A 140,000-nucleotide genomic window follows, 5' to 3' on the forward strand; every position below is an offset into this window, starting at 1 on the left:
CAGGTCAATGGGACACTCCGTTTTAAAACTGAAAGTTAACTTTAGAACAATCACATTACTTCGTTTTAATATTGAAAGGTAAAATTAGAACAAGCACATTACTTCTTTTTGAAAATAAATGCTAAATTTAGAAAAATCACTTTACTTCGTTTTAATATTGAATGTTAAATTTAAAACAATCACATTACTTCATTTTAAAACTAAACGCTAAATTTAGAGCAATCACATTACATCATTTTAAAACTGAATGTTAAATTTAGAACAATCACATTACTTCGTTTTAATATTGAAAGTTAAATTTAAAACAATCACATTACTTCGTTTCAAAACTAAATGTTTAAATTAGGACAATCACATTACTTCGTTTTAATATTGAATGTTAAATTTAGAACAATCACATTACTTCTTTTTAATATTGAATATCAAGTTGAGAACAATCACTTTACATCATTTTAAAACTGAATGTTAAATTTAGAACAATCACATTACTTCGTTTTAATATTGATTGTTAAGTTTAGAAATATTCCCTTTATATTTTGGAATTCTTTGTCTTATATATCAGTTGCATTTTAAGTATCGTGTTGGATAATTGTATGGTTTATTGTTCATTGTTGCGACTGCGATGAATGAGCAAGTTTAATACAGAACAAGTAGTGACAGCTTATTGTTCCGCTGACAAAAATATTAATGATTGAAAATTACGGAGAGCTCAGGAGTAACTAAACGCTTTCCTCTGTTCCCTAATGTGAATGTTCATCGAAAGCCGAGAAAACTGTTCAGCTGTTCAGTGTCTGAGATTTCTTTTGATCTTTGTTAAAAGTGATTTGCCCAGTTCCTTACATTAGACTTATTAAAATCTATTTTGGCCTAACTTCGAAGGGAGGAGATGTTGGCCTACATTTTCTCGGAGTACACATCTCTTTGTGCTTGAAAAATATTTCTCTCTCTCTCTCCTCTCTCTCTCTCTCTCTCTCTCTCTCTCTCTCTCTCTCTCTGTGGGAAAACATTCATACCAGACTTAACCCGCTGTCAGAGGGATTCTTAACCGTTATTTACATTGTTCTTCTTTTTTTTTTTGCATTGTTGAATTCTCTTTTTAGTCTTGCTGCCTTGAAGTCACTCTTTACAAAAATAAAAGGTAAAACGGAAGGGGGAAGAGAGGAGGGAGCGTTGGAGGGGGGCGGGAGTAAGCTTTTGGAATGAATACCTGTGACTGCCCCAAGGCAACGATCGAGGACTCAAGTATGTCAGCAACTGAAAATCTACGCAGCAGTGCTTCCCCCTCTTCTTCCCCAACTCGTCCTCCTCCTCCTCCTCCCCCCCCCCCCCTCTCCAGGTTATAAATATCAAAGACGCCCTTAACTCAGGAGGCCCCCCACCCCCCGTCCACTTTTTATCCTATCCTGGTGAGGAGGAGTTTTGGCATGTCACTTAATGCGTTCTAGTTCACTCTACCTAATGGTGATTGTTTCACTGTGCGTCCCCTTTCACCCAAATTTGAATTTTTTTTTTTTTTCATACATTTTTTTTCCATTTCCACGAAATTCGTTAAACATGCATGTATGTGTAAAAGCATGTGTGTTTATCTCTTGCTCGTCCTCCATTTGAATAATTATTTTGTGTCCGTCCGTGTTATTAAATATTCATACACATGTATACATTATATTCATACCGTTTGGTTAATGCGTGTATTCCACGAGCATATTTCTTTCATCGTGTTTGGTGTGGCCTCTTCTTATAAAGTACTTTTCACTAGTGAGAAGTATATATAAATTTCTTCTTTGAACAATGTTTGGTTTATTTCGGTACGTACTCTTCTCTCAGATTCGGTATGCACACATGGTTAAACGCTTTTTGAACGTTTGTGTATACTTTACGTTTTGCCCATTACATTCCCCCATTCGATTGTGATTGCTTGTCTAGTATCATCTCTGGGCATTCTTTATTTACCCTTTATCCTCAGAGTGAAGTGAATGAACTTTCACCCTCTCTCTGAATGTGTGTGTTCGTATGCTTTCGTGTACATGTGTCTGACTGACAGGTGGGACGTTGGTACGGTGAATACCTTTGAACATCAGGGTACAGGGTATAAGTGTCACTTGGTCGTGAAGTCAGTCAGATTTTGGAATTATTTTTAAATGTTTATAATTAGATGTCCTGCGAGGTTAAGACGAAAATAAATTTTTACGAAATGGTTGTTACAATATATTTCTTTTCAAGTAAAAGAGGTAGGATGTAGTCTAATGTTGAATTACTTGTTTATTTTATTTCATAAAGTCTTCGTGGTATTTTTTAAAATGTAATTTACTTAGACTTGCCTACTTCTCTTAATTCAGATGATTTCAAAATTATATTTTACCGAAATATATTTGTGTTAACGCAAAGCTTCCTGATTACTATTTTCATTCACTTTTTTTTGTGCTCGCTGAGTGAAAACTTTGAAAAGCACAAGTCCACTACCCTCAGCTATTGCAAATTTCTTTTCAATGTTACTGCATAGTCCTTATATAATTTTTGAGCCAGTGCTTATCACTTCCATCTAAACCAAGGTTCCCCCATGCCTCTGCATCACTTAGCTAGCACCATGGTTCATGAACTTACAATTTGTATTGAAAATATGGATACTACCACTGTTGCATATCGCTCGTAGATTTCACGTAACCAGCAGATGTCATGAAGGACCTCGGCGAATCTAGACCCCATCCGGGATTGTGCTAAAATTAGACTTGTGAAGAAGTATCTTGTGGATGACTGCTTCAAGTGTTATCTTAGCATCTCCTTGAGGGTGACTGCGCTTCTTCAAGTGTGACGGGGAGAGGTTTTTGCATATTTCGTAAGAGCTGATTCAGGCCTTTTGGTTTCGCGAGTAAATCACTCGTCAAACTTGGGGCAACTTTGCGTTATTGCCTTCGTGTGTTGGACATAATTAGAAAGTGGAACGACGTAGTGTCAGATCGAATATTATTGTCATCCTCATAGCATTTTTTTTTCTTGTATGAAAATAAATCATTGTTACAGAGGAGTTAACATTTTATTTTATTTCACTGTCTTCCTTTTGATATAAGGTTATCCTTTATTAGAATATTCATTGCTCATAAATTCAATGTTATGACTCGAAAGTTTTAATCTAAGTGGCTGTAACGTAAAAGGAATATGCTGAAATATACAGGCCTTATAGAATAGTTTGTTGATCATAAACAAAATTGAATTTTTTCAGTGAATGCCTTTAGTTAGTATTCTCAGGATTATTTAATGATATTAATTAGCTTTCCCGGAAAGGCGATTCAGTTCCTGACATCGTTACAAATCAAACTTATATTTGCAGGAATCATGAAATCACTGTGCTATGTCGGCTTCCTCGGGTCTGATTGCGACTTATTTCTGACCACATCCTACTCCTCAGATCTATTACAAGTTTGTAAGCTTGAATTACGGGACGAGCTGGTTAATGCCCTTGTTCAAAACTTTACGTCAATAGTTCAGCGTAGATATTAACCCATGTTAACTAATGATAATGTGTTAATGGATGTAATTTGGAAGTCTTTGGAAATTTTTTTTATCTCCCAAGAAGCAATATCTCATTGTTCTAAGGAGTTTGCTGGGGTTTTAGAAACATTTTTAATATTATTCGTTGTGTGTGACCCGTTTTGTTTTCTTTTCTGCCTCGTGCCTTGGCTTTTGTGTCCAGTCGAAAATATGAGAACTCTATTATTATTATTATTGTTATTATTAGTGTTGTTTTTATTGTTGTTGTTTTTATGATTGTGATTTTAACGTTTATTATTATTTTTTATGCATTTTGAATCCTTTTCCATTATTGTTGTTATTTTAAAGGCTATGAAAACTTTGTTGCTTAGATTTTCATATTTTTACATATACATGTATTTGTTATAATCACGTACATCACGTGAACTTCAAATTGCTTTTACAACCACTCTCTGTAGTTTACGGAAACTGATCCTTTAATTTACAATCTATTGCCGATTCCCTTTTTTCCGAAGTTTTGTGCTTTATTAGCAATATTTTTTTTTCTTGCACTTTTCCTTCTTTTTTATGTATACTTCATATCTGAAGAACATACTTTTGTCATTAGTTGACCGGTAACGGAGATCATCGAGTGCAGTGGTTTTCAACCAAAGCGGGTGGGCGGGGGGATTGTGACCACAGATTGGCAGGCTCAAACTGGCTTTAGGACCACACAAAACGCAGTGTGCATCGGTCCGCACTACTGAGAGGTCAAGCTGGGCTTTCTCTCCGCTAGCTTGTGTCTTTGTGCTCATAATTTGTTGCGTATTATTCGGAATGTACCTTTTGAGGCAGACAATTTTGGAAAGGGTGGGGGCCGAATGACATTCTGGCTGGTGGTGAAAGGGTGTATGGGCCAAAAAAGGTTGAGAACCCCTGGTAGTGCATGTTTTAGGCTAATCTTCAGTCAATGGGAGACTCAAGTTGTCATATCATAATAGCAGTTTCTTCGGTGTACGAAAATGTAAAATGGCTCTGTCAAGCTTGACCTTAAGAAATATTTATGAATATGCAAGGTACACAGTAACAAAGGTAAATCGAATAGAAATTTTCATAATAAATACAAGAAGAAGTCCGGGAAGTAGTCAGGTTCTGCTCTTTTATTTTTTTTAGTATTATTTTTTTTAGACATGCTTCTCTATATATTGCAGGATAAATGTTATCTGTAATCTTCCCCTAAGCTCTTTGTTATAGGAGATAACCAATCTGCATTTTATGTTCTCTGTCCTCATCTATTAACTATTATCCTTGGAACAATGGCTTTTTTCTGTCCCACATAAAATTACGAGATGTTGGTGTTGTTAAGAGAAGTAATATTTTTATAATACGTTTTTTTCCAAGATTTAGGCGTTGTTAGTAATTGGATTTGTTTATCAGTTTCTGAGCCGTTTATAAAAACTGCCATATCTTGGTTAATGAGATTTGGAATTTTTGTCAAAAGTTGTGAAACAAATTATCTGCAATTCAGGTTTTTCCGAACATGTTTCAAAGCACTCTCTAATGGATGCTGGCGTTTTCTCTTCTTTGTTATTGTCAGTTTTGGCCTAGCAACTTTGCTTTCTTTCAAAATACTTATAACATTACATTAGTACAATTTGGGTAAGAATGTGGAAATGTGAGAGAGAATTAGGATACCTGAATTTTAACAATCTTGTCTCCGGTTATTAAGACATATTATTGCCGAGTTAATACAACTGAGGTATTCAGAGTTTCTAGTGTTTTAAGCACACAAAGTAGGTATGTACCGTGTACGAAATCTGTATTTTAAGCATATTGCCATATAAATTAAGCACATTTTGAAATCCATATTAATATGAGTGATTGTATGTGAGAGAGAGAGAGAGAGAGAGAGAGAGAGAGAGAGAGAGAGAGAGAAGGTTTACGGATTACGATTGAGGAACAAGGAGATTGTAAAGGGACAATGTGTATGGTTTCAGCATTTCTTTATTTCTTTGGATCATATTGTCAGCCCGTGTTTGTTCCTATGCTGACTCGAAATCTGTGAATTTGTCCTAGTTATTATATTCCATTGTCTTTGTGCATATGTTTTCATTATCGAATACCTTATATTTTGACAGCGTGATTGCAATTTTATGACTATTTCAAATTTTGAAGGCTTATGTGTGGACATACTCCACTCTGTCATCTGTGTGAATTTGTTTTTCGTGCTGCACAGATTTTCCCACTGATGATGTAAATTGAATATTTATTTTATATATATTCATGTGTGGATATTGCAATGTAAGGCTTTCTCAAAGTGGAGAAACAGGAAAAGGGCACAGAAACCCCCTGAAAAAATAAATTTTTAGTTTCCTAATTCTTCATATTTATGATGAGTCACAGAGTGGTTAAGTATAAGCCTTGGTGTGAGAGGAAGGTGATGGCAATGATTATAAATCCTGTTGAGTTTGAGCTCTAATTCCAGTGAACTTGAGTCTTGATTCGTGTTTGTGTTTCTTTATTTTGCATGACTTCTATTTTGTATGCTTCGCTTTAATTAAATGTAGAATGTATATTGCAATATTCCTCAACTTCAAATATTTAACTTTCATTGTGCTACAATCTTATGAAAAACGTTTCATAGAAACTTGTCGAGGTCTTACAGGAAAAAACCTAAATGAAGGTGAAAGTACTGTGAACACAAATGACTTACAAGTTCACAAATGAAAACTGGCGTAAAATGTTTTTACAAATATTTTTGAACTGGACGGGTAGGTGAACCAGTTGAATTTCAAAACAGATTACAGTATTTTGACGCAGGGGTTCAATCGTTTCCTATTTTATGTTCAACGTTACCTTTTAATGACAATTCTCAGTTACTTAGTCATCAACTAGTGGCCATATTGTAAAACTATTCCAAACTCGTAAGAATAGTTGACGATTTTTCGTTATTTGCTTTCAGTGAAGATTATTATTTTCTAAAATTTCTGTCAAGTGTGTTTTCCTGGATTTGTACAACTTGCAAAGCTCAGTTTTATCTTAAACGTAAGGACATAAGAAAATAATATTCAGATAGTTTGGCCTCTCACCGCCTAAGTTTATTTCGAAGAGAAGATATACTGCTAACTTTCTGTTTCAAATTGTGATTTTTGCTGTCATTATCAATGGCATGAGTTTTTTTTCTTTTCAGGTATGGTAATGTTAGTCAAGCTAGTATCTGTTTATTCATCTTAGTGTCTTTTGGTAAGTACATACGATTATCGTTTCTTTAATTTGTGGAATATTCAAAAGGTCAAATTTAAGCACGTAATATCAGTAGCTAATTTGAATGGAGTAACATGGAAATATCTCTGTCTGAGTCATTAATCTCGCAGGCTACTTTGACTTCTGTAGGGTCCTAAGGTGAGTTTTAAACATTTCATCTCCCTGGTTAATTTGACTTGTATAAGGGGCAAAATTTGCTCTTACTAATTAAATATGAGTAGTGTAGGGCAAAATTTGCTCAAACTAATTAGATGTGAGTGATGTGATAAGGTCTGTTTTATGCCTATAAATAGTTTAGATTTCATTCATAAGCACGACCCCCACCCTTACCCTTACATTTACCTTAATAGGCCCAGATGTGTTGCATCCCCTGCAACTCCAGTAGATACGCCAATGTAAATGGTAAAAATGTTAAAGAATTCATAATAATAATTCTTTTTACTAGTGTTGAAAATTGGCATGTATAGTTATATGGTATACTTCGATAGTTTAACCAATTCTATGAACAGTGATATTGAGTTTTGTTATCGGTTTGGTGTTTTATTCATCCAGCGAAATTCATGGCAAATATTTACAGTTAGTGGGCAGAAGAAGATAATATATCCAAGGTACAGACAGACCCTTCATTATTTCAATGAATGAGCGAGACAGAAGGGAAGGAGAATAAGAGGTTTTGTATAGAAAAGTGAATGCAGGGGCAAGATTAATGTTGGGAATACAAGGATCTCAAATTTGTAAGAATAAATTCCAAAGAAGCGCTTTAAACCACACGGCTATCACGAGAGGTGATAGCCGTGTGGTTTAGAGCACTTCACTGTTCGTCCTGAATTCATGGTTCCGTGGTCCGCGCCAATGAGCCGACGAATGTATTATCGACTAAAAAATTTCCCTTCGGTTAACATATATGAAAATATATTAATTCTTAGGTAGATCGAGTTAGATATTAAGGACATTTGTAGCTTAATGCGTAATATATGAATCATGGTAATGTGATGAAAAAGACACACACACCACACACACACATATATATATTATATATATATATATATATATATATATATATATATATATATATATATATATATATATATGTATATATGACTGGTAAAAGTTGTTTCTGTAACAACAGAATTCCATCTAATAAAAGGAGCCCATAAAAACACCAAAAATGTAGAGAGAAAAGTACTATATTTCAGAGACTGCTGTCTCTCTCTTCAGGTATATGAATGAGAGAAAAATTTACAGAAAAGGTGGTATTTATACCAAGAGATTCGTCCACAAGTAAGCCAATTTAGGTCACCCCGCTGATAATCTTCCTTTAATCTTCTTAAGCGTTGGTTGAATGAACACACCTGCGTCGACGATGTCTTGATGTCCAATTCCCTTTTGAGATGTTCATACTTGTGGACGAATCTCTTGGTATAAATACCACCTTTTCTGTAAACTTTTCTCATTCATATACCTAAGAGAGAGACAGCAGTCCTCTGAAATATAGTACTTTTCTCTCTACATTTTGGTGTTTTTATGGGCTCCTTTTATTAGTATATATATATATATATATATATATATATATATATATATATATATATTATATATATATATATAATTCAATCTAAGCTTTATAAATAAAGTTACAACTATCGTATCAGTCAAGGCATGTTTAAACTTTATCCTTTAATATCATAAGAAATTTGTGAATTGTTTAAATTTCAAGGCAGACAGTAGAGATGTTTGGAAATCGGATTATCATACTTGGAAACACAATAAGGGGGCAGCATTGCTAATGAGATTTCCAACCCCACGTCCCTGACACCTGTCAAGTGTGGATCTGTAGTCTCCTATGGTCGGTACATTTATCGTATTGTCCCTTGAGAGTATATTGTGATTTTTACCCAAATGAATTTTGAAGGCCAGTCCTACGTGACACCCGCTAACAAATTTCTTATGATATTAAAGTATCAAGTTTATACATGCCTTGACTGATACGATAGTTGTAACTTTATTTTATAAAGCTAGATTGAATTATGTGTGTTGTGTATATATATATATATATATATATATTATATAATATTATATATATAATATATATGTAGTATATATATATATATGTGTGTGTGTGTGTCTTTTTATCACATTACCATGATTCATATATTACGCATTAAGCTACAAATGTGCTTTAATATATATATATATATATTATATATATATATATATATATATATATATATATATATATATATATATACAGGTGTTTCGAAATTAGAGCCCCCCCCCCTCTACACAATAAACTAAAATTGATATGGACAAATACAAAAGTAATTCAGAACAGAACAGCTATTTTTTCAAGTTTCTCTCTTGAGTATTTAATATTTTGTGTGGCCTGCATTCTTGAGGGGTATGATTTCAGCAAATCACAAAAAAGCTGAGACTCAAACTCCATTTTGCTGAGCACTTCGGACACCTCTCTTCTCAGGTCGTCGAGGCTTGGTATACCATCGTAGTTCGCTGTGCGTGCTTCAACACAATCCTTTTTAAGATACTACCAATGTTTTCAGACACATTAAGGTCAGGGAAACTACCTGGAAATTCACTTGACGAGAAGAAATCGATACCACTGTTTTGAAGCAGCTCCTGTGTCTGAAGAACCTTGACCATTGTAAAAGTTGTCACAAAACTTACATGGAATTTTATATACGCATCCTTTAGTATTGTCGGGGATGTGAATATAAAATTCCATGTTAAGTCTTGTGACAACTTTTCATTGGTCAAACGAGTAAAGCACTGGAAAAGAGAATAGAAAAACATAAAAAATGTGTGAGATATGCACAAGGAAATAGTGGTATTTTTGTACATGTTAGTGAGAACAATCATGCTATTAACTGGGAAGGGGCAAAAAGGATTGTGTGTTTTAATAATGCAATATAAAGGAATATCATTGAATCTAGCTTTATAAAAGAAAGTTACAACAATAATGTGAACATCAGTTAAGGAATGTATAAACTTGATCCTTTAATATCAAAAGAAATTTGTAAATTGTTTAAATTTTAAGGTAGGAAGTAGAGATGTACGGAAATGAAATTATCATTGTGCAAACACAGTAAAGGGGCCAGCAGTGCTAATGAGATTTGCAACTCCACCTCCCTGACACATGTCAGGTGTGGATCTGTAGTCTTCTACGGTTGGTACGTTTATCGGTATTGCCCCGTTGAGAGTACGTATATATTGTGAATCTTAGCCAACTGATTTTTGAAGGCCACTCCCACCTTAACACCCACTTGTGCGTAGATTTGAAGTCTCAAACTTGAGAGTACATATATATTGTGAATCTTAGCCAACTGATTTTTGAAGGCCACTCCCACCTTAACACCCACTGGTGTGTAGATTTGAAGTCTCAAACGGTTGTGTATGATTGTCAGTACTGTCTCTGTAGTGTATATATTTGTGACTTCTAATACTTGAAGATATACATTCCATGAAATTTGCACTAATACCTTGGTAAGATTGAAATGACATCCGATCTACCTGATAGTATTTGGATTTTGTATTTGTACCTTTGCCATAAAGAATCAGAAATGACTACATGAGGGGGTCGACTAAGGTGGTGGAAATATCAAAGAAAGTGCAGGAGGGGAGGCCGAGATGGTATGGACACCTGTTGACGAGAGATGAGGACCACGCTGGGAGACATACTATGAGGATGGAGGTCCAAGTAAGGAGAAGAATAAGAGGGAGACCAAGAAAGAGATGGAAGGACTCTGTGAGAGGAGACTTACATGATAAGGGAATTGATGAAGCAGAAGCGCAGGATAGAAATAGATGGAAAAATCTCATCCGAAACGGCGACCCCTTATAAAAATGGGAACCAGCTGGGAAGAAGAAGACTTTTGCCATAAAGTTTATAGAAATTTCGAAATAAGTGGAGGAGGCATAAATGTAATTAAAATAATAAGACTATGGAGTAGTGTAAATATAATAGCATCTGTAGACTTTTAGACTATAGACCTCTTAGCGTAAAATGATAAAGTACACTTTGGCTGATACTTCTTTCCCCATGTTAACTCTGTACAATCATCGCCACCAGGATCCCTTAATAGAATTTGTGTAATTCAAAGAATAAATAAGAAATATTCGATAGTTTTTTCCATAAATTATGTGTGCAGATGTATACACTCATCTACTTCAGTCCAAAAGGACGAAGTATCGGTAATTAATTCTCTCTCTCTCTCCTCTCTCGATCCTCTTCGCTCTTCTCTCTCTCTCCGCTAATTGCAATTGCACAGTACTGTGACTGCTCGTTGAAACGCTCATCAACTCGACCTCTAGAGAAGAACATAGGTGAGAGTGTTGTCCCTTACACAATGACTAAAGGGACAGCAAAAACCCTATGCCACCTTGTCATTCGCAAAAAGGTACAAAGTACTGGACAAAGCAGTATACAACCATAAAAGAACAATGAAGCCCTCAGCAGTAAGCAATGACATTATTATTCATGACGTGTCCTGGCGGACATACTCTTATCACCTCTGCCGCTTGGAGACAAGGTGAGGTTGTTCTCTAATTGATGATGGTGGTCTATGTCTACATGTAATGATGTTGATGACAACGAGTCGCTTTTACGAGTATGTATGTAGTCTGATGTAGTCTGCTGTCGTCCAGATATTTCTTCTTTTTAATATCAAGCTGAGAACAGGGTATCATATTGTACAAAGAAGAGTACAATTGATATAATAAATTTAAACTCTGCCAGCGCAAACGATGGCAATTTTGAAGTTTCTCTCTAACTTAGGACACGATGGCGATTTTGAAGTCTCTCTTTAACTTAGGACACGATGGCGATTTTGAAGTCTCTCTAATTTAGGACACGAAATACAATCTTCTTAAGTTTTATTACACTTATACGTAGTATATCCATAGAATAAACATAGCGATGCAAGATACTACTGAGAGCAGTAATAAAATTTAGTATTGGTTTCAAGGTTATATTGATGTACCTTGTGCTTTCTCTGACTTGAAAAGCCACAATGCTAAAAGCAAGTTGCCAACTTTGTTGCAAAAGAAATTTAGTTATCATTGTTACCCCTCCCTCCCCCTTCGCTTGGTCGGTAAAGTAGTGAATGGATGGGACTTATTTAAAAGTTAGTGCTTTCGATGAAGATTTCCTTTTGTCCCTTTGGCTGTTCACATAACTTTCAGAGAGAGAGAGAGAGAGAGAGAGAGAGAGAGAGAGAGAGAGAGAGAGTTGTAACTTACTTTCGCATGATGTCCCTTTGTCAAGGGAAACAATCAGGTTCGACGAAACGTTTGCCGAATTGCACTCCTTGTTTATTTCCCTATAGCACAGCATTTCAGATGTGCTGTCGTCTGTACTAATGCCAGTGCAGACCCAGCGTTTTTATAGGCTTTGTTGCTTTGTTTAAAGTGGCAACACTTAAAGGTTCTTTGCACATTGTTTTGTGCGTCATCCTTTGGTTTGCTCTGAAAGCTGGGCATACTTGGCGTAGAACATAAATACTAATATATATCAGATGGATGATGTTCTTAACATGTGGTCTTTATATACGTTATATAAACACTTCTAGACGTACAGGTATAAAATGTAATATTATATATATATATATATATATATATATATATATATAATATATATATATATATATTAATCAGATGGAAAAGGAAAATGAGTTAACATACAATTATGCACGCATGTATAAAAATGCATTTATATTTGTCATGTACTAGAACTAGAAGTTCCAATGCCATCTCACAGAACACTCACAACATAGTCTTTTACTCAAGTTCGTCTTCCTGATAATTGTCTTGTCAAGCCATGACTTACTGAATTTACAATTCGTTAAGGGAACTAAAGACGATCTTAACATACTGAACATTTGGGGGTGGCAAGGAACAAGATGGATTTTCCTATGATTTCATTGATGTTCTTAGGACCTTTTTTTGTATGTATCACTCGCTTCCTTTTAAATGGTATTCTCCTTAATCAACTGAATTTATTTCAAACTGAGCCTCTCCCAGAGAGATAGGTGAAGGCCGTTTACAAAAAATATATTGGTAAGAGTCCTGAAAAATTGCTTTTTAAGTCTTATCTAAGTACTCTAATTTTAAACAGTTCCTGATCGTAAATACGTTTTCTTGAAGGTACTAGGTACTTAGCGTAATGTCCCTAGCTAATAATGCCCGGTGTACCCACAAAACAAACTAAACTCTAAATATGTTCAAGTTCACTTAAGTACTATCTTCAACTTGGATTGAAGACAGCTGACCTTAGATTAGATTTAAAGCAGATCTGTGAAAGGTTCACTGCGGATGAGGCTGAAACCCAACAAAGACCTTACTCCAAAGACCTTATTCAAAACCAAAAGTTTGTAGACTCTTTGTGTCACGCTCCCCAGACGGGAGAAATAAGATGTCCACGTAGTGAAAAAATATACAGACCTTTTAGATCAATATTTTCACGTGTGTGTGTGAAAATATATATATATTCACACAACACACACACACACACACACACACACACACACACACACACACACACACACACACATATATATATATATATATATATATATATATATATATATATATATATATTCACACACACATATTGATATAAAAGGTCTGTATATTTTTTCAATACATGGACATCTTATTTCCCCTGTCTGGAGAGCGTGACACAAAGGCGTTACAAACATTTGGTTTTGAATAAGGTCTTTGGAGTGAGGTCTTTGTTGGGTTTCAGCCTCATCCGCAGTGAGGGAACCTTTCACGATCTGCTTTAAATCTAATCTAAGGTCAGCTGTCTTCAATCCAGATTTGGGCAGGGCAAATGATCACAGACTTGCGTAACCTGTTCACTGCACTATTCACAGTGCCGATATCCGTATCGTTTGTATAGAAAAAAAAGTCTCATTACGTTACCTTGTAGAACACCAACGTAGTAATATAGGATTAGAGAATTAAGATAAAATAATGCCGCGTAAAAGACTGTGAATGTGATTAGGTATATAGTCTTCAACATCAAAATTTTATTTATAAAAAGAAGAATTTTAACCAAGTTGAAGGTAGTACTTAAGTGAACTTGAACATATTTAGTTTCTTTGTTTTGGTACACTGGGCATTATTAGCTAGGGACATTACGCTAAGTTCCTAGTACCTTAGAGAAAACGTATTCACGATCAGGAACTGTTTAAAATTAGAGTACTTAGATAAGACTTAAAAAGCTATTTTTTAGGACTCTTACCAATATATTTGTTGTATCGGCCTTCACCTATCTTTCTGGGAGAGGCTCAGTATGAAATAAATCCAGTTCATTAAGGAGAATACTATTTAAAAGGAAAGCGAGTGATACATACAAAAAAAGGTCCTAAGAACATCAATGAAATCATAGGAAAATCCATCTTGTTCCTTGCCACCCCCAAATGTTCAGTATGTTAAGATCGTCTTTAGTTCCCTTAACGAATTGTAAATTTAGTAAGTCATGGCTTGGCAAGACAATTATCAGGAAGACGAACATGAGTAAAAGACTGTTATGTTGTGAGTGTTGTGTGAGATGGCATTGGAACATCTGGTACATGACAAATATAAGTGTATTTTTATATATGTGTGCATAATTGTATGTTAACTCATTTTCCTTTTCCATCTGACTAATGAAAGTTTTTGTCGTGTAAATGATTAACGTAGATTGCGCCTCGGTTTAATTAGAATTGAAAGGTATGTTTGTTCTCGATTTGAAGGCTCATTAAAAAGACATTAAGCAATCTTGTACTTTTTAGAAATTTCTCCTGGTGAGAGAGGGAGAGATTTGAACTTTAAGCAATCCTTGTACGGATTACCATTTTCCGGGGTGATCTGTATCTGCTTATTTCAGTTTGAAAATTCCGTGGTTCGCGCCCATGAGCGGACGGATTTCATATCAAGTAAAAAAATTCCCTTTCGGTTAACATATGAAAAATTATTAATTTCGAGGTAGAGCGAATTAGATATTAAAGGACATTTGTAGCTTAATGCGTATTTATGAATCACGGTGATGTGATATAGTGTGTATATCTATAGATATATATATATATATATAGATATATATATATATATATAATATATGTGTGTGAGTGTGTGTGTGTGTGTATATCCTATATATATATATATATATATATATATATATATATATATATATATATATATATATATATATATATATATAATAATATTATGTATATATATTATAGATATAATCATGTTCTATATGTGCTTTCTGTGTGTATGAGAGAGAGAGAGAGAGAGAGAGAGAGAGAGAGATTCCATTTCCGATTGCATAAAACAAATATTTTGAGAGACCTGTACCTAACCATATTGATAATTTGCGCTTTATATATATATTATATTATATATATAATTATTATATATATATATATATAATATATAAATATATATATATATATATTTTATATATATAATATATATATATATTATATATATTGTTCAAAAAAGATTAAGTAGAACCAAGGAAAGAAAATAATCTTTAACCCAAGTTTAATGTATCCATACGAGTTGCCCCCTTCGACTTTTGGAGGATCCATTCTCCTTTTTCTTTTGAAAGCTATCGTCTTCTCCCATTGGTGCTTGGAATTATCCCTACAGTCATAGTGGGAGGCACTATCCAGGAGAAAGCTTGAAAAGGCCTTGAATCCAGGAGAGAGGCCTCAGAAGACGACGAGACCTTGGCTAGGTCAGACCACTGGCCCCTTACCAGAATGCCGCTGCCCCCCCCCCCCCCCCTCCCCCCCCCCCCCCTACTGGGCCTAAGTTTCCCATGCTTTGGGAGGCCCAAGTATATTTTTAAAAGCTCATAGTGTCCAGACTTAGAGAAGAAGACATCCAGCATCCTCACTAAAGGTACTGTAGGGGAAATTCCATTTCAACCAGGGAATAGTTTTATCTTTGTCTGTATTTCATTTCATTTTCCAAGGCGACTTGTGCAGTGTTTCATTCCCCTTTGCCATCTGGGCTCAATGCTATAATTACTCCCCTGTGATACTAGTAACATTCCTCTAGTGAATTTAAGCCACGAAATAGTTTCTGCTGTGCAAATTTCCCAGTCATTTCATTTTCCTCCTGAGTGGCCTTTTGATTGATAGAAAACGGTGAGTAAAGTTTGCCCTCGTGTGCCCCTGCCTTATGCCTATGCCCCCTCTACTTGCAGACAAACGCTGTGCCTGGCTGTGGTAGAACTTGGAAGTCCTTCGAAGCTTGCAATTTTGCTCTGTTGCGCAATTTTCCTAAACACGTGGCCGGGCTGCTCCCCCACGTGTTCAGGTGGACTGAGAGAAGTTCACCTACCCCTGTGTTTCCTGGACCTCTGTAAATTTATAAATTAAATACAGTGCTTTTAAAAACTAGAGGTCCAGCTTTTGATGTAAATTCCTCCCCCGTCAATAACCCCGGCCCTTATGCCTGAGAAGTTTAGTTTTTCAACCTTTTTTTTTTTTCTTTGTTCAAACCCCTCATCCTCTAGTCAAGGCCTAAATCTTCAATGTAAGTTTATTTTCTGGGAGGAGATGAGGTGGAATTTTGAATAATATATATGTGTGTTATATATATATATATATATATATATATATATATATATATATATATATATATACATATATATATATATATATATATATATATATATATATATATATATATATATTAGTGTGTGTGTGCGTGTGTCATTGTTGAGTTGAATTTTATAACTTAGCTGGCCAATTTTTTTTTCTAATTATGTAATTGCAAGCACAGGTGTGCAGTTTTGGATTTAATCCTAATTTAAGATGCTTTGCTTGATGTTTCACGGCTAGTATGTGTCTTCAGTAGTAAATCTATGTGAATAAAGGTTAACCCTTCACAAGTGATCGTCCATGAAGTACAGATAAAACACTTTGGAGGGTGCTTGTTATGTCTCCTGGTGGTGCTGGCTGGTTCTTTGAATAGTAATTCTAGTAATCATTTGGCGGTTGGGATGATTGTCCATTGTCAGTTCTGTACACAATTCTTCATACTTCAGATTGATTGAGGGCTTCTCTTTCCTTGATTTGGAGTATCTTGAGGGTATTAGGTAGCAGGATACATTTTAGGTCCTTTATCTTCTTAAAGGTCCATTATCTTCTATTTAGGTGTCATTAAGAGGCTTTTAAAAGTAGGTATAAACCACGCTTTATAATATGTAATTTTCTAGTCAGAGGGACTAAAATCCTTGATAATAAAGATAATGAAACCCTTATGGCATGTCAAGGAAGAAAAGTCCTACCTGAATCTGCTGTATGAAGAATTATTCTTCCAGCGATGTTGAAACGTCCACCGAATGATGATGTCACTTCCAAAGACAGTACCTACTCCACAACTCTCTTAGGAAAACGATGAGCTCTTAGCTAACTCTAACCTTGAAGGACACCCAAGTGTTCATTCTTTATTTTGATCCCCTCCTAGCACGAGTGGTCTTTCTCAAAATAATTTGTGCCAAGTTTTGTATGTAGACATTGTAGACATTTATTGATGTATTGATTTATTGGTGTACAAAGTTATTGATGTAGATGACACAGTGTTTGGCCAGGAAGGATCAAGAGCACCACCAAAAGTATGAGTTGCATCATGAAGGGGAATTGAATTTTCTTATGCTAGAACAATTTAATATATATATATATATATATATATATCTATATATATATATATATATATATATATTAACATACATACATACATATGTATCTCAGGAGTCAAGTTTTAAAAGCCTTACTTGGCCAGAAAGGAAAAAAATTGGCCTGGTCACTAAAAATCTAATGTGTCAGTTTTGACCTAAATAGTGAGCTAAGTGACTCGTAGATCAATCCCTTTTGTGGTGGCAGGCAGGGTTCAGAAGGGCATAAAGTAGTAGCTTCCTTTGAAAGTATTATTCAGATTTCTGGGTTTTTTTATTTATTATTCTCCATTTTCCCCTTTAGAGGAATGATGCCAGAATTGTTGAATTCTGATTCACAAAATATGTTATTTTCATACTTTAACAGACTTTTTGGTAAACATTCACAATTGAGTCGACTGTAGGGTTGCAAGACGAGATCGACCCAGCGACCTTTCAAGTGCAAGTCCAGTTTGCTAACGTGAGGTCCTGTGCGTACATACGTACATACATACACATACACACATAGAAACACACACACACACTATATATATATATATATATAATATATATAATATATATATATATATATATGTGTGTGTGTGTGTGTGTGTGTGTGTGTGTGTGTGTGTGTGTGTGTGTGTACAGGCTCGTGTTCTTGAATTTACCAGGAAACATAATGTATATATGTTGAAATTCGATAAAGAAATATGAGATACTGGTTATATATAATCAGGACTGGTTTTGTCTGTAGTATATCCAGGACATCTTTACGAGGACTGATGATACAATAGATAAATATGCTAGATAACAGTACAATCGAACATACGGCCGTTGGGAAAAAAGAATATTCTCACGTGAGACATGGAAAAAGAGTGAGAGGGATAGTAAACTCATTAGCGCGTGTGGTCAGTAATCCATTTCACAAAGTTTCTTTATCTGATAATACGGATGGGGTCACATCATTGCTGTAGGTAAAGTGCCTTCCTTAAAATTGTTTCATTTTCCATGTCTTTGGAAATTATGCATCGAGTTTGTACAGTCCATGGCGGATTTTTTTTTTTCTTAAGAGGACCCATGAGAGGACGGATGGATTTTATACACGCCCCGTTAGAAATGCATATTCCACCTCTGATGACTTATGCTCAATGGTATGTAGAAGAAAGTGATGGCCGCAAGCAGCGGTAGAAAATGTAATAAATTTGATGGAATTAAGGGAGAGAAATTGTATGATGTGTGTTGTGTGTGCGCGTGCGTGTATGTATACATATTTGCACAAGCTAATTTTTATATACATGGTTTTACTTGCTATATCTGCATAAAAAAAAGTATTTTGCTTGTTAGGAGACAATTTTATTGGCACTACACGTGACATGTCACATTATATATATATATATATCATATATATATATATAATATTATATATATATATATGTGTGTGTGTGTGTGTGTGTATGTGTGTGTGTTGTGTGTACGTGCACGGTATCGAAAGGTGGAAGTGAATAAACGGAACTTGGAACAAGTACTTTCGTGGTAAATTCTATACTTTCATGAATGTACTACGAAAGTCCTTGTTCTTTTAAGTCCCTGTTTCACTTACCTTTCTACCATGGATTTAAGAATATTCTCAAGTACGTGTTCCTTCGTGCTATATTTTTATATATACTATATATATGTATATATATATATATATATATATATATAGTATATATATATATATACTATATACATATACTAGTATATATATATATATATATATATATATATACTGTATAACTATGTTTGTTGTTTCAATGCAATACAAAGGAAGAGCGTGGTAAATGCCAGTGACACCATTCTTCCTCTTAAGTATTGGGCCAAGGATGAAACCCTTGTGTAAAATTTCAGGAGCGTCAATGCCAATTTATGCAGTCACACCGAAGCCTCATGAGAGCGTGGCCGTCTTCCTTCTTCCTCTTTACTTAAACAAATAGGCTACGTTTGTTCTTTCTATTATGGTCACTTACCTTTGGTTATTAAAAGTCTACCCATGTTATTTAATCATTCTACAGTGTCGTTAATATAATTTATCTCTGTCTTCATTTTTTCTTCTTGAAAGTTCACTTCATATCCTCATTTTTTTTATTTCAAATATTTCAGTCAACAAGAAAATAGTGCCAGCATTCAACAAACCGTAAGGGTTAGCATACAATTTACGTACACTTTTTATAATTATAAAAAGAGAGTACTCGAAATGATTGCATGCACATTGTGAAATTATCGATTGTGTTTTCCCTGTTATTTTTTGTAATAGCTGATCCTCCTACTTCGAGTTTGGTTTTAATTTGATGAACCGATTTTTCAAAACGGTTTTTATATCTCATAAGTTCAACATACCTTCAATCGGGATTTCCTCATGCGAGGTAATCACTGAAATCTTGAAAAAACACCAGTTAATAATTGACGGAAGGTGTTACAGACGTTAGTGACACAGGCGAATTAGCAAGGATTTTCAAGGCGTCCCCCTCCCAGATATCGAAGCTTAGTTTGTTACGGTTTACGGTTGGGTGCCATCGTCTGTTTACCTTGGTCGGTGCCAGGCCATAACTTGGGGTCATTATGACTAATTAGTTTATATTTTTTATGTATTTTGAAATCTCTTTGAAAGTGTCAATTATTGACTGTTTTCCTTTTCATGTATCGTTTACTTTTAACCTCAAATGACGAATTCATATTTTGAATCAATCACTGGAGTCGGGCATTTATTTTTAAATCTTTTCAGTTACGTTTTCCCGTTATGAAACGGATAACATCAGTAACGTTACGGAGTATTCGTTCATAAAGTGGTCTAGAAATGGGAAGGCCTTCTCTCTCTTGCTCATATTTTCACATATATATTATTTGTGTGTAGATAATCCTTGATAATTGATTGAAGCAAGTTTTAATGATAATCATTGATGAAAACTTTTGAAAGTTAAATTGATTATTTTAAACAATAAAGAATAATGTCAATTCAGTTTTATGCATTTCAACGCTCATAGGAATATGCTGTGTGTAATAACGAAGTAAAGGTTTTGGATGTATTGATTGTACTGTTTTTACAATTTGAGAATGAAAAATGTAATATAGATAAAACATTGTTATAAGATTATGCAGTAATCGCAAGGATTTAGATTTTTTTTAATTGCCAGCTCCCTTTTTTATGGGACGATAACCATAAGAATGAAAGTTAAATAACTTTAGAGTTCCAGTAACAAAATGGAAATTTGCAATTGTATTCTATATCCGGAATTCACCTTATTGCTGTAATTTTGCTGATGACTGTTGTGTGGGCTATGGGTAGTTTATTTATTACTACTGAGTACAGATGAGAACACTGATAAACTATATAAACTTTAGAGGCAGAAGTAGTTCAGAAGTAATTCCATCTTGAGTGATTTGCAGACACTTGAAAATTTTTGTTTTCGGTGATAATTTTATTGAAACTCGACATAGGGTTGTGAAGATTCCATTCCACGATTGATTACAAAATACAGTTTATTTCCCAACATTACAGCGTTGCTCAATTTGTTAAGAGCTAATATAAAGGTTCAGTGAATGAATTCATTACCTGTGTGCTTTTTTTTTTCAGTATGTTCCCTGGCAACGCTTGTTAGTATGTGAACAGAAAAATGGCAAATTATTGCCGGGTTAATTCCTGCAGTCACTATTGCAGTCAAGAATAAAAAAATTAGAATAATTGTATAGGTTAATAATGTTATTTCTATCGTCTCTTTTTATTGATATTCCGATCATCATTTCTTAATGTTACTAAAGATTATTGTATGATTGTAACTATTAATTTTCAACCTTCCGGGGAACCGTTCCTCAGTGTACGTGCTAGTTTCAGAATATTCATCCGCCCTTCCTGTTTGCCTTAACTGTTAAGGAAACCTATGACCAAGCACATTTTGACACCAAGAAGTGAAAGGAACTCTGAGGAAGGGAAGGTAAGGGCGAGGTCTCTATCCCCCGAGTCCGTTCATCCAGTCGTAACCCAGGAAGTTCATCTAGTGATCGGAAGCCTTGAGTTGGTGAAAAAGAGACGAATCTTATCATTTCCAGTACCTAGGGCACATTACTGACAGTATATTGCTTCGTGCTACCAAACAACTCATGAGTGTAGATAGGCGAACGAATCCTCAAGACATGGATTTGATGCACTTGTCATCTTAGTGTAGGTTAGTTAGAAAATAAAAACCCATTTCAGTAGAGATTTCCTCAGTTACCCTCTTCCTGTTTTCAACTAATTTTGTTCAGTCAGTGTTCTTTGAATGTGTGAAATGAATTACATAACCCAAGTTATATTTCTTCCGAAGAACATAATTTTCTAGCGGGAAAATTGTTGTAGATGCTGTTTTGATGAGCCTAAGGGTACGCTGGCCACACTGAAGTAAAACTTCATGCGTTGGTAACTTTTTGCACAAATATCATGAACTGGTTGAATTGTGTGTTGATAGTTCTAACCAGTTCTTAATACAATTAACCAACAATGCCCAATGATTCGTTATAAGTAAGCGATGAGTGGACGACGTGTCAATAGTGAGGTCTTTTACTTAAACGTCTACAAACCCTGAAGCTATGTATACAGTCTGGTCATCTGCAGGATAGTGTTTGCGATGACTGAAGTTTGTAGACTTTATTAATGTCATGATTCGGCAGTAATTCGTACCGCCAATGTGATAAAAAGTTGCAGTCCAGTAAAACTAGAATGATATTGCTTCCCTTGTTGGAATGTTGATGTCGGTGACCTTTCCAGTCGTAAATATTATGATTCAAACCATCATCACGGATATCTTGCTTTGTCATCTTCATGACGTCTTTTAACAGAGAACTTCTTCCATCATTATTACTACTTCATCGCATTGTTGGAGCAATTAATCCGCATTGCCTATTACCGAGATCCCTTCATTCCCGTAACTCCAAGCCTGTAGGAACGTCTCTTTTGAAGTGTCATATTCAAATACTAATTATGAGAGGCTGTGCCGCATTTTTAAAAGGTTTTGCTCCTAGGCTTACATTTTTCTGTTGTATTTAATATTTCTTCTTCCGTCTTTCTTATCAGTAATTATGTTCTTCCCTTATCTTTGATGTTTTTTTTCTCACAAATAAACATTCTGTTCAGTTGATGCTCATTTAACGGAACAATAGACATGTGATGTCGTCCATATGAATATGCGTACATCGTAACTAATAATAACAGTGATATATCACATCAGGATTTATCGGCGGAAGAAACAATATCAGAAATAATTTTTTTTATATTTTGCATTCATGTAATTCTGTGATTCTAAAACTTTGGGCTTGATCACTTAATAGGGTTGCTGGTAAGGGTCATGGACTTATTTGAAAAGTAATTAGAAAAGCATTTTAAATGCTCTCTCGTAAATGTGGACTCATTTACGTAGCTTTAGTATCCAGGCAGAGAAAACAGGCATAAATAAGACGTTTTGGAGACAGTTAAGATATCACGTACCCTTATTGATGGTTGTAACTATTCCTGAGATGTGAAAGGCAAATGCTCATGATGACAGCATCTCCAAAGCATTATGCTCCAACATGATGCTGATGCAGTATACACAAGAATGCACTGACCGGCGTTGTTGTTCAGTGCCTCTCACAAACGCCTTGAATAGCAATATTCGTACCTATCAGGGGATGTAATGGTCGTCGTTTTGTCAGCATAATAATGACTCTTCAAGACATGTTCTCATAGGTAGTAGTTCAAGTGTTTGTTAATTTTATTTTGCTGAGAAATATGAGGTTCGTCTGTGTAGCTCTACCCAACCGATTCAAAATGTAGAATTAATTATATTTTTGGAACGTTAAGACAGTTTCAAGTTGGAGTAGAGGGTAATCAGTGGGGCTGTAAATACAGGCCAAAGACATGAATATGGAAAGAGCAGATGAGTTCATATATGCATCGGGGTCTTTGAGAGTATTAGGGGTTAGGGAAAGGGTATAAAAGCAGTCAGTAGGAAGCGAAAATGAAAGGATTTATATACTATATATCATATATATAGATATAATATTTATATATATATATATATATATATATTTGAGGTGCAGATGTTTAAAAGAAGAAATCAAGAGCAGGAATACAGTGAGGGATAGGGTGTGTAAGTAGCTAATAAGAGAGAAAGTGAAGGAAAGTAATCAAAACGGTGGAAAGTGGTGATTAAGAAGTTTACGGAGAATAAAACTTTGTTCAGCTTGAAAGTAAATACAGGAAAGTTAATGAACAAAGGATTTCCAAAGTAAAAGGTGGTAATCGAGAGATTCTGTCTGAAGTGAATGCAGTCCTTGGCACATTTGTTAAATTTGTAGAGGTGAGTGATGCACAAGTGGTGAGAGGTGATGTCAATTATGGAATGTTTGTGAAAATGACTGTTGTGGACGTCAGGATAGCAGGGAAGAGGTTGAAGAACAGGAAGATGCCTTAAAAAGGTAGGACACCAACTGAGATGCCGTAGTAGGACCATTTAACTAAACAATGTGTAATTATTGCTGGATGAAGGAAGTAGCGTCGATGCAGCCAACTGAAAGAATTATAGCCTCAAAATATCACTAATTGTGCCAGGGAAGTTATGAAACAGTTTTGCAAATAGTTTGAAAGTAAAATGAAAAGGCTTTTCATGAAATACATTGATCTCAAAAATATCACAGAATTGATATAGGCTGTGTGGAAGGTGTGAAAGAGGTAAATTGTTATCCACGAAAGTGTTCGTGGTGAGAGTGAAGAGTGTATTTTAATACGTAGACAGGAGGATGACTAGTATGGTGTAAGGGTGTTTCAAGATACATGTGTGGTATGTCTCCATAAACTTTTCAACTTCTTTATGGAAGTTTTTTGAGAAATAAAATAAAAGAAAGTATTTGTAGGGGCACAATGGTGCGATAAAAATTTTGGTGAATGGGGTATGGAATGGTTGTTGTTAGTATATGTTGCAATACTCATTCAGGATCTGCTGAGTAAGTACATCATTTTGAAAAGATTTTGCAAGAGAAGGAAGTTGAGAGTAAATGTGAGTAAGAGTAACGGTTTGATGTGAAAAGGAGACCTGGAAGTTGAAGTGTGGATTGTGGAAGATTGGGTGTAGTTGATTCAAATGGATATTTGGGAGTAAATATGATGGATGATGGTAGGCTGAGAAAAGAAGTGAGCCAACGAACAAGTGAAGCAAAAAAGGCTAGGGAGAGTTTTGAATTTTTGTGGAAGCCAAATTTGAAATATATAAAGACATCGCAGAGCCATATCTTATAAAGGAGTGAAGTGTGGATGTTGAATGCAAATAATAATAATAATGAAAAAAAAAACAGGTCAAAGCAGTCGAGATGAATATTTACAAGTAGTGATTGTGTGTTGTTTGCGTGTGGTGTGTGTTGTGTGTGTGTGTGTGGTGTGTGTCGTGTGTGTGTGTGGTGTGTGGTGGCCCGGAAAGAATTGAAAGGATGAGAAATGTGAATGTATTTACAAGCCTTAAAAAGGTTGATCATAGTTGAAAGGAAATATCAGACTGTTTTGAGGTTTTTGGTATTTTGGAAAGGATTGAGGATAATAGGTTGTTTTGAGGTTTTTGGTATTTCGGAAAGGATAATAGGTCAGTGAAAATGAGTATAATTCTGAAGTCTTACTAGGGAAGAGGAGAGGAAGAACCATGAAATTCCGTAAAGATGGCGTGAAAGAAGTTTTTGAAAGGAAGGATCTTAGTATCCTGGAAGCATAAGAGTCCAGGGATTCTAAATTCATGCCCTCCAGCTTATTTCATTTACGCTTTACTTCAAATTCTCATAAAACTATATAAAATAAGAACACTTGATCCATGCTCATTTCTTGCTGAAATCAACGTGGCTTCCATATCAGTTCTTGTATCGTGTTTTCTCCTCTTAAACCAAAACTCCACCATATACTCCTCGTGGAATAATATTAATGTTATGCTCCTATAAGTTTACAGTTGTCTCAATAATCTGTGCCGTTTTAAACCGAAGAAAATGTCCTTCTCACCCATTCATTTGGGAACTTTTCCTTATCCAGAAGTGTATCTTACAGACACTGGTTGTTGAATATAGATAACCTACTATTACCATATTACAGTATTTACTCATCTATGTTATTCCTTTTTCAGTTCCTTGTACTCATTGCCATTAAGCATAGTTAAATACTTAACTATCTCTTCTACTCTTTCATAATTCAGATTCACCGTTTCTAATTCTTTACCATTCGAAATCAGTCAACAGAGAATTTTATTTTACTAAAAAAAGTGTGTATATATATATATATATATATATATATATATATATATATATATATATATTATGTGTGTGTATATATATATATATATATATATATATATATATATATATATGATATATATATATATATATATTTTACTTAAAGATTATCTGTTCATCAACATTTTCTTAGGCATTCACTACATTCAAGAACATTTCATTTTCTCTAATATTTCTAATAAACTACAACTTTCTAGCTTTGAACCCTACTCTCTCTCTCTCTCTCTCTCTCTCTCTCTACACGTCAAACTTCTTTCATTCCTTATACTGTATCTCCGTTCATATTCTTTCTTCCATCTTCCTGTCCACCCTCTCCTAACAATTGTTTCATAGTGCAGCTGTGAGGTTTTCCTCATGTAATACCTTTCAAACCATTTACTGTCTTATTTCCGTTTCAGCGCTGAATGGCCTTAGTTGCCCCAGTGCTTGTCATAATGCCCAAAATCTATATAAATAAAAAATCAAATCTCCCCAAGTCATTCTCGTTACTTTTTCCACATTCTTTGTGTTTGTGTCATTTATAGTCTCACCTTCATCCTTTCAGCTAAAAATAATCTACCTTTTTATCTTATTTTGACTTCAGCCATTCTTTTGACCTTCGAGCTATTCTGTAGTAACACATAATTATTTAACTTTTCCTCGCCTTTTGGTCTTTTCCGAAGTATGGTTTTGAACATTATTCATAAGAGGCAAACTTGTGTATGTGCCTGTAATACATACATATACGTATATTGATATGGTATATGCTGACTGCCACAGTAGCTGGGAATGGTGAAATCTGACTTTAATAAGTGAGTTCAGGTAAATCATATGCAAAGATTTCAGCTGAGGGCCTTCTTCAAAGGAGGAAAGTTATTAGGTAAACAGTTAAGTCTCAATAATTAATTATATTTACATTAGAAAACACACATATCAGAAGAATGAAAGCACTAAATAAAGATGTGTAAAGAGAGTCCTGCTGCATAACAAGATCTTACAAACAATTGGATAATTGCCCCAAAGAATCTCAAAGGGGGTCCTCTTCAAAGGGCACTGCAGGGGAGAGAAACAGTGGGTTTGCCACTGTGCATGCAAAATGATAAACAGATCCACAGCAGGCTAACACTTATCTGTAGTCGAGAACATATACCATTACTTTGCAGCACGCTGCAAGCGAGAAAGCACTTATGAATTGAGGAATTGCACAGAAGGTGACAGGCAACACTGGATAAGGCACTTACATTGCACTTACTTTGAAATAAACGAAAATACAGGTCCACTGTGGTAAATTGCACTTTGAAAATAAAAATAAAGGCGTAAAAAAATAACAGGGATGTGACTGACATATGAATCCTGACTCAGACACATTACCATTGTCGGGAGACAGATTCTTCACCCTCGGGGTCGCCCGTGATGGTGGGTAGTGTTAAAGGGATTTACTACAAAAGTAATTAATGCTCTGGACAGCCACTTGGGGTGAAGCAAAGGGCAGGTCGAGAGAGAAAAGGACGACTCAAGTGTCTTGGATAGGTTGCCAATGTCTTCTGAGGATGGGTTGTCTGTGTGATGCCCTTTTATAACGTCTGGGATTACGGTTTTGCTCATTGTAGATGGCGTGTTATGATGGCAGTTCCTCGTTTTCTACGGGGTCGTGCATATGGGTGTGAGGTCATCTGGCCTAGGTGTTCAAGATGGCGCTGGTCACATAGCTTGGCTATTGAGCGCTGGAATTGCTTACTTCTGGGCAATCCACCTCTACCAGCTTTGCCTGCCCTGGCCGGGATTAGCATCTCTGAAGGACATCATCTGAATTCAAGGCATTGGGCAGTCACTTGGACAAAGGAAACAGATTATGAGATTACCCAGAAGGGATAGTGGTAAGAGAGGTCAAAATAGGGACAAATTTTACCCACAGTTTATTTCTATGGTTGAGATTAAACAAGGAACATTATTTCCGGGATCATAAAATATTCATATACTATTGTATATTACTTCTAATCTTGGAGGGTGAGTTTGCATTGGAAGAGGTTTCCCTCATTGCACCTCTCTAACAAAGTTGACATTCACACCCTTGACATTCACACCCTTGATCGGGTTGGAATGGCTACAATTACAATACTCAACTGAAAAAATTACTCTCTCTTAACCTCCTTTAGGGTTATACCATTTTCTAAGATTTCAGTAATTCTGCGGAATATTCATGTAAGGTACATAGTGTCACTTATGATATTTACTTTAACACAGAAGTAACTGTGCCACTAGGGAATTACATATGACGTTAACTTTTAGTTACGTTAGAGCAGCAGTCAAGGAAGTTCAAACCAAAAAATATTTTTAAGCAAAAAAATATAGTTCTCTAATACGTAACAACATAGAAACCAGGTTAATTGGTTAATGTGATTAAACCCTGAAATACTTCATGCATTTGACGTTAAGAAATAACTTTGTAAGACAAAGTCATGCGATTAGTTCGATCGAAGAGGCATCACAACGAAGTATTCAGTCTTATGTTCTGTGATTCTTAGGAGCGACAGATCTCTGCTTGGTGAGGCATTATAAATACGAGTGCCATGGGCATTATTTTAGGTACATTTTTAACAGCTATATGTAGGATTACATTATGGTGAGCCGAAGGCTCTTAAATTACAAGGAGAGAGGATACTTACAAGAAGAACTTATCTGTACTCCTTGAGGGGAGCCAGTTGTAATCGTGGAGTTTAATACACCATTGCATTAGTCATTTATTATGATTTCAGAAGAGTAAGATACTTTACAGTATCGTGATCAGTTAAAATAGTCAAAGGGAATTTGTTGTCTGCATGGTGAGACTCAAATTTCTTTATAGCCAGTATCATGCCCAACAGCTCCTTTCCTATGGTTCTATATCTTGTCTGAGCTGGACTCAGATTCAGATGCCTAGTCTTCTCTTTCTCCTGAAATAAGGCCGCACCGATAGTGGCCTCACTGGCAATAACCGTTAAGCAGAAAGGCCGGTTGTAATCAGGTGTGTGGAGAACAGGCTTGCTGATAAGAATTACCATGATATTATCTTATGCCTTCTCACATTCTTGGGTGCACGGAACAGGTTCATTGTAGGGGCAGCAGAGTCAGTAAAGTTTAGAATGAATCGGCAAAAGTATTGAACTATGCTAATAAATCACTGCACCTCCATTTTCATTCGCAAATATGGCATATTACGTATGGCTTGTATGTTGGCATCCTTGAACATTAGCATCCTGCTTCCTACATGGTGGCCATGATAAATTATCTCTCCCACCCCAAACTTCCATTTTTTGAGATTGATGACCAGATTCACCCTCTAGAGGGCTTTAAGGAGCTGCCAAAGAATTTACAGGAGTTCCTCCCAAGAGTGAGCATATATCACTATGTGGTCGAGATAAACGACATAGTTCTCCATACCTTCTAAGATCTTGTTCATGAGTCTTTGAAATGAACTTGAGGCATGTTTTGGGGCAAATGGCAGTACTCTGCATTGGTGGAAACCCTTGGGGTTGATTAAAGCAGTCAGAGAGCACAACTCCTTTGACAGGGACACCTGCCAATATCTTTTTTTAAGATCTATATTACTTTGGTATGGGACACTACCTAGATTGTCCAGACACGTTTCAATCCTTGGGAGAGGGTAAGACTCGGGTTGTGTTACTTCATTCAGCTTTCTGCAGTCAATACAAAGCCTGTCTCCCCCTCCTTCCTTGGGGACCAAGATGACAGGTGAGGATCATGCACTATCACATTTCTCAATCAAGCCATGCTTGATTAGGAGCTGGACCTGTTCCTCAATCCTTTTTGGCTTTTATCGGGGTTAACTTTGTAATAGCCCAGTTTTAATGTATGCTCAGCCACTTCCATGCATTCAAGATGGTCTGGGTTACCTGCAGGTACTCGCTCAGCAAGTGGTGCATATTGGCTCATTTGATGTTGTCCAGCCTTGGAGTATCTTTGATGCAACGTAGTACCGCTTGAATTTGTGGATGGTAGTGGCACCTTAGTGACAGTGCCGACTATTGCACTTGGACTTAGCGCTGGGGTCTTCAGTGTCTTGTACATCTTTGGAGACGTAAGGTTTGAGCAAGTTTATGTGGAGCCACTTGGCTTTTCTCTTCCCGCAATTCATGGGTCCAGAGGACAAGGACTAAGTCGCTGATATTGAAAGACCACATTCAGGCTTCCTGATGGAATTTCAACTTGGCTGCTTTGATTGTTTGGGCTACTGCCCATGTAGCACATTTTCCGTTGGATATCTGGCAAATCCTTCGCCTATTTGGCTTTAGTTGGATCGGCCCAGACCCCGTAGAGGATGTTGGCCCTTGGGTAGAATGTGCGTACATTAATTCAAAAGGACTATATCCCAAAGTCCCAGTTGCAGCTTGCTGAATGACAAAAGGGGGTAGAGGAGGTTCTCCTCCCAGATAGATCCTCCGTCATGACCAAGTTTAGCTAGAGTTCCGCATAAGGTTTGATGGAAGCGTTCCACTATCCCTTGGCTTTCTGGATGATAAGGAGTGGAGTGAATGTGCTTGACACCATGGCTTGCCATGCTGTCATGAAACTGGATGAGAGCTTTCACTGCATTCTTGGAGACCTCACTCTGGACAGATATGGCTTCAGGATATCTAGTGAAGCAAATGATTATCTTGAGGCAGTGACCATACCCAGTCTTACTCTTGATGCACCCTTGAGGTGTGTAACAGTTGATACAGACATCTTGAAAGGGAACTCCTACTGATGGAATGTTCTTCATAGGGGCTTTTGGCATGACTTTATTTGGATTGATGGTGATCTGGCATAAAGGGCATGATGCAATGAAGGCCTTAACTGCTGTTCGTAGTCCAGGCCAGTAAAACTTGCTCAGGTAGTCTGGGTGAAACCAAAGTGTCCACAGAGACCATCCTGCAACAGATCTTTTTGCAAGGACAGGGGAACCACCACCAGCCAGTAGAGAATGTTAGCAGGCTGCTTTCCTCCCCAGGGTATCTGGTAGAGGACCTCGTCATTGAGAAGGGACTCGTCCTTCACCAAGTCCTGTACCTTGATTTTGGCGGTAGCAGCTCCCAAGCTGTGGTACTGAAGGGTGGCGTCTTCCATCTGGGCCCAGATAAGCTTTTCTAGGCTTAAGATAGGAACTGCTGCTTCTGTGATGAGGAGGGTGGCAGCAGGTTCAGGAGTAGGCTCATCTTTAGGAGTGCCAAGCTGGTCATGCAGCCATGGCACTTCAGCTAAATTGATGTCATCTGGGAGTGGATCGTCTTCAGAGAGGGAGTTTTCTCTTCTTGGTTTTCGGGTATCACAGGTGTCATGTACCGGAAGGGAGTGCTGATGGTGTCCCTCATTTGGATCAGGTCCTGACCTAGGACTAGGGGACATCCAGTTGTGAAGCACTGAATGACTCCAAAGAGGTGATCCCTCTCGCTAGAGGAGTCACCTGTAGTGACCTGAAGACAAACCATGCATAGTCCTTCACGTCATCATTTACCCAGCAGTTAGCCATTCTTTTATCCTCACGATTAGTGGCACTGGGAGCCACATGATCTTGTGCAATTAGGCTAACCTCGGCACCAGCGTTCTGTGGTGTCTGAGATGGATGGAGCCATTGAGAGGAGTGATAGTTACAGCTTCGAGGGTCATCCACTTGTTAGGTTGTCTCAAACGGACAACAGTGTGGACTGCCTTGGGAGCAGTGTACTTTGGGCAGTACATACAGCTTGCAGATATATATGGCCCAGCTCGCCACAATCTCAGCAAGTTGCCTTGCTATCATCTCGTCGGTGTCAAGCTCCGTGGGAAGGAGCAGGCTTGTTGCTCTTCAACCAGGGGCCAGAGGTGGGTTTCTTCTGAGTATGTCTGTTGGCAGTTTACTGGGGGCTTTCTCAATTTCTCAGCCTCAAGACAGAACTGTTCAAGGAGGTGCCCTAGTTTCTTGCAGGGTGCATGCACTGGCTCCTTTGGGGTTACCCATGCTTGAAAGGTGGCTGAGAGTTACTTGAGGCCTATGTTGTGGGTTATAATTCAAGCCCGTAGGAACTGAGGTTAGGATGATGGGTGTCCCAACTGTTGGCTATGATCTTGGGGGCTTTGTCACATGTGTGTGGCGAGAGCTGGAGGGGTGTAAAATAGGAAGTCCTCAAGTTGGAAAAGCTCAAGGATTTCATCTACAGAAGCAGCTTTTAATGAATCTAGCCATCACTTAAGAGCCTTAGTTTTCTTGAGATTCATCACTTAAGAGCCTTAGTTTTCTTGAAGATCATCCGGACCAGGTCTGGTTGGCTTCCTTCAGGAGACTGCCATCTTTGTCTCCAACAATTAGGAGTTATCTCAAAGCCCTTCTTAATGGCCGCACAAACTGCTATGAGGTCTTCATGGTCACTGGGGAGAGGGCACTGAAAGCAGTGGCACCCCTCTTGTCAAGGTACTTCCCCAGGATCAGTGACACTTTTCCTGGAGCTGCATTATAGGCTTTCAGAACCTTCTTGGCGTGGTCGCGCCAGGCTTCAGGCTTGGCCTCGTCCCATTTTCTGATGAGGGTGCTGACTGCTGAGGGTTGAGTGTGGCTGGCAATGCTAAGGTGGTATGCTCTTTCCTTTTCCTGCTATTTATTCTCTTTCTTTTTCTCTCTGTGCCCTTTTTTTCTCCTTCTCTGTGCTTTTGCCGCCTCCCTTCTCTCCCTTTCTGCTCTTTCTGTGGTGATAGAAAAATGTCTCCTCCCCTTAGTAGGAAGGTCTTTTTCTGTCACTGCCTTCTGGTCTTCATTATTGATGGGTGATTAGTGATGACGTACAAAGTACCACCCTATTTTCCTTCGTTGGGCGTGATTACTGCCGTCACCGGAACTGTCCGGATTGTGGTGGGAGGTTAAAGGTTTTTTCAATAGATTTATCGTAAAGCAACGAATGCATCTATTTAATTGCCGCCAATATGATAAGCACTTCGTTTGTTTGTTTTATTCCGACAAACACTTCCGCTACTTCACGCAACTCTCTCTCTCTCTCTCTTTCTCTTTTTATTATTCCTTTTCTTTCTCTCTCTCTGTCTAGCCATCTATCAGTGGATCTCTCTCTCTCTCTCTTTTTATACCTACGCTAATTTCCTTAACTAACATTACATCCGTATTTGCTGGTAATGTGCTTTTTCCCTTTCAGTACTTATAATATAGATGGGATTTTCTCTGGTTTTCTATTGATCCGTTTGTTCATTCTAATGAAGATGACATTTATCCAGGCATCAGTCCAGCTTTAGCTGAGATAACACAGGCCAAGTGGTATAGCTGAGACAGAGGGGAACATTGTTAGAACCTCTTATTTTCATGGACATGTGAACTAATTATGATAATGAAGTTAATAAAATTTTAATCAAGATTGTCATGTATTCATTAAAAAGTTCTGTTAAAATTATGCAGATTAAAGGATACTAAATTGTACTGAGAATTTCTCCAATTAGACCTTTATGGTATTTAGACTGTTTAATGTTACCCTTTTTAGGTTGCTGGTTTTTTCTTCAGGTTTAAATGTAAATGAATACATGCTATGTAAAATTCATTAACCAGTAGACTGGATATCCAGGTTTTCGCTTACTCGGGGGTGTAAGCCTACAAACTACTTTGCTGTTTTTGTTGTTGTTGGGAGTTTAGGAAAGGCCTATGGAAGAGCCCAAGAAGCTCTGAAAAAGGTGTTTTGCATTGAGAGTAAGTTAATGATACAGGATATTTATGACTTATTTATGGGAATGAAAATCTAAAAACTAACTAATGCTCATGTTAAACAGTACAGAAAATTTTTTTCTGATGAAATATAGCATATTTATTTTAATTTTCGTTAGTGAAACAAAGCTCTATTTGACCATAGATTTAAGCACCTTTGAATATATTTGGTGTACTGAATTTAGGCTCTGTTTTTGTCCGATTCTTATCTGTTTCCACTTATAGCTGAACGTATATGAACGTGTTTAATTTGTGTACTTTTTATTTTATCCTTTTTGTTAGTATAAGTAGTACTAAGTATGAGTAATAACTACGAAGACCTCTTCACGCAAAGTTAGGAACATAATGTTTACAATTTACGTGTGTAGGGAAAATCTTGCACGCGTCTGAGTAAGCTGGAGATTGCATCATGGCTTGTTAGAAAATTAATTGATGAAATTTCAAATTTGTTTTAATTTTATACATTTTCAGTTAAGGGGGATATTATAGTGCTTTGGCATCTGCATTTCAGTGGTATCGAAAATCTGAAGAATTATTTCAGGTATATGGGATTTTATATAGATCCTAGTATAAATTGGGATGAAGAAGCAAAGAACTCACTTGTATCTCTCAGTTTCGTTTGGTTTTAAGAAACATGAAATAGACATAAATTGAAATCCAGAAACGATTGGTTGTTGGGATTCACTCCTTGCCATCCCATTTCATAATTGAGAGAATCGAAGTCTTTCTAAAAATATTGCCTTCGTCATTTTCTGAATGTTATACATTTTTCTGTTGCACTTATTGTTGAAGTAAAATGCTTTTCAATTTATCATTAAAGTTCCTTAAAGGAGTATATTGTTTAAGTAAAGAATGCTAACATTTCTACTGAAATTCAGTTAAGTGACGAAATTGTTTATAAACGTGAAACCCATCACCTTTCATCCAGAAGCTCAAGGTGACTCTTCTTAATGTTTATCTGTCAAAGTGAGATTTCCTCTTCTGAGGTTACGTGCTGGCCTTTGCAAGTCATCTTGGACCACAAAGAAAGAGGAGCTCTCTCTCTCTCTCTCTCTCTCTCTCTCTCTCTGTATGTATAACTGTATCACGAAAGTTTGGAACGTGATAAATGCATAAATAAAGGTATAAACCACAAAGGAAAGATAAACAACGAGTTTCTGCAAGATCTTTCGACTCAACGTCCTTTACTTAACAGACAAACTGACATACATGAGAAACTGAGATGACAAGGAAGGGTCGTATAAGTGACAGATAGGGATTATAAGGAGATTAGTACCTAGAATCCAACACACCTGGAGAATGAGTAACCTTTCCAAACAAGCATAAACATGGTTACAATTTAAGAACAAAAAGATTAAGTCCAACTGCTCAGACAAGGACAAGACAATTAAAGGATTATACAGGGCGGCAGCTGACCACATTCAGATCTTTGGTTACCAAAAACTTATTCACAAAACATATTAAACATACATATACAAAGAAAAACAAATTAGTTGCCTTATAGATATTTTCTTTGTATATGTATGTTTAATATGTTTTGTGAATAAGTTTTTGTTTACCAAAGATCTGAATGTGGTCAGCTGCCGCCCTGTCTAATCCTTTATTTGTCTTGTTCCCTATCTGTCTATCTGTCACTTACACAACCCTTCCTTGTCCTCTCAGTTTCTCATGTATGTCAGTTTGTCTGTTAAGTAAAGGACGTTGAGTTGAAAGATCTTGCAGAAACTCCGTTGTTTATCTTTCCTTCGTGGCTTATACCTTTATAATATATATATATATATATATATATATATATATATATATATATATATATCATCCCCCCAAGGAAGGTTTAGTCAAAATCCAAAATTCTAGGGCTGTTTCCAAGGATTTCATAACTACCTCTTTTTCATTTTCATACCCCCTCATTTTTTACAACTTTTGGAGTTGACGTCTATGTAGAACTGTTTCTGTAGGTACAAACATGCTTCTCATGATAAGGGGGCCATAAAGCACCCTCAGTAGAAAGGGGGCAACTCTCTCTCTCTCTCTCTCTCTCTCTCTCCCCCCGGGAAGGGCTCCCGAGGATTCCCCACAAAATTTGAGTGCAGGAGGGCTACGCCCTTTCGACTTACCGACCAGGGGAGAAGGGTGTCATAGCCTACATACCCCAACGTAGATAACACGGGTCACAATCCCACCTTTGGGAATTACGGCCCAAAGGATCAAAGCTGGGCCTGCTGCATTCAAATTTGGTACCATGAATTAACATAAATGATTATAAACACATTTAACATCAGTATCAGAGTTTAACGTTAGGCTGAGTTTTATCAATGGCCATTTAAGGGGGCCTTGTTGCAACATATATGCGGCAGGCGGCACCTGACTGAGCCGGTCATTGACGCAGTAGTTATTGGCTGGGGAAAGATGTGCGTCCAGGTCATTTAGAAGTAAATTTGCCTTCGATAACAATTCCTAAGGACGGGTACTGCTGCTATTATATATAAATAATGGCAAATGCCACCAAGAAAAGTGGAACAATGGAGTGTGCACCACTCCATTGTTTCCTTTTTTTTCGTTGCATTTGCCTTTATTTATATTCGTATGCACACACACACACACACACACACACACACACACACACATATATATATATATATATATATCTATATATATATTATATATAATATATATTATATATATATATACACTACATACGTACGTGTGTATGTTCATATTTATTTTTGCAGGGAAAAGAAGAAGATTGTTAATAATGACTCATGGTGGAGTGATCCTATTTTTTTTATACCTATCGGTGAGTAATAATTACTTTAAATAGAAAGGGCGTGATGAATTTGTAGGAGGAAGTGAACATTTTTTTTATAAACAATCGTGTGCAGTGGTGTACTAGCCAGGATTTTTGATTGGATGGGTCCACACAGTCAAGGCGATTTTTAATATTGCACAAATTTTTTTATGACTACATACATACATACACACCTACACACACACACGCTATATATATATATATATATATATATATATATATATATATATATATATATATATATATATGTGTGTGTGTGTATATATATATTCATTTATTATAAATAAAAAGAAATATTCTTTCGAAAAAATTGAGCTTAATTAATATTGTCGAAATCAGTTAATACTTATGGTCGCTGTTGCAAACTGAAATTATTGAGTGTCACATACTATGCGTAAGTTGAAAGTGAATCCTTTTATTTTAGTTAAATTGTCACAGGTGTGCATATCTGATTTTACTACACATATATTCATTCGTACAGCAAAACCCTTTGCACCACCCCACTGCCCTTTCCCTCCCTCATTCTTCCAGGTAATTTGGAGTTGTTGCTTTGTGTGATATTTGTATTTACAATTTAAAACAATCTCTTCAATGCAGTAATCCACCAGCTGTTCAAAAAGTGTGGTTAATATGTCAGTTGTTAGGAATACTCAAGTGCACTGCACTTTCTGCAAGTAGGGAAAAAATTATTTTTGATTTACAAGACCACCGAAAAACAAATTACGTGAAGGAGAGTCATTAACTACACACGATGTGTTATAAGTTCATAAGTGCGTACGATGTCTGGAAAGGAATTAGTTACTGATGCTGAAAGAAAATTTGAAATCTAAAGGAACCTGAAATATATAATCATTTTATGTTGCCGCAGTAGGTGGGTGGTACATAGGCTTCTTGTTCAAGAGAAGTTTTTGCCAAATAGCCCATTTTTGTTAGAAGAAATGAAGTTTACCAGTTTCACAATTTTATAAACTGAAATGATACTGGAGAGGTCACAGCCACTGTGGTTTATGAATATCTTATTAGGTCTATCTAATGAAATAAAGATTGGTATTTTTATCACAGCATATAATACAGATCGCAAAGTGGTTTGTGTGTTGTTTGATTAGCGGTAGTTTACCTTTACCACCAAAGAATAGTGGCCATTATTAAATCAATTTTTGTGCTACCGAGGGGAAAAATAATCCAGTTGGTGCAAAGGAAACAAAGATAGTCATAAATGATATTCTCAGATTTACTTCATCTGAACTCGGTGAAATCCAGCCTCGGGATAAGTAAGGAATTGTAAGATTTATCTGTCATATTTCCTGGAGGAGCTTCCAAGTCAGCAATAAAATTTATGAAGCCTGGAGAATATCTGTGCACATGGGATGGCAGATTCGAGACTTTGCCAAAGGTTTTATGGTTATAACTTTTCTCTTTTTTTAAGTGGTGTTAGTGACCGGATTTATTGTGAATTTTGAATGCTTTTCTGCATGCAGTGTTATATTATCGATAGGAATAAGACTAGAGGGTAGCCTGAAAAATCGAAAATAAATGTCTCCCTCTCCGTTTTGAATCACCCTCATACATTCTACCATAATTACATCTTTTATTTTTGAGGGTTTAGCAAAATTTAGGCAGTTCCTTTAAATTCCTATGTGTCCCTTCAACTTGAGAGGAAAAGGTGAAAGGACACATATACACATACAAACATGAATATATATATATATATATATATATATATATATATATATATATATATATGTGTGTGTGTGTGTGTGTGTGTGTGTGTGTGTATCTTGATGGCTCAGTGGTGGAAAGTCACTGTATAATAGTTTTCTAAACTGCGTAGGGGTTCGAATCCCACTGGTGACGAAGCACTAGCCAGTTATAATATGGTTCTATGCATTCCTTTATCTAATACAACGCAAATTTCATACTAGTTCAATGGATGTCAGTCAGACTTGGTATAAAGGGGACCATAATGCTTAGATGCGCATAAAGGGAATTACCTATCTTTCTGTCAAATGGTCTGTATGTCAGTGTGTGTCCCACACTTAAGTCAGTGTCTCTTATGGCTGAAGTATTTCAGTGAAATTTGGTACAGTTCACCCCAACTCTCGTTTCGGTTGTATGTTAACTTTCGTGCAAGAGACATTATCATTTTTTTTTAACAAACTGATGCAAAAACGCGGTAAATATAGAGAAAAACGATGTATTCGAAAAAATATGAATCTTTGCCACTGAAAATTGCATGAAAGGTATTTTACCAACACCTCAAACGCAACATTCCGAAATGAGCAATGACAGCAGTATTGCAAACCTCACGTAATCTCTCAAAAGGAATGAGCATTAAATGATTAATTTGCAAATACATCTCGGATCGGTTGGTATGTGGGGCACTTCTCATGTAGGAGTGCAATATTTCGAGTCTCTTCCGAGCTAAGCTGAAGGAGAGAGATGAAGAACAATAAAATTATTATTAGTATCAAGAAAACGATTTATTAAATGGTTGAATTTTTCTCATATTCAAGTATTAGGCTGAGTAGATGAGGTCTGATTATGAGATTAGGTTTACAAAGCGTTTATTACCAGGAAGGACTAGCAATTTTCACTGTTATATCGTTACTGAGTTTTATCAATGAAGAATGACTATAGGGTGAGCAGAAACGGTTCCGATTGTCGACGTTGGTATGCAAAATACGGAAACATTATTCAGTATGATGCTAATAAATAACAATAAAAATATTTTTATCTTGACTGAGGTCAGATGCCTCATCTGCTGAATAAGTAGACCTTGGCGAAAATAAGTGATGCATATTTTGCCAGACACCAAATCTTAGGCGTTTCCACAAGAAAACGAGTCATGTCTTGACCTTTGTTTTAATTAACTGTTAATCTTAAAGGAATAAAACTGGTTGCTTTATTCACACGTGCGTAAGGTTTTCCATTGCTTTGATAATAGTAAAATAGCGCTGGCAGGCGATTGAAGTAGTATTAATAGGTCGTCTATTCTCAGCTAGACTAGAGAGAAGTTATCAAGTGTAGCCGCAATATTTGAGTAGTTGAAAAATAATGAATCACCTGCCATCAATTCTCCCTTTTTTTCAGCGCCTTTTGAACATTATTCATTATTTGGCAACTTTAGCACAGTCCCCAACATTATGAAACACCTGGCATAACTATTTTGGGAAAGTATTCAATTTATGCAGAAATGTGCTTGGAGACAGTCTGTGTGCATTAATAAGTGTCAACTGCGTATTGCAACTCCACTTGCATGGATCCAGGGATTTCTGTCAGAATGTGTATATAGTAGTTAGATAGTTATGCATAATATGCATAAAATAGGTCACTAGTTTAGCTGAGAGTCTGTCATCAGAACTTCTGTAAGGATGAAGGGTAAATATTTAGGCCAAACTTGTTATAAAAATCAGCCAGCTTGCATATATGTTTGCATAACAGTCCATCAACTGGTGTGTTTTTCACGCTAGCTTTATCATTTGCAAATTTTGTGGAGTTGAAGAGATTTCATACAACCATGGGTATATTTTTATATCAGCTTGTCCGTCATTCATGCTTTGCTATTTGCGATTCTTTGTATGCGATTGAAGTGATTACTGTCAAAGTTTGGTGTAAGGTACACTGTCAGTCATAGATGTGTATAAATGAATTTGGTGTTTGCCTGACAGTGCTCCGCTTTCACCTTGGTCATAACTTTTGAATATCTTTCCTGACTACACTATTAACCATCTATTTTCAGACACCAAGAGTGATGACCTTCATAAAAGTAGTTGCCAATTTTACGTTGCCTTTGTAGTCCTTCTATACAGATGATAGATGATAGGATTTGAGTCCTAATACAATGGAATCGATTATGAATAAATTTTAATGAAGGGAGATCTTCTATCTATTATCTGTGCAGCTGTCTGACTTACTACTTTGTGGGTCACAGCGCCTAACTATTCAGCTGAAGGGATTTCTGTCAAATATAGTCAAGAATTGACCATCAGGCAAAGGTAAATTTTTTAATTGGTTGCCTTTTTGTCAGTTTGATTTTGTGAGAATGGTCTCAATAGTAAGGTTCATAATTAAGCATGCTGGTGTACCATTGTAGGAAGTTTGACTGATAATAAATTCAGCTCTGTATGAAGTTACAGTAAGGTAAAAGAACATTCACGGTAAGGCAGATCTGATGATTTATCTCCCTTCATGAATATCCGAGTACGATGAGCTACCTTTATATAGTGTTTGAGTATAGCTTGAAACAGTTCAGTGTTGCAGTGACAGCAGATGCTCGACAGACATGCTGACGGATGGATCGAGGCTCAGACAGATGATCCCCTTCACGTATGTCTGTGCAAGATGTGGTAGTTCTGTCTCTCCAACTGATTAACCCAAATAATTCTTATGGTTCTGGAATGAAGCATCAAATCTGGTACAATTATTTCCATTTCAGCATTATTAATATCCTACTTGGGAGATGAAGAAGTAAAAATATGGTTTCGTTGCTGTTTCTGTCTCTCACTCACTCAATTTTTAAAGTAATCTTGAATGAAAATCCACTGTATCAATTTTACAGACGATAAATTATTATTAATAATTTTACTCTGAGATAATCTTTAAAGTGGTGTTATCTCCTGGTTAGTAGGCCAAGACTAGCCACTATGAACTTGTAAGGATCTGGATCTTGAATTTCAAAGGCAGCACGCCATCTTAAATGTAGATCTTTGAAATTTTATTGTATTTCTCTTGTTTTTATATGTAACATTCAAATTTTATCTATCCTCTCTCTCTCTCTCTATATATATATTTATTTATTTATTTATATATATTCACCCTAACCAAGCATTTTGTCTTTTAGCTTGAGAGCATCTAGATTGTGTGTCACCGCGGCCCCTTTGGCCTTGTTATAGTGTATGTCAGAATAACCCTTCTGTAAAGTTGCGAGTGAATATCGCACAATCTCTCTTTTATCCTGGCCAATGGAATTCTCTGCTTTCGTCTTTACTTCTTTTAATTTTGTGTACCGGATTCTTTCAAAGGGTAACCAACCTTTTCAGCCATTAAAGAAGTTTATTAAAACTTTGGTGTAGTTGTCTAGTTTGATTTAGTCACCATGCTGTCGAGGTCTTTTCTCCCGTTGGTATTTTCAAAACAGAAGTTCTAGTATGATTTCATTTCATTAACTTGGCCGAAGATAAGATTGGTTCATTAAAAAACTGAACATTTTTGAATCATTTATTTTTTACAACATGACGTAACTACTTCTAAAACCATTGGCTTCAGTACAAACATGTCTGTTAATGATTGCAGGGTAATGTAAAACTTTTATTTGCTGATGTGAGTGGGATGAAAGGTTATGTGCATTTGATATGAAATATGCTTTCAAAAACCTAACATGCAAAATTCCTCTCTCATTGTACAGAATTCGGTTTTCTAGATTTATGCCTTCCAGAAACACAAACCGAGTCATAAATCTTTTACATGAGTAAAACATAACCGTTGTAGGTAAAGAGAGGCAATCTATTCTTTAGTAACCTATCCATAAATCTTTAGTATATATATATATTCATCTGTAAACATATAAATATTATCTATATATATTCAACACACAAAGTTTATATAAAGAAAGCTGTCAAAAAACACTCAGTGACGCCACAATCCGCCTAGCTCTGCCTGACGGCTCCTTGGAATAGCTCCTGTAGTTGCGTTTCGCTTCTTTATATCACCCCTTCAACAACACCTGTCTTTCCTAAAGATAACCTCTGCCCTTTTTTTCAGCTATCAAATCTACAAACCTGAATTCTTGGTGATGATAAGGTTTTCATTACTACAAACTTGACATTTTTCTCCTTCACCTCATCCCAGGAAAACCCTCTCAAGGTAAATGGCCCATTTATGTTTCCTTCACATCTAGATCTTGTTTCTGTGATGAAATTTTAGTCTGTCTGCTCTTGTTTCTGATATCAAGCACTCTGAAGTTAACATTATAAATAAAAACCTGCCTTCTTTCCAAACTGAGCAGTTTGGTACCTCTAAACCTCGTTTAATGGGTCATATTTCTTTACTTTTGTAAGTCAGGAAAGAATAAATGACCTAATTGTTGAAGTAATTTAGCAATTTAATTGACTTCTTATCAACATTCAATTAAATTTTTCATGTTTCATTATTAGCTGGAAGTGAAATCAATTAAGAAAAATTCTTTTTATTGACATTTATGACCCCTAGAAGAAAACGTCTAGTTTTTGGAAGACTACATTGAAATGAATTATATATTCTAGTCATGTACACTTTTTGACTGCCAAACTGTAATGGCTCTAAACACTGGAACATTAACATTTGAGGGTGTAACTTAATTGTAGGCTTCAGGCAAAAAAGTTGTTTTCCCTTAATCTAAACTTGCTTCAAACGTCAGACCCCGTTATCAGTGCAAATGTGTACCGACATTGAAGGCCTACTGTTCATAACTCTGGCTAATAATCTCTTTTCATTCCATTTTGCAACACCATATTCTTCGTTTCTGATCCCCTACACATATTACACTGACATCTAGTACATATTGTTTCTGTTCTGTACTCACTACTAACACTTCTTACTCTGTTACTCCGATCTACTTAGGTATTATGAGTTAGTACAACGGTATATCACATATTGATTAGAGAGTCACAACTAAAAATAGCAAATCGATCTATGATGAACTATGACCATTACAACTAGATAACAGCCACGAGTTGAAATGACACACGATTATGAAGGAAATAGTAAAACGTACAAAAGGATTCACCTGTTTACGTAATTAATTATACACAAGTTCAAGTCATCTGTGTTTTAGTGAACCATACGCACTTTTTTCAGGACCCAGCCAATTGGGAGGGGGGGGGGGGGGGGTGAAGCCGGTCCACCCAGTGCTGGTCTCAAGCCATGATAGCGAGGGCAGGCGTCAGGAAGTGCATCGGCCATAAAATTTAATGGAGATCAAGACTCCTTAATTAGTATGGAAGGGACAAGGTTGAACCAAGTGGAAAAATTTAGGTATCTTGGTTCAGCAATAGCTGGTGATTGAAATTTGGATGTGGAAACAACAAAGAGTGTAGGCTGGATAGAAAAATTGTAGAGAGATGTCAGGTGTCTTGTGTGACCGCAGAATGAACATACAGTAAAGGTTAAAGGAAGAGTGCATAAGACAGTAGTGAGTTGTGATATATGGAGAGGAAACGTGGCCGATAAAGAGAGTGCAAGAGAAGAAATTGGACACAATAGAAATGAACATGCTTAGGCGGATGTGTGGAGTAACAAAAATGAGACAGGATCAAGAATGGAAGAATAACAGGAACTACTAAAGTCGTACAACTTTCGAAGAAGGCCAAGGAAAGAAGACTTCAGTGGTATGGCCGTGTGATGAGAAGGGATAAGACTTGTATGTAGGGAGGAGAGTGATGCAGATGGGGGTGCCTGGTGGGAGAAGGAGAGGAAGACCAAAGAATTGAAGGTGGATGGATGTTGTTAAAAAAAGATCTGAGAGGCAGAAAACTGTCAGAGGACGATGTGCTTGACCGAGCCAGGTGGAGGAAAGCTGTCGGAAACATGGACTCCACATGGTAGTGGGAAAAGACCGAGAGAAAGAACACACTTTTGTTCAGTGTATTTATATAATGCTAATATAAATTTAGTTTGTTCGCACGTATGTATATAACATGTATAGAATCTCCTGGTCACTTTTTTATCAGAGATATATAATTTTGTAATAACCACAATGACCTCTTAACTTTTCGATTTCTTCACATTTTGGATGCGCTGGCCACTTAAAAGACTAAGATCCAAATGAAGAAACCAACATGTTAAGAAGACATTGTCTGCAACTAACTTCATAAGGACATGGAAATTATCTTAAAATAAATGCTGTGGGAATTCAGGTCACAGTATAGTGTATGTAACAGATTGCCTCTCTTTCCCTCACGCATCTTTGGCAGACTGAAATCACATTAAATTCTCTATTATCCTGAGTAAGTAATAAAAATATGCTTAATTGAAGTACTATATAAAAAAATCTTTACGTGTGCACTGAACAGACCAAACTGGTTAAGTGACTTGTGGAAATGAGTAATTTCTCATAAAATTTGAGCACCATGTTCTATTCCTTTAGGTGATGACAACCATATAAAATACAAGCCTTAAGTAGCATATCACAGGGTTATTTATTTTACAACACAAACAATTACAATTGTAACAAAAACAGCTGATTTTCTTCAATCAACACTCTGATGTCCTTTTTAGCATAATCAAATTAATCTAGATATTTCTTTTAATTCAGTGTAGATTAATAAAAATTTTCCATGATTCACTAAAGTTGAGACAATTATATTCATTGCGAATTAAGCATTACAGACTTCGGTTCAAGATTTGTTTATACAGCCATATTTAAAACTCCACTTATTTCTTAAGTAACCCAACTCTGTATTTGCTGTAATCGCGCACAAATTCCATTTTGCTGGGTCGAGAAACTGAATCCAAATTTGCTAATGCGTATGCTAAACCAAGAGGCAACGTATTAACAATTCATGCACGAGTTGAAAGTGTGAAATATATCAGTTTTCAAATTACACTCTTTTCACAGTGATTTGATCTATTTTATGGAACACGATGAGATTCCAAGTTCTTGGATTTTGAACTAAACTACACTTGACTGGGTTTCAGAAAAATGCTATCCGTCACATGGCGAAATCAGTGATTATACTGACATGTGTTCCTCCCATGTTATCTATTAATGCTCATAATTTGCTCTCTAATATCAGAAACAAAACTTGATTTTGCAGTACCTGTATAAGGCTCATGTTTTCAATGAATTATGAATGTACTCTTATGATGAAAATTCTTGTTTTACTATAGATTAGCTGTGGGATCATGTAGAAGGGATACTTGTGGATCCAGACCTTGTTTGGCACGTTCTGCTGCATCTCTGACCTCTTCTTCATGGAGAGCTGCAGCATTACTATATAATGGGCATCTGGGAAGAAACGTACATGTTTGAAGTTTTTCATATGCAACATTAATCTTCACAGTGACCACTTCCTGAGGTTCAGCAATTCTATTTATGGAGTGTTAATACTGACTGCAAGTCACTTAAGAATTTTAATATGTTAATATGGTTTTACCTTCGAAACTGATGTGTCATCCAAACTCTTAAAACCCAGGCTTTTGCTATTTTTGAAGCCACAAAAAGTACAAGTATTCAAGTACGTACAAGTATTCTTCTGTTTCAACATAAATAGAATTAGGACCACAGCATGAACAGTAATTTGTTAGACCTTATCCAAAGTAAAATATAAATCAAAGTTCTGACTCTTGGCCAGAGAGAACATGCAAAGGTCTCCTATGAATTTATGAGAGAATATAAAAAAAAAATTAATCTACTCTTAAATTAGAAACTTAACACTGTTCTATTCATGACTTACTTTTCACTTGGAACAGGTCCTCGTTCAAAATGGCTATATCCATCTCCATTGGTTGTATCTATAAGTTGTTTGCAGACATAACACATGATCGCCCCACAGGGACATGTCATTCTATTACATCCTGCCTCTATAATGAATCGTTTCTTACAACGTGGGCACTCTCTGAAATACGAAGATCAAGGTTTTCTCTTGGAACACAAAATTCTAAATTGTTATAATTTTAAAATTACTTCAGTGAGACAGAGGGCTATGATATTTTACCATAATATTATTTCAGCACTGCAAAATATTTGGTTTGCGAAGCCCATTGTCTAAATCCGTCTGAAATACGTTGAGACATATTTCCTTCGTTTACTAAAAGCATGAATTTTTATTTGGGGAACTACCTAAAAATTGACCCAACCTAAAATTGTAAATAATTAAGAGTATTTAACAAATCTTGCATAAAGAGAATGTGGATATCTGAGAATTAGGGCTACGCTTGAAGGTAACTCGTTTATTTTAAAATTAGTCTCGTGATAGTAATATTTCACTTGCCTGATCATAGCTTCAGCCATTTCATTTTCCAAGTATGTTCGTGCATTTCTTTGGCCTTTCTTCTCAATTTCATCACATCTGAACGGAATGTGACTGGGTTCTTTACATATCCTAGGAAAATATATAGAACGAAAATTAATTTTTAATGGTCATCATCTTTCATAATTTGTTTTTTTTTTCAAATTGACAAATCAATAAGTGTATAAGGTTTTTTTTCTTTAAGGAAAGAGCAAAAACAGTAATAAAGTTAAGTTAATGATTGATATTATCTCAAAAATTCCAACAGGTTATAGCACGTGTATTTTAATTTTATTTTTTAAAATATACCGGATGTTTATATTAGATTTTTTAAGCCCTTAAGTTGAGTAAGTAGCAGAATTAATGATTAATAGTGGACAACTGAAAATCTGTAATCTTGGCTGAAATATTTAATGTAACTTAACGGTTTCAAACTTACCTGCAAGAATCTATCATGCAGTCCGGATTCCAGCATTGAAAGATTTTATCTTCTTGATTTGGCATGCTTACCATGTAGTTACAAAATGGACAAGACTCTAAATTTTCCACTCCAGCTGCTGCTATCTCTTCTTGTTGGCGTCTTTCCCATAACTTGTCAAATACAGGAGGTTCAATTAGCTTTTGTAACATTCGGAGAGAGAACTCTGCATCACAGTAGCCTTCCATGCATTTGAAGACCGTCAGACCCTGACCTATTTGAGCTTCTACATACCTGGAAATAGATTGTGCATGCCTCAGGAACCCCGTAAATGTTAAACGTACATTTTGTATTACATTAATTGCTAGTTTTGCTATTGAGCATGTATAAAGGTATTTTTACAATATATAAGTGAAAATTGTGTATTTGTTTTAGTATTTACAATAATTATAAAGTTGCCTAAAGTAGCAAAGCATTACCCAATAGATATTTTATGTGCAATAGAGTATAAAAGCAATAAGCTTGATATCTATGCTCTACTGTAAAAAAAATGCTCATATAACATCTAAGCATTTAGAAGAATTACTACTATTTTACATTCATTTAAAGGGCATCACACATTTAGCCTTGTATATGCATAAAATCTTTAATGAAACATGGAAATGCATGACAGAATCTGTTGGAAGTGCTATAGTACCATGCAAAACTGGATTACTGTACACTACAGGTAAATAAAGAATCATTATCATAAACTACAGTCAGTTCAGGCTAATTCCAACAATCAACTCACAGATAAGCACATCCCTTGGAGTTCTAACCTATTGTTTTCATCCCAATTTTTGTTTGAAAATCTGTCGTAACAAAATCAAGCAATATTTATAGCACATGTTAGTCATAGGGAAATGAATTAAATAAAAATGTTTGAAAAAGGTCTTCCTCAGGTGTACATATCCAATTTTTTTTCTTTAGTTGTCTATGTTACCTAAAGTCATTAAAGTTCCATCTTGGAAGCACCTAACAATTATGCCATGATTAAAAAACAGATCAGCAGTCACCGTGTTTGAATTCGAGTTCAGATACGACTAGGTTTTGTTGCAGAATTTTGGATTTAACTTTATTTTAGTATCCAAAAATAGATAGATTTATTTTTAAGAAAGTAACACTGGCATTAATTGTGATGAGAATAAACTTAACCTTGGTCTTCCATGTAGGAAAATAATTCTTCACAGCCAACTACTGAGAAGTCCAACTAAAAGAATATTTTTTCTATTGTCTTTTTGTCATAATATTGAACTAAGATTTTCTTTATTCACCTATTCAACACTGGTATGCTGTCTACAGTAGCAAAATAACTATGCCATCATATTATGACTTAGAACATTGCATTTTTAAAACTGTTATAATCCAATAAAGCCAGTAACACTCAAAATACCCCGACCACTTTGGTAAAATAAGCAGAAACAATAATCCGCGTCTTAAGTAAAAAATCAACTACTATCTACAAACTGTTAAATGTCGTTTGTCTCTTTGATTACACCATGTTTTGCTCAGCTGCCATCAAATTAGCAACATTACATTCTCAAGCATAATTATCAGGAGTCATGTCCTCTACCTGCTACACAAACTAAGCAAAGTAAACAATCAGCAGCTGCTTTAATAACCAGAGTAAAATATTATGAAATAATATTGTCAACATATCCTAATAATTAGGTATTTGTCTATCAAAAGAGAAGCCATTTCACCATTTATTCTCTCATTAAAACATCCGTCCATTCTTCACATTCACTCTCGGATTTGGCAATATTTGGATTACATATTGACTACTGTGGTGGTCTTCTTGAGAGGCAGCTGGCATTACAAGAGGGAATAGACCTAAAGTTCAACTTATGTCACAAGGGCAACACAGAGACATAGCGTGGCATAATTAGTAAAATAAACAGGTAACAAAGCAACTAAAATTTACCTTTTTATGCAGTGATTACAGTATGTGTGCTCATTTTTAAGTGCACTGCAAGTATTTGTATCGATACCTAAAATATTTTCTTCCAGGCAAATCCCACACTCTACTGTCAAGTTTTCTGCAAGAGCCTGTGAGTATAATAAGCATATATCATATTCCTGTTTTATTGAAACAAATTTGGTTATCAAAGGGTGTGATGGTGCTATGAAATTTATTTTCCCATATAATACCTGAATAGTTTAAACATTCAAAAACAAGTTAAAAAATTGTAGGGAAATTGAGCTCATTTGAGACTTTAGAACTATTTTTTTCTACAGGAACATAATAGAGATACATTTAATTTAAAATGGGTAATGATTTATAACAAAGAAAACAGTACAGTACTAGACACCTCACACTAACCTTAGTATCATCTATAATGACAATATCCTGACTAATATCATTCTCAGTTACACTGGTTCGTTTCCGCCTTTTTATATAATCTTTCATTGTTGGGTAATTTTTTATGTCTAAGCATTCCTCATACAGAAGATGAAAAGCCTCTTCGTCCCCTTCAAGTTTCATGCATTTATCAATTCTGTTGATAAGGGAAATAAATAAATAATGTATATATGAAATCTTGAAAGAACTATATATAAAATCTTGAAAGAACAAGTAGTTTAGAAAGATAAGCTTATAAAAGAAAAAGTCAGTATCATAAGTGAAATCAGAACACTTGTAATAAAGGTAACACAATGGTCTTTGGAGTTTACCTTTCTTGTAGGAAGTCTGGGTCTGCATTTGAGAATAAATCTGAGAGTATTGCCGCCTGATGCATTATCCTGTTCTCTCTTTCAGTCCTCTCTGCTTCTACCTGTGCAACTGCCCCTGTCATTTCAGCACTTTCTGCTATTGCCTGTGCCATTTCAGCTGCAAATTCACTCCCATCACTTTCGTTATTTCCCAGTTCTACATTGTTCACCACTTCTGCAAGTTCTTCTGCTTCAGGCTGCTCTGTTTGGGAACTGTTAAAGATATCAGGAGTAAAGTAGCAACTATCATCACTGTCTGAGCCTTCTGCCTCTTCCTCATTGTCATGGTCATCTCTGAATTGCTCTTCAGAAGGAACTATGATAGACTCCTCTTCACACTCTTCTGGTAAACGGACAATAATATCATTTAAGGGTACGTGTCCATTCATCCGTTGCTGGCTGGTAATGTCATTATGAGGTGGTAGTTCCTTGTCTTGAAGTAAGATAAGACTTTGCATAAGGCCTTCTGCATCCTCATCTGTCTCACAGTAACCAAGCTCAGTTAGAAGACTCTCCTGATCTACGTTAGAAACAACTGAACATATAAAATCCAGCTTCTCTTTGCGCCATTCTTCATTGTTTATAATTGCTTGAACTGGGTCCCCCATACTGAAATTAGAATATGAATAGGAATATAGATTTTAGACTAGTAGGCTAGGTAGCCGTATGGGTAAATTATCCAAAATGCATATGCCAAAATATTAAAGGCTTCTCAAAGTTTAATGGTACTCTGGTAATGAAAAATTATAAACAGTACCCAATAAAGTATGAATTCTTGTGTGAAGTCGGGAAATTAACTTTCATACACAAATAGGGGGAATACCTAGTTACAGGATATCAAATTTACGTATTTTAAAGATAAAAATAACGATTACGAAAATATTTGAATTTTCATTGGCTACTTTTGCTAATTTTCTAAGCACAGCTTTGCATACATTTGCATGTCTCTTCATTTTCATTATCAAAGTTACACTTTTTTAGTGTTACATTTCACACCAAGGTTTGACCACCAAACTTTCAAAAGCTCTCTATTACCATTGTTAACGCCGTTCAGATATGTCTTGTTTTGCTTCTCATTTTAAGCCACTTGTTCCAGCGTTGGCACGCCTATTCAGTTCAAGCTGGTCTTATTCCGAGTTTTCGTCTTTTCTCCTCAGATAGCGTTGTCTCAAGATGCTATATCATCTTTTTACAGCATCATTAGTTACTCCAGTTGTACATTCTGCTGATGCTTCAGTAAGTTATGTTGCATATTTATTTCTTCTTATGTAGTCCTATGTATGTTTAGTGTTGTTATTGGTTTTAACATCCACAGTTTATTCTTTCTGATTAGTTAAGGTCTTTTATCCTTCAAACACTTTCCTTCAGGAGTGACCTTAACTTTGAACCTTGGAAAATCTTCAAACTAGAATGAAGTCCGTGATATTGAATAGGATTCATGATACGTATTTTGAAAAAATTACTTTTTTCCATAAATTAATGTATCAGGGAAATTCTTGTGATTATTTTTAATATTTCCAGTTTTCATTCATTTTTCTGATACAGCAGTTCAGAGTATCTTATTTAGATAAGCAAGAAAGCCATCTTTTGCAATATGGAATTTTCCAGTTTGGCTTTCAGTAGATTTTCATGTTATCTGCCTTTTTTTTTCACAAGGTTGAAGTCTCTTCTGATCCTGAGAGTGAGTGGCCAGTGGGCGGCTTTAGATCGATCCTTATCAGTTTCAGGATACTACACCCATCAGGACTTTCATAACTTTTTACTAGTGTTTATCTGAGGCTTTTCATATTTTGAGGAGACTAGAATTGCTTAAACCAATAACTTTGATTTCATATTTATCTAAATTATCTACTTCACAAGCAGTAGTATTTCGTTTCCCCACGAGTCTATTTACCCAAAGAAAAAACAGACAAATCATCTTTATGCGATATTCGTGCAGAGACTGTTTTAATTCAAACTACTCATTCTATCTATATACTTACTGTATTCTCCAAGTATAAAACATGTATTGTTATGCACATGGATGGATAAGGTACTCAAGAGGAAAGTGAGAGGGAAAAGAAAGTTTAACAAGTGAACAGCTCTCAAAATCAAGGCAAAGCTGAATTATGCAAGAGTGGAAAACCCTTAAGTAATTTGGAGTATGGTATCAGAAGTGAATGCTGAGAATGAAAGAAGGAAAATTAACAGGTTATTATTGATAGACACTAAAAGCTGGCAAGATTACAAGCAAAATACTGCCGACCAGATGTGTTGTAAGTACAGGATGCTGGTGATCCCTTTATATGTGGGTATGAACTGTGAAGTGAGTAATGTGGAAGGTTTTGTTAGAGGTTCATTCATAATTTAGATAATAATGTAATAATGTGGTGATGAATTTTGTGATATTTTTTTCTATGGAGCTACCTCTTGGGAGAGTAAAAGCTGGAAGATGACTTTGCATACATGGGTGTTGGAAAAACATCTTTTGACAGAATCTACTTAAAAGCGTGTTGAACGTGTTAAAAATAAGGTATTTTTTATAGGGTGTTGAGAGCTTTTATGTTGGAACTGTAACATCTGTCAGAATATATAGATTGGATCATGACTAATTTCGATGTAAAAGTTGGTTTGAGATAAGCATGTGTTACGTCTTCTTGGTTATTTAATATGTTGATGGATGGCGTGATGCTTTGGGAACAATGAAGAAAAAATTGAAAGGGGGAAAAACAAAGTAAATATGAGCAAGAGTAAGGTAATATTGGGTAAAAGGAAACAGAGAGACATGGCATTGTGCTGTGGACTAAATTTAACTGAACCAGTGACATTGATATGGAAGGCAAAAGAATTCAATAGACTGATTTGTATAGGTATACTCAAAAGACGTTGGCTGGACGAGAGAAGAGGTAAGTCACAAATAGCTGAGCAAAAAAGATAGGGAAGATACTTGAATGTTCTATGAAAGCCAAGGTGGGAATGTATGAAGGGATTGTTAAGCCAGCTTAGGCTAAGGCCCCACCGAATCCGTTGCATGCGTCCAATACTGTCAAAGCAGCCTCATCCATCTACAAGCGTGTCCGTCTTCTGCGTGTGTGGCCCAACCAGACAAACAAGTGATGGTTACAAGACGGACAATTCAAATTTCAGCAGCACTTGCCGTCATGAAGGTGAAGGGAGCTCTGACTCGTTGCTGTCAACCAAATTAGAAGCGTTGAGCAGTAGGAATATTTGGACTTATGACATAACTTTAGAACGAGGAAAGAGTGGAGAATATGCAACACTCTTTCATAACTTACGACAGCATCCAGACAAGTTTTTTTTAATATTGTCTGATGCCGCCGAAAACCTTTGACTTAATTCACGAGGGCATTATATCTTGAATATCTAAATTTGATACCAATTACAGAAGACCAATACCAACGTAAGAAACTTGTAGTAACTCTGAGGGAAGGATTACTGATTTCGAAATTTGTAAAGTTGCAATTTTACTTAATACAAAAATTAAGATAAGTAGATTGTGTGTGAACTGAACACTGATACAGTAACTTCTGAAACAAAGGTATTTACATAAATGTATCCATTAGAATATAAAAAATCTACTTGCATACTTTATCATAACCAAAGTTGGGCAGGTGGTTCAAATGCAGGTTGTTGTAGGTCTACCACAAATTCTTCCTTCATGCGGACCCCAGCTCGGAGACGAGCGTCCAACTGCAGCTAAAAACAAAACGTTTTGTTCCTTGCGCGTCCAGTCCGGTAACACACATGATGCCAATCACACTCATGCGCTGTGTGGGGCACTCGTATTTGAATTATGACAGTTGATCGAAATGCACAAAATACTTAGCCGTGTTGGATGCATGCGACACGCCGCGACGGATTTGGTGGGGCCTTGCATTAGGCATGTATGGAAGTGAAGTGTTGATGTTGGTATGATGAAAAAAAAAGGTGACAATATTTTAAGATACCGAGATAAAACTTTGTGTGTAATTTATGCGGTGTAGCAAGAAGAGTTGAATGAATGGATCATATAGTTTTGAGATAGTGTGGTCATGTGTAAAGAATGAACAATGATAGGTTGGTGACTGAATTGAACAATTCAGAAGGGTTAAAAGATAGGAGCGGAGGAAGATCTCAAAGTAATGGAATAAAGTGACAATGGCTTTGAAAAAAGGGACCTTATATAGGGAATGTAATGGGAATTGTGTTGGGGCTTCAGAGCAGATGAATAAAGTGACTAATGTATTAGAATTTTTGCAGCAAAGGTTTCATCCAAGGTTTAGCAGTTAAATTATGAGTGGAAGTTACTGTTGCTATTATATATATATATATATATATATATATATATCTATATATATATATATACATATACACATACATACAAACAGTGGTACCTCGAGATACGAAATTAATCCGTGCTGAGGCAGCCTTCGTATCGTGAGCTTTTCGTATCTTGGACCGCATTTTACATGTAAAATGACTAATCCGTTCCAAGCCCTCTAAGAAAACACCCCAGTAAATTTCATAATAAAGCTAAATTGACCTATAAACAATGAAATATTACAACAATTTGGACCATTCAATACCTAACTTAATACGTACTGCTAATATACCTGTAAATAAAGTGTATTAGTGTACATGGTATACAAGAAATACTGTACGTACATACATACGTATGTAGTAAAATGTGGAAGCTTACCTTTCGAGTGAGGCTATCTCCGAAGTGGTGACAGAGGAGGAGGACAAACGGCAGATACGTACGTACACTTAACTTTACGAAACACAAAAAAATGTAAGGAAAACGTAAACTAAACTTTATGAAACACATTAACAAAACCGTAACACTTAACTTTACAAAGAACTTTGAATTAGAATTTTTTTTTGTCTTTTTTTTATTTTGACATTTTTTTTTACTTTTTTTATACTTTACTTTTTTTTTCACAAAATTTCAACTTCATCACCACTTTGAACTTTCTGTTTTTTAGTATCACTTGGTTCTTCCTTTTTGCTTACTACTACTCCTACTAAAGGCCTCTTTAAAAAATAACTATCCAAGGAAGATTACTTCTGCCTACTTTTGACAATGTTCCTGAAAAGACTCAGGCAAACGTCATTGAAGTGTGCAAGCATATGACCTGTGTAGGCATTTTCGGAGTGCCTCTTTTCTATGAATGATTGCAACTTATGAAAAGCAGCTAGAGCATCCTTAATTTCTGCCATTGTCATAGAGTCGACGTCCTCCTCCTCACCGCTGCTAGAGAACTCTTCTTGAATGACGTTATGTTGCATGGCCTCCAACTCCTTCAGGTCATCTGTCGTAAGCTCCTCTTGGTGCTCCTCGAGAAGGTCATTGATGTCCTCATCGACGGCCAGCCCAATGGACTTGCCGAGTGTAACAATCTCATCAAGATCTGGTTGCGAAATAGTTTCAGGATTGTCAACTGTTCCTGAATCTGCAGCACCAGCTTCGCCCACATCGAATCCCTTGAAGTCTCAGGCGGATATGGCATCAGGCCAGAGTTTCCTCCACGAGGAATTTAAGGTTCGCCTCGAAACCTCGTGCCAAGCTTGGTCGATGAGTCGGATGCATAAGACGATGTTGAGATGCTCCTTCCAAAATTCACGCAAGGTGAGGTTTGTGGTATCGGTGATGTTGAAACATCTCTTGAAAAGATGTTTCGTATCCAGCTTCTTGAAGTTCGATATCACTTGCTGGTCCATGGTCTGGAGGAGAGGGGTGGTGTTAGGCGGAAGACAAAGAACCTTGATGAAGGAATACTCCGCTACGATCCTCGAGGCCAGGAGGGTGAGCAGGGGCATTGTCCAACACCAGCAGACATTTCAGAGGGAGGCACTTCTCTTCCAAGAATTTCTTCACTGTCGGGCCGAAACACAGATTTACCCACTCGGTGAACAAAAGCCTCGTTACCCAGGCTTTCGCATTAGCCATCCACATCACTGGAAGCTTCTCCTTAAGCATTTTGTGGACCTTGAAGGCTCGAGGAGTCTCAGAATGATAGACAAGCAGGGGCTTCACCTTGCAATCCCCACTGGCGTTGGAACAAAGTGCGAGCATAAGCCTGTCTTTCATAGGCTTATGCCCGGGTAGCTTCTTCTCTTCCTGCGTGATGTACGTCCGATGAGGCATTTTTTTTCCAAAAAAAGGCAAGTCTCATCACAGTTGAAAACTTGCTGAGAACTGTAGCCTTCGTTCATCATCATCTCGTCTAACGTCTTTTTAAAGGCTTCGGCCGCTTTCGTGTCCGAGGTGGCCGCCTCCCCATGCCGCACCACCGAATAGATGCCAGTCCGTTTACAGAATTTCTTGAACCACCCATGCGAAGCCTTGAAGTCTGGGGTTGGCGTTGATGTCCCTTCTCCTCCATCGTTTGGCCTGGGCAATCAAATCGCCGAAAATAGCGCTGGCCTTGTGGCAGATTGCCGTCTCCGTTATCGTATCGCCAGCGATTTCTTTGTCTTTTATCCAGACAAGAAGAAGCCTTTCCATTTCATCGTGCACGTGGGTCCTCTTGCTAGACAAAAGAGTGACGCCCTTGGAAGGTGTAGCTGCTTTGATGACATCCTTCTGCTTAACCCTTTAACACCGACTGGACGTATTTTAGTCGACATTTTTTCTCTCTCGGGTGCCGACTGGACGTATTTTACGTCGACATACAAAAGTTTTTTTAAAAATTCGCAGAAAAATACTTATAGGCCTACCAGCCGAAAACTTTTGAATCACGCGCCTTGGGGGATGCTGGGAGTTCACGGATCAAGGTGTTGTTTTGTTTACAATCGTTACGCAGGTGCGCAAGTGCGAATTTCTTTCTTGCCGCACTAAAAAGTATCGGTGACACATCTCAGAAATTATTTCGTCACTTTGACATAATTTTTGTACCATTTTAAATTAGCCGTTACATGGAGTGTTATATATGAAAATGTGCGCATTGTTATGTAGAATACAACAAAAAAATACTCATGATTGTAGCTTTTATCAGTTTTGAGATATTTTCATATAAATAACGATAAGTGCCAAAATTTCAACCTTCGGTCAACTTTGACTCTACCGAAATGGTCGAAAAACGCAATTGTAAGCTAACACTCTTATATTTTAGTAATATTCAATCATTTACCTTCATTTTGCAACAAACTGGAAGTCTCTACCACAATATTTCGATTTATGGTGAATTTATTAATAACGTTTTCCTTACGTCCGCGCGGTAACTCTTCCGAAAAAAATCATACGTGCGATTGTGGTAATGTTTGCACCATTTTAAATTAGCCGTTACATAAAGTTTTATATATGGAAATGTGCGCAATTTCATGCACAATACAACTAAAAACAACACATGGTTGTAGCTTTTATCAGTTTTGAAATATTTTCATATAAAAAATGATAAGTGACACATTTTCAACCTTTGGTCAACTTTGACTCTAATGAAATGGTCGAAAAACGCAATTGTAAGCTAAAACTCTTATATTCTAGTAATATTCAATCCTTTACCTTAATTTTGCAACAAATTGTAAGTCTCTAGCACAATATTTCGATTTATGGTGAATTTATAAAAAAAAATAACATTTTCCTTACGTCCGCGCGGTAACTCTTCCGAAAAAATCATACGTGGATTGTGGTAATGATTGCACCATTTTAAATTAGCCGTTACATAAAGTTTTATATATGAAAATGTGCGCAATTTCATGTAGAATACAACTAAAAATAATTGAAGGTTGTAGCTTTTCTCATTTTCGAATTATTTGCATATAAATCACGATAAATAGAAAAAAACCACGTTCGGTCAACTTTGACTCTACCGAAATGGTCTAAAAACGCAATGTAAGCTAAAACTCTTACAGTCTAGTAATATTCAGTCATTTATCTTCATCTTGAAACAAATTCGAAGTCTCTAGCACAATATTTAGAATTATGGTGAATTTAAAAAAAAAAACTTTCCTTCCCTGCACGCGCAGATTCTCCCCCGCAAATCTCCGAAATGCGTACGTCGCATTCTCGGAATATTTGCTCCATTTCATAGTTTTATTTATGAAAATGTGCGCAATTTTATGTAGAATAAAACGAAAAATATTTGAATGTTGTAGCTTTTCTAATTTCCGAAATAATTGCATATAAAAAAATATATAAAAAAATTTGACATGCGGTCAACTTTAACTCGTCAGATATGGTCGAAAACTGCAATTGTAAGCTAATACTCTTACAGTATAGTAATATTCAATCATTTTTCTTCATTTTGAAAGAAATTGGAAGTCTCTAGGTTTCTCTGTGTGCTTTTATCGTTTTACAATGTGTTATATACCAAAATGATCGCAATTTAGTGTACATTACAAAAAAAAAATTAACTTGTTACCTTTAACCGTTTTGCGCATAGCACGATTTGAATACAATTATATATGAAATTTTGTTTTCGCGCTATCATATATCGCATTATTTATATATGATAATGATAATTTTTTTAATTTCTGATGGTTGCATACTAAACTTCAGGCAATGACAAAAAAAAGGAGCCAAAAATGAACTCTTAATCTTGAAAACTAAGCGCGCTGTGATTTTTTGAAAAAAATATTTTTTCCGCTTCCGCGCTCACTCCGAGACCGCCTCGGCACACGGAAGACGATTTTTAATATACCCCTTCGGCGTGTAAGGGTTAAGGGGCCGGCCGGAACCCTTATATATGGGAGTATAGGGCGAAAAATGCAAAGTCATGAAAAAATTCATGGATCTTCGTATGGCAATTGAGAATATGTATACGAAATATTTAGTCAAAATTCCTCTTACTTTCGTAGTTACAGGGTAATTAGTTAACGTAACTCAATAAGCCTAAAACATTGATCCGTACAAGAAAATGCAATATTTCTTCTATTATCGTAAATTTTGATAATTGTGCAAAGAAATTGGGAGAAATGGCATCTGTAGACATTCCCCGAGTCGAGAAGGGAGACTTCAGTCAGCTACCAAGTACAACCATGATTCAGTACGAGCACAAACTCCAAGTAGTCTACACATTCGATTTCACCTCTGACATTTGCTTGCTTTTACGTATGTTTCGGCAAGAATATCATCATGCCAATGAGGAAAAGACAAGGAAAACATCTCACTAACATACAGATGAAGAAAAATCGCTCAAGTATTATTACAGAATATCATAATATACGCATAGTTAGAGAAGAGAGGGGAGGGTTGCGTAGTGCCCCATCTTGCCTCAAGCAGTGCCCCAGGCTACGATATATGAGCAAAGGGATCATCATTTATGATTAAATTATGATAAATAAAATAGTTTTGGTTTATTAATACACAAAAAAGAAATATACATTCATAATGATCATTATTTATTAACATTGTCGTTATAAAAATACGAAGAAAAACTTTGAACGCCCGTATCTCAAAACTATACTTATTGACCTTCAAAATCTATCTTCTCACTTAGTTTTAAAGCTATAACATTGGAATTTGGTATATAACTCAGAAAGACATTATAGAACAATCAAATGAAGCCCTTTTTTCCAATTTTTTTCGTCTTTTTTAATAAATTTTTTTCTCCTGATTTATAGGGTTTATTTTTTTACCATATTGAAAAATTCATATCTAGCAAAAAAATGACTTTTAGAAAAAAAACTCCTCATTTGATTGGAGGTCTACATCAGGTCTACATATGGTAGTAATCCTAGGTCTTAATATTAAATATCAAGGGAGGAGATAAAATTTGAAAAATGGTTATTTTTGGGATAAATCGCCCTGGCGTCACAAAACCGAAGGTCAGAGGCGAAAATCATATGCGGTTTGGAGATGTCCCAAGTCACCTTATTAAGTGGTATGAATATCATACCTGTCCTTAAAAAATGGCATTAGCCAGCCGGCCCCCTTTTACCCCGAAAATAACCATATTTAATATTAAGACCTAGGATTACTACCATATACAGACCTGATGTAGACCTCCAATCGAATGAGGAGTTTTTTTTCTAAAAGTCATTTTTTTGCTAGATATGAATTTTTCATTATGGTAAAAAAATAAACCCTATAAATTAGGAAAACAAAATTTATAACAAATAAAGACGAAACAAAAATTGGAAAAAAGGGCTTCATTTGATTGTTCTATAATGTCTTTCTGAGTTATATACCAAATTCCAATGTTATAGCTTTAAAACTAAGTGAGAAGATAGATTTTGAAGGCCAATAACTATAGTTTTGAGATACGGGCGTTCAAAGTTTTTCTTCGTATTTTTATAACGACAATGTTAATAAATAATGATTATTATGAATGTACATTTCTTTTTTGTGTATTAATAAACCAAAACTATTTTATTTAACATAATTTAACTGTCCCTCCTTCACTAATTCCGCTTATTACAGCGAATTTTCTTCTTCTGTATGTTAGCTAGATGTTTTCCTAATATTTTGGCATGATGAAATTCTTGCCGAAACAAAGATAAACAAACGTAAATGCAAGACAATGTCAAGAGGTGAAATTCGAAGTTGTACTCTCTTTTTACAAAGACAATGTTAATTTATCATAAATTAAGATCCCTTTGCTCAAAGATCGTAACCTGGGGGAGTGACGTGTGCAACCCTCCCTCTCTCTCTTCACTAACTACGCTAATATCGCATATATTATGATATTCTGTAATCATATTAGGGCGAATTTTCTTCGTCTTTATGTTAGCGAGATGTTTTCCTTGTCTTTTCCTCATTGGCATGATGAAATTCTTACCGAAACATAGAAAAACATATGTAAAAGCAAGCGAATGTCAGAGAAGAAACTCGAACGTGTAGACTACTTGAAGTCTGTGCTCGCACTGAGTCATGGCATGGTTGAACTTGATCTCATCATACTCCCCTCTGCGACTCACGGAATCACTACAGATGCTATTTCTCACAATTTCTTTGACAATAATTATCAAAATTTACGATAACAGAAGAAATATTGCATTTTCTTGTACGGATGAATGTTTTAGGCTTATTGAGTTATGTTTACTAATTACCCTGTAACTACGAAAGTAAGAGGAATTTTGACGAAATATTTCGTATATGTATTCTCAATTGCCATATGAAGCTCCATGAATTTTTTCATGACCTTGCACTATACCCCCATATATAAGGGTTCCGGCCGGCCCCCTTAAGGATGATGCCTATTGTCGACGGATTTCGGCCGTATTCCTTGGCAATCACACTCAATCCCATACCACCTTCATACTTCTTGATAATCTTCATCTTCGTCTCCAAAGAGAGCATCCTACAACTAAATCACTAACGAATTTACGTTAATAAACTAAATCGTTAGAACGAACGAATACCGCGTGCATACAATACCGATGATGCCGTGAAGTGACCAAAGAAGCACGCCGCTACGTAGATGCATCATGGAGTTCCACGTTAGCCGAGGACATATCGCGCTCAGCTACCAACCCGGTGGTCCGAAGTTCAATTCTCGGCTCGGCCAACGCGGAACCAGAGGAATTCATTACTGGTGATAGAAATTCATTTTTCGATACAATGTGGTTCGGATCTCACAATAAGCTGTAGGTCCCGTTGCTAGGTAACCAATTGGTTCCTAGTCACGTAAAAATATCTAATCCTTTCGGGCCAGCTCTAGGAGAGCTGTAAATCAGCTCAGTGGTCTGGTAAAACTAAGATATACTTAACTTTGATGCATCATGGGAGGGATGCTGACCAATAGGAGAGAAGGATCTCATGGCGGTGACTAGCATTAGGAACTAATGGGAGAGCGGGAGGATGGTGGCGAGTCTACTCAGTTGGCGGCACGCAAGTTTCAAAATTGTTATCGGTGGTCCGGGCGAATCTCGGACTTTACAGCAACAACCTTTCGTATCTTGAGCAATTTTCGTATATAGAGCCATAAAATTTTTCGTATTTGCTTTCATATCTCAAGTTTTTCGTAAGTTGAGCCTTTTGAATATCGAGGTACCACTGTATGTGTATATATATATGTGTATATATATATATATATATTATATATATATATGTGTATATATATATATATGTGTATATATATATATATATATATATATATATATATATATATATATATATATATATATATATATATATATATATATATATATATATATATGTATAGTTGTGTGTGTGTGTGTTTGCCGTACATTGTAAGAATTATTTTCCAATTTCTTTGTAACCATTAGGATGGTGCCATCACTTAATTTTGGATTGATAGTGGATGGTAACTGATACTGCCAGTAATGTCACCTGTTGAAAGTACAAATTATCTTGCTTTCTTCTCCAATAGCTACTTCTCATAAGAAATAAGTCCATCGTTTCCTTTGGAGCCAGACTCCACTCTTTTACCTTCCTCCCCCCATTTTCCCCGCTTGGAAAGCCAGTTTAGACAGTCAGAAGAACTTAAGCTGTGTCTTCCCCATAACTCTGACATTCTCTTGAAACTTATTAGCATTAATATAAACTGCTCTTGCTGCTTTCATAGGGCCATCTGAAAAATAAATTAATGTGGGAGAAATATTTATTTGGTGGGTTTTTAACAGCCCCAGGGCATATTTCATTACATAGGTTTCTGCCATTTCTGGTTTTGTTAATTTATAATGCAAAAAAAATTTCATAAGTCCAAGACATGAAAGTGAACTAACAACTCTTGTCACGGGTGCCTTGTACTCAGAGTGTCGACGAATCATGGAAGTTGATTGTACCACCTCTTTATAATCTTGCATTTCTGGACAACTGTGTTTGTGTGTGTGCTTGACAGAGGGGATGCTGCTTTCTCTCCCATGTGTTTGTAATGTATTATGTATGAATTACAGAAACTGCTGCTTATTTTCTCTTTTATGCTATATACACATATGTGTATATATACATATGTATGTATATATCACAAGTTCTTAGTAATTTGTATTTTTCCTAGCTATACTTACCCCGAAGTACTATCGTAGGAGAATCCTGGATGTCAGTCCGGTACCGACCAGGAAAAACTAGTTATTTCTCCCCTACCTCAGCCTCAGGTTTAAGGTTGTAAGGTGTAAGGTTCAGGTACATACCCCAGGGGTCGAAGATCACAACCTATGACCCGGTCACCAGTCATTTCCACGCCTCTAAGAATCCTGCCCTCAGATACATGGGGAAGGTAGGGAGGGCTTAAAAATTCAGTAGTTTGGGGTAAGTATAGCTAGGAAAAATACAAATTACTAAGAATTTGTGATTTGTTCCGACACCGAATACTTATCCCAATACTTACCCTGTACTACTATCGCAGGAGACTTAATCCTTAGGAGGCAGGAGTATCAAGGGAAGGGAAAGCCTGGTCGAAGGCTCAGAGGGCGTCTGCCTAGAGGAGGAACATCTCCGCTGGTTAAGGCGGATGTGAGGTCTGTATGAGGGGGAAACCAGTACCTGGCCCAAAGGTGTGGAAGGAATAACTCCACCGTAATATGTAAGGCAATGGTTTGTATTTCACACGATGTGCACCCTCAAGGTCTTACCTGTCCAGATGAGGGACCCTGACAAATACGCCGAAGGCCCAGGAAGTAAAATGGAGGGAGGGGGGGAGGGAAGGAAGGATGTTCACACTTCACACACCCCGACTTGAACTCATGAATTCCCCATGGTGGGGCTAGATTTTCTGTTGGCCTGCCACCACAGGCCCGATCTTGAGTGAGTCGAGGGACCTCCTGGTGCAGTCTTTGAGGTAACGGGCCGTAAAGGTGGACTGCCTGTTCCATACCCCGGCCCGGAGAACATGACTGATCGCTAAGTTCCTGGAGAAAGACAGTGACGTGCCTATACCCCTGATGTCATGGGGTTTAGCCCCCAGTGGAGGGGGAAGACCTGCTCCCTTGTAGTCACTCTTGATGGTCTCCCAAAGCCAGATGGTATTCTTCGATACTGCCTTCTTGACCCGGCCGGTAGTCACAAAAAGGTTCTGAATCTCAGGGCGCAACCGTTCCGTCCTGCTAAGGTACTTCCTCACCTGCCTGGACCGGGCACAGGAGGAGGTCCCTGGGCTCCTCTGACTTTGGTAAGGTCGGAATGGAGTATTCTATGAACCTGCCGCTTACCACCGACGGGTTCTGGGTTTTGGCCACGAAGGAAGGTATGAACCGGAAGGTGAGGTCTTTCCACCCCCTCGAGTGGGAAACTGCGTAGGAAAGGCCATGGAGCTCTCCCACCCTTTTGGAGGAGGCTAAGGCTAACAGGAACACCGTCTTGAGAGTGAGCTCTCTGTCTACGATGTCCTTGAGGGACTCAAAAGGGGGCTTAAGGAACTGGTCACACTTGTTTAAAGCCCTTAATGAACATTGTGAGGTCCCTGGAGCTTCCCAGGTCCATGCCCTCCAGGTAGAAGACCTGGCTCAGCACTGCTCTGACTCCCTTAACAGCCGCTATGGAAAGCCCCTTGTCCATCCTCAGGTGGACCAGGAACTCAGCTACGTGAGGAATCTTAGCTCATAGGGGTTGTAAGCCCCACACCAGGTCCTGAACAACTTCCACTCGGCCTGGTAGAATGCCGCGGATGACTTCCTAAGGCACCCTGACTATGGTAGGCCATCCTCTGGGAGAAGCCTCTCTTGCTCAGGAGGGGCTCGATAGCCTCCCCCCCTTGAAGGGAGAGGGCATCTAGGCCCTCGTGGTACCTCTCGAAGTGGGGATGCCTTAGAAGGTCCAGCCTGCGGGGAAGCTCACAGGGGCCCAGGACTGTCAGCTCTAGGAGGTTTGGGAACCAGTCTTTGCCTGGCCACAGGGGGCCACTAGGGTCATGAAGGTGCCCTTGGAGGCACAAAGCCGATTGATGACCTGTCTGAGGACCCCGAAGGGTGGGAACGCGTAGAGATCCAGGCCGTCCAAGGGGTGTTGAAATGTGTCCTCCCAAACTGCTGCCGGATCGAGGACCAAGGAGCAGAAGACTGGAAGCTTGTTGTTGAGGCTTATCGCAAACAGGTCCATGGAGGGGGATCCCCACATCCTGATCAACTCGGCCGCTACCACTGGGTGTAAGGACCATTCCGCCCTAAGAACCTGGCCCTGCCTGCTGAGCATGTCGGCAATCATGTTTTTCTTCCCCAGGATGAACCTCGCTGTTAGGGCGGCCCTACACTTTCTGCCGACTTTAAGATGGTTTCCACCAGGCCACACAGGTAGCGCGACCACAGTTAGAGAGGGAGTGGGGCCTAAGGAGGAGGAGGAAGAATGTACACCCCCTTCCCTGCACAAAGCCTCCGCTCCGCTCCACGCCTCTCCTACAGGAGACCCTGTTCGAGTCCCAAAGACCCTGAGGAGGAATAATCCTTGGGAGAAGGGGGCCTCACCTTGCCCCTCCTCTTATTGCTCTCGATCTGGGAGGAGAGGGCCTGGCGCTCGGGCCGGGATCCGACATCCCGGAAGGAGCGGGGGGCAGCCCCCAGCCCTGAGAATCGTCCTCCCTCAAAGGCGAGCTGAACAGGGTATGAGGGGGGTTGGACGAAGACCGGGACCGGATCCCTGAAGACTACATCGGCTCCTGCTATTTCCTGTGGCAGCCCAAAACTTGCGGGAAGTGATAGGGAGCCCAGACGAGGTGGACGACATACCAACGGCCACCCGGCTGACGCAGATGGAACACCCGACTCCAAGACTGTGCGCACCGTAGCGGTATGAGTTACACTCGCCAAGCGGAGTGCATCTGAAACCCCTCGACCGACGGAGGACCCCAAAGCTTGAAGCAGGACCACACCATGTTCAGGGGGCCACCGTCCTCAAGCGGTGCAACCTGTACGGGAGACAGAAAAGACTGGACGTCTGATCGCAATGCATCTTGGGCCAGTAGTCCCGACTCAGGGCCATGTGAACCCCCAATTCCCTGGATAGGGGGAGATACATGTCCTGGGCGGGTATCCAGTAGCCGTCCCTGAGCACTCATACTGACCAGGGGACGACCCCACGAGCCTCCCCGCTCCGCCAATGATTTGAGAGGTAACCCCCCCCCCACCTGAGGAGGAATTGGATGAAGGGGGGCCTCTCACCCTACTTCCTCCTAGGGAGGCTGAAGACCTGGGTCTGTAGGAGGGGCAATATGACAAGGGGGCACCCCCCCCCCCAGGAGACGACTGAGTCCTTTGTCCTACCGAACCCTCCAGAGGCTGGTTCCCAGTCATCGTACATCCTCTGCTGTTGTCTAGGTTGGGGAGCATCCGGAGCCCTAGCCTATGCTGGGCACCTGAAGGAGGAGGCCTGTAGATGAAGGGGTCATGGCTGGCCTATTGTCAGCGCTTCTGGGACTCCACCATAATCGGGGTGTACCTCAGGTGGCTAGCTTCCCTGTCCAGATGTCGTCTAGGCCAACTGGCTAGCCTGGCAACCTCTGGCAGAGGACCCAGCCAGTCCATGGGTGACCACCTGAGAAGTCAAGGAACCATTGATTCTCCACCAAACAGGACCAGTTCCTTGAGAAGGGCCAACTCGATCCCGTTCTTCAAGTTGGTCAGTGGCGAATCTGGCTACCGCCCTGGCACGTAGGTTGAGCCAGTCGGCTGCCTGGAGCAGCCCACACCGTGGTCTCCATCTATGGCCACATGCTCTTGAGAAGGTGACTGAACCCGCCAAGAGTCTCTACCCCCGAAAAGACCGGGGTGAGGAGGGAGATGTTATCCTCCAAGGACTGGAGGTAGAAGGGAGAGCCCTCCAGGGTGAAGAATCTCCCCTGTTTGGCCTTAGCTACTGGAAGGAGCTTGAGGGAACCATGAGGCCGCAGGGCATTCCTGGACCCAAATGTTACCTGGCCCACTTGGGCAAGGGCGTGAGCCTCACTCCTCATTGGGAGAAGGGGCCCCCGGAAGGCTTGTCCTCCTTCAAGCCCCCGTTAGGAACTCTACCAAGGAGGGTCTCTAGGCGCCTTGCCCCTCCCAAGGTGTTGGAGGCCGCCCTGGACAACTGACTCACCCTCACCGCCCTTTAAAGACCGAGCAGGCCCCACCATGGGAGGTGGGGTGTGCTCTGGAGTGGCCAGACATCTCACTCCAGAGGCTACTGGCGGAAGTGGGAGCCTTGATGGAAGCGGGGTCGCATGCCGTACTAGCACAGCCGTCATGGGAGTCCAACCAGGGGAGCGAAGCGTACCGTCATCAATGGCATGCCCCTGTCACGTTGGCTACCGCACTTATCCCGACCTCTCCATTCAAGGCAAAGATGGGAGAGCCCCGCCTGGGGAGCGTGGAGACAGAGCGCTCCGCTCTGAACACGCATCAGGCGGGAACCGAGGCTAAAAACAGGAGGAAGTCTGTCTGGTCCGTGAGGGGGCTGCTTGTGCCACTGGAAAGACCAGGTGCCGAGCAGAGCACTCCATGTGCGGAGTCACCGCGAGCTGCAGGCTCAGCAGCCAACCTTCGAGACCAGATGGTTGGGGAGCGGTGGTGCCTGTGGCGAGAACCGTCCCGGTGGCAGCCGGTCCTACTCCGACTCCTGTGGTCGCGTCGCAGCTACGACGAGAAGATCTGGACTGGTGGTCTGGGGATAAGGAGTAAGAACGACCTAGACTCCTCCCACAACGCCTCCTCTGGGACCTACAGCTTCTCCTATGAGAGGACCTGTATGACGAATCTGACGACGACCTGTCCTTCGACGAGTGACCCCTCCTCTTCTCTCTCCTGCGACGGGTCCTTGCCCAGGGTGAGTGGGCGGGGAGGTCGGGACGATCCACATGGGAGAGAGGGGGGGAGCATCTTCCAGAGAGCCTGTTCTACCTGAGAGACCCGCGGACCCGGCTGGGGGAAAGGAGAGGCCCCAGAACTTAAACACCTCCTCCCTCAGGGGGGGACCTGCCCAGGGTATGAGGGGTCCCGGACCACAGTCCGCGGTAAGCCCCGACGACTCCGTTGGCTCCCAATGTCTACCAGGGGGACCCCCACCTCCGGAGAGGATAGGCCTACAGGGACACTGGGGAGACTGAGCTGCGTGCTCCGCTCCGGAGCGGGGCACTCCGCAACTGGACGAAAAACCTTAGATGTGTGCAGCGCCGCCCCCAGGGCCTCCATCGACAGGGTGCCCCCACAGACCACCACGCGCCCAACACTTGCAGGAACGCGGCATTGCCGGGACGGTACAACCTGCTGAGGTAAAGAGATGTACTCCTCGGGCCCCTACATTGGGGGGGGGGCCTGCCAACGGACTCACCTAGGTCCCCTCGCTGGGAGGGGACAGGAAAAATCCTGACAATCTGCCGGAGACTCCTGAAGGGGCATCAGCGAAGGAGAAGGGCCTCCCGGGCCATGGCTACCACTTCTGCTGTGAGGGGCCTCCAATGTGGTCTTCTTGGAGGGAGATCTCGGTTTCTTCTTCCTTTCATAGAGGCGAGATCCCATTGGCATTCGCCACAAATGGCCTTCCTAGAACAAGCTGACCCTGACACTTGTTACACAAAGTGTGGGGATCAATCTTCATGGGCAACAGAAAAGCCCCACAAGCCCTACCCTTAGGACCAGGGCAATGCCGCTGCGAAAACACCATAGTAAAAACACACACACAGGAAAACACACTATATACACAAGGAAGGGACAAACAAAGGGAAATCGGGCCGGTGCCGGACGACAAGCTGGAGCGTGTGACTGATACAGCGACCATGAAAGGACTGGTGACCACATCATAGGTCGTGGTCTTCGACCCCTGGGGCACGTACCTGGCTGAGGTAGGGGGAGGAATAACTAGTTTTTTCTGGTCGGTACTGGACTGACATCCAGCATTCTCCCACGACAGTTGTTCGGGGTAAGTATACAGCACCAGAACAAATATATATATATATATATATATATATATATATATATATATATATATATATATATATTTGTTCTGATGCTGTATACTTACCCCGAACTACTATCGTGGGTGAATATATATATATATATATATATATATATGTATAGTATCTAATAAGTATATATATCATTATACTAACTTACATACATAAATACATCATACATACATACATATATATATATATATACTATATATTATATTATATATATATATTTATATATATCATACATACAATCATGCATACATACATACTACATACATACATATATATTATATATATATATATATATATATATATATATATATCTATACATACATATATACATAGTATATATATATATATATATATAGATATATATATATATAATTATATATACACACACGCACACAAAAGTATATATAAGTCACAAAAGGAAAGTGAAACACTGCTAGCTGCAAGATCTTTCGACTCAACGTCCTTTACTTAGCTTATACCTTTATTTATGCATTTATCACATTCCAAACTTTCGTAATTCAATCATACATAGTTTGTGTGTAACGTAGAAGAGAAAAATGAGCATCAGTTTTCGCAATTCATAATACATTAAGAACATGTGTACAAAAGCATCATCCCCTCTCTGCGTCAAACTTATACACACTTGTCAATCTATCTGTAATAAGTAAACGCGAGAAATGCAGGATTGTGAAGAGGTGGTGCAATCAAATTCGATGATTTGCTGACACTCTCCGAGTACAACGCACCCCTGTGAAGAGCGTGTTGGTTTCAATCTCGTGTCTTAGACTTCTGAATTTTTATAGTGACAAATTAATAAAACCAGAAATGGCAGCAACTTATGTAATGACATATATTCTGAAACTTGAAAAACCACTTAAAATAGTGCGAGGGTGAGCACGTAACTCCGACGTATATATACCGTATGTGTAACGTTGTGCGTTATAGACTCACGTCAACCTCATGTTATCGCCACGCACTGCGGGGGTTAAACCCCAGCTATAAAATGTTCGAGCGGCTTATGTGTAGACTTTGTGTTGTAGTTAATTTAATAAAAGATATTTCCATATTGACATATTTCTCTCACCAAAACTTAGTAATTGCAAGAAGTAGAGTGTCAGATATGTTATTGGATAAATATGCTTATTAAAGACTTACAATAATACATGCCACAAACATTACAAACATACAGTAAATATACGTCTTACAATATTATTTATGTACTATTTTACAGTTTATTTAACATTGATTCTTTTCTGATATGTTAATTCTATATTTTTGAAATTATCTTCACTTTGATAGTTGTTACATAATTCATATCCTAGACCTATACAACGAAACCAAGACCCAGTGCATGTCGCTGCTTCCGAGATCGCTTAAGCATATTGGAGAACCACAAAATATTCCTCGGAAAACAACGGCTGGAATTCGGGCACGAATTTCCGTACTTGGGTCACATTATCACGGACGACCTAAAAGATACGGTAAGACGTAGAACAGAGGCGTCGTAAACAATGCGCAACTGGCAACGTGATTGCATGGTTTGCCTTCTGTCACCAAGACTTGAAAATGCTGCTCTTCCGCTCGTATTGCTACAGTATCTATAGGTGCTCCCTGTGGACGAACTGCACCAGAAAGACCATGAAACGTATCACTGTTGTTCACAGTGACATTTTGAGACGCTCACAAACACTCCTTGCTACCACTCCGCCACACAGATGTTCACAGAAAACCACCTGGACAATTTAAAAATCATTGTAAGGCGAACAATGTCCAGCCTGATCACCCGACTAAGAAACAGCAGCGATTTGCTCATACAAAGCACCCTAAGTAGTGAGGCAAGAAAAGATCTAAATTGTGGGGAAGATGGGGAAATTAGGGGTTTGTTCCCTAAATGACTTATCTCTTGTTTTTGCAAAATGTCATTTGCAGAATCTGTCATTATTATTGTATTGCTATGATCATTGTTATTACTGGTATTTTCCTTTTTTCTTTATTAATGTGATTTTAATCAATATAGTTTTTACAATCAATTATTTAACTATTCTCAATCTTAGTGCGGTTATGACCATTATTTTGATTACCATCTTTTATACTACCTCAGCAAGTATGGATATTGCCGAGTAATCTTTTTTTTATCATGTTATCTTATGTATCTAGATTGTATGTTATTTCTATTCTTTGTATAATTCCATGTATGTATATATATATATATATATATATATATATCTATATGTATATATATATATATGGCCTTGACTTGATAATAAAAATTATTATTATTATTATTATTATTATTATTATTATGTTGAGATAGTCTTTTCGGGTTAATTTTTTATATGTAGTTAATTTAAAGAAAATTTTCAATTTCATGATATATTCTTATCTACTTAGTAATTGGAAGGAGTAGACACACACACACACACACACACACACACACACACACACATATATATATATATATATATATATATATATATATATATATATATATATAGTATAGATATATTTTGTGTGTGTGTGAAGGTGTCTTTGTTGGTGATTTAAAGATTGTTAAACCAGATTTGGGACTTGGACACGGGCCAAGTAGTGCCATACCGAATCTGTATTTTGATCCACTTCATGATAATTTGCAGAAAATGCTATTATTAAGATTTCCCACGATTTTTGCTGTCTCATCGTCAGAGTTATTCATTTCCTCCTTTTCTGCCTTTTCTTTTGTTATGAGCATTTTTGTTTGTCTAAATGATGGCATTTTAAAATTTATGTTTATTCGAACTCTGGTACGGAACTGAACATTCTTGTTACAAAGTTAGACTAGTCAAATTTATTCCAACGGTTGACTCGAACTGATTTATCTTTGTTTGATGCATGCCAGCGAAACGTTTGTGGCAGTAAAATCAGGTCGAGAGTTAAGAGTGTTGTCTTTGTTTCAGTGATACGCACCGTTTTTCGTGTTTATATCTCATTCTTGCTTATAAGATTAGTTCATAGTTGGCTTTCACGTTGCAAACTTTTTCAGCAAAAGAGAAAAAAGTACCAAAGCATTTCCCATATTAATTACAAGAATGTAAAAGGTATTTATTATTGTCAAGGTTTCGTTCTCTACCCAGCCATTCGAACCCTTCCTCCCGTCCTCCGATGTAAAAGGGATCTTTATTTACTAACCCGCAACTCTGGGTAAAGGGATTCCAGTGTTCCGTTGTATTTAGCCGTTTTTTTGTTCTATTATGGTCATGAAGGTTTACTCACAACGTATACCGAGACCGTATGGAAATTACTTACTGCAAATTGTAAATGACTGAAAGCAAATTCTCTGGAAATGACGTAAAATCTGTTGGCCACCGGTAATCGATTTGGCTCGACTTTGGCAAGCTCTGGCATCTTTCTCCTCACTTTGTCCTTGTTGGAGTGATGGCGCTTGCACTTGGACACACACGGATAATTCCAAAGAAACAACCGGATTTAGAGATATGTTCCAAAGGCAAAAATGAATATATGGTCATCGTCTCAGAGCTTAGCTGTAAAAGCACACGTCTTGGATTAACACTGGGCTCTTAAGGGCCTATACAAATCACGCAGGCCTGGTAAAAGGAACATTTTCTTGTTAAGGACAAATCCCACCCGGTACCGTTCGTTTCAACCCCGTTAAAGGAAACTCAATGATTTCCAGACCTGAATGGCCACCTTCGGACCTCAGATTGAATAAGATGTACCAAGAAAAGGTGAAAGATATTAAAAAGACCCCATTGAAAGCCTCACCTGTTACGCTGCTATAAATTTCCACACACCTCGTGCATCGATCAAAAATATTACACCACATCACTATTCTACTTGCTTCCTTCCATATTATATATTTTTCTGATCCACAGGCACTTCATAAACAAAGCGATAAATGGAAGGAGCCCATAATCGCCCACAACACCGTTAAAGCAGGAGAATAAATACTGGTAAACACAGCAGCACCCACACCTAAGTGAGATTCGTGGGAACTGAGCTTTTGAAATGTTTGGGCGCCTTGGCAACCCCTTCCCCTACCCCTGATGGTTCTCCCGAGTAACCATAATGATTTCATACACGTTCATTTTTAGTATTAATGGCGTATGAATGTTCTTTCACGTTTCAGTTAACTGGTATACCAAGAATATTAACAGCGTAATATGTCGATATGCATTTGAGATTAAATAAAAAACAGTTTAACGAAAAATGGGAGTTAAATTGATGATACGAAGAAACTTAAAGAAATCGTTACAATATACTTGTACTACGGTCTTTAAATCTTGTTAAAGAGAACAGATCGTCATCACCGCCTCCGACGTCGCTTGACGCCAAAAGCCCCGGAGAGTCTTTCCTGTCCTTTATCGTTCACAAGGTTTATGCAGCTGACTGAAGAGATTTAGTACATCTATTTATAGAGATGAGATTCAAAATAAATCTAAAGAAAAACCGAAGCTATGAGAGAGAATATAATATTATAGTATTCGCACGTTGGGATGAAATAATATTTGATTGAGAAAGGATTAATTAAAACAGGAAAACAAACAATGATTACGCTGAATAAAGAGCTCATGGCACCACAGGGCTGGTTTATTCTGACAGTAACAGAAGTGTAACAGGCCAGCAAAAGTTTTAAGTATTAAATGGTGCAAATATTTTTATGAAATTGATTTGGAAATAACTTCCACAACAGCTGTGACACGATTTGTAGGCCGTTGATGGCCTCATATGACCGTTTCTCGTTTTTATAAATTATTACACTTTCCAGCTAAATATAAGCATCCTTTTCCAAATTTTTTGAAAAATTTACATTCATTATATACTCTCCAATAATCATATATTATACTTGTCAGGCTTTCAGCCACTATGCCTATAATGGTCTGTATTATCACAATTTTCTTGTTCCAGCGCTAGGACTGTAGCCCTACCGCCATGCAATCATCAGTACTTACCGTAGGTCATTTTCAAGCGAGTTTTCCTGTTGTAGTTCCAATTATGGCAACTATTTCCCAAAGTTGTTCTTCCAAAGCAAGCTACTGTCATTTCCATGACAGGTCATGGTAGGGGGACAATGGGTTGGATGCTCAAAGGAGATGGAAGGAGATACAGTGAAAGTAAGATAAAGTATAGCACACCAAGTGGGTCACATGGAAGGTATCAAATAACTATTCAACGAGTATTTGATCAGTAAAATAGGAAAATTTAACAAAAAGAAAACTTATAATATTACTTTTACATAAATGACTGCAAGAAAATCAATCTGTAAGATCAATAAACATGGCTAATAACCAGACCTTATCATTTTATATTTATAAGAGATCCCTTCTGTGTGCCATTTCTTTGAATATGCGATAATTTCGCTGTTGTTGATTGTGATATCCTTTTCAACTGCTAGCTACAAAAGATCATTTAAAAATCGAAAACTAAAATATCACGTGCAGCTCAAGAACTTAATTGGACACATTATGCAACAAATGAAATGAAACACAAGCTGTATGTGTCTCATTCAGATGGTTAATGGCCACCTACAATGAATCATACATGTACCTGTACCTGTACCGTTTGGCGTTCCACTCCACATTACTGTTCCCATTTTCCTCTCCAAATCTATTAATTTACTCGACTCGCTTGGTCCACTGTCTCTCTCCCTCTTTTTGTTATTACATTTTTATAGCTAAAAATAAAAAAGGAGTCAAAGCCTTAATGCAGAGGCAATACGAGTTAAATAACTAGGAAAGGTTACCTGGCCTGTTGTCAGTCTAGCTCAGCTGAGCTTGCCTTGGCCCCAGTGTTACCAGACAGTGAGACATATAGTCAGCTGATCTTTGGTGACCCAGTGTTGCCCAAGATATAATACCCATTTCTACAAGCTCCTGTTATTATTATTATTATTATTATTATTATTATTATTATACAAATAATAATTAATAATAATAATAATAATAATAATTATTATTATTATTATTATTATCATTGACACAGATAGGCGGCGGGCCTATAATACATCCCTCTCAAAAGGGCACTTTTAATACAGTAGCAAAAGGGGCAGGTGCTTGGGCACCCCTAGCACCCCCCCTCTGCACGTCCCTGAGAATAAGTATAGCACACCAAGTGGGTCACATGGAAGGTATCAAATAACTATTCAACGAGTATTTGATCATTGTAGCGAGGCTTCCTAAATGTAAATAAGTCGGTAATCCTGTCTTTAAGGTCAGTCTTAAACATTTTACATATACAAGGGTCCAAACAATACAAGCCAGTGCTAAGGTTAAATATAAATTGGAAGTAAGTTGTGAAGTGACGGATTCAAAAAACTCCCGGCTGGGGTGATTGGAAGGACTCGCTGCGACAAGAAATTAACGTAAAGCTTCTTAGGATTACAGATGCCCTGAAAAAGAAACTGGACGGAAAACTAAAAAATCTTATTGATAACAACGATCGGACTAATAGTGCATGTCATGGTTGTGTTGTAAACTTATCAAGTAAGCAAGTAAATGAAAATGTGAGTGCCCTTGGACATGATTTATCTTTAAATCGAAGAGACCCTCTACTTTAACCATTGCTTCATCCTCAAATAAACTCGAAACATTGTGATCCTCAAAATCATGTTGACATAATTAAAGGTGTTGTTAATGGAGTTGCCAGTGTTAGTCAAGAAAGTAACTTCCCTGCTCGTTATAAGAAAAGTATGACTGATCTTAAAAAAGACAATACAGTCCACATCACAAAGCTGATAAGTCAAATAGTATCATAATTTAAGATAACGCCGACAACATATCACGTGCGCAATGCCTACTGGATGATGATACGATTTACAAAAACTCAAGAAAAAAAAATCCCCTTTATCAAGTTCTAAAAAATTTCAGTAGCAAGGTGAAAAAATCCTTAAAGGCAAAAAAAAAAAAAAAAAAAAAAAAAAAAACTACCAGGTCAGTCAAATTTCCCCCATTACCTTCTACGAATTAGTAAAAACGCATAAAGAAAATGATCTTAAGCGGCCTATTATCAGAAATGTTGGTTCAATATCACGTAAACTTTCGAAATATATTGCCAAGCTCTTGTCCCAGTTACTTGTAACTATCTCCGATTCTCACTTATATAATTCTCTAGATTTAGCCCATAAATTAGTAAAATAAACTTTTTGCCTCACTGACGCTATTTTTTATGTTTGTTCTCTTTTTTACTAAAGTCCCTATAGATTCTATTTTAAAGTATCTTAGTAGTGAACTAACCCATCATGAATTTACTCTGCATGTAGGTTGTGCATTTGTGAATTTTGGCAACAAGCATTTGGTATGGCAGTGGGCAACCCTTTATCACCACTGTATCAAACTTGTATATGAAATTCTTTGAAAAACGCTATCTACCGAATATCATATATATATTCCTTTAAAGTGGTATTGATTTACTCTCCAATTTGAATAACTAGGTACCATTTATTAAGTTTACTTCAGAATTGGAAAAAGACAATTGCCTCCCTTTCTTAGATGGTTGAATACATGGAGAACCATGCAAATTCAGTATTTATAAGAACCAACCAATAACTTGACTTATGTCCATTTTTATTCAGGCCACTATCTTTATATCAAAATATAAATTTTTTCTTCTATGATTTTACGAGCTTTGCACATAGTCAGTGCCCAATATTTGGATCAAGAAATAAATACATAAGAAAAATAGGGACAGATTAATGTTATCCTTCACGTATATTAGATATGTGCTGTAATAAAGCCCACAAAAACTTTGATACTGAAAGTAACATGGAGAAAGAAACTTCAAAGAACAAACATTCTTAGCTTACCTTATTTTAGCAGTTTGAAAACCATAAAATCATTTTTAAAATCTTTTAAAGTCAACCTCGTTTTTTCCTATAATTACACACTAAAAGGAATGATAATAAAAAATGGCCCTAAGGAAAGTAACAACATCATGTATATAATTCCACGTTTGGACTGCCCTTCTTTTTGTAATGGCCAATCTAGCTAGGATTTAGAAGTAAGAATTAAACAGCATAAGATGTTCTGTCAAAACTGGGCAAACGTCCAATGCAATATTCATTCAAGTGAAAACTCGCAAGATAAATTTGACCAGCAGTTCAGTAATTGCAAGATCAAAAGATGTCTTTCACAAAATCGTTTAGAAGAGAATCTGCCATTATACAACTTACTTCCAATTGTAATTTAATCTTATCTCTGGCTTGTGTTATTTGGACCCTAGTATGAGTAAAATGTTTAAAAATGACTTAGAGATAAAACTATTAACTTAATTACAAATTAGTTACCTTATAGATATTTTCATTGTATCTGTGTTTAATATTTTTCTGTGAAAATGTTCTTTTTGTGAAACAATTTTTATTGTTTACCAAAATGAAAATGATTGAATTGTACTTTTATGACATTTTTTTCAGTCACTGCCCTGTATAATTTTTTAATTGTCTTATCTCTGCCTACAAGCAGTTGAACTTAATCTTTTGTAAACCTCTTGAATTGTACTCCTGTTTTGGGTAGGTCTGGTAATTCTTCAGATGTGTTGGATTCCAGGTACATTTTTTTATAATCCCTATTTGTCATTTATACAAACTTTCTTTGTAAACTTACTTTCATATTCATATCAGTCTGCTTAGCAAAGGACAAGAGTCAAAAGGACTTGCAGCAGTATTACATCGTTCCACTTTCTTTGTGGATTTTGCCTGTATTTATTCATCATGTTCCAAATTTTCATGATCTAGTTATACATTATATATATTATATCATATATATATATATATATATATATATATATATATATATATATATATATATGTGTGTGTGTGTGTGTGTGTAGTGTGCAGTGTGTAGTGTGTAGTGTGTGTGTGTGTGTAGTGTGTAGTGTGTGTGTGTGTTGTTATAGTTCCAGTGCCAGAGCTGAAGCTGAATTACCAAATCCAAAATTCTGAATATTCAAAATTATTCTTTGTGCCCTATCTACGCTTTTCCTGCCTAATGGCACACAGACTATGAACAGAATATGCAAATAACACCCTTATTAGAACAACCAGAATTACTTTCCAAAGATAAGGAATGAATATAACGCGTAATCTGTTCACAAATTGATATAATTTCTAGAAGGAGAGCAATCAGAAGCACAAATTGATATAATTTCTAAAAGGGCCAATCTAAAGATATACAATTACAGGAGCTTTGTCTGGCTCCATGGCACTTGTAACTTTAACTCTACTATTCAAAATATTAATGCAAAGTGCCACCAAGTTCCAAGTAAAATACTTATCCTACAGGATCATGTAGGTGCGTGAAAGTATGGATCGAGAACTTAAAATTAGCAGTAGACAATAACACTATGCAGTGGAGCACTGTAAGTAGCATGAGCGTCGCTAGCATTCAGGGATATGGCGCCCCGAGATTGGCACTGAGGTGTGTGGCACTGTTTTACAGGGGAAGGCACACAATGAGGCAGTCCACACAAATCTGCAAAGTATTCAACAATGAAATATAGCTATTGGTAAGCGTAGATTTACACAGTGAGTTGAGCATAACTGGATTTAAAGTAGCTAAATAGGATCACTGATATCACTATTTCACACTTAATTACTCACTGGGGTCTCATAGGGAGATGGGAATTCTAGGAATGGGAATTTACAGGAGAAAACAGCTAAAAATAGAAATAAGTGCTAGGAACAGGGGATGAAGGACCGACAGAGCAATTGTTTATTGTCACTTACCTTAGTCCTTGGTGTGATAGCCGTAGAGCTGTACCAGGGCGTTGGCCGAAGGACGTGGTTCGGTTGCAGTTCTTCACCAATGGTGGGAAAGATGGTGCTTTCGTCAATCAAGAACCGAGCTGGTGGGGAGCTGTCAGGAGAACTCACAGGCAGAGTCCCGATGCACAGTTCATGGTTATTTGAAAATACTGGCTGTTGTAGCCTCAAAACGAGCATTGGAACAGCAGGTAGAGTCGTAAGGCACGGGAGCACCTTGGGGTTGGCGTACTGCAGCAGGGCAATAGGCTTTCAGTTACTGGCAATGGAGAAATGCGATTTGATAGGCCGGATCAGGCTGTATATATACCTGATTTGGATTGCTGGAATCATCCTGTTCAAATTGGAAAATGTTGTTCTCAAGGCAAGACCAAGTTCCTTGAGGGGGCAGTTTGTCTCGCATCTTTCATGATGCTAATCTTCCACAAAAACATGAAAGAAACATTGAAACACCAGCAGAGAGGTGCGAACGTAAGGGCAATGAAAAACGTGGGTCAAGAGAGGTAAGGGTCGTGCAGGTGTTAGGAGGCGGAGTTTAGATGCAAGGGTCCAATGACAATGGTGAGGGACTAACTAGGTTAGGTAAAATGGAGTGATGTCAGGTAGAAGGTTGGAGTTAAGCCAGGGAGACCTCCCATGGGGCACGGGAATTTTTGTGACTTGGCAGGAAGTTCTCGATTTATAGATTTTGCAAAATTAGTTCAGGAACCGTACTACAATGGAGAAAGAGGCGCAGGTCCCTAAATTGTAGGTGGCCCTACTGAAGATTTGACATTGGTCAGTAGCTTATCCTGATGGGGAGATGACAAGTCATAAATCATCTTAGAAATATCAAGGAGAGAAGGCCATTTGGATGTTTTCCATATTTGTTTGGTGTAGGAGTACAAAAGAAGAAATTTGCTATGTTGAGATACTCTCAAACAGCCCTTGAGCAGATCACAACACGGAAGGGAAATTCTTGACTGGGTTCTAATATGAAAGGTCTTTACTCTACTTCTCATTTTTCATCTTCACAATTTGAATTTTACGTTATTAGTTAAGTATTTTCCCCTCAAAATTTTACATTCGATTGAAGAAAAGAAAAGAAAACAGGATCCAGAGCGGATACTTGTAATACCTCCCCTTTCAATGAACATGTTTGACAGTTTTACAAATGTCATCATCAGATAAATCTTTTCAAAGATAAACTTTCCTAATTTCTCTTTCTCTCTCTCCAGTATGAAAATAAAATGAATTATTCTGTGTCAAGTTTTAATCCTATCCAACCAGGCTTTCATTCAGTTTAATCAAAACGCGGATTTTACTTTACCACTAATTACACTTGCCTGTATCTTTTATTCTAGTAACAGAGTTCTTTCATACAAACTTCTTAGCTTTATTTACCATAACCAATGCTTGCCTTTAGCATTTCAACGATTTATCCCCACCGGGTGTCATTGGTTGACATGTACATTGGGCACTGGAAATAGTGCGGTAAAAGAAAAATTGTCAATGGGATAAACATTGGGGTAAAAAAGGGTAAATTTCACAAGATAGTTATGTATAACATACCAAATTATGTACGGAGTTATTTGCCTTGCCTCTGGATAGCACAGCAAAATGATCGGGGAAAGTTTGAGAAAAGGCTTAACAAATGTGTCTCACTTTTCTTAGGTTTATTGCTTAATTGTGTCTCCTAAAACTCCTGGGTAAAGCAGGCAAGGGTGACTGAGTTGGAACTGCAGTTGGGGGCCCTTGGGGAAAGATTTCCCCTGTAAGTAGGTACGGCATAAGGGCCATTGCATAATGACGCAGGATGGGCATTGTTACTTCTTCTCTGGACCTTCATGGGGATTTGCTGGTGATTGCCAGGACCACATAGTCAGAGTGGGCAGAGTGAGTAGCTCCACCCTTACTTGTAAATAACCTGGGTTTGAGAGTTGTCCAGGACACAGGTTATCTCTGCCGTCAGGTGGTACATAGGGCCCAATTTTCATCGGCATGCAATCTGTTCCATTGAGGGACAAGCCTGGTGACAGAGGAGGTGAGAATCAAAGACACGGTTGTTGTTCTTCCCCAACAGGACCTGGGTAGCAGGCTGGAACTTGTTCTAGCAATATGTTCTCCTTGGCCGAGTAGTGGCACTGGAGATACCGTGGGCTTCAACACTCCATCTGCTTCATGGGATATTGAGCTTGATCCCCAGGGCAGGTCCATGTTTAATAAGGCGATGGCTTCAGAGACCAGACCAGGGCTTCTGGTCACTCAGTGTACGCCCTTTGGCCCTCTGCATGTTGGATGGGAGCATCAGGAAAGGGATACAGCATCCAGAGTCTCTGGGATTCATGGGTTCCCCTTCAGGGTCAATCTGAACCTTTGGAGGTACCACAGGCGGGGCAAGAGTCCAGTGGTCAGAACTGCAGGAGTCATGGCACTGGTCAGAGTAACCATGCTCAATCGGGTCCGGAGCTCTCTGGTTGTCATCTGCATCATTGAGTTGCTGGTGGTATATGAAACCAGGCAAGTAGACTCGGGGTTCTGGAGTGAACTCAATGGGGCTAGTCTCTAAGGCATCTAATTTAATCTGGTCCATGATGGTGGTGAGGCACTCATTCTTATGGTCCAAGTCTGGAACAAGAAGTTGTCCAGACTTTGGCAGATAGCCAGGCTTAGCTGGCCGCTCTGGGAGCTGGAACACTCGGGTAGAGGGCTACTTCCAGTTGAATTTGGTGGGGTCAAGGTAGGTGGAGTGGGTCCTGTGCATTGAGGATTCAGAGGGGTTGAGCTCGGCGGCCTGAGCCCTGGAAGGCCTCCATGAGGTAGTTGGAGCTCGTTAGCTATGTAAAATGCTGGACTAGCTTCAGGTGTTCCCGGATCTTCGTCTTTGCTATCAGAAAGAGGGGTCTTGAAAGTTACAGCTATTAGGGCTAGGAGGTCGTCTTCCATGAGTAGCTCGCAGTCTTCTGGTGGGAAGTTTGCCACGCCTATGGTCCAACATCTGGACATGGTAACCTACATAGAATTTCAGGCGTACGGATGGCAGATTGGTTTTCCTGCCATCCACACTAACATAATTCATGAGTTTGTTGCCACTGGCAACAGCTGTGGCAGGAATGCAATTTTCCTGGATGAGGGAGACTCGAGCAGCGGGGGACACAACACGGAGGTGTACATACAAATGAGTTCATCATGGGAACAAACAGCATTCTTAAACACTTAGCAGTTAGACAAACAGGTTTCTCACGACTTGAGGTGTATTGCTAAGAATAGCGACAACTGTCCCAGATTCCACACAAGAATCAAATGTCTTGGGTGATCTTCTTGAAATGGTTTTGTACTGGGATAATAGTAAAACAGAAGTTTGTTTATACATACAGTAAATATAAAAATAAACTATATTAAAACTGGGCTAGTTTTCTCAAAGTAGGAAAGGCGGTAGCTTCTCTAATTCAGGAATGAGTGTACTGAATTTAAACAGACCAAATAGGGGCATGCTCACTAAATGTCAGAATGTGGGCTATGTTAAAGGGAAAGCTAATACCTTTCACTGGGTCTTTTGAATCATGAACTGATCTGTCACAGCAAACTGTCAATGAATGATTCTCTACACAGTGTTGTCTGGCCAATGAAACAGCTGACCTCAAGTTCTCATACATGGTGAGAGTTACTTTTTATCTTTATAAATTCAGAAGAATTTTCATTAGGGAAGAACCATGTACGTTGATTCTAAATGTGTAACTGTCACTTTGTAAAATATGTGTTGTTTAATACATCAGTTGTTTTAATAGGACACGTTCAAATAGAAAATAAAAATTTCAAAATAAGTGAGTTGGCTACTATCACTGGAATACTACTAGGTGATGTTAGTGCGAGGTTTGAGTTAGTGGGTTGCCAGAAATGACTTCTTACAATGAGATTATCATGTTTTAACAAGGAAATACTCACCTCATAAAATGAATATTGTCTCTATAACATATAACACATGAACACGTGAGACGTATCTTAAAGAACACTATATTAGTGCATAACATAGTTACACTTGTCAGTGGTAAATGGAAATTTGGTTTCAAGGGCAGGTAGGTGCACAAAGCTAGCTTGTGTGCTTCGTTTGAACACTCGCTATCACACTTATAATGCCATAAAATACAGCGTATTCCCAGTTTTAGCCAGTCGGAACTGATCTGCTAATCAACTGAATAATTCAATGTTGCTCAAGCAATTGCAAATTTTCTTAAGCTTGCATCAAGTTCTAAGATCCTAGGTAAAGGTCACCACTGTCATAGTTGCAGTGCTGGAGCTAGAGCAGAATTACCAATTCAATAATTCGGAATTTTCAGAATTATTCCATGTGCACAAGCTACGCTTTTCCTGTCTAATTGCATGCAGACTATGAACAGAAAGTGAGAAGAACTCGCTTATTAGAACAATCAGAATTACTTTCCAAAGATAAGGATGAATATAACATGTAATCTGTTCACAAATTACTATAATTTTTAAAGGGCCAATCAGAAGATATACAATTACAGTAGCTCTGTCTGGCTCTGTGGCACTCGTAACTTGAACTCTACCATGCGCAGTATCAATGCAAGTAAAACACTTATCCCACAGGATTATGTAGGTGCATGAAAGTACAGATCAAAAATCTAGAATTAGCAATACACAATAACACTATGCAGTGGAGCACTGTAAGTGAACATGAGCGTCGCTGGCATTCAAGGATATGGCACCCCGAGATTAGCACTGTCAGAGTGAGGTGAGTGGCACTGTTAATCTACACGGGCAGGCACACAGCCAGGCAGTCTACACAAATCTGCAAAGCATTCAACAATGAAATATTGATATTGGGAGACATAAATTTACACAGCAATTGTAAGACTTCTTAGGATATCAAATCTTCGATATTACCTGAATTGTATGGAGCTTAAATCGATTTAAAGTAGCTAAATATTATCACTGATATCACTATTTTACACTAAATCACACACGGGGGTCTCATAGGGAGATGGGAATTCGAGGAATGGGAATTTAAAGGGAAAACACAGCTGAAAATAGAAATGAGTGCTAGGAACAGGGGCCAAAGGCCCAACTGAACAAATTTTTACTTCCAGTTACCTTAGTCCGTGGCATGATGGGCTGTACCAGGGTGTCGGCTGAAGGATGTGGGTTGCTTGCAGGGCTTCACCAGAGGTTGGAAAGACAATGTTTTCATCAATCAAAGACCAAGCAGGTGGGCAGCTGTCAGGTGGACTCACAGGTAGAGTCCCCATATACAGTTCGTGGTTACTTGAAAATACTAGCCATTTCGGCTACAAGACATTGGTTAAGAAGAGTGGCAGGCTGAGTCGTAAGCCAGGGGACTGCTTCAGGGTTGGCGCACTGCAGCAGGACAATAGGCCTTCTGTTACTGGAAAGGGTGAAATTCAATTTGATAGGCTGGGTCAGGCCATATAACTGGATAATTGGATAACTGAAATCATCCTGTCCAAACTGGATATTTTTGTTCACAAGACAAGGCCGAGTTCCTTGAGGGGGACGATTCATCTCTGATCTTTCATCTCTGATGCTAAACTTCTACAGGAGCCTGAGAGAAACATTGAATGCCGGCAGAGAGTTCCTTGAGGGGGCGATTCGTCTCTAATCTTTCATCTCTGATGCTTATCTTCCACAGGAGCCAGAAATAAACATTGAATACTAGCAGAGAAGTGCAACATAAGAAGAACAATGAAAAACAGGGTCGTGCAGGTGTGAGGAGGCAGAGTTGGGACACGAGGATCCAATGACAATGGTGAGGGACTAGGCCAGGTAGAAGTACCTAATCCTGATGGAGAGATGACAACTCATAAAGCATCTTGCAAATATCAAGGGAAGAAGGCCATTAGGATGTTTTCCATCTTCGTTTGGTGTTGGAGTACAAAAGAAGAAATCCGCCTAGTCAAGGTACTCTCAAGCCTATCCCAACACGGAAGGGGAATTCTGGACTGAGTTCTAACTTGAAAGTTCGTTACTCTACTTCTCGCTTTTCCTCTACGTAATTTGAATTTTACGTTATTAGTTCGAAATTATTCCCTCAAAATTTTACGTTTGGCTGAAGAACAGAAAAGATAAAAGGATCGAAAGTAGTTATATGTATATGTATGTCTTTTATAAACTTTTGTAGGGATGCGTCGAGGTCTCGAGGAGAGACTTCCATTATGTGCACAGCAGGGCCGAAAGATGTTTTACTCTTTGCGGTTTGCTTTTATTTTTTTTTTTTATAAAGGAATTAAGGGAGGTGATAGGCAATCCCATTTTTATTGTGACCTTTATCGGTCACTTCACTTAATCATCCGCACACGAGGAAAAGGCAACGCTGTTCAAAAAATATATCAGATCTATGAGATTATCGCCCTTTTCCTTGGAAAATTTGAATGAGATTAAGGAAAAGAATACAGCTCTGCCAAATCTATTTCTCCCTTTGAATCTCACCCTCGAGGTTATACCATGTTATGGCTTTCTCTGAGAACTGTCATTTACTGTACTTCGTTTTGTAAAGAAACAGCGTCGAGTAAATTTTGGTTCTTAAGGAATTTTTTTTGTTTGCTTTATGAAATAGTAATCATAGTTTTTATAATATTAGTATGTGTTTAATGCTTAATGCATTAACACTTAAAATTTGTGAGGGTGGTTAGGTAGGAATAGCTTTTCAAGCCATTTGATTATCGTCCATATTCTATTTTAGCAGTTAAAAAGAAATGGCAGGTATGAATGGTGCAGTGATAGTTTGTGTTTTTTTTCTGAAGCTTCTCCTGTTTGGTGAACAGATCTATGTTGGGAAAAAATGCTGATTACATCTGTGCCCACACAACTGGTAGAAATGAGGCATTGAATTTTATTTTAAGAAAATGTAAATTTATAGTTTCTCAATAGTTCACTTATAATGAATAAAGCCATTTAAGGATGGAACTAATGATCACTGGAGGCATAGAAATAAAGTTAGTAACCTTGAGTTCAAGGATATTTAGAATCGGAAGCATCGAGTATGGATATGAAATGCTAAAAGTGATCAACAGACAGCTAAAATGTGTGATCTATTATCAGTCGTAAGAGTAGTCAACAACCAACGTATTTATCAGTTATAAATATTTGGTTGGTTTAAATTCGGTGCTCTGGTGATTTACAAGTTGTAGATAAACATAAGCAACGAAATTAATTGATTCGGTTTTATACGTGTTTTTGGATTTTGTATGGATCATCTTCCTTCTCTCTTATAGTTAAATCTATTGTTTTAGTTTATGGCCGCTTGCATCTTGGATTATCTCTTTGACTTTTACTCTTTGTCCAAATAACTATTCTGGTATACTTGATCTTTGTGTTTACCTTGTAACCTTCTTTCCAACTGTATTTCATTTGTGCCCCGACGATGCCTGAATAAAGGGGGAAGTGCTTGGGACTGACTTTCGGCTGTCATTTTCCTGTGGTATTTGCTTATTAAATGAAGTCACGTGCTTCTATTGTGGGTTTGTTTCATTAATTATTTTAGAGGAAGGGGAGCAAGGTTTCATCGAGCAGTCCTCCAGAGGTTTAATAGTAGTAAAAGTATTTCAACTTTATTACAGGGATATTTGTCGCGAAAGTATCGGATCTCATGATTTAGAGAGTAGGAGGAAGTTTGAAAGCAGCCTGATATGACGAAAGGACTAAATTTACATTACTTGAGAATATCTCTGAAATACCTGAAAGATAAAGAGCGAAGGGTAGATGTAACTGTAACAACCAGATACAAAGGTGGGTAGATAGTAATAAATATATCAACAGGAAGGGGAAAAACTATGAGTGGGAAACCTTTCCAGCAAAGGTTTTTCCAGAACATGTGTTTTTAAAATGCTAATATTGACATCAGAATCCCTTGAATACCTTAGAGCGGATGATGTGACATAGACGTTCATGGTGGAGGAGGTGGACTTTTACTGTTTGCCAATATTTTTCCTTTGAGACTTTTAGAAAGTTGAGCATTGAGTTGACAGAGAGGCCAGTTAATTTGTATTCGTTCATTGGAATATTCTTGGATAGTTTCCTTCTAAAGCTGACAAGACAGAGAATGTGTTCACGAAACGATGTAGTGTCATGTTTACCACCACCTGTTGTTTATTTTGGAAGGCGTATTCGTTAACACCAACTTGCTAGTTCAGTTCGGCTTGTTTGCGAACTGGATTGCAAACATTTCACCATCTATTTGCCCGGAGTTGGCGCCAGCAGTATTGCGAGACTACATTCCGTAGGTGTGTTTGTGTGTGTGTGTGTGTGTGCATGCGCCTTTTATGTAGAGTGGTATTATGATTTTATTATATTTGTTACAATAATATATACACATAATATGTATGTATGTATGTATGTATGCAGGCATCCATGTATGCATAACACTATCCAAGCAAAAGATCAGTATTGAGATACCCGATAAAAGTTTAAAAAATCATAAAAAATACATAAACATAAGCATAAAAATAAAACAATGTTCTAGTGTCCAGTTTAGAAATTATAAATAGTTATATATATATATATATATATATATATATATATAGATAGATAGATAGATAGATAGATAGATAGATAGATAGATAGATAGGTATAACTGTATTTATCATTTCTAAGTCGGATGCTAGAACATTGTATTATTTTTATGCTTATGCATATGTATTTTTAATGCTTTTTAAACTTTTATTGGGTGTCTCATTACTGAGCTTATATATATATATATATATATATATATATATATATATATATATATATATATATATATATATATATATATATGAGAGGGGGTAAGAGAGAAAGAGAGGTATAACTGTATTTGAAATGGAATCTCTTATAATTGTTTTAACATTTTTACAGGGTATCTCATTTCCGATCGTTTCCTCCAGATTAGTATTGACCGTTCTACAACCCCGTTTAGGTTTGCCTGCATGATTCTGCTTTTTCCCAGGTTCTTTTGTCTTTGGTCAACAATGGCTTTTCACCCATGTGACTTCTCTTTTATTGTAGGTCATCCAGGAAAGATCTTTGCTGCATGTCACCTTTCAAGCCTTTTTATTTTTATCTAAATATCCAGGATACATCAGGTGATGAGCTAGTGAGATTTAAAGCAGCTCTCTCTCTCTCTCTCTCTCTCTCTCTCATTGGCAAGCTTATTTATCCTTCTGCCTCGCCTACACCAAAGTAGGGTATTGTAACCGCATGTTTTAGGTTCACTACGAAAACTGTGTTTTTATTACTTTCGTTTTGTAATGATTCAACCATGATAATTAAGTGTCAGCAATTTTTTGATAGACGTACAACCTAAATCATATTTTTTTTCTGTAAGTAACAAAGAATGTTAAAAAGCTTTCACGCTTTTTCAGATGTTATATCCTAGAAAATGGATGTTATATATCTACAAGCATTAGGTTGTACATCACGTTTCCATGTATCATCACAAATATATGAATTTTTAATGCATAACAAACTGGATATGAGGGTAAAGAATGCCCCAAAAGTCTATGTCAAGTTTTGGAATTCAGTGACAGTAATGAGATAACGTCTTTGCATAGTAAGTCTCAGCACTCTAGCCCCTTCCATCATTAATGGCAATGGGCTGCCCATGACTTGATCACTAGCCATTTGGCCAGCTCCCCCAAACTGCCAGGGGCAGGCCATGAAACTCCAGCCTCACTCCAAACAGATAGAATGTTGCCTCTGCAAGGACAGCCATAACAGAAATTTGCACCAGTAAGCATGCTTCGCTTGAGCTCATGGAATCAGGAAATCAACTTTTTGAGCTTGACCATTGCTTTTGATGCTTCAAGGAAGGCCACTGTTCGTCAGTGCCGAGAACAAATTTGGTGCTGCTATATCTTTTCATCTAAATACGCCGTGCCGAACTTACCATCATAAAAACTGGCAGTAAAGAAGGAAAAGGCTACCAGACACTCCCAAACCATCAACAGTCCCCATTATGAATGTAGGTGTTCGTAACAGTGCAGTATAATACTATAAGCCACCTTGAATCTATGTCCTACTGTTTTTTAAAAGGACAATCATGCTATGGGCGACGACACGAAAGTGGAACCAAGCCCCACTTCTTTTTGACAGCAGGTCACAACGCACCTTCCAAATTTTTAGCTATTGGGGCTACATACAGTCAAGACTCTGATTCTGATTGACTACATTTCCATCTCAGGTTGAACCCAACCCGTGCGATATTGTTTTCCTTTCGAAGTGAAAATGCCTCCTCTTGGTATACGTAGGGAAGGTTTCTGAAACTTTGTCAGTCGTTGAAACACAACAGTATCCCTGGCACACAGACATATGGTCTGCCACTGTCAAAATGGAATTTTCTAGGAAAAATGTCACCAAACATTTTTCCAGAAAACGTGATAAGGTTAAGATATGTGGAGGGTATTTTTTTTTATTGGCCAGTTCAGAAAAAAAACTCAAGAATTAAGGGGACTGATAATATAATTAACAACCCATTCAGATATTGTCTAACCGTTCAAATTTATCATAGAAGAAGGGAATTGTATTTTTAATTTCTTTCACGTTGCTGTCCATAGATTTGTTAGAAATTTCACCTGTTCAATTTTCCGAAAATTTACTAACATTGGCTCATTTGATCATTCGTGTTCTACCCATCAGTTAGACGTTTAATTCTCTTTTTATTGCTGTTTTGTATTCTGCAGTTTATGAATGCTAAGATAGATACTATTCATAATGTTGCTTTGAAATGTATGCTAGGAACAGTATTCTTAAAGTACCATATGATGAAATTGTTCTAGAAATTCTAGGATTTTAAGCTTTTCAGCAAAAATGCTGTTTTCTGACATTTTAATTTTAGATTGGTTATAAAAAATTTCTTTAAAAGAGGATTTTGGCTGCATCTATAGAATTCCATTTAAATATTATAGACAAACTGAAATGTCGCTGGCTCTGCATTTAAGGTTGTGACCATGCTATCACCTGAGGGAAGCAAGATCCATAGTTCCAGGCAATGGCACAGTGAAAAGGAATGTCTTGGAATCTTGCTCTAATAAGTCAGAAATTGGTTGTGTTTTAAACTTCGGCCTTGGACTTTTTAGACTTTATGCCATTATAATGAACAATTTTTTATAACACATTTTTGTATGTTGGTATGGTTACCTTTTGACATAGTTCTTAGCATTAAGTATGTCACTTCAGATTGTAACTGGATTATTGCAGATTATGTCTTCTTTACTATCTATTAACAGTTATCATCTGGTTTTCTTGATCCTTTTATTTACTTTTTATCGGTTCTTTTCAATTGTTTCTTATTTATGCAAGATTTTTCAACGAATTCCTTTCAAAATTAAAGGCATTAGTGCCCAGCATCAAATTTTATAGTTGAATGGGAAACAGACAACAAAATTCCTTCTTTTGATGTTTTAATAATTAGAGACCTTATAGAATACAAATTTACGGTGTACAGAAAACCAACATTGTCGCTTTCATACATTCACTTCTTTAGTTATCATGACATTTCTATCAAGATAGGCGTAGCCAGCAACCTATTCTTAAAAGCCTTACGAATTTGTTCCGCAGATTTACTGGAAAAGGAATTTGAACTAATTCATAAGCAGCTTTCGTCTTTAAGGTATCCTAACCATATAATTGAAAAAGCGAATCATAAAGCAAATGTAATTTTCTATTGATTCCCTCAAGACAAGACCAGCAAGACGCCCAACAATAACATAATAATCCCACACCTGGACAGGTCTAAGACTATGGCAGAAGACTCATGGAAAATCTAACCCTTTTGCCTTAACCTACCTGAATACCCCAGCCAGATCCCTGGTTAACGTCCAACAAAAGAAATCCCCAAAGACAAAGGAGTATACGAAATCCCATGCCTGGACTGTGACCAATCTTACACTGGTTTTACAGGAGAATCACTTTCCCAGAGATTAACCCTTACTGGACGGGTAAATATATCGATATGCAGCTCCTCAGGCCGGGTAAACTTTGAGGTCAGCCAATTTAGGAAAGTAGAAAATACATCAATGGAAAGAGGAAGATATGCAAACGTACATGGTGAAAGAAAAAAAGAAATTCTAAAAACTTTTCCCTACCTTCCACGAGAAGTTCAAAATGGCTATTTACAATACCTTGTGGGGCCTCTCTAACAAGACAATCATAAATTTTGCAAACTTATATGTTTTTTCCAATGAATTAATTTATTTTATTTTGTAAAATTATAATTATTGCTCATTCAATAGCAAAACAGATAAGAAATAAAATCATTAACAAATTCTTAGCATATTTGTTGAAAAATATTTACGAAAATTTACTGAGAATGAAGATTCAATGACTTTTTTTTACTTTTACATTTTTTTCCTAATATTTCTTTGCACTTTTCTTTGTAAAATTACATTTACAACCGGCATCCATCCTAAAAGACACGAACAAAAAACAGTAGCAACCCCTTGGTATATTTACGAGCTAATTTACAAAAAGATCTCATGTGAGAGAGAGACAAAGAACATTCTTCCTTCAAGTCACAAGCACTACTGAAGTCCTGAGACGCCCACACTCGTGATTTTAGCCAGTGTAAAAGTTGCCATTAGTCAATTTATGGGCTATAAAAGTATTGGCACCTCTTTCCTGACCGATTCTTTCCAAACCATGGCGTGTAATATTGCTTATCCACAGGATCAATCCGTCCACCACCCCAAACCTGTTATTACTGCTCCCGAGGATCAATCCATCCATAAGGGTTAATGCAACATAAATGGTCAGTTAGGTGTGGACAACAGAGCTCAGCTATTTTTAACCATATGAATAACCATAACCACAGAATAAACTGGAATTTGTCACCTATAATTTATAGCAGCAAAGGTCGGTACAAAAGCCAGATAATAGAGTCACCTTGATTAAACAAAGACAGGTAATGAGCATCTCAAAGGGCACCTGGGACTCAGATATCATAGATAAAATCTTCCTTCAACCAACGCCTAAGAAGATTAAAGAAAAATTAGCACTAGGGTGACTTAGTAAAATGGCTACCTGGATGGATCTCTTGGTATAAATACCACCTTTTCTTTAACTTTTCTCATTCATTACCTGCCTGAAATATAGTACTTACTTTGTATATTTTGGCATTTTTTTGGGCTCTGTTTATTAGATTGGAATTCTGTTGTTACAGAACATTTTTATCAGATATATATATATATATATATATATATATATATATATATATATATATATATATATAAAGCATATATTTTTACAGTTGCAGTGCTAGGAACAAAGCAGAATTACTGAATTAAAAATTCTGAATATCCAAAATTATTCCTTGTGCGCAGTCTATGCTTTTCCTGACTAATGGCATGCAGAAAAAATGAGAATGGAACCCTTATAGAACACCCAGATTTACTTTCCGTGGCTTGTAATGTTAATTCTGCTATCCACAATAGCAAGGGAAAAGGTGCAAGCAAATACACATAACCTAAAGGGTCATGTACATACATGAGAATATGGATTGAGAACTTAAGATTAGCAATACACAATAACATTATTCAGTGGAGCACTGTAAGTGAGTGTGAGCATCACTTGCAATCAGGGATGTGGTACCCCGATACTGGCACTGGTAGAATGAGGTGAGTTGGCAGTCTACACGAATCTAAAATATTCACAATGAAATACTGATATTTGCAAAAGCAAAATTTCACATCGAATTGTAACATATTCATTGTAAGTATATCAAACTTTGATATTACATTAAATGTGTTGAGCATAATTCCATTTAAAGTAGCAAAGTATGATCACTGATATCACTATTCACACTAAAACATTCAATGAAAAAAGGAATTGAGTGCTAGGAATGGGATGAAGGGCCAACAGAAAAAACATTTTGTCAGCTACCTCAAATCCATGACGTGACAGGTATGGATTTGTACTAGGGCATCGGTCGAAGGACTTGGGTTGCTTTTAGGCCTTCACCAAAGGAAATCAAGAAATAAGCAGGTAGGCAACTTTCAGGAGGACTTGCAGGCAGAATCTTGATGCACAGTTTGTGGTTACTTCAGAGTACTAGCCATTGTCAGCTTCAAGACAGTGTTTCAGGACAGCGGCAATTGAGTGATCAGGTATGGGGCCATTTCCTGGTAGGCATTCTGCAACAAGGTGATAGGCCTTCCATTACTAGTGAGGTCGACATGCTGCATACTACAGGCTAGGGCAAAGTGCGAGGGCAAGTGCAACTTGATAAGCCTGGACAGGCCATATTTATACCTGAGTTGGATAACTGGAATCATTCTGTCCAAACTGGATATTTTTGTTCTCAAAACACGAACAAGTTCCTTGAGTGGATGATTCATCTCAGTCTTTCATCTCCGATGCTAGTCTTCCACAGGAACTTGAAAAGAACATTTGAACGCCGCAGAGAGGCGCGAACACAGGAAGAACAATCGAAAAATGTGGGTCGAGAGAGGTGAGGGTTATGCAGGTGTGGAGAGGCAGAGTTGGGACGCAAGGGTCAGATTACAATGGTGCGGGATAAGGTCAGGTAAAAAGGAGATGAGGTCAGGTAGACGGTTGGAGTTAAGTTAGGGAGACCTCCAGTGAGATATGTGAATTTTCAAGACGACTAGAAGTTCTTAATATAATGACTTTTTGCTAACTTAGTTAGAGGCCAGACTACAATGGAAAAAGGAGCGCAAGTCCCTGAAGTGTGAGTGATCTGTCTCGGGATTTGACACCAGTCAGTAGCTAACCCTGATAGGGAGATGATACCTCATAAGTCGTCGTTGGAATATCAAAGGGAGAAAACCATTAGGATGTTTCCATCTTCGTTTGACATAGGAATACAAAAGAAAAATTCTGCCAAGTCAAAATGCTTTCGAAGGGCCCATAATCCGTTCACAACACAGAAGAGAAATTTGACATGGTCCCAGCTCAAAAGGTTGTTACTCTACTTCTCACTGTCCCTCTCCACAATTTGAATTTTATGCTAGTAGTTCAAAATTATTTCCTCAGAAATGAAAAGAAAAGATGATGCAAAGTGGATACAAATTTATATGTATATATATATATATATATATATATATATATATATATAACAGAATCACGAAAGTTAGGAACGTGATAAATCCATAAATAAAGATAAATGCCACGAAGGAAAAATAAACGAAGGAGTCTGCGAGATCTTTCGGCTTAAAAGCCCTTTACTGAAGCAGTTACTGACAAAAATACGAGAAAAGACAATACAGAAGGTTCGTATAACTGACAGATAGGGATTATAAAAGGATTAGTGCCTAGAATCCGACACACCTGGAAGATAAGAAACCTTCCCAAACAAGCATAAACAAAGGGTGCAATTAAAGGTTTAAGACAATCATCTCAGATACAATCTCCAGACAATTACAGGATTATAGGTGACAGCTAAATGGAACCCGGTAAACAAAACCATATTCACAAAACATGACAGACATACATTACAATAATTTTTTTTTTTTTTGTTTTTTTTTTTTTTTTTTTTTTTTTTTTTTTTGTTTTTTTTTTTTTTTTTTTTTTTTTTTTTTTTTTTATAACTCTAAGGCAACTGATTTTTATTTAAGTCAGTAATTATATATTTGAGGTCATTCTTAAACATGTTACAGATACAAGGGTCTAAATGAATAAGGCCACGACTAACATTGAAATTACAATGAAAAGTAAGTTGTATTAAAGCAGATTCTAAAAGATTTCGTGATAAGACATCTCTTGACCGTGCAATTACTGAACTGTCAATCCAATTAATTCGGTGGTTGTTTTCACTTAAATGAATAAATAATGCATTAGATTTTTTGCCCAGTTTTTTACAGAGTATTTATGCTGGCTTAGCCTTACTTCTAAGCCCTTGCTGGACTGTCCGAGATAGAATGAGGGACAATCCATACATGGAATTTTATATATTATGTTGTTGCTTTCTCTGGGGCCATTTTTTATTAACATTCTTTTTAGTGTGTTATTATAGGAAGAAACAAGGTTGACATTGAAAGCTTTTAACAATGGTTTAATGGTTTCAAATCCGTTAAAATAAGGCAAACTGAGAATGTTCTTAGAATTTTCTTTCTGTGTGTTGTTTTCAGTATAAAACTTTTTGTGGGCTTTATTATAACAAATGTCTAATATATGTGAAGGATAGCATAAATCTTTCCCTATTTTTCTTATGTATTCAATTTCTTGATCCAAATATTGTGGACTGACATTTTCGCAATGCTCGTAAAAACATAGAGGAAAAAATTGATATTTTTATATTAAGATGGTGGCCTGAGAAGAAATGAACATAAGTTAAGTTGTTAGTCGGTTTCCTATAAATACTGAATTTACATTGAAATGGTTCTCCTATGTATCAAAACGTCTAAGAAAGGGAGGCAATTGTCTTTTTCTAATTCTAGAGTAAACTTAATCGATGGTACCTGGTTATTTAATTTAGAGAGTAAATCATTTACATCAATACCGACAGGAAGAACAGCTAAACAATCATTCAACGTAACGATACCAATTTACAGGAATATGAATGATATTAGTAAGTAGCGTTTTTTCGAAGAATTCCATATACAGGTTTGAGAGCAATGGTGATCAAGGATTTCCCATTGCCATGCCAAAAATTTGTTGATAAAATTCGCCATTGAATATAAACTTACAATCACAAATGCACAAACTCGTGAGTGAAATAATGTGACTTATAGGTAGAGGTAATTCATGCTGAGTTAGTTCATTGCTAAGATATTCTAAAATAGAGTCTATAGGGACTTTAGTAAAAAGAGAACATACGTCAAAACTAACGAATCTATCAGTAGGCAAAAGAGCAATTTTGTAATAATTTATCAACTAAATCTAGAGAATTATATATATGAGAATCGGAGATGGTTCCAAGTAACGGGGACAAGATCTTAGTGATATTTCGAGAGTTTATATGAAATTGAACCAACAGTACTGATAATAGGCCGCATAGGGTTATTTTCTTTGTGCGTTTTGACTAATCCTATAAGTAAGGTAGCGAAGGAGAATTGACTGACAATTTGCCTAGTAGTTCTGTTTTATCTTTAAGGATACTTTTCACTATGCTATTGAAGTTTTTTATGACTTGATCAGAGTATTTTTTGTTAGTTTTTTTTTTTTTTTATAAGTCACATCATCATCCAGTAGGGCTTGCATACGTGATATGTAGTCAGCTTTATCTAAAATTACTATACTATTTGACTTATCAGCTTTTGTGATGTGGATAGTATTGTCCTTTTTAAGATCGGTCAAACTTTTCTTATAGCGAGCAGGGAAGTTACTTTCATGCTTAACATTGGCAGCTCCGTAAACAATACCTTTAATCATGTCGACATGATTTTGAGGAAGATCACAATATTTTTCAAATTTACTTAGGGATGACCCAATCATTAAAGCAGAAGGTCTACTTGTTGCAAAGAAAGATAAACCATATCCAAGCGCACTCACAACATTTTCACTTATTTGTTTACTAGATAAGTTAACAACACAATCTTGACGTGCACAATTAGTCCAGTCACTGCTATCAATAAGATTTTTTAGTTTATTTTTCCTTCGTGGCATTTATCTTTATATATATATATATATATATATATATATATATATATATATATATATATATGTAAATGTTTGAGTGTAATTTTGAGTTATTAATTGCTCATATGTAATACATACACACGTATACACACACACACACACACACACACACACACATATATATATATATATATATAGAAATATGTAAATGTTTGAGTGTAATTTTGAGTTATTAATTGCTCATATGTAATACATTACATACACACGCACACACACACACACACACACACACATATATATATATATATATATATATATATATATATATATATATATATATATATATATGCACTAGCTGACAAACCTGGCACTGCCCCGGGAAATCTCTAATTACAACCGAACTGATAACCTCTCTCTCTCTCCTCTCGTCTCTCTCTCTCTCTCTCTCTCTCTCAAGATGGTTGCTTCTCACCCCCTCTTCCTTTTGGGACTTGGATTGTATGGTAGGAGTAATCTCTCCAGGCCCAACCAACTTCCTTGGCCTGACCTCGGAAACGCTGCCTCCATCTCTCCGGGGTGATCTCATACGCCTTCGTAATGACCCGGCGAAGTTCCACATGTCCCCTCGCTGACCCTGATCCAGTGAACAGAGGGCAGTCTTAGCCTTGCCATCCAGGTGCTTGGCAAGCAGGGCAGCCCTCTCTATCTCGGTGGTAGTGTAGTTTTCAAATAGGGCTTCCACTTCTTCCAGCCATTCCTCGGGCTCATCCTCCGTCCACTTCGGGATTAGAGCGTTAATGCTCGCAATGGGGTTGTGCGACACTGTAGGCGTGGGGCTGGGATCTGGCTGCATGGGTAGGGCTTCGGCACTCACCTGTCGTGCCTTCTCCATCTCGAGATCCTTCTTCTTAAGGGCTAGCTCATGCCTTCTCTCTTCTTCTCTTGCTTTTCTCTCTGCTTCTTTTTCCTTCCTCTCTGCTTCTCTGGCGGGTTTCTCTTGCAGTAGCAGATCTTCCATCCTCCCCTTCACCCACTGGGTGAGTTCCTGCCCGGTGTAACTGGCGTTCGTGCCCAGAGCCATGAGTGTCTGGACCCTCTCCAGCTCCATGGATATATGTGGTTGGGCAGCAGGAGAAGACATTTCTCTAGGTTGCAGTAGAGGCTCAGATGAAAATGATGGCCAGGAACAGTACTGGATTGCCTACTTGGTAATGTGGCACTCACTTGGAAGTGGGTTCTGCAATGTGGTAATGAAAAGTCTTAAAAGACTGGGTGCTCTGTGGCACTTTGTGAATGGCACCTTCTGATGAGGAGAAAAAATCAAATGGAGTGTGCGGTGTACGTCACACTTAAGAGCATTCCTAACTTGGGATATGCTGGAATGGGCAACCTGTAGGTCCAATACAGGTGCAAGGCACTTATGGAGGCGTTCCTTGATGTAGTGATCCGTTATGGCGGAAACACTAATGAAATAGGCGTTCCGTAATGACGGACACGCAGTTGAATAGCTACCTGTATGTCCTGTACAGGTGCAGTGGCACTTTTGAGGAGGCGCTCCTTTTTTACAGCACTTAGGGCTGGTATTGCGTCACTCCGGGAGGCGTTCCCTTGTTGAGTGTTCCGAAGGAGCACTGATCCTTGGACATAGAAACTAATGAATTGGGCGTTCCGTAAGGATGGATACGCAGGTAAAGGGCGACCTGTACGTCTGTGCAGGTGCACGGCACTTAAAGGAGGCGTTCCTTGATTGCACTGGTAGCATGCTGGTGTGTCCCGTCGGACGACACTAAATGCAGTATACTCTCATATATTGAAGAGAAATGGCACTCTGTTCGTGGCAGAGTGTAATGGTGGATGAGAGAAAGCAAAAGGTGGGAGTACTTCAGCAGCCAGTCGATGGACAGTGTCACGAATTAGTGGCACTGTAAAATGTTAAGGCCTGACATGCACTGGTGGTGGCCAGTCCTAGACTGGTAACGACTTCCTTGATGGAAGTAATGAGGTTGTGGTGCACACTGTGCAGTTTGTGCTTGCGGTATATGCAAGTCTTTTTGTGATAAAAAATGGAAAAGACCACTCGGGCACGACAGGTAACGGTAAATTGGAAATGCTCAGTCCTCGGCTGAAGTACTCGGTTAAATGAAATAAATGCTTGCACGACGGCAATGGACACAGGCGCGTATCATGCTCAGTGTAAATGAAAGACTCAAGAGACTAAAATAATGTTAATTCTACATGGGTAATGGTAATAGACGTAGTACTCTTGGCTTGGTGAATAATAGGTTCTCTCTCTCTCTCTCTCTGAGAGGGTGAAAATGATATATGACGAACTCCTTTGTAGTTAATTGAACTAATAATGTTAGTTTAATATGACGCAACTTGCCTTTAATGATCTCCTTACGTTAAAGTTTAATAGAAGAATTGCTTTTGAATAAGTTATATGTAAATAGAACGCGCTAGCTGTGAACAATTGTTACGTTACTTTGAAATGATTTGCGTTTTAATATGAATTTTACAATGACGCGTTTTACGTTAACAATTCTTGTAATTTACTCTACTTTGAAGATTTACGTTAACTTTATGCAAGGTTACTAGGTCCCTGTGACAAGTGAAAATGACGGTAAGGATTTTAAGATGAAATGTTAGCAAACATTTGTAAATGGAAAAGGTTACATTAAGTCCGAAGTGAAATGAAACTTTCGCTCAGCGAGCAGGTGAGCAATGCGAGGTGAAACGTGTGGTGAGGCTAGCAGAGCGGGCTGCTACCCGCGATGGCGAATCAGCTGATTTTCTGTAAACGTGAAGGCGATTTACAACACGAAATTCTAATTTCTTATTCAAAGCAAAACAGCATTAAATGTTCTGGCAGAACGATAGATTCTATTATGGTAATTGATATTATTTACGTTAAAACTTTAAGACTTGCGTTACTTTGATTAAATCATTGAGATAATGCTTAAAGGGATAAAAACATGGCTGCGCGTTGTGCGAAACAACGGTTGGCTGGCAGGCCCGAGAGAGCGCAAGTTAAAACGAATTCCCCTAACATATCACAGACAAAAGAATTGTACACTTTTTTTTGCCGTAACTATTAGTAGAACACCCTAACTAGCTAGGCTAGGCTTGCTAACACATGCAATAAACCCTGGCAAAGCACTTCCTAGTTTGAACTAGCACTTTCTGGCATCTATCTTACACACGTGCTCGTGTCTCGTCAGGCGAGCACAATACAAAATAACAGAATTCGCTCGTCGCTCTGGCCGTTACAATAATGATATTTTTACTTAACACTCTTTTAAACCACTTCTAAAATAATTCCTTAACGTATCTTAAGCCAACAATGGTTATAAAATAAATCATATATGAATGATATACCTTACCGTGAGTCTGTGTGTCTCCCGCAAGTGTGCTCCGATTTACGCTTTGTAAAAGCATTTACAGTTTTACGTTTTACAAGGGATAACATGATTTACAAGCTTTTTTTAAGCAAGCCTGGGTTCGATGATAGCAAGCAGTCGCCATTTTTACGTTTGAAGCCCGGCCTTCAGGGCCCAAATACGTAAAAGAAAATATTTGAGGGGAAATGCAAAATAAATTACTTGAAACTTACCTTAAAAGGATTTATTGTGTTAATTTACTCTAGAGGAGGTCGCCAGAAAACTCAGCTAATTACTTTACATACATTTATTTACAAGAGGCTGTTTAATGGCCTGGAGAAAGAGTAAATGCAGCTTATCCGTACGGGACCAATATTATCTCTCACAAGTGGATAGCTGGCTAAAATGAGATTCATGTAAATGCTGGCTTTCAAAATTATTCATATTATCTTGCGGTAATGCAGCACTTGCGGGCGCGAAGACTTGGACACGTGACTTAGAAAATCTGGAAAAAAATCCCAGATTAAACACAAAATAAAAAGGAAGACTTTTTCCACATGTTACGGTTATTCAGTTTTCTCTAACACACTGGGGAAAAGGAACTCTAGTGTTTAACTGAAATATTCAATGACTTCATTTGTCTGGGACGATCACAAAAGGGAGGCATGTAGCCACAAGGCAGTGAAAGGAACAAAGGAATGTTCATTTGAGAATTAGGAGTTTGAATTTTGGAAGTGGGGAGTAATTACAACTAGGAGGTAAATAACTGGCAATATGACTAATTCACAAGACGTACCTGGATGCCATAGTAAGTGGACCTTTGTAGAATGCGGCATTGGCTTTGTCTCAGGTCTGGGCGCGCCAGTAATGCCTTGGTAGGCCTAAATGGAAGGCTGCTGGCTGGAGCCATCCATCTGAGGTCACGGCTTCGAGCAGACTGAGAGCGACTGCATGGGTTAAGCATGGGTGTTGGGGGTCAGCTTATCCCCCTTTCCGGTGGCATTCCTGGAAACAGAGCATATCGCCAGTGAGAAGTTCACAGGATAAAAGATCTTAGGAGTAGGCCTACGAAGTACCTAGCTACCTACACCCTCCCTTTTTGGGATACGTCCCTAAGGCTGACAAGTCTTTATTTCCCCCTTCCCACAACTATGGCTGGCCTGCTTTGGGTTCCCGCCTAAAATCAGCTGATATTAGGGTAAATGGCTGCTTTTCTAACAATCAAAATATTTAACTAAATGCTGGGTAGACGAGGAGATCAATAAATGTAACAATATATATATATATATATATATATATATATATGTATATATATATATGATTATATACATATACATACATACATACATATGTGTATATAACTATATAAACGTATTGTATATATGTGTGTGTATATATATATATATATATATATATATATATATATATATATATATATATATAATTAGAGTTTGGTTATACGTAGGCTTTAACGGAATTGTGCGTAGAACGAAAAAAAGTTTATAATCCCCAGCCCCATAAACTGAAATTTCAAGGTATGGGACAAATCCAGACTTATAACTAACTGTTCGGTATATCCCAGCGGGAGATTAAGAGTTAAAAATTGTAACAACGAAGTGGGGATGTTATTACTGTTATATGAACAACAAACACATGTTAACCAAAAAAGTAATTCCAGAGAAAGCCGGTCCCGACCTCATGTTCAACAGCTGCCTAGCGGTCATGGAGACATTTTTCCAGAAATGCTTCTCGTCTTCATTTGCATTGAAATCTGTAGCTGACGGTATCATAGTATAATGGACAACAGTTTATATTTTGTAACCTCCTAGTGATTCTTTCGGACAATTATACATTTGTAAAATTTTTTATAATCAGATGTGATTAGAATATTTTTAGCTTATGCTCTGGGGTTTGTTTTATCCTATATCAGTATCATGTGATTCCTGTTATCATCAGATTAAATTACAGCCACAACACAATTAGCGTGAATTATTTATACTGTAGATGTCCATGATTTGAAATTCATAAGACATGTGAAAATGTATATGAAGTTTCAAGGGTTGCTAAATAGGTCATAACTGCAAACATAACTTTACACTACAAACATTGCAGTACAGTAAAAAAATATTGAAGCATAATAATAAAATATATTTGGAATACTGACGTGGTTCAATAGTCTGTCACCTGTATTTTATCCTGAGTTCAAAGGGATTCGAACCGATGGCTCAGTAGGCTAAGTCACTGTCTCTCATTGCTTCTAAAGCAGGCACTGGTTCGAATCCTGCCACGGACGAAGCACTTATCATTTATAATTCCCTCTTGGGTGTAAGTTATCTCCGAAGTATAGTAATTTGGATATTATACGACATTTGTGGCTTAATATTCGAGAATGTAAAAAAAATATATATACTGTAATGAGATGTGTGTGTGTGGGCGTGAGTGTCTTGAATAGTATATAATATAATATATATATATATATATATATATATATATATATATATATATATATATAATATCTCTTGTGTAAGTTGATTCCCAATAGATGCGTCTCCAGAGAAAAATAAGCTATAATGCTTTAGATAATACGCGTTCAAAGTTAAAAAATCAGTCAAAATATATCATGCGAAGCTAGAATATATAATACTTAAATAGGTATTAAGAAATTTAACATTTCAATATAAAAACTTCACTGTTACATCATTCTAATGTACGTTTTTTCTGAGTAATTGAATGATTAAAATGTAACAGTTTGATGAAAGATCAGACTGTTTCGGATATAGTTATGCAATATACATTTTATGTATATCGTATAGGGACTGTAAACAAGTGTGAGTACAAACACTTGTAGTTTTCCCTGATATATAGATCGTATCGCTTATGCATTATATTTTTTACAAGTGTTGTCCAACGGATTTGAGTTGGCCCTTTATCATTTATACATGTATCCCTCTTTCTCGGCTTCCTTTGATAAGTTATTAGCTAATCACCTATACTTTAAAATTATGAGCTTCCTTTGAAATATGTGACAGTTTGAAATATGTGACAGCTATTGGTCATTAGAGATTTTAAATATATGTGGCTTTGCTCACGTGTCTCTTTTTTCAGTATTAGTACTGAATAGCAGCAGATCATGTGATCTCCGTGTTATGAAAGTCTTTTTATTTATTTTTGTTACATTTCATTTAAATGGTGTCCGGAGGACTAATGATTTAGAAAAAGGGGGGTGTGAGATAGGCACTTTCGTATGAAACCCATTGCACCTTACTCAACCTGGGCATTGCATCAGGTACTTGGTGGTAGCAAGTTGACTGCCATGCCTACATCCAAGGGAGAGAATGGTATCAGTCTGGCATCTCACACCTAAGTTTTTCTGAGAGATTGAAAGGCAATGCTTGTCGGCATTCGTACGAACAGACAGGCAAAGAAGGTTTCTGGGAATCTGAATCAGCTTGGATGGGTTCAGTAAGGGCAAATGGTTGGATTTCTTAGCTATTGTAGGAGGACAGATGACAAGACGAAGAGCTACGTAATGGTTTATTTTTGGAGTGCATGATGACAATGAGAAGGAAATAATTGTTGGAAAAACTAAGTTTCCTTAAAAAATCTTTATAATTATACATTTAAAATAGAAACTTACATGTACTAATATTGACGGATACGGAATTGTAAGTAAATGGATGTAATTTGTATAAAAAATGAAGAATAATATCCCTTTTAAGAAAAAGCGACATTTTTAGTTTTACATTTTATGGCTGTCTTGCTCTTTTCTTTATCTAGTTTTATACCTTTACACCTTTTGTTCCCTGCAGCAGAACTTGTTGAAGAAAAAAAAAGACAGTGGTGTTTGACATAAAGGAACCAATTGAGTTGTCCCTTAAGAATGAGTATTGAATGAGTTAGTGATGAAAAGTGAATATACTATAGTGAATACACACACACACACACACACACACACACACACATATATATATATAATATATATATATATATATATATATATATATATATATATATATATATATATAAAGGTATAAGCCATGAAGGAAAATAAACAACGGAGTTTCCTTTCCGGAAACTCCGTTGTTTATTTTTCCTCGTGGCTTATACCTTTATTTGTGGATTTATCACGTTCCAAAACTTTCGTGATCAGTTATATATATATATATAGATATATATAGATATATATATATATATATATATATATATCTATATATATAATATATATATATAGTATGTGTGTGTATACCGTATGGGAAAAATCAAAAGCTGGTTATTAATACTTAGTATAGTTTCGTCATTGGTTTTCTAAGGCGCATATATATGCAATATATACCGGGTATAAATATGTATCATGCAAGCATGAATGTACTTTCTCTCTCTCTCTCTCTCTCTCTCTCTCTCTCTCTCTCTCTCTCTCTCTCTCTCTCTCTCTCTCTCTCTGTATATATTATATATATATATATATATATATATATATATATATATATTATACACAAGGTGTAACACGAGTTTATGCAGATATTTGGGGAAATGAAAGAAAATGCCATTTTGAGTAGAAAATGTTCTATGAACATGCATTTTAAGGCTAAGTTTGTCAGTGAGGTGAATTTTTAAAATAACTGTTATCATTAAATGGCCAGGTAAGATGGCGTACACGGGATGTTGCAGAACGCACGGGCTATTGGGAGGGGACTGGCGGAAGGAACTACAGCCTCACTTTTCCGGCAAGAGCGTGTTCGGTTACGAGTGTCAGATTCCTTATTCATTTTTTGAGCAAGACTCTGGAGACAACGCTTTACCGTTTCAGCTAATGTGGAATATGCAGATATGATGCATATTTAATGGCTTTGCAATAATAAACTACACTGTTTTAACAAAAGGAAATTGGCGATTAAGCCGATGCGAATAAAGTACTTCCATAAGATCAAATGTATTCATTAGATATTGAACAAAGGGGAAAATGCCAGTATCATTGAAACCTTCTCCCTCCGCGTCAGTGGTATTCACTGGACTCTGATAAAGAAAAGAAAAGGAAGCCGAATGGGATCTCCCCTCCATCAAAGATAGGCCTATCCATTAAACACCGATCAAAGATTTAAAACGTATTGCAAAAAATCTCTCGTTCTCCATCAAAAGTATTCATTATACACCACTCGAAGGGAAAAACACACTTAAGAAAATGCTTTCGTCTCAGTCAGACGAAAAAGAACGGAAACTATATGGAAAATTCGCTTTCTTCAGTCTTTCCTGAATAAGGTAGTACGTATTATATTCATGCAGTAATCGGAAGAGGTAAAATAATTTGACGTTGTTCACAGTGCAGTGAACTTGCTACCTGCATCTCCTCGTCATCATGATTACTGTCATTATCACTCATTCAGCATAGGCCTAGTCCTGACCCCTGACTCAACAATTCCGTGACATTTTCACTACTTTCTTGATAAGTAAAGCTAATCATTAAAATTAGATTAGATTATAGTGAAGTCTGCTCACAGGTAACTTACTAATTGAAGGGACTGTACATTTTTCAAGAACCTGTGAGAAAAAAAGTCATAATGAAATGACTAACAATCCAGTTGCCTAATGCACCACTTCATCAACCAACACCCGCCCCCATACCACATGTTGGCCGGGCGCAAAGTTGAGGAAATTCGGTTATTTTCAAATTTCACCTCACAGATAAATGAAGCCTTAAAATGCATATGTTTATAAAACATTTTCTGCTTAGAATGACGTTTTCTTTCATTTCATGAAATATTTGCATAAACTCGTGTTCACCCTGTGTATATATATATATATATATATATATATATATATATATATATATATATATATATATATATATAAATACAAATATACACACGCATCGCATACCACATACATGCGAAACATCACGTAACGTTGGAAGCACTGAGCCTTGCATGATGATGGAAAGCTCTCAATTAACAACCTATTCAGTATAACTAGTTCAAGGGTTTAGCAAAGCTCTGCCGATGGTGCCACTGATAACCATCGACGTGGAGTCGGGGAAATATATAGAACTTGTATCCTTACTTTATATTATTTTCGATATTTATCCACCTTAATAGATTATGACGTCACTGCATTTAGTTTGACACATTCCTGGTTTTCATAAAGCATTGCGTTGATGAATGCATCGAGGTGTTTGTCTGAACTGTTTGTTCATTCCAAAGCGGTTATCAAATAGGTTATGGCGTTGTAAACGTAAGTGAATTAATGTTATTAAGAAAAGTGTGATCAAGAAAATGTAGTTATTTTTGTTAGATATTTCATATTTCTAAATTTTTACTGGCGAGTTTGTTAAGAAAATGGTGATGATAAAAGTCTTAGATTTATAATATATAAATGTTATATGTATTTTTCTGCCAAGTTAAATTTGGTCGTTTGTCAGGTAAGCGGCCCACGTGCGCAAACACGCAAACAGGTGCTTCAAATACTCCACAGAGCAGCGATAAGTGATGACTCACCCTGATCGAATTTAGATCAGGTGGAAACTAAGAATCCACAGGTGTTCTTCCCAAAGAATTACTCACTAAAGGTCTGGTGTCGGCGTCCCTGAGGGGTGGGGTGTCTGGCGGGGGATGGGGTTAATAGTAATGATGCTACGGATATTGGAGGGGAGGGGGAGGGGCGTATTATACAGCGGGGAATAGTATTTTGTTGTGGGGTTGGGGGTTATGTATTGGGTCTGATAAATGTCTCGCATTAGATTTTCCAAAAGGAAATGGGTGTTTTGGGAAATAAGAGCAGAGGGGGAGGGGGCGGGGTTGGAGGGGAGGGCCGTCATGCGGGAGTAATGATGTTGCTTAATATAGTAAGAGGAAGTGACCACGTGGTATTATTGCGGGAGAAAAAAATGTCTTTTAGTTTTGTATTTAATTCATATTTCAATTTATAGGCTTGCATTCTCTCACTTAATAATAGTAATAGTATCAGAGAATGATTAAGTTTTAAAATACTTGCAGCAAAATTATAATGTTTTTATTATTTTATTAAAACTAATCTTTGAACTTTTTAGTTAAGTCAATTAATATCTTAAGACATTATTATTATTATTATTATTATTATTTTATTATTATTATTATTATTATTATTATTATTATTATTATTTGATAGGTGCTTTTAGTCCACTTTCCAAAAATGAAATACTTTGAATACTGGTTATAGTAAATTGAATTATTATAGTAATGCTAGTAATATTAGATATTAGTCATAGTAGGAGATTGCCTCATTCCATGAATATCCACTTCTTTGAAGATTACGTAAACACGCGTGTGTAAGTGTGTGCATGTTTGTGTACATAGCTAGTAATTGCCCTGAGGAAAGTTGGCAGCCCTTTCACAAGTGTGTTTTGATGACGGTAATGTTTGCGTACACTTTCACTCACTAGGAAGAGAAAACTGTTTGTTACATAATTGTACTGCAAAGAAACCGGAAAGGCAAAAACTGGTTTAGTTTGAAATTAGCAGTAGTAAGCCCATCACTGAAAAGACGACACATCCTTGAATGATTGATTTGTGTAGACTGGCGGTACCGTGATTTATGTAGAGACTTCTGTATAGCCATTGTCATCTACACCGAAACTGGCCATTATGAAAAGCAAGCCAATTCCAAAGTTGGAGAGTAGAGGGAGTGAAGCAGTAATGACTCTAGTAATCCGGGGAAGGATTTTGCAAGATTCCTCGCAGAAGCCATGTACGAGTTTCCAAAATATGATTCTCTAGGAGGTTTAGCGAGAGTAACCGTTTCATTCATTTTCAAGTCTATTTTAATGTACGCCTTTAGGAAAACGCCATGTGTCAGATGTAACAGTGTGAAATAATAAAAGAAAACAAAGCGCAGTATCCAGTTAGACTATTATACCATGAGCGAAAAGCGAAAATGTGATCTAAGCCAAATGCCTTGCTGCTGCTGAAGGGTTCAAGAACTGTGCGATCGTTCCGATCACAAAATGAGGTTTCGGCGTTGTGGTTGAGCCAGGCATAGACGAAATGACAGAAGCTGAGAGATGAATCGTCAGAGAAACTAGTAGCACAGTATGGCCTTTCCACCTTCCCAGGAGAGTGCAGTGTTGAGAATAGAAGAGAGGAAACATTGAATTTCAGGTGTTGGTGAGAACTTATCAATTTAGAACAAGATATTGTTTTTCAGTTGAATCTGAGATAAGTCAATAAATGAAAAATCTTCAAATAGAATTTTTTTCCAGGAATGAGAATAAATTAGCGGAAGGAAAGAAATAAATGAGACGCCTTTTTGAAAAGCAAGAAGGAAATTCAAGAATTCATGTTTTCTGAAGATTAAGGCCCCTTAATTAATCCTCTGATGTCTTATTCATTCTCAACAGCAATCGTATTCTACAATAAATAATGACCAGTGTACACACACACACACACACACACACATATATATATATTATATATTTATATATATATATATATATAGATATAATATATATATATATATATATAAATGAAGTAAAATTAGTAAATAGAAAATTATAATGCAAGAGAACAGATACTGTTCTTAGTGTGTCAGTCCTTCGGCCATCTATCTGGGATGTTCAAAGTAATGTTATATAATGCAGATTTCTCTATTACCTTTCCTTCTAGACTGTAATAATTATTCCTTTCACGCATTTTACTGGAACCCTCCCTTCATCAAGACACCTTATTAACCGTGGTCAGTCACTCACACTTTCATTACTTTTGTACAAAATCTCAATTTTAGTCTTACAGCTTCTTGTGCTTCTCCATTCTTTTTCCCCTTAAGTTCCTTTTGGCTGCCTCTTTACCAAGGATTATCAAACTTACAAACTCGTGCAGTCTTGCTCAATTCAGTTGTGTATCTTGCAAAAAAAAAAAAAAATAGATAAATAAATAAAAACTTCCTTTGACTAAGACTGTATTCACATCAGACAGCGCCATTAATCGTTCTCTATGCTTTTACTTCCTTGTAGAGGACGTTATTCTCTCTAAAGTTGTTGATCACCATCTCTCTCTTTTTTGTTATTTGGTTCTTTACTTTTTTTTTGCTGCCATGCTCATCATCCTGTGTACCTATATGTTATTCCCTAAGGTCATTCATTCGTATCTTTTATAGTCTTAGTTTATCTAGACTTTAAACCTGTCATTTCTTAAGTTCCCCATCCACCCTTTACTATCACTGGAATTTTACATACTCTTCATTTACTTCTTTCCCATATATGCTTTACTTGAGCTATGTGTATCTGTTTATCCAAGGCCTACTCATATGCTCTTCTCATATTCCTACCCGTCCCCTATGCCTGAACTATATGAACAATTCGAATACTGCCCCGGGAGTCAGAATTTCATCATTTGGTTCCTCTGGATCTTATGCTTTGTTTTGACAGTTGCAACCAAATAGTGTGAAGAATTCGAGGAATTAAGTGGTCATTATGGTTATTACGTATGTATTATCCGATAGAAAAAGGTAACCACAGATTATATATATATATATATATATATATATATATATATTATATATATATATATATATATATATATATATATATATTATATATATATATATATATATATATATATATATATATATATGTGTGTGGTGTGTGTGTGTGTGTGTGTGTGTGTGTGTGTGTGTGTTGTGTGTGAATGTGTGATTCTTTTTAATTGCATAATTTTTCTACGAGTTATTGCCAGTTGAATGTAGATGCTAGTGTGGGGTTTGTTATTCCATGTCATCAGTACTGTAATTAAAGTTAACGGCTGAAACCATTGTCAGCAGAACCCCAACTAATGAAACAAGATATTGATAATTTTCTTTCCGAGTTTTATTTATCCTTGCAGATAAGAAAACATATAAGATTGTTAGGTGTATAACAGATGTAACTTCGTATTATTATGGTTTGGTTGGCTTGTTGAAACTGGTTTTTGCCTTACAACGTGGCACGCTGGTTAACCACTTAAATTTTTGTTTTTCATTGCAAAAAGACTATTCATTGCCAAAATTAAACATTTTGTTTTAATGTTGTAAATGTATGATTTTTTCTTTCTTCATGAATGATAGGTAGGTTGTAATGTTAGTAGTACTTATCTTTGTACTTATATACGATAGTAGAAAAGAGAAAAAAAATCATAACTTTTAACTAACTCTTCTCCTCCATGTATTTATCTTGAACCTTTAGATGCTATGTATAATTCCCATATAGATAAATAGTTAGTATTTTTATAGTTCACCCATTATTCTATAGTTATGTTGAGCTTAGCTAGCACCATTCAGGAAACGAGTTTTACACAGGTAATCCTTCAAATATGGCAACACGTAAAAGTTGCATGTTACCAGGGCTAGAGAGTTTGGGGGTACCAGCATCTCTTCAAATAAAGTCTCCTTCATTTGCCTGTGCTATTCCATATGTGTATGCAGGAGCATTGTCACAGAGAAACAGTGGCTTACAGGAGTTTCCCCGAGCCTATTGGTATCAACACTGAAACAACTTGCAAAAGACGAATTTCTGAGCCATGCAGTTGATGTGAATCACTTCCATCGCAAAAAATGGTACACACGGTCTTGCCGGCAATAGGTTTGACCTAGAATTCCTTGGCGTAGGAGTAAAAGCTGGTCCTACATGTCTTAGATTGCTTGTTGCATTCACGGTCATACTGATGAGTCAGAGTTTCATATCATTTTACAAAATGAAGCGTAAAATGTTCCCTACCTCATTTCATTTGAACTCTTGATAGATTTCGTTTTCGTTCAGGTGTCAGCATACTCAGCATCCAAAGGCCCAACCTTGATATACAGATAGAATTACGAAATTATTGAGTAATGGACTCCACTAAATTGTAACTAATGCTTAAGCCTCATTTACACGAGTCAGGTACTAGAGAGGCAAGTCAAATGTGCAAGTATCTTGTTCCAAGTAACTTGACCTATGGAAACATTACACTTGACCAATATTGTGTTCAAGTCAAGAAGAAACAGTTTGACAGTCAAGCTGAAGAGCAAGTCAAGCGAATAGACATAGGTCTATTTTGAGGCAAGTTGCTTCCCCTCCATTCACCACTGGCCTTTGCTATCTACTGGACCTGTGTGAACATGCACTTGAAAACCCTTATCATCTTTCATTCTAGCTCAGTTGCAGGACAGATGTGCCGGATACAGGAATTTTATTTTACTCATTGTTTTCTTATATATATTCAGAAATGCCTGCAAAGTGGACTGAAGATGTAACATGCAAGTTTGTTCTGTTGTATATGGAGCATGAGTGTTTGTGGAGCACGTATACCCTAAGTCTGATGTTGGTGCTTTACATTATTCGGACTAGTTTTATTCCTGGCCGATTCTGTATCCAATGGAAGACATATACATAAGCTAGTAAATGATATTTCTAATTACATAAGAATCGGACGCCAAATACCGAAAGGGTCAGAACTCTAGGACTGTTGCTTAAGGGTTAATCTGAGAACTTTCTTAATCTACCCAAGTCAAGGAAACACGAACATTTTTCTCTGCGGTACATCATGTGTGTGTGTGTGTGTGTGTGTATATATATATATATATATATATATATATATATATATATATATATAATATATATATATATATATATATATTACCCCCCCAACAAAACTACACGAATGACAACTCTTACCTGTCGGTAGTGGGCGCCCTCTCTCTGCAAACATTGTCAACTAGGCTAATGAGTTCACATTAATACAAAAATATACTATTTATTACCCAAACCAGATGAACATAAAATGGAACAAAATGATTAATAAGTCATATTTAAAAACCCAGGTCTGCCCCACAAAGAACTGTAAATTATCATTCCACTCTCCTGGATTAGTCTTAAGTAATCACCCCAAAGTCTCAAATTGTCAACCTCTACATTTCAATAGTCAGGCTTAGAGAATCTCGTTTCTAGAATAATGACATGGGACCTATCTTTTGAGATGGGCCTTGCCTCAACACCTGGTGTCCTCTGAACCATCTTCCTTCCTATCTCAAAGGAATGTGTGCTTTTCTCTTAAGTATCTCGAGCGGCCGGACCTGTTATGCACGTACAAACGGATGTACACATCTACCACACCCCAAGATCGCCTGTGGCAACAGCTCTAACAGCCACCAGCCCAATAGTGCACACACATCAAATTCCTTCGTTTCAAGAAGGCTATCTCTAGGCGCTCTCTGTCTCCAAGCCAGAGAAGCTGACACACTCCTGTCGCACACCACATCAGCAACTAATGCACAATGTTTCAATTTGCCACATGATTTAGGGCTACCTCCGTTGCTGGAGCCCTTGTGCCTCGCCGGATGCACAGAAGTTTAAGAACTCTTAACGCACAAATTGTGATCAGTATAACAGCGAGCATGAGAACAATTGCTGGAATTGTGTAACGTTCATTGATGAAAAGCTCATCCTCGTCACTAAGATAAGCAGAACTCGACGAATAGTTGTAGACACAGGTTGAGCACGTAAACCATCTCGAAACAACTCAGCACGCGCCATTATTCAGTATCTGCGACCCTCATGAGTGTATCCAACACCCCCTCATCGCGAAACTGTAGATTCGACGTTTTCTACTGAAGGAAACGTGGTCACCACCCCGTTGTCAAGGAAATATCCCGTGACATCCATGCAAGTGTGACTCGCACCCGCCTTGTAGAAGATTGTAGACTCCTGATTTATCCCAGAACATATCCTGAGACAATATACCGACAACACCTCATCCGCTGCAAAGGCAATCCGAAGCATCGCCACTTGTGTGTAGACTCGACCTCTGGTACTGTAGAGCGAAGTCGTTTCCATCGCCATTAGTGTGTGTAGACTCAGACCTCTGGTATGTAGAGCGAAGTCCGCTTTCCATCGCCACCGTGTGTGTGAGACTCGACCTCTGGTACTGTAGAGCGAAGTCGTTTCCATCGTCACCGTCACATGAAGTTGGGAATTCTCTAAAGTCATAGTGTGTCAGTATTTAAAAAGTCTACATGATCATAGAATAACTAAAGTCTTGCTTTACCCCACAAATCTGTCATAAATAATATACTCAATCTCCTAGTCAAATATTAAAAATTCCTCACTAAACAAAATATAATCTTTACCCACTGAATCCCCACAAGTAATCTCACATCTGACAAACACACTATCAAAAGAAGAACTCATAATGTCTAACAGCAAAAACCCCTTTTACTGTTTATATAACTAACCTCCATGAAATATAATGCCGAACACCCCTTCTATCTAACTCACATACCCCGATAAATCATATCTCCTGTCTAAAATAGAAATGCTATTTAAAGCTTAACCCCAATTATGACATCTCTTGTGGGAAAAGAAAAAAAAATAATAACAACAATAACAAGTGAACTTTCCCCATTACAAAGCGTATATAAGAGAGGAAAAAACGTATATATAATCCAACATTTTCCCCAAAAATGCAGTTTGTACCATTACGGAATTTGCTACTGCAACAATCCCATCGACTAGAAACGACCGGAAACAACCCCCTTACATTGTACATGTCTGTGGGATGCCAACATCAACATCTCCGAAAATAGTGCAAATCTCCAAGTAATCAACTCCAAAGGAAAAAATCAGCAACCGAACTCATCACAGCATTATCAGCAAAAATCCACCTGTGAACACCTCAGGTGCTTCGAACTGCACTACAGATTTGTCTAGTCAAACTTGCAACCTCAAAAACCATTATTCTACAAATATTCTATACTAACACCATATAAGCCCATTTCACAAACTTATCTCCAGGATATCACCAAGGTGCCCAAAAAAATTGTCCTTAAAACATATGTACTTCATGGCATTACCCCAATTATATAGTGTCACTCACCCCCAATAGCCACAACACCAAAAGGAACCACAATACCCGCCTCTTCGGCTCGTAAAACCACAGAAATTCAGCCCCAAATCCCATACACACAGGAATTATCACATGTTTATCATCACGTTTCTCAGCTAAAACAAAAAGTCGCCATATTTCCAAACAACTTTCCACATAAAATATTAACCCCTGAATCTTACGCCAAAATGCCGCTGTTTGCGCAAAATAAAAAAACAGTAGAAGAAACTGAAAGGGAGAAAAAAAAATGTTAAAACATATCACCACTAAATTGCAAAAACCAGACAGCAAGAAAAAAAAAGAAAAAAATGCAATTGCGCGACAATATATTAATCACCACAACCAATTCTTTTCAATTTTGAGATATGGGTTAACCTCGACCGACCTGTTTTTTTCCTCTAAGACTACAAATCTGTTTCCAATTTTTTCCTCTAATTACTTTTAAAGGACCTTCAAACTTCGGGCCTAATTTGTAGTTCAGCTAGTTTCTCATGTTAATTTTTAAAAATACCTTGTCTCTGACATTGATCTTGGGATCAGATGTTTTACTAATACTTTTCTGTACCATCTCTCTGGTTGTGGATTTGAGATTACGGCTGAGACAAGCATGTCTGTCTCTCTCGCTGTGGATACCAACGCCTCGATCATATCCTCCCCATGATGAGGTATAGTTAGCAAATCAAACGTGCCTTGTGCTGCGCAACCAAAGAAAGCTTCAAATGGAGACATTTTAATGGAATCATTAACCATAGTGTTAATACTATGTCTAACAACATCAATATATCTGTCCCAATTCTTATCATTACCACCTACAGTTTTCCTGAGAGCCTCAAGCACTTTCCTGTTCACTCGTTTCCTGACTAATTCCCCTCTAAGAAACGCTTTTGCGTCTGCTAGAATCTCGTCTTCATCTTGCCTTTGCTCTATGATGACTTGTGCAACTTGGAATCCTTCCGTGTCATGAAAACTTCTACTAAGAGCATCTGCAACTACATTAAATTTTCCCTCTATATATTTGAGCTTTGCATCAAAATCTCTGATAGTTAGAAACCATCGAGCTCTTTTAGGCGACAAATCGGGTTTATTAAGAAGATTTAATGATGGCTTGTGGTCTGTAAGAACTTCTGCTTTATTCCCCATCAGTAACATTTTAAAATGAACCAAGCTCGACAATATTGCAAAGGCTTCTTCATCTATGGTGGCCATTGATCTCTCATTGCTGCCCTTTGTCCTGAACTTCCTGCTATAAAGGAAAATATGGGATGGAATTTCTTTCCCATCAAACTTTTGCATAAGGCAAGCACCTCTACCTTCCTGGCTTGATATAGGATGCAGCCTCCAACCAGCGAAGAGGAAACTAAGGGGCTGAACGAGCCGGCTGCAGTCATGTCTGACTGCTATGAGGACTAGGCAAGATCTGAGAGCGATCCAGGGCAGAAGCAGGTCATCTCAATTCAAGCACAGGGCGTGGCAGTTGTCTGAAAGGTGCAAAACAGCCAGCACAAGGTTGTGGGATAATAAACCTTAAAGCTAAGACTACCTAAAGGCCCACCCAGCAGCCTATGTAGCATTTGTGACCTTACCCTTTTACCCTGGGATATGCCGTCCCATCCAAGTCATATGACATTGGGGTGGGGTAAAAATGGCTGCTGCTTCTAGCTAAAAGTCAAATTTTAATTTTGGGGGACGAGGAAAGGCGGGATGAAAAACGTAAATATTTGTATATATATATATATATATATATATATATATATATATATATATATATATATATATATATATATATATATATACATACTTTACGTTTTTCCTCGCCAAAATTTAAAATTTGACTTTTAGCTAGAAGCAGCAGCCATTTTTACCCCACCCCAATGTCATATGACTTGGTGGGATCGGCATATCCCAGGGTAAAAGGGTAAGGTCACAAATGCTACATAGGCTGCTGGGTGGGCCTTTAGGTAGTCTTAGCTTTAAGGTTTATTATCCCACAACCTTGTGCTGGCTGTTTTGCACCTTTCAGACAACTGCCACGCCCTGTGCTTGAATTGAGATGACCTGCTTCTGCCCTGGATCGCTCTCAGATCTTGCCTAGTCCTCATAGCAGTCAGACATGACTGCAGCCGGCTCGTTCAGCCCCTTAGTTTCCTCTTCGCTGGTTGGAGGCTGCATCCTATATCAAGCCAGGAAGGTAGAGGTGCTTGCCTTATGCAAAAGTTTGATGGGAAATTCCATCCCATAGCCTTTTATAGCAGGAAGTTCAGGACAAAGGGCAGCAATGAGAGATCAATGGCCACCATAGATGAAGAAGCCTTTGCAATATTGTCGAGCTTGGTTCATTTTAAAAATGTTACTGATGGGAATAAAGCAGAAGTTCTTACAGACCACAAGCCATCATTAAATCTTCTTAATAAACCCGATTTGTCGTATATATATATATATATATATATATATATATATATATATATATATATATACACACACACATGTACTACATGTCTACATGTGTGTATATGTAATATATACATGCATGTGCATAAAGACATATTTCATTATATAATCTTATTTTTTGTTTATATTCTCTTTCTTTTTAAATTTTTTAAAACTTTGCAATTCATTAAAGTGTATGCACATTGCAGAATGAAAGAAATAGATTAATGGCAGTCATTTGAAACCTATGACAGGTATATCGCAAAGCTAATAGTTCTCGTTTGTTGTATATGTTTTGATATAGGAAGGCATTGTGTAAGTATCATCTCTCTCTCTCTCTCTCTCTCTCTCTCTCTCTCTCTCTCTCTCTCTCTCTCTCTCTCTCTAATCCTTTCATTCTTAGTACATTTACTTGTATATTTTTATTCAGCGTGATATTTAGTTTTACTGTTTCTTATTTCAGGTAAGTTGTTGCCAGCATTGTTGCAGATCTTCAGATATTGTTCAGAGGTAAGTGGCTGCAGCTCTTCATAGAATTACATTTGCCTGAATCAGGGAAATATCGGTGAATGGATGGGAGGGGTAACTGTTTCTCTATATAGTGATAACAGGGACAAGAGAGACTTAAAGAATACCATGGCTATGACGTTACGTATAGGTAGTATTATGACAAAGAAGGTAAGGCGGAGGGGCGAAGGATTGATAGAGAAAGAATATTATTGGTTTAGACGAGTGAGAGGGTTGGAATGTCAAATATTGCATATGAAAACTTTGAGAGACAAGGGAAACCACTATATATGGCATTCATGGACCTAGCAAATGTGGAGGTTGTTCGGATGAACAGGTTAGTTGGTTATGCAAAAAAATAAATAAATAAATAAATAAATAAAAAAATAACAAATTACTAACTACTCTGGTAAGATCATACTAGTCACCCTTTCGTGTTTAATATTCTGACACGGTTTTCATCCATTAAAAAAAGTTTTAATTTCTCATATCACCTATCCTTGTGTGCACAAGGATAGGTGATATGAGAAATTAAAACGTTTTTTAATGGATGAAAAACGTATCAGAATATTATACACGAAGGGGTGACTAGTATGATGTAAAAACGGACCTTAGGGAAATTTAATAGTTGCAGGTGAAATTTATAGGTTAATTATTATTATATTAAGTAATTTAGCCAAACCACAGACTTATTCTTTTATATTTCACAGGGCTGGCCCGAAGGACTTGTACTTTTTTAATATTTTTATTTTATTGATTACGTTAAAGATTTTTGAAGTATAATTGAGTTAAATGAAAATTTCACAAACCGTACACAATGAATTAAATCTAACAACGGTGACTGAGATTAATAATAAGATCTGGAGAACGAATTTTAACTGAAGTCAAATTGTAGCCAATAATTCAAGAAGCGAGTTAGCTGCTGATGACCAAATCCGGGAACACGATTCAAAACTCGACAGAATGAAGGAAAGAAACATCATCTCAGATCAGACAGGTTTCCAAAATGGTTGAAACGCTTTGTAGCACTTAAAAGGAGAAATCAAGCATTACTGCGCGTTTGCCCACTCTCACAAATTGCACATGGATTAAAATAATTGATTAAAATATATATTAGGGAGAGAGAGAGAGAGATACAATGTTGCGTAGTAGATATGATGAAGGTGCATTTACAATTTTGTTTATCCACGTGAAGGGTCTTTCAGCCAAGTGTTTACATTATGTTCCTCATCGCAGGCGGTGGGCAGTCCTAGGATAGAGAGAGAGAGAGAGAGAGTTTTTTAAAAGTATAGATTTCGTTTCAGAGGGTAGATATGTTTTTATAAGTATTGATTTTGTTTTAGATATTGCAAACACTAGTAGTGTGGATAGCAGAAAACTTCCTTGTTTGGTGCATTTCATTACCGATTTGTGTCGGTTGTGGTGGTTTAGCAGGTTTTATGATTATCTCCATTCAGTTAATAGTTATGAACTTTTATTTACCATATTAGATTGCGTCAAACTATCCATAATAGGATCTTCCCTTGCACCATTCATTGTGAGCAACATCCAATGTGTTTGTAATAGAGAGAAAACTAAAAGAAAAAAAAATTTCCTGTCGAACTAGTCACCAGTTTCATCGATCACAGACACTCTTGAGAGATACAGGAAGAATTTGTTTTATTTGTTGCATATGTGACAAAACCCAGAGATCAGCAACTCTGCTGAAAAAGAGAAAAAGAAGAGACACTATATTTAGAAAGAATTGTGTATCCCATACCAAGGAGTACTTTTGAAGTTGTATAAGAATCCTCATCTCAAGAAAGAATCAGATCTTTGGCCTTTGGTCTCAGTCTTCTTTGTTGGTTGAAGGCAGATAATCGTTCTTTCCTCTTATTTTTATGAGTGGTGGTTACGTCAGTAAGCGCGGGACGGAGACTCGCTCAGTTATGGAGTCTGTGTTGTTGCAATTCCTCTTCTGTTCCTCTTTGTATCTTTATGAACGCTGTTCCCTCTTAGCAAAGGGCTTACGGTTTTTTTACTTTGAAATGAAATGATATAATGTGTGTACGTTTTTAAACATATTCCAAAGTTATTTTTGGGGGACCCCACGATTGGGAGAATCCCGAAATGAATTGAACTCATGAGTCTTGAATCTTTTGGTTTGTTTTTACATTTATTAAGGGCTTTTTTTCTGCTTGAATGAGGACATGCAATTATTTTCTCTCTCTCGCTCCCTCTCTCTCTTTCAATCTTCCCACTTTATTGTCATGCTTCGCTTCTCCCCCTTTACAGATAACTTACAATTAAGCAGGCAGTTTCTCTTTCTGTGTTAGTTTCATGCATTCAGGATTTGTTATAACAAGATATCCACATTAGGCGCCTGCAATAAATAAGTCCCTTTTCTGGATGGGGCAAATTCAGAACATGTACAGTGACTGAGTTAACAAAAATAAAGGAAAAAATCGGCCCTTTTCTAAATAACTGAATGAGACAAAAATTAGTCCCAAAACTTGGGACACAGTTTTGGATCAAAATTCAATAGATGTTCTCTAGCTAGTTTTTCGTTTATAAGTTATGATAATAATAGGCTCATAGTGTAATTTACCATTCAGATTGATCAATTGACAAATGAAAGAGAATAATGGAAAGGCGAGTCTTATATAAACATCACAAATCCCCTGCAACAGGAATAGCAGCCATCCAAATCTGTGCCTAGTGAACACAAATTGAACATCCTTTAATTTGGTCACCACTTTGTCTTGCCAAATTGAGGCACAAGTGTACCCAACTGTTTCATTTGTTTACGCCCTTTGCTGAAGCACTCGAACTAATAGAAAGAGAGAGAGAGAGAGAGAGAGAGAGAGTGGGGGGGGAGAGACATATAAAGATAGATAGAGAGAGAGAGACCATTGTAAAGAATGACCTCTAAGTAGCCACTATGATGAAGTTCTATAAATAGCCTTTTTGTCTATTCCCTGACCTCAGTTGAAAAGAAAGGGAAAAGTGGAAGACTTGTGCCAGTTAATGTGGTTACGTTTCTCTTTCTCTATTTTTTGTTGTCATTAACCCACCTTACATCATTTGAATAACCAGTAGTAACCACAAACTTTTATGTGTAATAAAACGCACATACATATTCAAGTTCGATTGGTCTACGGTTTTGCCTTACTTGTCTTTTAATATTTTTGTGTAGGCATTCAAGATATCTTAGTAATGAGTAAGAATGTCATATTATCTCATCTTATCATTATTTATATAGTAATCCGGTTTTCTTCCGGTATTTTGTGCATACCCTAATTAATGAAAGTCAGTCAAGTATTACGAGAATAAATAGAAAGGTATATCTCCAGTCTCTTTCAGAATATTGAAGAGAAACGCTTTAGTGCCTAAGCCGGGTGAAGTGTTGGAGGTGCCCAGGCTTGCACCTAAAAACTCCACTGCTTAGTATGGTTTAGTTCATTTTGTTACTTTACACGCTGTAATAACGTAAATAGTTCCAGTAGTTGTTTTTGACAAATTATACCACCACTTTAGTTATTTCTACATATCTCATTAGTTGGCATGTGCCCCTTACTAAATAAATATTCTAATATTTTTTGGAGATGCTAAAAGGAAAATGATTGAGTATCGTCATGGCCCTCATTTGATAAACATGGCTGCCTGCATTTAACGTTTTGTGCTTTCATCGGACAGTGAAGTATTTTCTTTGGCGCCTCTGACACGCTTATTATTATTATTATTATTATTATTATTATTATTATTATTATTATTATTATTATTATTATCAGAGCTCTCGAAATATGTTACGTACACTTAATTTTCACCAATTATTCATTACCCTTTTTCTTTACTTCAAGTCAGCAAAGTATTATTTATTTAACTTTTTTATCTGTACCAAATAAAAATAATTAAAAATAAATAAATGAATGAAAATAAATAAATATATAAAAATAAATAAATAGATAAAAATAAATACAGTAGGACTATGCTACAGATTTCAAATTAGTGGACAAATTTCCCAAACTTCGACTGTCTACTCTTTTGAGTATCGTTTTCATTTATTTTGAAATTCTATCATTACTTTAATGAAGTTTACCTTGTACTTTTAACATTCAACATTATAGCCAAATAAAAGAGAGCATACATTAATACATATATTTAATTTAGTATGTATGAAATGTGTGTTCACATTTGTTAAACGTATATATGATTATGTGATGCCAAAGAACTGGAATGGTAATTGGTGAACATTTATACACCAACATCAAAATAAATGAACATCATCGTCATGAAAATTAAACATACCCATGCATTCTATATAAGAAAATAACCAAAATAAAAAGTCCTAGAAGGTATTAGTTTGTGGAATGCAACCAATTCCCTGCTTGGTTACCTGATCTGGGAGCCGTTTCTCTCTCTTCCCCCTCATAAATTTGTCTCTGTATGTTCACGGTAAATTTCATACTTGATTCGTGCTGAATGTCTGTAATATTTGTTTCTAATTAATTTCATTTGCTGTTTCATAATTATTCATTTACAGAGGGTGCATTCACGTTTTAGTTTACGTAGCAAATTGACGTTGGACTACTTTCGTCTGATTGACAAAAACTTTTTCGTTCAGTTTTTTTTTTCTCATATGAAAGTCGAGAGTAAATGTAGCTCATTCTTACAGGTACAGTATTTGTAAGTCAATGTATCTGATGATAGTATGACGCCGGAAGAGGTGAGTTACGAAAAGGTTGCTAAGAAAAGTGGCAGCGTGTATGAAAAAGATTGGAAAACGACCGTTTGTTTCTGTGAAAACCATAAGAGAGAACGTATGAATGGATTGTTGAACCAACTCTTCTTTATAGGAGAGATTTGAGGAAGTTGAATTCATAAGAAAAATGTAATCGACGAGAAATATGGCGGTACATCGAAGTGATAAAAAGATTTAGCTTTGCTGGTTGGATGGGTACGGGTGTTTTGTGAAGTTTGTCATATGGGAGAAAGAAGGACAGAAATTTTGTGAAAAGTACATATTATCCAGGAGTGTTAGGAGCTAAGCGGAGAGAAAGATTTAGAAGGCGTTGAAAAAGTTATTGAAAAGGTCCAGGATATGCAAGAGTGCTGCCCGCGAGATAGCGTTAAATGACAGTGTGAATCGGGTTCGATTCGGTTGCGGATGAGACCTTGTGCAGGCATATAAAGTGGATGTTGAGTTCATTGAGCTCAGCATTATTTATATATATATATATATATATATATATATATATATATATATATATATATATATGTATATATATATATCTGATATATATATTATATATATATATATATATATATATATATATATATATATATATATATATATATATATATATATATATATATATATATATATGTGTGTGTGTGTAAATATATATACACACAAACATGCATACACGTGTTTTTTTGTGCAGACGCGTCAGATATCAACGAGTGTAAATACTTCGCTTGACAGCTAAATCATAACTGTTAAGTGGGGCATTTCGACAATCAGCTTTTATGCGGAAGGATTTTTGCCTATCAAATAAACTATTTCTAAATAACTTTCAAATCCTCCAGGTGTGCCTAAACTCTTACAAGTTTTATAATGAAGAGTCATTTTGAAACACCTGTAAATTTAGCGGTAGTCAAGATTCGTACGTCAAAAAAATTACTTTCATTCTCTATTTTGCTGTTTTCGTTCTGATATGAGAAGGGTGACCTAATTAATGTGACACAGTTAATGCTGGTGAGTCTTTACTCTGTATTTCTTTCTCATCTTATTTTCTATTCTTTGTCCTTTATGACGGAGCTTTTTTATGCTTTCATTCTCATTGTATCTTAATTTCTTACATTCAAAATTGTCACGTTCAAAATGATTACAGTTGCCATCCAGATTAATTATTTCCAAAATGTAAAAAAAAAAAACTCCAAGGAAACCTCTTCTCTTCATGTCGAGTTTACTCGAGCATTTGCTGAGGTGAACAAGCCAATTTGACTCCTTCCGTCCAGATTGGCTGAAAGGAACAAAGATAAGTCATAAAAATTTGGATAAAGTATCAATCATTATATTGTACTTGTATCATCCTGTGAAGTTCTCGCTGTCAGAATAGGCTTTCGTGAATTTTCCATTTTGCGTTGTTCGATTTAACGGGGTTGGATAAGAATCTTGCATATATAGGTTTTGTGGACTGAGTTTCTGGGATCAAGAAACAGCCGATGCTATGCAGGCATCATATACTTTTAAATTGACCATAATAGTGTCCATGTAGAAGTGTCTCAATATTTGAAGTTTCCAGTTTCCAGGGAAGTTCATGGTTTGGGTAGATACTGTATATAACTTATTTCAGGATTCGTCGTGTGTTTTTTGTCTTCAGGATTATGATTCCATTATTAGTGAATGGTTATAATAGCGACAGTAATAATTCTGTATGATAAGAACAAACAAAACGACAGTCTAGTTCAATTTTACCCGGTATTTTATATTTTTTTGAATTTTAGACAAATGCAAAAATAGAAATGGAATGATCTCGGCAGTTATCAACGACGTGAGAGAGAACTCTGGCTTTAAATTAAGTATTCATATTGCAAGGACATTGTGTTATTGCTAAGAAACGGTGAAATAACCAACTGTCAAAATATCCTTTTTTAAACATTCAGAACTGACGAAAATATTACAGGAAATTTACGGGAAACATTTTGACAGAATTTGCCACATAGAGCACCACTGCACCTGCAGTTTGCCTGAAATATTCCAATGAATGCCACACAAACTGGTAAGTGGTATTTACTTACTATATCAAGAGCCAGCAGGAAATAATGCAACGCAGCAGGAGTACCCAGCGCTTACGTATATTCTTGATACTTCTCATCAGGGTACAATATCAGAATGAAAAACGAAAAACAGCTTGGTAATTTGAAAGGTAAACATTAAAACGAAAAAAGTAAAACTATATTTCTAAGCTATTTTTCGGTTTTCATTCTTATAGCCTGATGAGGTGTATCAAGACTACACGAAAGAGCTGTGTACTGCGGCGTTTCCTTATTTCCTGCTGGTTCTTGATAGAGTACAATCTTCACTTGTTACCTGTGATCGTATAAAACTCGTGATTGTAAACGTTCGACACATTTTAAATAACAGCCAAATTTCAGCGATTTCATTCAATCATTACATATTGGTGTAATTTTAATTCCTTTGATAGCTGAACATAGAATAGAATTGTGCACATAAGGCGCTAGAAATCATATCTGAATTCTTATGTGGGAGTGGAACTCAGAGAATATTGTGATAACAAAATGAATTGTCTATATTACGGGTCTGTGGAACTCATTCTCGGCAATGAAAAAAGTGCAGTTCGTTTCTTGTAAAATGAAATTTCTAATTGCTTCAAGTCGCCGGTTATTATAAGAAAATATCTATTTTGTATGGGGCACTCACCATAGGGGGGTAGTGTCGCCAGTGCACCTCTTGTGGTATGCTGTAGACATTACTTAAGACTCTTTGTAGCGTCCATTCGTCCTCTAACTGCAACCCCAGTAATTCCCTTTACTGTATCTCCGTTCATATTCTCTTTCTTCCATCTTATTTTCCATAATTCTAACAATTGATTCATAGTTCAACTGCGAGGTTTTACCTCTGTTGCTCCTTTCTAACCTTTTTACTGTCACTTTCCGTTTCGGTGCTGAATGACCTCACAGGTCCCAGTGCTTAGCCTTGACCCTAAATTCTATTTTCTATTCTGTATGGGGCACAGTTCTTTTATTAGTCTGCTGTGGTATAACAAATCATATATATAAAAAATAAATTTTTAGTCAATTTTGCAGAGCCATTTGAATTGAAATAATATAAGAAATACTAGTAAGTTGCCATCATAAACTGCGGCACTCCGAGACAGAGGACATAATTAGAGCATGTGGATTACTCTTGCTGATGAAACTGGGCTAGAAAGCGAAAGTACATGTAACAGAAATTGCCCGGCCAGTCGTAACAGTCGAGTGTAGAGCCAAATTGCTAGTGTTGTATCAGGCTGTAGTTGGTTGGCTTCCGCCTATCTGACCACATGTTTCTGAAGCCATGTTTTACTGTGGATGTGCCACTCTAATGACAAGGGTCAGCTGAGGTATAGGAGTTACAAGGATTAGGATGTCTCAAAGACTTGTTAGTCCATCCGAGGAGACATCGTGTGCTCACTTATCCTAGGAACAGGTTTTACTGTTCATTCATAGTGTCCTAATGATTTTGTCTAGCTTTCTTTTAAACTCTTCCACACTATTGCTGCTTACAACTGGTGGCAGTTTATTCCTTGTGTCACATATCTTGTCTGTGAAGAAGTTCCGACAATGAGATGTGTTGTATCTCTTCAACTCTAGTTTCCATCCATTATTTTTGTCTGGTTTTCGTTTAATGTATACAGGTAACTGTCTACTTTTGTTATGCCTTTCAGTATTTTGAATGTTTCTATTAGTTGTCCTGGCAATCTTCGTGTTTCCAAGCCATACATGTTCAGACTCTCCAGTCGTCTTTGGCCTGATTTGCCTGATGGATGGAATTAACTTTGTGGTTCTTGCTTGTACCCCTTCTAATCTATTTATGTCCTTTCTTAGAGTTGGTGACCAAAACTGTACTGCATATTCAAGATGCGGTCTAACTGTGTGCAGAAGGATATTCAAATCTTACCAAAATATTATGGTAACTCCTGCTTCTACATAATTACGTAAAACATAAAATCTTAGATATAGCTGGTAAATGTGTCAGAAAATATTTCTTGAAAAATTTAAATATTTGCCACTTTGGCAAGAGTGCAAGTGTTCCTTTTTAGCACAACCGGTAGTTGAGAAACAAACATAATGGACAGTAACCGGTGATTGAAGATCTAGATTCATTCTAGAGAGTATGCAGAGTTTGCAGTCTCAGGTGTGACGCTGTCAGATCAAGATGCCAGAGCGCGTGAACGGCTACTCCCCCTTTTAATTTCAATGAGGACCGTAAGTGGAGTTTACGCTTTATTTTTCTGGTCAGTGATTCTTCGCTTTATTCTTTTGTCATTCATTCACAATCAGTATTTATTTTGGCAGAAATAATACCAATGATTAGGTGCAAGTAGGGAAGTTTTTCATGCTTTGCAGAGTAGTTATTTGTAAATTTTTTAGTCATAGGATTTTTTTTTATATCACAAATACCATTTGACGTCCTTTACAGTATGCATCACTAAAAAATTGTTATAGCTCTCATTTAGCATTCCATTATAATATATAATATATATATATATATATATATAAAATATATATATATATGTATATATATATATATATATATATCTATCTATATATATATCTGTATATATATATTATATAGATATATATAATAATATATATATATATATATATATATATATATATATTTATACATGCTCACATACACGTGCGCAATCCTTCACGAACACATGTCTGTGTTATTCGTTTTTGGAGAAACGTCCCTAATCATCAAAGGGCTTCATTATTACTATTTGGGTCATCCCCATAGAAGCTGGTGGGCCATTGGAATGATCTGTCCTTTTGTTGCTCTTCCGCTTCTTCATTCTTTTGTGCTTTATTTCTTTTCCTGTTTGCTAGCTAATGACTTGAAAGTACGATTCACATAGCATTATTATCATTATTATTTCGTCTTCATTTATTAAATTACATTTTTGATACCCATGTCATTGAAATACTAAAATTGAGACATAATATGAAGTTGTACTGGAATCATTTACATTATCATTATTATTCTTCGGATTGTAACATGAATCACTTCAACGGTTTCGAAAGTAAATAGAGCTTTGAAATTAAAACCACAATTGTGATGATGTGGAAACGAAAGTTCCGAAACCCCACTTCCACAACAAGAAAGAAATCATCCTACGAAGGCAAAATCCACTAAATAAATTAATTTAATATTGTCGTCGTTAACGTCGATAGTTCCTTTAAACGGGTTAGGAAGTATCCATAGGTTTATAGTTTTATTGTCAATGATATGTTGCGTATAAAAAATGGCAACCTCCATCTATATGACAATAGGGGTTGCAGAGGCAGAACGTCTCTTAGCTAAGGTTTTGTAGTTATGGTTATTTTCCTGATAACCTTTTACCTCTCTCCCAAGATCATGAAAAACAGGTGATCTCATTGTGAAGCGATTTCATTTGCAGTAAACGTACATAGACCCTCATGGATGAATTACGTTTTGCAGTAGTTGTATTAATATCATTGTAAAGTGAATAAACGACGTAAATTATGTCTCTCTGTACAAATAGATTCGCATACGGAATGTGCAGTGAACTTTGAAAGGGCGGTCTCCGTACCAATTAAGATGGGGTAAATGTAACTAAATGAATATTTTTTGTTATAAATGTTTGAATAAGCACATCTTCTCTCCATTCTATTGAAACCACATTCGTCGTAAACTAAAGTTACAACATGAAATCTCTCTCTCTCTCTCTCTCTCTCTCTCTCTCTCTCTCTCTCTCTCTCTCTCTCTCTCTCTCTCTCTCTCTCTCGGTATCATATCTGGACACATCCCTTCATATGGATGCTAGTTAACTAGGTGAATCACACAAGTAGATATCAGTGCCATATAGGACAACCGGGTACTGGATAAATCAGCCACATTGATGCTAGTGCCATTGTAGGTCTTTATAATGCTAGTCGAGTCATGCAGGTGGATGTTGGTGCTGCCATATTACATTTGAACAATGGATGACACATGTACGTGGAGATCAGTGTTCCATTATTAATTTTGGACGTTTAGATGAGTCATTCAGGTGAGTGTCAGCGCTGCTGTAGAGTAAAATGAGGTTTGATGAGTCACGATAGTGGATGTCAGTGCCACTGAGTAAGCCACTACGTTCTCTGGGAATTGAGGAGCCAAAATCTCCCACGAAACGGAAGCAACTCCCAAACAACTTCTCCTTAGGAGCAATGACTCGTAAAGAGGCCTTGTAATGAAGTTGCTCCTTAGTATAGGTGTCGACTGGTGGTTTCTTTCGCCTTTCTTCCATCAAGGGCGGTGACCTATCTTCGATTCTGGAAACGAGGGGAAGTTGCTCCCCATTTGTTTGATATTCTCTCTCTCTCTCTCTCTCTCTCTCTCTCTCTCTCTCTCTCTCTCTCTCTCTCTCTCTCTCTCTGGCACCACAAAACTGGTCATATCTGACACAAAACTGTGTCATATCTGACAACATTTATTCAAGTGTAATATGTAAATCCACATGGGGTAGGGCCAGGACGGGGTAACCTTACATCTTAGGATGGATGGACTCAAATCTTCAGGTAAATCTGGCCATCATACACACACACACACACACTCACTCACACACGCATATATATATATATATATATATATATATATATATATATATATATATATATATATATATATATATATATATATATATATATATATATATTAATATATATTTATATTTAATTTATATTTATATTTATATATGCACATGTGTGTATGCTTTAACCCTTATCGAGACTCAGTCCCGTGTGGTTCGAATATTACACTAAAACAGTAACTGTGTTCAACCTGAAAATAGTTTTGGAAATATTGTGGTAGAGAGAGGAAAAAGATTTCGTAAAAGCTATATTAAAATGTGCAAATGAGGAGCGTCTTCTCACTCCGTATATGTATACATACATATATACTATTTACTCGTGTGTATATATACATTATATATGTGTGTGTGTACACATATGAACCGGCATGAGTACGTGCTTGGTGTTTTGATAGGTCAATAAGTGGATGATGACCACTAAGAAGTGCCAGGAGCTAACAGTTCATGTCCATATACATGCTTAGAATCAGAATCGCCGTACCAGGGGGAGGCCCTTAATGAGTAAAGCTTTTATACTTTAGTGTCAAAATATGCTCAGATTTTGTGCGCGCGCACAGTAGATGTCAGTTAATGATGTCGTGACGATGGAGGCGGATTACTCATCAGATCTTCCTATGGTTGTCATGAGAATGGTAGATGTGGCTCTCTTTGTTCCTCTAACAGAGAAGTGGTCGGGTTATGGCGGCATGTCTGGGTTATGGAGTACTATTCTACCTTCCGAACAGTCTCCCATAATTAGGACCGAGATCTGATGTTTCTACTGATGTCATCCCTGCTCAACTGTATCACCACAGGCTGATGTTACGTACATGGTGGCTCGTCAGTCCAGGAATGATTTCGAGGCAGTTCCTTCCCCCTAAGGACAAATCGCCATATGAAAGATGACTGTTTGAGTCCTTTTGAAGGGCAAATGGCAAATTTTTGTGATAGTTTACTTTTTCTTGGCTAAGCAAACCTGAATCTTTTATACTCCCACCTCTACCACCCCACGATTCCAACTGCCAAAGTGAAACTGACGCTATGCATACGGTGTTCATGGGCGGTTTCCCACGTCCCACACAAGTGAAATGCCAAATTTGAAACCTTGTATCCAAGTTTCATCACGTATCATGCACCGAGAGATATCCCATATGAACGGCTTAGTTTGTATATGTAGGAGAAAGGCAAATTATCTTGGTCATTTGCCATTTTCGCATGAGAAAGGGTTACACATAAATCAGTAGAAGACGAGTTGATGTGTCTGATGTGAGAATGTTGCGTAAGGTGAAATATCCTGAAGTGAAATGAGTTTTTTTGGTGAATGCAAAATTCAAGGTTGGTGTCATAGATTTAACAGAGGTACTTGTTAGTGTAATGTTTCTGAATGCAGGAGTAAATATAGTTCTTGTTGAAGGAAACGAGGTTTTCAAGTACCGTTGCAATTCGTTGGGAAATATTGAGTAGAGGAATGAAAGAAGTGGGATCAAGGTAGTCAAGAACAGCGTGCTGAGAAAAAAATGATATGTAATGAAGTATTTACAAATGAAAAAATTCTATTCGAGGAGAACAAATGCAAACAAAGGAATTTATATGTATGGATTGTAGAAAAGAAAATACAAATGAAGAGTTGGTATGTGAAGAGAATGAAGTCACTCGTCGATGGAGTGAGTATTTCAAAAATGCGTTAGTAAAAGAGATGCCAATCTAAATGAGTTGAGAATGAAAGAAATTTACTATCAGTGTTTAGTAAGTAACAGGTTCCAAGAAAAAGGTTCAAGAATGGAAGGGTACCAAGAGTGATTGGTATAGCAAGTGAGGCGCAGCTACTTGGAATAGTGCAATTTTGTGGTTACTTGAGCTCTGTAAGCTATGATTTATTTGATAAGAGAAACATAAAGAAAGGACTGGTGATAGATGTGATTTTAAAATCGTATGGGCGTAACATCGCTTAGCATGTGGGCAAAGGGTTAAGCATGGTTTTCAGTGAAATTTGACCAAGAATAACGGAAGACTTGATAGGTGCGTAGTAGTACTTTGGCTTTAGAAGTAAGTGTTATTTGAATGAAGTTTGCCGTAAACAGTGTTGCAAGAAGCGTAGGAGTACAGGGGAAACATCTGAGATCCAGGAACTGCTTGGAAGTTGATACAAGAGGCACATTCAGTATAGAAGGGTTCTTTCCTGTCTTTTTTTTTTTTTTTTTTTTTTTTTCTTGATAAGGGCTCCAAAGCGAGATAAGCCTACAGTGAGAGAAAAGTTATAGGCAGTGGTTGCTCTTGATTAAATATTAGGGAATAGAAGATAAGAACGATAAACTTATTCCACATTTTAGTTGTAGTCAAAATGAAACCAATAGCAAACTGAGTCACATAAAACTAGATACTAGAAAACGACACTACAGCAGCAAGCAGCAGCAGCAGGCTGTGTACTGTTGCGAACAAAACCAGCTAGGGCACGAAAAGAAGTGCAGATGTTTGTCATTGTTGAAAATTTTTATAGAGCTAACGTAATGAAGTCACCTTACATCTGTGCTGGAAATTAACGTAAAGAGGGAAAATAAACGTAAATGATGACATAACTCTATCCAAAGTATGGTTTGGGGTGAGAGTCAGCATCCGATGGCCACACTGGAGAACTGTACTTTAAACAAATAAGAAGAATTCATTCAAACTAACTGTCATACTTAAAGATTTAGAAGGATAAGGAGCCATGCCCCAAAGCCTACTTCACTATAATTATGTGCCAGATCTCTATTCAAGCATTCTTCAACCAGAGACTCATTAATAAAAAACGGAAGCAATGAAGAGTCGTATTTTGGTGTAGGTAAAACATGCGTGTTCTTCCTCTCTCCTTCTCCTCTCTCTCTCTCTCTCTCTCTCTCTCTCTCTCTCTCTCTCTCTCTCTCTCTCCATAATCTGCACAGGTTGAGCTTGAAATTATACATATTATATAATTTAGCCCGTAGCTGAAAATGAGAAGAATGCAGTAATACTCAATACAGACCTATTGATAGTAATGTTCATTCCAGTGAAACACGGCATGTTGCTGGTATTTGGTATGATAATAATGCTCATTACAGTGATGTGCAGGTTAAGATTAGTATTCCTTGGTGGTTTATATAATGGTATACCAAATTAATCTTTTTAAAGACAAGAGAAGCCTTTGCTTCCAAATAAATGTACTTGACCTTTTGATATTTATCCGAAAGGATGGTGTAATGTATCATTCTGTATGTTTACACCACAGCGTTTCGCCTCGCTCATCATTAAAAAAAAAAGCCATGTTTGTTAAGGACATTTTATCAGTTCTGTGATAAACCACAAGTAATCGGGTCACCATATTTTGCGTTTTAAAAAAGTTTATTATTTTATCTTTAGAGGATAAGTTATTTATCTTTAGAGGATAATTTCACTGCTAGGGTTAGGCTTTGGAGATCGGCAGGGGACAAGTACCCTTCAAACACAAGTGACGAAGTATTGTGGTCACCCAATGATTCGTTTTGTTTGTCTGCCCCTTTTGATGAGTAAAATGATGATAAGAGATGTTGTTGCCATTTTTGGTGCTCTTGTTTAATTTTATCGCTGCTCTTGTCCGTTTGCACCTTTCTCAAGTTACCTATAATATTTTTGCTGGTGCCGTGGCTGCTGTGATGATTATAATCCTTGTTTTATTTACTCGGGTATGGTATCTGTCAAAGGCTTACGAACAACAAAAGCGCGTACTTTGATTTTGGTATAATGAAATTCTTAAATAAAATTGTAACTTCTACGCTGTCCCTCGCACAGAGGACAGCACTGTCTCAGAATTTCTCTATATAAAGCTAAATTATGAATTTGTCAGTTCTTTTTCTAAATTAGGTAATTCGCACAATATTATCTCCGTCATACCTACAAATAGGCTCTAGTGTTTTTCACTCACTCCCTCTTCAACTGATCATGAGATAATGCGAAAATTGAAAGAAGATGAATAATGTAGCAAAATCTTAGATTTTAACAAAATTATGCAAATAATAAGGCATCAATTTGGGAGGAGTGATTATATTTCATACATCGCTCCCTTTCCCACTTTTATATAGTTTTCCCTAGTTGGGAAATCTAGTACCACTTGTATCTGTTGTGATTGGGTTTTTACATCTGTCTCATCTGTTCTAGTTTGTGCTTTTACATCTGTCTATCAATAAATTTTTTCGTTCTTTTTGTGGCTTTCAGTGAGCGCAATAGTATTTATACATGATGTATTTTTTTTTACTATAGACACCCAGCTATTAGACCTATTGTGAAATATTAGTTATTAGTGACACGCTTTGCAAGGCTATGACAGGTCTCACTGCTTGGTAAGTTGATTCCTTCCATCTTTCGATCTAATGGACTATCCCAATGATGACAGCTTGGAGTCTGACGAAGACTAACTGCAAGAGACTGTATACTGTATGTTTCAAGATGTTTGCTCAAATAAATTGTGAAGAAATTTTTATATGCTTATTTGCTATTTTAATTGCAAGAGATGTATCATAGAAAAATTAATCTAATAACAACTGTTAAGGAGTTTGGTAAAATCAGTTAAATTTCTAAAGTTGCAAACAAATTTTTTTGAATGTTGTGTGAAAGTCAATCTTGAGAATATGGTGACTTGTAATATATCATTAGAAAGATTAGTTAGTGTGCTTCCCAGTGGTATATGTCCTATGTAAATCACTAATACAAAACCCAAATTACAAGCCAAGAATGAACCATACCTCCTTATTTTCATTTAGCCTGAAAATAAAAGAAAGCGACATAAGGTAACCTTATAAAAGAAATCAAATCATGGAGTGCATCCCTACATTTTCTATGTTAGCATGGATATTGTGTGTTGAGTAGATGCAAGGACTTCAAAAAAACATAGTTTTGTTGAGGGTTGAGGGAACTCGCTTACTTTACTGATTTAGAAAAGAGTCAAACATACTTCTACTTTTCGCTCTCATGATAATTTTTCAGGTTGCGGAGTTAAGCCCTACGTCCCTCCGCTTCTTTGTTTTCCCTGACCTCCTTGTCTGTCTCTCGTGGCTGGGCTTCACTACCCCTTTTGTGATTTCATCACTTTTTGCCATTTTATATATATATATATATTTAGAGAGAGAGAGAGAGAGAGAGAGAGAGAGAGAGAGAGGAGCTGCAGCAGCAGCAGCAGCAGCATTATTGCGTGTTGAGTTACCTTATGTTCAACAATTTTGGAACATAGCATCTGCTAGGTGCTCCTCGGTCAGGGAACATCCAACTGGATAGTTGTTGCTCGTAGTTGTATTCATATCATTACATTATTTATTGTGCCAAAGGGTGGCAACCACATTTTATCGAAACTTTGGTTGATATTATTGATTAGAGTGGAATGATCAAAGTTCTTCTTCCATTTAAGATATTCCCGAGTTATTATTGATGTAATATTATGTGCCCATATTACTACACAGAGTGGAAAGAAATGGGAAGAAACTAGAGTAAAGTGAATAATAATAGTCATACTGTTTTCGTGAATTAGCATTTTTCCACTGCCATGTTGATTCTTCAAGGCTGAATAAATGATGGAAACCCAGTGTAGCGAACTACCACCCCTGCACTATATCCACCGCGCCGTTTCCTGCTTTCTGTCACCTGTGTTGTGATTTATGAAAATAGCCTGAAAATGAGGATGTTGAATTTTTTTCTTCTATTGGCGCTGCCCACCACAAAGGCCTTAAATTGCCTGATCCTTCGGTCTTGCCAGTTGAGAGAAGAAATTGATAGGATGAATTATTACCTAGAGGGATTCTGGTCTTTAAAGGATTCGCACACTTGGTTATTTATATTGCATAAACCGATTCTGAAAAGAGGCAGGCCACACGCAACTCAGCCATCTTCAGAATAGGCACTGTATTTTTCATTGTTTTCGTCTTCGTCAGATTAGTACAATCTAATGATTTCGGATATGCTAGCTATACTATACGTCATCATTCCTTGTCGATTCACGCGTGTCGATTGATAAGAGACTTTTTAATGATCAGATTACGTTTATGAATATGAAAATGGAGAATATAGCTTTCAAATATTCCCTTTGAGGATGGCATATGACTTCATTGCATGCAGCCAGTATTAATGCTTTGTCAGATCTTCGATTTACTTGTTGCCAAAAATGTATTCAGCAGACATATTCCTCTCTCTCTCTCTCTCTCTCTCTCTCTCTCTCTCTCTCTCTCTCTCTCTCTCTCTCTCTCTCTCTCTTCTGGCTGCCAAAAAAATTATAGTGTTAAGACGTTTTCGTGATTTTAATCTCTCGCTTCAGCATGGTCTACCTCTTGTGGTACAAAGGTGTTAAGATTAACAAAGGAATTAACGAGACTTCTTAGAAACTTTGGAGTAACTGTTTCAACAGTTCAGAGGACAATTCTAGACCTGCATTCTTTATTTAGAATATTTGGAACTCTTTAATTGTAGTGTGCAAAATTCAGAAGTAACCTGTCAGGTCCTTTTACTCTAATTGAATAATTTTGATGTACAAATTATCTTGAATATACATGTCTGTGTAATGTAATAAGTGTGCTTTGTTTTTGTTTTTTTAATTACCTACAGTTCTGAGGAAGAGAAAATTTTAATTTGCCGAAGTAAAAAAATTCCATATGCAGTCAGTAAAAAGACAATAATCAGATACTGCCGCCGTTTTGAAAGCAATATATTGCCGGTAACTTTCCATGGCAATGATCCAAACTTCAGATCCTATTCAGATAGAGGTTCACTAACGCTTGCCCTTACTTCCTACGTAAGCGAGGGATGGGGCATTGGGAGCCTCGGCTCCCAATGCCCCATCCCTCTCTTACTCTGTGATTCGTCTCTGGGATCATGTTTGCCAGGTCCGTGGTTCACCCTTGGCTTACAAGCGCCAGCCTGCTGGGGTCGAGAAATAGGTTGTGATGTTAGTAAGCTCATCCCCAAAGACTTGATAGGGCCTCAGTGGCGTGGTTGGTATGGTGTTGGCGTCCCACCTCGGTGGTCGCGAGTTCGATTCTCGGCCATTCCGTTGAGGAGTGAGAGATGTGTATTTCTGGTTCGGAAGTCACGTAAAGCCGTTGGTCCCGTTGCTGAATAACCACTGGTTCCATGCAACGTAAAAACACCATACAAACAAACAAACAAACCAAAGACTTGCTGATGAATAGGAACTTTGTACCCTTGTGTCTCTGCCCTCTCCGAAGCAGGAAAAGTGAATGGTAATATAGTATATCCATCAACTCGGTCTTCCATCTTTTCTGCCACTGGAGGTAAGTCTGATCATTACTGGTTGAAGTGATAATTAAAGTAGATCATTGTTTCGAAATTGGAAAGCAAAGGTTAAAAATGTAGCTGTAAGTATAATAAATGCAAGCGAGTTTATAAGGAAGACAGGAAACTCCATAATTAGAATATGATGGAAAATGGGCTAGCGTTTAAGACATGGAAGTTGAAAGCATACATGAAGAACAGGCTCACATAATCAGTAGAAAACTATTAATTTCCGTACATTGGGAAAGAGATTTAAAAACGCTCAGTGAAGGGTTGTGAAAATGAAAAGCTCAGTGAGGGGAAGGAGTCCCAAGAAAAAGAAAGAGAAAAGGTCCTGCAACTGTTTTTACTGTCCCTTGGTAGCACGAGTTAAATGTTATGATTTTGTTATTAGAAAACAGAGATTTGCCGATTGGGTAACCGGTGGCAGTTTTCTCTTACTTATGATTCTTTTAGTGCTGGTAAGAAGACGTAGTGTTTTAGAATATTCGTGGTTATTAATCATCGTCAGGAAGACGAAACGCAGGTGTTTTATTATCTGTTGTTTTTTGGGAAACCCCGTCAATCGAAGTCTCCTTTTATTGATGTGTCTTGTGGGTATTTAACAATTTTAAAAGAATTTGCATTATTTAGTGGTTCATACAGTTTTTATTAATTTTGGGTTTTGTTTCAAAATCTAACTTTTTAACAAATAAGATTGCATTTTCTTTTTTCGTGCTCTTGGTTGTTTTATTTTTTCATTCTCACGTGGCTTTGGTATTGTTATATTTATATATTCTTCGTCTTACAGACTCAAATTGAGAATGAAGAGGCAACAGGTTCATTAATGACTATCTTGTGTTTTCGTTGTATAGCCGTCTGTTCTAGAGATTGTTTCAATATGATTTTGAGACCGAAAGGGAGTTGTATCTTACTGTATGCAACCTCATTTTTTATACGGTATGAAATAGGTAAAGAAATAGCAAGGTGAAGTTAGTGAGACTTCTGTGGAGAATTTCTTTTTCACCTGGGTAATCTCACGCCTTGCAGAAATTCGTCAAGAAACCTCCATTTTATTGAGAGAGCTACTCTCTAACTTTTGTGGGAAGTACAGCCCCTGAAACACGTTTTCTGAATCCGTGGATTTTCTTGATGAACCCTGGCGTATATTTTCCACCAAGTTGACCCTTCGATTTCAGGTTCAGACAGTTCAGTTTAATGTCCGCAATCTGAGGATTTTCAAAGAACAAAGAATCATTTTATTTTTCCCAGTCTAATTTTTCATTAGATACTTTCACCTATTGTATATGACGTAATCCATTGGTGCTGCTCGGCGTATCTCAAATTTTTGTCACAAAAATAAGGACCTTCCAGCAATGTTTAAAGCGAAATAGATTTCATTCTTGTTTTACTAATTAGATGGGACGTTGCTCTGATAACTGTTTAACAAATCCGTTGTATACTGAAGTGATCAGTTGTTCCGGCCAAATAAATGTTCGAATATATTAGAATCTAGGTTATGAAGTGTAGCATTTAGCATTTTCTTAACTTAATTAAATATTCTTTTACGAGACTGGACTTTGATTTGTGCAATATATTTTAAGGTATTTGGTGCATCTGAAGCTGGTTTTGTTACATTTTTTTACTAACCTGAATTAAGCTGAATGTGTGTGCAAGTCATATACTACCTTAGTCGTATTCACCTCTGGATATGTATCCGAAGTAGGCTAATAGAGTACAGGATTTGTTATGGATTGATTTTATTCTTTGGGGTCGGATCTTAAGTTAGACTGATATTTTCATATAATTACAAGAATTAGACTCATCATTTTCCTCCTGCAAGTGAAAATAACACTCGTATGCAGATGAATATCAATTAACTGATTGTAGAAATATAATGCGCGATAAATCTGGGACATTTAGCACACAAAAAGTTATTTAAATTTAGTACTTGCACATATATATATTAAATTGCAAAATAAAAATCCTTTGTAATTTTCGATTAATATTTGCACCAATTCATACAGTCCATTTTTGCATTGCTTATAGTGGTATTGTATATCCTGAAGAAGGTTCATTGTCTAGTGGTGGGATTCTTAGGGTGACCTATTTATCATGATTTTCTGTGAGTTTTGAAGTGTTTGTGTGGGTGTGTTGCCCTAGAGTTACCTATTCCTGGGTTTCAAGTACATTACTGAAGCAGTTATTAAAATATTTCGGGAGTTTTCTTTAGTTACAGTTTGATCCTAAATATGATAAAACTGGTGTTATTCGACAGATATTCTGAGAATCCTTACATTTTTAGAGAAGCATGAGTACAGACTGGAGGATTCTGAGACAGGCATTACCACTGCGGATGGGAATTACACTTACTTGAAAAGGAAAAAGACGGTAATGGAGACATACCATCGCTTGGACTTTATATAATGTAATACGACAAGAAGTTCATTCTCATACTTCAGTTTCATAAAGGAAAAACCAGGTCAAAATTACCATTGTTTGGCATATGCAGTTTGAGCACGAATCGTTTATTATTAGGGTATGCGGAAAACCCCATTATATTGGGGAAAACCTGTGATAGTTTTGTAATGAAAGGATAATCAAGTGAAAAGGTCACAGAGAGAGAAAAAGTTAAAACGACTCAAAGTGGCCCCCACCCCCCCAAAAAAAAAAAAAAAAAAAAAAAAAAAAAAAAAAAAAGAGTAAATTATCATGTTCCTTTAATTACTGCAAGTCATTCTCTTATCATGTTCCTTTAATTTCTGCAAGTCATTCTCGTTATATCTTTCGTAGAATGCTGTATTATGATACTTCTTGGACAGAGTTTTGTCTCTATTTTATTTTATCTCATAACTTCTTTCCTTGTTTGTTAGAGGTTTCTTATTCAAATGAATCCCGTAGGGGGGTAGTGCCATCAGTGCACCTCATTCGGTGCAATGTAGGCATTACTTAAGGTTCTTTGCAGCATCCCTTCGGCCCCTAGCTGCAACTACTTTCATTCCTTTTACTGTACATCCGTTCATATTCGTTTTCTTCCCTCTGACTGTCCACCCTCTCCGAACAATTGTTTCATAGTGTAACTGCGAGGTTTTCCTCCTGTAATAGATTTCAAACCTTTACAGTCAATTTCCGTTTCAGCGCTGAATGGTCTTAGTAGCCCCAGTGCTTGGCATAATACCAAAAATCTATATAAATAAAAATAATAAAATTATTTAAGTGAAAAAAGTCAGTGCACTAAGTTTCGAATTGGTCCCTCCCACACACACACACACACACACGCTGAAGTATTATGCGCCGTAACCTTACCATTTAATCGGATATAAATGTAATGCATAAGATATTCAAGTAAAAGAAACACCTTACCTTATCACATTTTTACTATAGAGAGGAAAAAAAATTAAAATTCCCGCAACAGAATGAGAAGCGTCGCAGATGTCACTGGCAATGTCGCCGTACCACCACGTTCCTTGCTCCGGATGTTTTTTTGTTCTTTTTTTTGCGCAATTAGGTGAAAATATTGCCAACTCGGAAGGTGGATTACGGCTGTTCAGTTTCCCATTGCGCTCATAGAATTTTGAAGTGTACTGTCATGTATAAACGTGTATTATGACGTTTTGGTACATGTATGTGTATTTATTTTTCCACCAATTTACACACACACACACACACACACACACACACACACACATATATATATATATATATATTATATATATATATATATATATATATTATATTATACATAATATATATATATATATATATATATATATATATCATATATAATATAGAATATTATATAATATTATAATATATACATACACGCATATTGCATTCTTCACGTTGTGTGTGTCTGTGTAGGTGTGTGTGTAGAAAGCTGTTTTCGGAATACGTATTATAGTATTTTGTCCAGTATTTTATTGCAGACTATAGGGTAATATTATTGCGGAACTGGAAGGAATATTATTTGAAAATATTATCCTCATTATCATATCCCTTAGCTTGCTTTTAAGTGAATTAGCACTCCAATCTTTGTATTGTAAATACTATATATCGCTTTTTTCTTTCCTTTTTTTTATTTATTTTTTCTTTTTGATATTGCTAGTCCTTTCAGAAACGTCATGCTGACATTCCCGTTGACGCTGAAAAGTTTTGAACCCACCGTCTTTGAAAAGTAAACATGAATAATTTCCAGAATAATCCCACGAGGCTCTTGAGATAATATCTGCTGCACAGGAATGTCACTACTTGTTACGGTAATGATTAAGATTCCTTGGAAATAGGTCATAGTGGGTAATATTCTTATGTTTTAGAGATAGTGCTCATCATGTAATGTTTTATAAATTTTTATATATAATATATATATATATTTTATATATATATATATATATATATATATGTATGTATGTATGTATGTATATGTATATATATATATTATAATAATATATATATATATATATATATAATATATATATATATATATATATGTAATAATGTGTATATACATATATGAATGAGCACAGTCCCTCTTAAACACAGAATATTAACGAACTATGACCTAGTTCCAAGGAATCTTTTATATATATATAGATTCCTTGGGAGTAGGTCTTAGTTCGTTAATATTCTCTGTGTCAGAGCGACTGTGCATATATATATATATCAGATATAATAATATAATATATATATAAGATATATCATATATATATATATAATATATACATACATATATCTAAATATATATTTAGAATCTACTGGTCACCTTTTTACCAGATACATATGAAATTGTAATAACCACAATGCCCTCTTAACTTCTTGAATTCTTTGCTCTTTTTTGGATACACTTGTCACTACAAAGCCTGAAGATCCAAGTGGCTATTATAATTTCATATATATTATATATATATTTATATTATATATGTGTGTGTGTGTGCGGTATTAAGTTAAAATATGAGAAATCCAAAATTTTAATTCTTCTCAAAATTAATCTTGTGTGAACACTCCTATACTGACTGGGTGCCATGCAAGCTATGAACAGAAAAGTCAAAAGCCATAACAGACACCAAAATTACTTTTCAAAGCGATTGATTGTAAACATAATTTGTCCACTAAAATAATATAATTTCTATAAGGTAATCAGAAAATATAAATTACAGGAGTGCTGTCTGGCTCAGTGGCACTGGTGACGTTAACAAAGGTGCCACCAAATTGCAGGCAGAATCACTTAATCTTTGGGATCTCACAAATGCATGAGATATGGATCAAGAACTTAAACTAGCAACATTAATTAACACTAAGCAGTAGAGAGCTACTTAGTGAGCTCCGCTGGAATCCTGGGGAAAATGACCCAAGATTGGCACTGGCAGAACAGGTTGACTCGCACTGTTGATCTATAGGAGGAAGCACACAACGGGGCAATCTTCACGAATCTGCAAAGCACTCGGAGTTAAAATATGAATACCAATGATAGTAATCTAACATAGAATGCTACAAGTGAATGAGAGCTATACGAGATAATCGATTGCCTTAATGCAAAGAGAATTGCTAAAAGCAAAGGAGCATGCACTAATATCACTTATTTCATAGGAAATTCACAGTCAAACTCACATGGGTCTCTGATGGAGACTAGAATACTAGAAATGGGAATATGAGGAAAACTGTTGAAACAGGGAGTGAGTGCTGAGAGCAGCAAGTGAAGGGCTGACAGAACAATTTCCAATTTCAGTTTTCTTAGTCTGTTGACGAGACAGGTGTAGTCAGACGGCCAGGTAGAGTCCAGTCTGCAGGTAGTGCAGGAGTATAGGAGGCTAGCCTGGTTCAGCTCAAGGCACAGGGCGGAGCTAGCGGCGGGCGGAGTCTTCAGGCGT

At 37.2% G+C, this 140,000-nt stretch overlaps 1 protein-coding gene across 4 annotated transcripts; it reads right to left on the reverse strand.

Moving 5' to 3' along the window:
• Nucleotides 1–41,407: 41,407 nt before the first annotated feature.
• On the reverse strand, nt 41,408–72,115 carry LOC135219584 (uncharacterized). Of its 4 annotated transcripts, none has more exons than XM_064256470.1 (8): nt 71,871–72,115; nt 49,321–49,968; nt 48,971–49,145; nt 48,572–48,696; nt 46,630–46,902; nt 46,173–46,283; nt 45,636–45,797; nt 41,408–45,187 (listed from the first exon to the last, which is right to left on the reverse strand). In XM_064256470.1, the coding sequence occupies exons 2-8, from the start codon at nt 49,965–49,967 to the stop codon at nt 45,064–45,066; spliced, it is 1,617 nt and encodes a 538-aa protein (XP_064112540.1). In that variant the 5' UTR covers nt 49,968; nt 71,871–72,115; the 3' UTR covers nt 41,408–45,063. The 4 variants fall into 4 exon arrangements, with proteins under 4 accessions (XP_064112540.1, XP_064112541.1, XP_064112539.1 ...); XM_064256471.1 differs by lacking the exon at nt 71,871–72,115 and adding an exon at nt 71,394–71,757; XM_064256469.1 differs by lacking the exon at nt 71,871–72,115 and adding an exon at nt 52,947–53,542.
• Between the last annotated feature and the right edge of the window lie 67,885 nt (nt 72,116–140,000).

The sequence above is a fragment of the Macrobrachium nipponense genome, chromosome 1 (genome assembly GCF_015104395.2).
Source record: "Macrobrachium nipponense isolate FS-2020 chromosome 1, ASM1510439v2, whole genome shotgun sequence".
In the NCBI taxonomy this organism is placed as follows: domain Eukaryota; kingdom Metazoa; phylum Arthropoda; class Malacostraca; order Decapoda; family Palaemonidae; genus Macrobrachium; species Macrobrachium nipponense.

Bases quoted from the DNA above. Each gene is read 5' to 3' on its own strand.
- LOC135219584 (XM_064256468.1), bottom strand. The intron at 46,903-48,571 runs GTAAATTTTAGT...ATCTATTTCCAG, and splicing joins TGTAATCACTGCATAAAAAG to GTATGTAGAAGCTCAAATAG. The intron at 45,798-46,172 runs GCAAGTGAAATA...TTCGTATTTCAG, and splicing joins ATGGCTGAAGCTATGATCAG to AGAGTGCCCACGTTGTAAGA.